This window comes from Podarcis bocagei (genome assembly GCF_964188305.1).
Source record: "Podarcis bocagei genome assembly, chromosome: 7".
Taxonomy (NCBI): Eukaryota; Metazoa; Chordata; class Lepidosauria; order Squamata; family Lacertidae; genus Podarcis; species Podarcis bocagei.
This window is the reverse complement of record NC_138132.1, coordinates 89777695-89921873: the sequence shown is the minus strand read 5'-3', so window position 1 is coordinate 89921873 and position 144179 is coordinate 89777695. Positions and strand designations below refer to the sequence as shown.

Genomic DNA, 144179 nt, shown 5'->3' with positions numbered 1-144179 from the left:
ACATAACCATACAAACAATAACAGAACCATACATGGAACATATTCAGCACAAAAAACAAATTACAGAGATGAAGTTACCTGTAGCAAAATTCTTAAAAGGAGTCTATAGAACCAACCTCTAACAAGAGTCATGGGAGAAGTGCTTATATGCGGCCAGATTTAGGTTTGATGAGGCCCTAAGCTACTGAAGGTAATGAGGCCCTTTATATGTCCAGCTGTCCTTTGTCAAAAACAAATTGCCCCGGTTTTTGTGTTGAATATATGCTATATGGTAATTTATTTACCTAATAGGTATCTAAAGCCATTTGCACATAATAAAATATGTATTTTATCAAAGTAATTATTGAATTGAAGTACAGTTAAGAAGAAGTATATTAATAGTGAAATAAAATTAAGAAGAAGTATATTAATAGTGAAATAATTATTAAGCTCTAACAGTATGTAGGTTTTATTTTATTTATATTTTTCTTATACTTTGGAAATGTATATCCAGGTTTTTTTCCCTTTAATTTTTTTTGGGGGCCCCAAGAGAGTGGGGCCCTAAGCTATAGCTTGTTTGGTTTATACGTAAATCCAGCACTGTTTATATGACTTTCCCTATTTATACAACCACACAATGGGGACCAATTCATTAAAAAGACGCCCATTTCTGATTTTGCAAGTGCTTTTTTTGGCTGTGTTGCTGGGCATTTAGATAATAAAAGCAAGTTTGGCAGCAAAAACTCGTTTCCTTGATTTCCTCCAGCCTTTCTGGGTGTTGTGCAAGTCCTTTTCACCACTTTCCAATCTCCTTCTACATATATATATCTCAAATTGTTATCGCAGGATAAATGATTGTACGAACAGTCACAGAGGCAGACAGAACCTGCTCAACTTTGGGTCAACACTTCAGAGGATTTTGGCCAATTGACCAATCAGTTGTGAGAGAGCAGAACTAGGCTTGAGGATTTGGAGTTTGGCTCTTGGGTCGCTTCCAGAGGGAGGCTTAAGACTGCAAGTGAGTCATTCAGATATCACAAATGAATTGTTGGCAACAGGCTTTGTTTGTATAACTTATCAAATTTTCTGCAGAAAGGATAACTCCAGATTAAAGGGGGGGAGCACAGCCTGGTATTTTGGTGCCAATAAACATTTTGAGAACACAGTGAAAGCCTCTGAATGCTGGAACAAGACCGATCCTATGGCGAAATGGGGCATCTGGAAGGAATTACATTTCTTCTTCCACACTTTTACTGTGGAAACTGCCACCATCTTCTGTGCTACAGGGGTTTGTGTAAGGAGGTGACTCTCTTCCTTTCCACAGTGCAAAAGTTGTAGATAATTCTGCCACAGCAGGAACAATTGCTTCCAAGCTCTGTTCTGTAATTTGCTTACCAACCTGCTTACAGTTCTCATCTATCTTCTGGGCAGAATACAAAATTATCCCCAACTGGGAAAAATAAGTAAATTAGATGTATTATATAACTTAAATCATCCTTCACCAACTTGGTGCTCTCCAGATACGGTATTTTGGGCCAAAGCTTCAATCAGCCCCAGTGAGAACTGATGGAATTTGTAGCCCAAAATATCAGGGTAGCACTGGGTTGGCAGTCAGATTTAAATTATACTCAGCCACTTTGAAGGTGTCCTTCCAGCGCATTTTCAAAGGAGGTTACTGCAACCACCAATCAGCTGACATCATTAAGAACATTAAAACCTACTGGATCAGGCCAAGGGCCCTTACAGTCCAGCACCCGGTTCTCACAGTGGACAACCAGGTACCTATGGGAAGCTTGCAAGCAGAATCTGAGCTCAGGAGCTCTGTTCCCTCCTGTAGTTTCCAGCAACTGGTAATCTGCAAAGTTTTTCTCCCACCCTCATAACACCAGAATATTCAATGAAGCTGAAGGCTGGAAAATTCAGGACCTATAAAAGGAAGTCCTTCTTCATGCAGGGCATAGTTAAATGATGGAACTTTCACTCACAGGAGGCCACCAACTTGGACCAGACAAATTCATTGAGGAGAAGGCTCTCAATGACTACTTGCTGCAACCAGCTCCCCTGCCCACCAGAACCAGGAGCAGCATGAAAAGGGCGGAGGAGAGATTAGTGGCAGGCAGATGCAGCCTCTGATTGCTTGGGGGAAATCCTGGAGAGGAGGGGACTTAAGCAGTTGTGGGGAAGCAGGGACTTCAGTCTCAGCGACTGCTTTATGGAGGCAAGACCTAGCAGAGATGAGCTGCTGTGCTCATCAGGCCTGACACTCCTGCACAGATCATGTTTTTGCTAATAAAAAGTTAACTCCAACTTGCATGGTGTGATTTACTGCTGCCTCGCTCCTGACACTTGCCTTATCCACAGTGAATTATCAGCTGACACAATTGATCAGCTGACATTGTTATGATGTCCATTGATTGGCAGGAGTTAGCCCTATCCTCTGTGGAAATTGGTCCATGGGTTTTTTGGAGGGGGGTTAGAGATCCAGCCTTCCCACTAGATCCTGTTCCCCACCCCTGAGCTATGGAAACAACAGCTGTGTACATATTGCCAACTTAAAACACAGCCTAGTCACTCTTTTCCTCCATTTGGATTGAAACTGCTTTGGGAGGAAATGCATCAAAACACAATATTTCCTAAGAAATATGATAGGTAGATGCAGAATAGATATGGATTGTGACTAACATCTTGTGCTCACTGCTTTCCAAACCAGTGCTTGGAACGCATTGGATGTAAATGGGAATGTGCATGCAGAAAAGTTACCAGAAATTCTAGAAATAGTTTTTACAAACCCAGGAATATGCAACCTCCCTCTCTTGGCTTTACCTGCCCTTTGATTAAAAGTGAAATGAAACATAACATTGTGATAAGTGCACCTGGATGGAGGGGAGGAAGGTCTAATCAAATAACTTGTGCTGCCTACTAGGTGGGAAACCCACCAAACACATTGGTAACAACAACAAATGTATTACCTGAGTGTCAGAGGAAATTATCTTAGCATCACAGATCACTTGATAATTTAGAACATATGGCTCTGAGCCAAGAATGGAACAATGTTTAATATACCAACAGGAAGAAATCAAGCTACAAAATCACACTGCAGTTAAGTATAATGAGACACTTAGTGTGATGCAGCCTATGTGCAATCAAATCTCCTTGACTGGAAAGGAGCCTTGACACTTTGGGTAAAGAGCTGACCTGAGCTATCTCCCAAATAAGCTAATGCGTATGTTGTTAATGCACCCTTTTGGCTCTGCATGCTTTCAACACATTTCTCCGAAGTGACGTTGTTCCTGAGGGGCCTGTTTTAGGCTGAAAAACAGGGCCCAGAAATGATTCTGCCGCACGCTCACTGGCAGGCAGACACAGCCATTCAGAAATCCTCTTCCAAGCAAGGCAAAGTTTGTGGCTCAGTCCCTGGACCCAGAGGCAGAGCAACAGGCCCCCGGAGCGGAGAACAGGCGGGGGCGTGGATGCCACAATGGCACCCTTTCCCCAAATGGTACCTGGTGCGTTGCACTCCCCCCGCCCCCCCTCCGTACGCCAGTGCCTGGATCTCTTTAATAAAGACACTGAGCCAGAGTGGCACATCCTGGGGACCTCGGAGCCCACCTGAAACAGACTCTGAGGATGAATCCCACTGAAGGAGGACGAAGACGACAAGTGGTCCACTGCTATATCTGGGACTGGGGCTTTCAATATCACATTAAAGGAGACTGGAAGCTCTGCTTCATTTCCCCAGAAGCCCACCAATCCTCTGCACCTCTTGAGGGAACAAGGGGCATGCTATGAAATCCTCCCAAAGCAGCACCATGGAGAGCGACACCTCAAAGCCCTTGAAACCCTTTGCTCCGAGGGTGCAATGCCCTTCCAAAAAAGGCTGCCTGGCACCTTCTCTGGTGCCAGCCAAAACCCCTTTTTTATTTGCCCGGTGAATGTCTGAATCCCCTTAATTTTTATTCCTTTGTATGTATACTTTCAAAGATGCTTCCCTTTCCTCTATGATAATTACCCCTTAACTGCTGGATTTTTTGGTGTTGCTGCTGAAATCATAAACTGAAATTAATTTATATTTACTGTATGATGATGATTGTTTTTCATTGCTTCTGTTGTTCCTCAGCAGCCCAGAGGCTTCTTCTGGACTCCTTAATGTGGACGTGGATGCGCTTGCATCCTCAAAGGCTGGGTGTGAGCCACTTGCATGGCACTGTGTGGGTAAAATGGCTTGCATTCATGCTGATTTGGATAGTATAGTTTTGTTAGTTAGAGATGGGTGTAGCTAGGACACTATCTGATCATGTGGTTATGGAGCCCTTCAACTGCAGGTTATCTTGGAGGAAACTGAGTATTTGTATCGTTTCAATCTGGATATGGGACAGAAACAACTTTGGTCATTTGGTGCTATCTGTGGAAGAACAGTTGGCAGTAGTGCTTAGGTGCAGTGCCTTTACCAGCTTAGGCTGGTATGCCGACCGCACCCCTGAGAACATCACCCCACCCCAAGATTCCTCTGTAGACCAACAGTGCCATATAGAGCATCTGGGACTTGGCACCCCATTCCTGAATTGATAAACATCCTGAGTTTTTATTCCCAATCCATTTCCCCAGTTTAATTCTTAATAATAATAAAAAAGAGCTTGGCTGGTCGGAACTGGCTATCCTTCATACTAGAAGTTCAGAAGGTTGAATCAGCCTCCAAAAGTAAATATCTGACTGGCTACTTAGACCAGTGACAGCAGAGATGGAGCTTCTTTCTCCTTTGATTCCATCTAAGAAATGAGGCCAGCTTTTATTGGTTTCAAATTCATCTACATTCCCTTATCTCCTTGGAACCATTCAAATCAGGTGATCAAGGTGCCGTGCGATGCTCTGTTTGAACATCTTTTCTACAAGGAACACTGCACATGCTCTGAAACCCTAGAGTCAACTCAAGTAGGTAAAATATAGCTACCTAAGTTAATTGGCTCTTTATTGTTTATTGGAACGTCTGTATATGATCTGTTGTTCTCCCTTTCCCCTTCTTTTCTCAAATAAACTCATTTATACACTGGTGGTTTAATCAGTTTAAAAATGTTATTTCTCTAGAAATTTTCACTAAAGTGTTTTCCACGTGCTATACTACATGCTTATTAAGCTACCCTTGTGCTCTAGGATATCCCACAAGGTTTTGTTAAACTCTGTCTCCATTGTGCTTTGAGAAAGTAAATCTAAAGCTCCCTTATTTCTATAAAGGATCATGTATAGATCTGAGCTTAAGGGAAGTGGTCCTTAGGGCTTAGAAAACACCATCCTGCCTGATAGGCTTGATAGTTGGGTAAGAGCTGAGCTAAAAGCAGGCTGCAGGTTGAGAAGCTGGAGAGAGAGATCCATGCTTCATTTGTGCAGATCCAAGCTGTGACACATGGAGAAGCAAGATCTCTTGGGGCGTTAACGCTGCGAGCCCCTCCATCTTAGGCTCAGGTTGTATATATTGTGTAAATAAAACCATATATCTTAAAGACACCATAGTCTCTGCTGACCTTCATTCCAAGGAAACTGAACCTTGAGTAAGTTCTTGGAACCCCTGTAATGTCTCACCACCCAGATATCGGAGTGGCATGTAACATTAATTTCTACTCCTAAGCTTTCTATGCCTTCTTGCAGCCATCCTCTTTCTTCATCCCTCTTTCAGCCATATTTTGCTCTGATCTAAGTGAGAAATGAATTGGGGAGAAATCTAAGGAGGAGGAGAACAATAAAGGCTCATTCCACCATTAGTTCAGAAATGAAAAGCCATCCTGATAGCAGCAGCTGGGAGATTGATGCCTCTGATAAAAGACATAATGAAAATTTAATATAGAGAAATGCATGTGGAAAGAGAAACATATACTGTACAAAAAGCACACATGAAAAAAGGAATCCTTCCTTAGCAGCCGAGGAAGAAAACAATCCAAGCTCAAAGGATGTGCTCACCCCAGAGACACGGGTGGAAATGAACTCGCTTCTTGAAGCTTTAATAAAAGCAGCAGAGATAGGGAGAAGAGTCCCGACTTGTTCTGTCTCTGTAACAACCTTGCATAGAAAACATTGATCAAACAAAACAACCTCCATCTTCATGGTACATTAGAGCCCTGGCGAGGTGGTCATTTTATTTGCTGTTTGTTTAACCAGAATGTTAAATAAGACTGCACAACTGAATAGGGGAATATCCACATTTCCCAGCACATTCCATTGTTCCAAATACGGTGCTTCCTTTCATAGATCCATTAATAATGTGGTATGAATTATGCAAACATCTGAAGATGCATGATGTAAAGTCACACCATTGGTCCACCCCACTAAGTTACCAAATCTTCTCTCTTTTTTGGACAGCCCTTCTCTCTCTTTCTCACCCCTCTCCAATAGCAGAGAGCTATTGAAATCAAGCTAAGTGATGCCTGAAATTGGGCTGAAGGCTGTCCATGACCCACAGGTTGCCCACTTCTGGTGTAAGCTATAGTTTGATGAAATAACCCAGAGCCAAACTATAGTTAGTTTCTGATCCTGGCTTCTTTTAACCCTTTAAAACTAACCTGTGTTTCCAGTACAGTACAGTTTCCAGTGTAGATGAAATCACAAGCTCTAGGTTCACTGGAAAACAGAACCTGGCATTTCTGATATTTCCCTTGCAGCTGCTACAGAGGAGAGCAGAACAGGGAGTGCCCAAGTCCAAGGCTTGAGCAGGCTCAGCCAATTAGTGTCAGATAGTGGTTCAGCATTACGCCCAACCTGAGCTTTTGTTATCACCGCACAGGGAGAGCTCTTTGCACTCTTCTGTCTAAGGCATCGTGACGGGCTGATTTTTCCTTGAGTTGTCATATGAGGCTTTTGAAAACTCCTCAGCCTCTTGAGCACTTGATAGTTTAATTATTTAGCAACCTTAAGATATTTTGAAGTCCTAAGTAGCACTCCAGAAAAGAGACTCGCTTTGTCTACTGCATTGATCTGCAGCTGTAGATGTATTTATTTGTAAGAGGATGTTCATGTTTGTTAACTCTTTTCAAAATAACAAACACTTCAGTAAATACCAGTATATTTTCTTCTTTTGTGAAGGAACTAAAAAAGATTATGTTTTGCCTTGACTGAGTAGGTGAACTTCCTATTTGAAATGCTCTACAGAGAGCCCAATTCTCACTTCTTTGGGTTCTCTTGGAAAACAAGTTACGTATACATCCTGTACGTGGTAAGTGGATACAAACTAAATCATGCCTATGGGAGGAGCTGGAACGCTTGCCTAATGATTCTCCTCACCATATTTTCTGCACTTTGGCCAATGTGTCACTGCCTCCCTTCTGAAACCGTCATGCATTCTCTGAAATCTGAAATATTTGAATTTGGAACATTAGAGATACACTTAATTCTCACTTTTGAAAATTGTGAGGGCAAAAAAGAGACTGGGCGAGAGCCTCCTCCTCCGCCATGAATTTGTCCAGTCCTCTTTTAAACCTATCCAGGCTGGTTGCCACCACAGCCTCTGTGAGAAGGAGATCCATAGTTTAACTAGGTTCTGTGTGAAGAAGTCCTTTCCTTTATCTGCTCTGAATCTTACAACATTCAGCTTCCTTGCATGTCCATGACTTCTCAGGTTATGAGAGAGAGAGAGAGAGAGAGAGAGAGAGAGAGAGAGAGAGAGAGAGAGAAACCTTTATCCACTTTATCCATGCCATGCATAATCTTATAAACTTATATCATGTCACCTCTCCCTTTCTCTCCAAACTATAAAGTCTGAGCTCTGCACCCTTACTACACATAATAATAATAATAATAATAATAATAATAATAATAATTTATTTATACCCCACCCATCTGGCGGGGTTTCCCCAGCCACTCTGGGCGGCTTCCAACAGAATATTAAAATACAATAACCTATTAAACATTAAAAGCTTCCCTAAACAGGGCTGCCTTCAGATGTCTTCTAAAAGTCTGGTAGTTGTTTTTCTCTTTGACATCTGGTGGGAGGGCGTTCCACAGGGTGGGCGCCACTACCGAGAAGGCCCTCTGCCTGGTTCCCTGTAACTTGGCTTCTCACAGCGAGGGAACTGCCAGAAGGCCCTCAGCCTTAATCACTTTGGTTGCCCATTTTTGAACTTTTTCCAACTCTACAATATCCTTTTTGAGGTGAGGCAACCAGAACTGTACACATTATTTGGAATGCAGTTATTGTACCATAGATTTGTACAACAGCAATCCCAAACTGGGAAGCTAAGAAGAGCTGTTCTGCAAGAGGCAGGCGGCCTTTTGCTATAACAGTGGCTTGGTAAATGACAGAGGAACAGCAAGACAGATGTACACACAGCTCATTACTCTTCGACAATGAGCAAGATAATTAATCTGAAAATTTATTCTGCTGTATGCAACAATTCCCTGCTACAATTAATGTGTTGAAAGGAAATGGTGGGAGGCCCATATCCCACATATCCGCAGTAATGTTCGTTTGTGTCCCAAGTTACTGCAGTAATGTAATTAACGCATTAGGATGAATAGAAGAGGATTTAATTGAGCTGAGCTGGCTTGGACCCAGAGCAGGAGATTGCAGGTCAATGGCAGATGGAGATGTGAATGAACATGCCAGAAATGTCTTTAGGGCTGAAGGTACAGAGTGGATATTTATCCAGAAGTTAACAACTCATAACTTGGAGGCTGCCCTCAAATTCCCTGTTCTACAGTAGACAATTTCTCAGTCACATCAAAATTTAAAGAACATGGAGAAGCAGGTGGGTCAGTTTTATCACTTGTGTAAACAAAGAACAAACAAAGCCACAATTGCATTCTTAAATGCCAGTCGAGCCTCCTTTTCCATTCCTCCTCTTTGCCTCTGAACATGGAGGTTCTGCATGGGGATCCTTTCCGAAATCCATTGGAGCTTGTTCATAAATGATCAGCACTTGGGGATAAGACACCACATCATTTAAGGGATTGCAAGGTGCTCCAAAGTGATCTCTTCAAACCGGGCAAATGGGCTTTAAAATGGCAAATAAACCACTTAAAAGCATCAACTTCACATATACAAGCATAAAATTGTATAACTGGAAATAGACTTTGGTGGTCTTCTCTGCAGGATGCAACTGCAGCACCTCTGGGGGCTGGTTGGCCAGCCTCTGGCAACAAATGCCATGTCTGTGGAGATGGAAGCAAAGTCAGTGTCATCTTGTCACTGCCCATAGTCAATGAAGCAGAAGTAGATATCTTTCTGGAACTCTTTCTCCATAATCCAGCGCATGTTTGCAATTTGGTCTCTGGTTCCTCTGCCCCTTCAAAATCCAGCTTGCACGTCTGGGAGTTCTCGGTCCACATACTGCTTAAGCCTGCCTTGTAGAATTTTAAGCATAACCTTGCTAGCGTGTGAAATGAGTGTAATTGTGCGGTAGTTGGAGCATTCTTTGGCACTGCCCTTCTTTGGGATTGGGATGTAGACTGATCTTCTCCAATCCTCTGGCCACTGATGAGTTTTCCAAATTTGCTGGCATATTGAGTGTAGCACCTTAACAGCATCATCTTTTAAAATTTTAAATAGTTCAGCTGGAATATCATCACTTCTACTGGCCTTGTTATTAGCAGTGCTTTCTAAGGCCCATTTGACTTCACTCTCCAGGATGTCTGGCTCAAGGTCAGCAACCACACTACCTGGGGTGTACAAAACATCCATATCATTCTGGTATAATTCCTCTGTGTATTCTGGCCACCTCTTCTTGATGTCTTCTACTTCTGTTAAGTCCTTACCACTTTTGTCCTTTATTATGGTTATCTTTATACGAAATGTTCCTTTCATATCTCCAATTTTCTTGAACAGCTCTCTGGTTTTTCCCATTCTGTTGTTTTCCTCTATTTCTTGCATTGCTCATTTAAGAAGGCCTTCTTGTCTCTCCTTGCTATTTTTTGGAAATCATCATTCAATTTCCTGTATCTTTCACTGTCTCCCTCGCACTTTGCTTGCCTTCTCTCCCCCGCTATTTGTAAGGCCTCGTTGGACAGCCACTTTGCTTTCTTGCATTTCCTTTTCATTGGGATGGTTTTCGTTGCTGCCTCCTGTATAATGTTGCAAGCCTCCATCCATAGTTTTTCAGGCACTCTGTCCACCAAATCTAAATCCTTAAATCTGTTCCTCACTTCCACTGTGTATTCATAAGGGATTTGATTTAGATTGTATCTTACCAGCCCAGTGGTTTTTCCTACTTTCTTCAGTTTAAGCTTGATTTTTGCTATAAGAAGCTGATGATCTGAGCCACAGTCAGCTCCAGGTCTTGTTTTTGCTGATTGTATAGAGCTTCTCCATCTTTGGCTGCAGAGAATATACCGTATTTTTTGCACCATAACACTCACTTTTTTCCTTCTAAAAAGTAAGGGGAAATGTCTGTGCGTGTTATGGAGGGAATGCCTACGGGTGGCATGCCTACGGATTTTCCTCCTCTAAAAACTACGTGCGTGTTATGGTCGGGTGCGTGTTATAGAGCGAAAAATACGGTAATCAATCTGACTTTGATGCTGCCCATCTGGTGATGTCCATGTGTCTCTTGTGTTGTTGGAAAAGAGTGTTTGTGATGACCAGCTTGTTCTCTTGGCATAACTCTATTAGCCTTTGCCCTGCTTCGTTTTGAATTCCAGGCCAAACTTGCCAGTTGTTCCTTTTATCTCTTGATTCCCTAGTTTAGCATTCCAATCCCCTATAATGAGAAGAACATCCTTCTTTGGTGCCATTTCTGGAAGGTGTTGTAAGTCTTCATAGAATTGGTCAATTTCAGTTTCTTCAGCACCAGTAGTTGGTGCATAAACTTGGATTACTGTGATGTTAAAAGGTCTGCCTTGGATTCGTATCGAGATCATTCTATCATTTTTGAGATTGCATCCCAGCACAGCTTTCACCACTCTTTTGTTGACTATGAGGGCCACTCCATTTCCTTTACGGGTTTCTTGCCTACAGTAGTAGATATGACGGTCATCCGAACTGAATTCTCCCATTCCCGTCCGTTTTAGTTCACTGATGCCCAGGATGTCAATATTTATTCTTGCCATCTCATTTTTGACCATTTCCAAACTACCCAGGTTCATGGTTCTTACATTCCAGGTTCCTATGCAATCTTTTTCTTTACAGCATTGGACTTTCCTTTCGCTTCCAGGCATATCCGCAACTGCGCGTCCTTTTGGCTTTGGCCCAGCCGCTTCATCAGCTCTGAATCTACTTGTACTTGTCCTCCGCTCTTCCTCAGTAGCATGTTGGACGCCTTCCGACCTGAGAGGTTGGCTCATCTTCCAGCGTCATAACTTTTATATGCCTGTTGTCTTTGTCCATGGAGTTTTCTTGGCAGGGATACTGGAGTGGCTTGCGGGTTCCTGCTCCAGGTGGATCATTGGATCACGTTTGGTCAAAACTCTCCACTATGACCTGTCCATCTTGGGTGGCCCTGCACGGCATAGCTCATAGCTTCTCTGAGTTATTCAATCCCCTTTGCCATGGCAAGGCAGTGATCCCTGAAGGGGAGGGGTCCCTTTACCTTTACCTTATTATTCTATTATATATTCTCTATTAACTATTAGCCTGCGTGTTGTGTTTGTATTGTTGTGATTGGTTCTTATTGCAACACAGGGGTTTGTTTTTGGTTCGTTGTGGTTCAGTCCTAACAGGAGAGCAGATATTGCCTGTACGCTGAGAGAGAGAGAACGAATGAACACAGAGAAAAGTTCAGGAAGGGCTTTGCACACACACTCTTTCTCTTCATCCAGTGCATTCCCACCACAGATTCAGGAAGCAGTGTGCATATGATGTGACACACAATCCATAGCCACCCTGTCATTTCCTATGAAATATTGGGTTTGGGGCGTCCCCCTCCATTAGATTTGAACTGAATTGAGAAAAAGGAATGACCTAGCTGTGTTCTAAGCATGTACCTAATGCATACACTACCGTAGAATCTGCCTTCTGTCACCCACATGTGCATACTGGCTCTTGCTTGGGTTTATTTCCAGTTTTGGAATCAATCTAATCAGTGCTAGATTCCTCTGCACAGGGTGCCGAGCCAAGGAGGCTAATAATAATAATAATAATAATAATAATAATAATAATAATAATATCTGTATTTATATGGGTTCCTCCTGATAAGATCCATAAAAAGCAACTTTACCAAAATGAATTATTGTGAAAATAAGAAATATTTAGGAGAGGGTGCCAAATTTTGTCCTCACTCAGGGCACCATATTATCAAAGTCTGCCCAATCTGCATTTCCCCCTTCATCACTCATGCCTTATCTTGCACAGTTTTGGCAACCCTTTTGTTAATCCACTAGCACTGACAAAATGTTTTTTGCTGGCTATGATAGGGGAAAGATTGTATACAGATAGAGATCAAGCCACTTCCCCCTTGCTTTTGCCCATCCAAAGCTGCATTAAATCTGTCTGTAAACTTCAAACATCAAGGCTGCGTTGGCATCAAATATGTTGGCTTGGCTGGAGGCGATGCCTGTGTGTCTAAGATACAGATTTGAAGCCCTGGCTTATTTCAACACTCCAATAATTCTAATGGCAAAAGAGCAACATCAAGTCCTTCATGTATTTAGCAGTCATTACCTTATTTCTCTAAAGATTTTTTAAATCAGTTACAGCTCCCAACTCTTGACATGCCATCTGAGCAAAACTGATTATCTCTTGCGTTGTAGATTGGCTATGTGTCAAATGTGGTTTAGCTATCAGATCCCTGACTCTGAGATAGTCTCCCTGGCTTATGATTCAATTCAGGCTTAGCTAGTCTGGCAAAGTGAAGGAAGACACACAGAGAAAAGGCTTGCATGTTGTTGTTTGTTAATCTTATCATGTTTAAAATATACATGAATTCATCATGTTTAAAATAAACTACAGCAAGTGGTCTTTTTGTAAAGATGGATCACCGCTTTAGGACAAATAAAAGAAAGTGCTTCTTCACATGGTGCATAGTTAAAATGTGGACTCCCACAGAAGGCATTGGGGTCAGCAGCATGAATTGCTTTAAAAGATGATTAGACGAATTCATAGAGGAGTGAGCTCTTGATGGCTACTAGCTATTTGGTGCCTCTGCAATTGGAGGCAGGAATATTGTTGAATACCAGTTGAACGACAGGAGGTAAGAGTGCTCTTGTGTTCTGGTTCTGCTTGCAGGTTTCCTACATGCATAATAATAATAATAATAATAATAATAATAATAATAATAATAATAAATATTATTTATACCCCGCCCTCCCCGGCCAGAGCTGGGCTCAGGGCAGCTAACACAATAAAATTACAGTAAAAATATAATAGGAAAAAACCCCAATTAAAATACAGGTTAAAATTAATTTTAAAATGCAGCCTCATTTTAAAAGTAGCCGATAAATCAAGACCGTAAGGGGAGGGAAACAAAAGGATCAGACTGAGTCCAAACCAAAAGCCAGGCAGAACAGCTCTGTCTTGCAGGCCCTGCAGAAAGATATCAAGTCCCGCAGGGCCCTGGTTGCTTGGGACAGAGCATTCCACCAAGTTGGGGCCACGGCCGAAAAAGCCCTGGCCCTAGTTGAGACCAATCTAACCATCTTGCAGCTTGGGACCTCCAAAGTGTTGTTATTTGTGGACCTTAAGGTCCTCCGCGGGGCATACCAGGAGAGGCGGTCCTGTAGGTACGTGGGTCCTAGGCCGCATAGGGCTTTAAAGGTCAAAACCAGCACCTTAAACCTGACGCTGTACTCCACCAGGAGCCAGTGTAGCTGGTATAGCACTGGATGAATGTGATCCTGCGACAAGGACCCCGTAAGGAGCCTCGCAGCGGCATTCTGCACCCGTTGGAGTTTCAGGGCCTTCTCGGTAGTGGCGCCCGCCCTGTGGAACGCCCTTCCAGCAGATGTCAAAGCGATAAACAACTACCTGACATTCAGGAGACATCTTAAGGCAGCCCTGTTCAGGGAAGTTTTTAACGTGTGATATTTTATTGTATTTTTGGTTTTTATGGAAGCCGCCCAGGGTGGCTGGGGAGGCCCAGCCAGATGGGCGGGGTATAAATAAATTATTATTATTATTATTATTATTATTATTATTATTATTATTATTATTATTATCTGGGTCATCTTCAAGGGCAGCCCCATGTAGAGCGAGTTACAATAATCAAGCCTGGAGGTGACCGTCGCATGGATCACTGTGGCCTGATCAGGGTGAGAAAGGTAAGGGACCAACTGCTTGATACGGTGGAGATGGAAAAATGCTACCTTTGCTGTGGCTGCAACCTGCGCCTCCATGGAGAGGGAGGCATCAAAGGTTACACCCAAGCTCTTGACAGAAGGCGCTGGCACTAACTGAGCCCCCGCAAGAGATGGTTGTCTGCTGTGAGAATAGGATGCTGGACAAGAGGGGCGATTATCTTGGTCCAGTAGGCTCTTCTTCTGTGTTCTTAGGGATCAGATGCAAATAAGGACTCGCTTCTACCCTGTGCCTGGAATGTTTGTGTACAAAAGGAAACTTTGCCTCTCCTCCATGAATTTGTCTAATCCTCTTTTAAAGCCATCCAAGTTGGTGGCCACCACTGTGTCCTGTAGGAGCAATTTCCACAGTTTTACTATGTATTGTGTGAAGAAGTACCGTATTTTTCCATCTATAAGACGGCTGCATGTATAAGACGCCCCCTGTTTTCGGGGACTCCAATTTAAGAAAATGGGAGGAGATACTATCCGTGTATAAGACGAGCCCAGATTTTGAACATTATTTTAGAGTAAAAAAACATAGTCTTGTGCATGGAAAAGTACGGTACTTTCTCCCTTAAGCCATTCTTCTCATTGGTACCTAACACCCCCTAATCTTCCTTTTGACCAAGCGCCATGTTCTTCCATTTGTTGCCCAAGTCATTCCAAACTGGAATGGAAGCAAATGAATGAACTGGTTCTTATACTGCAAATCATGACTCTGTGTGTTTTAAAGTAGGTCCCCAACACAGACCCTTCCACAATGTTTTCCAAACCTGACATTCTTTGCCATGCAAGTTTAATGAATGAATTAGGGCATTTAGTACACAGCTGAATGAAAGAGACTTTGGAGAGGCAATTATACTGGTGTTCTGAGATGGCTGCCTGGAGCTTTAGAGGCAAGCACTGATTAAAGTTCTGAATGTTTGCCTGCAATAGTGCAAACGATGGAACAGCTGTTACCAACCAGCTTGCAAATGCAGTAGCTGCAAAGGCCACATGAGTATGGATGGGAGAAGACTTTGCAGTAGGAGACCAGCAATTGGTGGAGGGTGGGGTTTGGGAAGCTATGAGCAGGATTAAAAGTGCCAGTGGGTAAGAGAGCAATTTTCAAGTTTGAGGACCACCCAGGTTACACCCATAGGAGATTACATTTTAATAACTGAAGGTAAATGAATCAAAGGCTAGAATGAGTTTTTTCTTTGGTAATGCACTGCATCATGCTATTTTACAGGTTCCGATCTGGCCAGTATAGGAAGCAGGACTGTTCAAATGCTAGGCTGGGCATGGTCTGTGTGGATTCTACAATCCCACGGCAATCCCCCTAAAGAAAAAGCAGGCAAGCACAGAACAGGGGCATGAAATCCAGCTCCCTCAGAACCTTGCCTCTCCAGGCACATGCAGCCTGCTCTGAAGCCACCTTTCGTATTTTGTATCTCAGAAGTTTTCTCAGCTGTATTATATTTGCTGCCTGCATTGAAGTGTAAATAGACCTATATTATTTTTTTAGCTTACTAAAAATTGTGGTTTATTCTCTGCAATGGGTGTGAAGAGGAGAAGTCAGCAGACCACAAATAAAAAGGATAAAAAGGTATAATTGCCATATTCCTAAGCTTTAGTAAGCTGCAAAACATATAAGTGTTTTATTCTTCTAAAAAGGCTTCACGGCCCACTTCCTTTTTGCAGGGGTGAAACTAGGCTTTATTTCACCCGGGTCAAAGTCTCAGTTTGGCACATAAAGACCCCCACACATTTGCACACACACACAGAGAGAGAGAGAGAGAGAGAGAGAGAGAGAGAGAGAGAGAGAGAGAGACTGGGAGCCTCAATGGTGCCCCTCTGTAGGCTTCATCTGGGTCTGGCTAGTCTGTCCTCCCCACCCCACCCACCCCCCACCGCCGTAGCTCCGGCACTACTTTTTGTATTTCTTCCACATACATGGGATAAAGGTAAAGGGACCCCTGACATTTGGTCCAGTCATGACCGACTCTGGGGTTGCAGCGCTCATCTCGTCACGGGGATTCGAACCGCTGACCTTCTGATCGGCAAGTCCTAGGCTCTGTGGTTTAACCCACAGCGCCACCCGTGTCCTGATACATGGGATAGGAGGCTTGAATTTTAATCTACAGATTTAATCCTCAATCCATCTCCTACATAAAGACATGTGCCTGGGTTGATGATGATGATTAAAATTTGTATACCACCCTTCATCCGAAGATCACATGGCAGGTCACAATGTCTAGGATGCTTCCACCTTTCCTGTCCTTTCCTTTGCCTCTGCTCTGCCTTTGCTACACATGCAATGAGACCTGAATGAGCCGCCACCCCCATCTCACAAGCATATGGAGCAGCAATCATCTTTATTCATGCAAAGGTCCACAAAACTACCAGGGCCTCACACAGAGCAGGGCATCTCCCGCAATATATTTTGAACACTTTGCCTCTACCGTTGCTTGGAAGTTTTTGCTCTTGAAAAGCAGTTATATCCCAATCAAGACACTGATTTCTGGCCATTCAGCTGCCATACTTCAATCAAGTGACATTGTAACACACACCTGGGTAGTCACGTCTTCAAAAGGCACAAAACGAGCGCAGCACCTGCAGCTCCTTTTCAGCTTCAGGAAATGGTTCGTCTTGGTGCCTCAGTTCATTAGACTGAATGCAAAGGTAAGATGGGAGCCAGAAATCTTAGAGTCTCTTGTGAATAATCGTCAAAAATGGGATCCGCTTGCCTCCACCTCCAACAGGGAAAGCAAGTGACGCAGGGCCAAACTAAGCACAGGAGAACCACAATCCATCTCCACTGGGGAGTCCCCCCCCCCTTTTAATTGGAGTGAAGACGCAGGAGGGAGAAGATGAAAATTTCATTGGCACAGTAACAGCAGCAGCAGGGAGAGGGTGCTTGACCTTTTCCTGCAGTTTTTCTTGGATCAAAGCCACTTCCCAAGCTTTCACAGAGGTGGAAATAAATGAGATACTCTTGAATTTAAACCCTGCAGGGGGATAAGCGGCCAGAAGATTGATGTGTAAAGCTTGTAAGGGTTAAGCACACACACAGCATTGCCACTTATTCAGTCCTATTCACAGCTCTCTGTGTTCTGTTTTTCAGGGTGGGGGGAAAATAATCAGAAGATTGCTCATACACCTCCCACATTTTATCATCATTTCAACCTCAGTATAGGGGAATAACATGAAAATAAAGAATTACAAGCAGTACCTGGAACATTCTTCCATGTGGCATGCACTGAGCATGCTCAGTCCTCCATTGGCTGTAGTGCTTTCCCTCTCTCATTTTGGGGTTGCTGGGTTTTTTGTGGGGGTGAGGATGGGGTGGATCTACCTGTGCCCATTCCTAGCTAGCTTAAAATTCTTTAATTTGACACATATGTCTACGAACAACACTCTCTTCCATCTGTGGAAACATTAAAAAATAGTGTCTTGATGTGAACCATAAATTGATGTATCCAGACAATCATATGGCTCTTTCTGCTTTTGAAATGTATTCACGTGTCCTCCAGTTCCAACCACTCAATCCTATTCCCCTCCACAACCCAGTTGTCAGGGTCACAAACGCTCCCCATTTTCTCGTTTAACACTCCATGCTATTGAAATATTATGGGGCCATTTTAGAGTTCCACTCCATAGGCTTTTCCTTTGCACATTTCTGCACTTGAGTGTACCCCTCTCTTGTTGGCATAGGTGGTACCATGAGGACTCCAATGCTTCCTCGGGGGTATAACCATTTGTATTTTATTTGAGCTCCTCCCAGCCAGAAGATAAAGCTTTGCCAGCAGAGGATGTGTCCCTGAAATAATGATTTCCCTAGCATTGCAGAACAAAAAGACTAGAAAAGAAGGTGAGGACCTTTAACTAGCCTGTGAGCCAGCCTCCCAGGATGGTGGAGCCTACCCTACTCCAGGTCTTGTCCACCTAACTAAGGCTTCACTTGACTCTGGTTCCCTCCGGAGACAGCATATTCTGCAGCTGCCTTAGGAGAAGGCCTCAGTCCACAGGGCCCTCTTGGAACTGTCCAAGGTCTTAGACTTGCACACAACCCTGTTCCCCTATGAGTTTCAAGTTCCCATGGAACTGGGCAGGTGGTAAGTCTCAAATCAGTATTAGCCTGCTATCTTGTTGCACACAAAGCCCTTCCACACCTCTCCAATCTCCATGAGTGTTGTGAGATTCCAGCAGTTGCCGGCATGCCTTTTGGACATGTGGCAAAGACTGTGGTGTATCTATGATTGTTGTTTAGTCGTTTAGTCGTTTAGTCGTGTCCGACTCTTCATGACCCCATGGACCAGAGCACGCCTGCACTCCTGTCTTCCACTGCCTCCCGCAGTTTGGTCAGACTTATGTTCGTAGCTTCGAGAACACTGTCCCACCATCTCGTCCTCTGTCGTCCCCTTCTCCTTGTGCCCTCCATCTTTCCCAACATCAGGGTCTTTTCCAGGGAGTCTTCTCTTCTCATGAGGTGGCCAAAGTATTGGAGCCTCATCTTCAGGATCTGTCCTTCCAGTGAGCACTCAGGGCTGGTTATCAGTGGCGTAGCGTGGGTTGTCAGCACCCGGGGCAAGGCAAGTAATTTGCGCCCCCTAACCCGTGGATTTTAGCACTCGAGTGCGAGCGCGCCCTCGGATTTTTCCGGTAACACTTGACTTTATAGAATCATAGAATCGTAGAGTCAGAAGGGACCAGATGGTCATCTAGTCCAACCCCCTGTGGTGATGATGATGATGATGATGATACATTTTATTTATACCCCGCCCTCCCCAGCCAGAGCTGGGTCAGGGCGGTTAACACCGGTAAAATTACAATAGAAACATAATGGGGGGAGGGACCAATTTAAAATACAGGTTAAAATGCAATTTGAAAAGCAGCCTCATTTTAAAAGTAGCCCACAAATCAAAACTGTAAGGGGAGGGAAGACATAAGGGTCCCACTGAGTCCAAACCAAAGGCCAGTGGAACAGCTCTGTCTTGCAGGCCCTGAGGAAAGATGCAGGACCACGCAGCTGTCCCGTGCGGGGATCAAACCTGCAACCTTGACATCCCTATTTCCATAGGGTTCGGGTTTCCGAGTGGCTAGGGAAACCAAGCTGGATGGGGAGGGGAAGCCACAAACATGAGTCTGACCAAACTGCGGGGAAGCAGTGGAAGACAGGAGTGCCTCGCGTGCTCTGGTCCAGGGGGTCACGAAGAGTCAGACACGACTAAATGACTAAACAACAACAACAACAACAATAATAATAATGTATGAAGTTACATTGAAAGACCTACATTGGCTCCCTGTACGTTTCTGAGCACAATTCAAAGTGTTGGTGTTGACCTTTAAAGCCCTAAACGGCCTCGGTCCAGTATACCTGAAGGAGCGTCTCTACCCCCATCATTCTGCCCGGACACTGAGGTCCAGCGCCGAGGGCCTTCTGGCGGTTCCCTCCCTGCAAGAAGTGAGGTTACAGGGAACCAGGCAGAGGGCCTTCTCAGTAGTGGCACCTGCCCTGTGGAACGCCCTCCCACCAGATGTCAAAGAGAAGAACAACTACCAGACTTTTAGAAGACATCCGAAGGCAGCCCTGTTTAGGGAAGCTTTTAATGTTTGATGTATTAATATTTTTTTGGAAGACGCCCAGAGTGGCTGGGGAAGCCCAGCCAGATGGGCAGGGTATAAATAATTTATTTTTATTTTTATTAGACACCCCCCAAGCCAAGGAGATAAGTAACTCTACAACTTCAGAAGTCATCTGAAGGGAAGTTTTTTTTAATGTTTCATGTTTTATTATATTTTTATCCAAGGTGACTGGGGCAGCCCAGTCAGATGGGAAGGGTATAAATAATAAAATTATTACTATTATTATTATTATTATGGAATAGGGCGTCTCAATTTTCTTTGATGAAATGTTGCAAGGTATTCCGATTAATGCTTTTTATAGGATATTGGACACGGTGCGAGTTTATGGCTGCCAAGTATTGGCCTGAAAGGAAGCGCAGCCGGCATCAGGGAACTGCTGGAGGATGGAGCTTGCAAGTGTTAGAATGCAAAACGCGGACAGGTTCAGGCACCGAAGAAGGTGGGGGAAAGGGGAGCCCGGATGGCTCAGTTTAAGAGCACGGCGCTGATAAGGCCAAGGTTGCAGGTTCGATCCCTTGTAGGGGGGCAGCGGCGTATTACTGCATTGCAGCGGGTGGGACTAGATGACCCTCGGCTCCCTTTCAGCTCGACAGATTCTATGAAAGCGCATGGAGCGCGGAAGTTGCATTGCAAGTAGTACGCAGGGGGGGCGCAAGGGTTGCAGAGAGAGAGAGAGGGAGGGGGGAACTGGCCCTCCGCTGGACAACTGACCCGGCCGGGCTCTGTTTCCCAGGGAAGCAAGAAGTTGCAATCCAAAGTTGCAGAAGCGCCCTGCTCCTTCTTCCGCGGAGGGAAACGCTCCTGCGGAGGCGAGAGGCAGCGAGGAGGCGACGAGGTGAGGCTTTTGTGAGGTAGGGAGAGGAAAGACGGGGGAGGGAACCCAAGGAGGATTTGCATGAGAGGGAATGAAGGGGAAACGCGCCTCCCACGCGGAGCACTTTTCCCTGGGAAATGCACGGGGTGGGGTCGTGGCTGATCCGTGCTGCGCGCTCGCGTCGTGCGGCCCAAAGTGCTGCAGGATCGCCAATGCAAGACCCCCTTTTAAAACCTCCCCCTCCCCCAGCTCTGGAAAAAAAGGGGGAAGGGGATGGCGTCAGGGTGCGGAGGCTGCCCGTGCCCGGCCAGGCGTCGGTGGCGGCGTCAGCGCTGCTGCAGCGGCTGCTCCTCCTGCGAGCAGTGAGTGGAGCGCAGCCGCAGCGGCAGCGGGGCGCGCGCGCGCGCTAGGGCACAAGGCTGGCGGTGGCGGCGGCGGCGGGGAGCCCGGCCGAGGAAGGAACTTGTCCCTTCCCTCTGGACTCGCGCCCCCCGCAGATGTTGCGCCCGGTGCGGCTGGCACCCCTGGCACCCCCCACGCTACGCCACTGCTGGTTATGATATGTGGTTTATTTCTATGATATATGGTTTATTTACACACATCTACAGCCTGAGCCTGCTGTGGAGGGGCTTCCGAGTATTACATCCAAAGCAATGCCAGCTTCTTTCAAAGGCAGTAGCATCCTTCCCCTGCAGCTTGCCTTTCCCCAAGCACAGTCACATACCACCTGTTCTAGCCTTGCTAACCTAAGCCCTTTTCTAACACAGAGAGAGACCTCATTCAACTGCATCCTCACATCTAGTTCTTTGATGTTTTGTTGTGCTAATGGCTCATTACCCCCAGGCTTTCATCTCAAAGGAAATTAGGCTGACTCCATTACCTTTGAACCCGTGTTGATTTCACAAGATTAAGGACATCTGGCACACAGTCCAGCGCACGGGTCTGACTTAATTAACCTTCACACATGAGAATTATGCTCCAACAACTTAAATACACACCTGGATCTTTCTTAGAACTGGGAAATAACTAGACTCAGGTGTATTTAACGCACAAGCTCCAATTAAATTCTAATGTTTACTGAACCCAGACATTTAAAACCCACATATCTATTACAGTACATTTTGGAAAGTGGTTAGTCTCTCCCTTCGGACTTGAAAAGCTTGACTGCCTTTCAAACTAGGAACACCAAACTTGGCACGAGGGTTCCTGAGCTGGGATTGGCTGTTTTGGTTAATGTTGGGAGGCTGGCTCCCATTTTGAATATGGCAGACCCCAATGTGACTTTGGTATAACGTCACCCGATTTTGGGCATGACAACTCCAAACTGCATCAATTTCAAACTCAGCATGGAGGTTCCCAAGGTGGGGAAAGCAGTCTTTGGCAACAGTGGGATGCAGGGCATCATTCTGAATCAAAATAGCAGGCTGAAACCTGGCTTAGTTTGACTTCACCTGATTTTTAGTGTGACAGGTGCAAACTCACAACATGCATCCATTTAAAAATCGCAATAGTTCTTGGTTTCCACAAAGTCCTGGACAGCCCTAGGCGCTCCTCACTATTATTCAATAACCTAGTTCAAGATAAGAGTTAAGGCTATCTCACATTGACTTGCATTCCACAAATTTGGCAACTGGAGGTTAAGGCTGATTGTAAGCAAAGAACCATTGCTGATTATGCGCAATGTCACTAATTGTACTTGCTTAGGACTTACCCTCTTTGCACCCACGTTTTTCCTTGGCCTCTCAGGCCCAAATCCAGACGGGGAGGGTGTGGTTCATGTCCTAGTCTCATATTGCCTTCTGAAGCATTACCTTACTTTCTCCTAATGCATGCATTTTTGAATGTGTTATTTAGTGGGAGAACTGCACTTCAAAATTTGAACAAATGTGTGTTTTGAAAGACAGCTGCATTTGGGTTCATGTACTGTGTAAGGGAGTTAGAATCACATCTAAATTGAACTGAAGCTAATTTCTCCCCATTCCTAATTTGACCACACTGGACTGTCAATATGACACTGCCTGGTCTTTAAAAGAACAACCATAATAATAAATTCTTCTCTCTGACCTTTGCCATTTCCTCTTCTCATTAATTTGCCCACATTAATTACCGGTAGATCATCAACTTTGTATCCAGTAATGAGATTGTTAACTAACTTTGCTTAATCGTTTTAGCTTGGCAATGGTTAAAGAGGCAAGGTTTAAATGCACCAAATCTATTTAGAAGGAAGCAATCAAGATTATTAAATATCCAGAGCAAGTGGGAAAGCAAGCTGAACAACACAGAGGAGAAGATTGCTTTTTCTGCTAATATTTGCACTGGCTTCAAAAAGCTACAGATCTTAATAGAAGCCAGCCTCAAAGATTTGGGGAGGATGGGTTGTAGTATTGTAATTAGATGAATGTTAGTGGGACTGAGTGGAGAAGACATCAATATTTCATCTTCCTAGTTTCCATTTCATCCTCTAGCCATCTACTCATTGTTTGAAATTCTTTGCTATTCTGTTTTTATTAGAGCTGCTATCACCTTTGACCTTAAATGAAATATTGAGGGAATTTGGAGGTCCATTCCTAGACAGAACACCCAAAGAATTCTTATTCATGGGACTGAAACTGCCTTGGTCGCACTGGTTGATGATCTCCGGCGGGCTAGGGACAAAGGTGAGAGCTGTTTCCTAGTTCTGCTGGATCTCTCAGTGGCGTTCGATACCATCGACCATAGCATCCTTCTGGACCGTCTTGAGGGGCTGGGAGCTGGGGGCACTGTCATACAGTGGTTCCGCTCCTTCCTCCTGGGCCGTGTTCAGAAAGTGGTGGTGGGGGATGAGTGTTCAGACCCCTGGGCTCTCACTTGTGGGGTGCCTCAGGGTTCTGTCCTCTCCCCCATGCTTTTCAACATCTACATGCGGCCGCTGGGAGAGATCATCAGGAGGTTTGGGCTGGGTGTTCATCAGTATGCGGATGATACCCAGCTCTACCTCTCTTTTAAATCAGAACCAGTGAAGGTGGTGAAGGTCCTGTGTGAGTGTCTGGAGGCGGTTGGAGGATGGATGGCGGCTAACAGATTGAGGTTGAATCCTGACAAGACAGAAGTACTGTTTTTGGGGGACAGGAGGCGGGCAGGTGTGGAGGATTCCCTGGTCCTGAATGGGGTAACTGTGCCCCTGAAGGACCAGGTGCGCAGCCTGGGAGTCATTTTGGACTCACAGCTGTCCATGGAGGCACAGGTCAAATCTGTGTCCAGGGCAGCTGTTTACCAGCTCCATCTGGTACGTAGGCTGAGACCCTATCTGCCTGCGGACTGTCTCGCCAGAGTGGTGCATGCTCTGGTTATCTCCCGCTTGGACTACTGCAATGCACTCTACGTGGGGCTACCTTTGAAGGTGACTCGGAAACTACAACTAATCCAGAATGCGGCAGCTAGACTGGTGACTGGGAGCGGCCACCGAGACCATATAACACTGGTCTTGAAAGACCTGCATTGGCTCCCAGTACGTTTCCGAGCACAATTCAAAGTGTTGGTGCTGACTTTTAAAGCCCTAAACGGCCTCGGTCCAGTATACCTGAAGGAGCGTCTCCACCCCCATCATTCTGCCCGGACGCTGAGGTCCAGCGCCGAGGGCCTTCTGGCGGTTCCCTCATTGCGAGAAGCAAAGCTACAGGGAACCAGGCAGAGGGCCTTCTCGGTAGTGGCGCCCGCCCTGTGGAACGCCCTTCCAGCAGATGTCAAAGCGATAAACAACTACCTGACATTCAGGAGACATCTTAAGGCAGCCCTGTTCAGGGAAGTTTTTAACGGGTGATATTTTATTGTATTTTTGGTTTTTATGGAAGCCGCCCAGAGTGGCCGGGGAGGCCCAGCCAGATGGGCGGGGTATAAATAATAAATTATTATTATTATTATTATTATTATTATTATTATTATTATTATTATTATTTCAGATGATTCCAATAATTAAAGGGACAGCAATTTTTAAGGAGTGGCAAAGAACAATTTCAAGATATATATGGCAGGGCAAAAAGCCGAGGATACAATTTAAGTTATTAACAGACTCAAAGGAAAGAGGAGGCTTTGCCCTGCCAGACTTGAAATTATATTACGAGGCTTCGTGTCTCTGTTGGTTAAAAGAATGGATTAAACTAAAAAATACTAAATTGTTGGATTTAGAAGGATTTGATAACAGATTTGGATGGCATGCGTATTTATGGTCAGAAAAGAAGAAAAGTCATAAAGGCTTTGAGAACCATATCTTCAGAAGATCTTTAATAGAAATATGGGATAGGTATAAAAACCTATTAGAACCAAAAGTTCCACATTGGTTGTCTCCACTGGAGGTTATGAGTGTAAAGAAAATCAATATGAGAGGGAGTTGGGTTACATATGGAGAACTTATAATTAATGAAGGAAGAAAATGGAAAATGAAGCCATATGAACAAGTGAAAGAATATGTATTTGATTGGTTGCATTATTTCCAGGTAAATGAAATGTTTAAAAAGGATTTCAAAGAGAGTGGATATGCAGAAAAGGATTCGAAATTTCAAAAGGAGATAATAAATAATGATTACAAGATACTGTCAAAAATGTATAAGATGTTGTTGGAATGGTATACGATGGATGAGGAAGTAAAGTCGGTATTGATACACTGGGCCAGAGATTTTGGATACAATAGGCAACTGGAAAAAGTATGGAATGAAAATATAAAATTTACAGCATGTACTGCGTTAAAGGAAAATATTATGAAAATGGTATATAGATGGTATATAACACCGGTTAAGTTAGCAAAAATGTTTAAAACGTGTAACAAGTGTTGGAAATGTAAAGAAAAAGAAGGATCATTTTATCATATGTGGTGGGAATGTAAAAAGGTGAAGGGTTTCTGGGAGATGATATATAATGACTTGAAAAAGATGTTGAAATATACATTTGTAAAGAAACCAGAAGCCTTTCTGTTAGGAATAACAGGATGTGAGATAAATAGAAGGGACTTTAAACTTTTTCAATACGCAGTTACAGCAGCAAGAATATTAATGGCTCAGAAATGGAAACAGTAGGAACTACCGACCCTTGAAGAGTGGAGAATGAAGCTTATGGACTATGCAGAGCTGGACAAACTAACTGGGAAGATTAGATACCAACAGGATCACAAGTTCATTGAGGACTGGGGAAAATTCACAGAATATCTGAAAAGTATATGTGATGAACAAACAACACTAGTGGGATTTAAAGAAGTTTTGTGAAAGTCAGAGAAATATTGCTAAAAAGAAACAGGATAGTAAGGGTATGCTAAAAGGCAATATTATATACTGGGAATGCGTAAAGTATGTAAAAATATGGATGATTGGCAGAGAAGCTGATGGAAGTCTAAAAAGTTGAAATTTGTGAAAAATTTGTAATATGCTAAATTTGTATAATGGAAATTTGAATAAAAATTATTATAAAAAGAAAGAATTTAATCAAAAACAGTTTCAGTGGGACTGGCAAAAATTTCTCCCCAAGGTTCTTTAGGGTATAAGCAGCTTTGTACACCTCCAGTGAGCAGTCATCAGCGTTGGGACTAAAAGATAGTCAGGGGGGAATAAACTTTGTGGTTTCCCTCCAAAATCCCAACCTCCAGCACTTTATCTTGCCCCCCAATGCCTCTCTTCCTGCATGAAGCAACCATGAAACCAGCTTGTACTATATACTCTTAGAATCTGAAGTCATCCTTAGAAATATGAAGAAACTGTAAGAACAAATGGGACCTCTGTGCATTTTATTTATTCTTTTAAGCAATGCTAGGGAAAGGGAAAGGGACCCCTGACCGTTAGGTCCAGTCATCACCGACTCTGGGGTTGCGGCACTCATCTCACTTTATTGGCCGAGGGAGCCAGCGTACAGTTTCTGGGTCATGTGGCCAGCATGACTAAGCCGCTTCTGGTGAACCAAAGCAGCGCACAGAAACGCCGTTTACCTTCCCACCAGAGCGGTACCTATTTATCTACTTGCACTTTGACGTGCTTTGGAACTGCTAGGTTGGCAGGAGCAGGGACCGAGCAAAGGGAGCTCACCCCGTCACGGGGATTCGAACCACCAGCCTTCTGATCGGCAAGCCCTAGGCTCAGTGGTTTAGACCACAGCGCCACCCGCCACCTGCCCTTAAGCAATGCTAGTGGTGTGCAAATGAGACAGAATGAGTGGTAGTGAGACTGGATAGCTCCAAATTCCAAGCACTTTTAACTCTGCTATAAATCAATTTTTATTTTTAAAACCAAATAGTTCTCACATACATTAATATAGAGCTACTGAGGAAACCGTTCACATCAAGGGGTTAAGAAAATAGGAAGGACCCTGCTGGATCCGACCATCTAGTCCAGCATCCTGTTCTCATAGTGGCCAACCGGATGCAAGCAGGATCTGAGCACAACAACCCTCTCCTCACTTGTGACCCCCAACAATTGGCATTCAGAAGCAGCAGAGCCGACTTGGGCCCCAGATTATGGGTGCCCAGTGGCATGCACGACATAATGTGATGTCATAACGGGACGTTACATCGCACATGCCTCAGCGGCTCCTGGAAGACCCAGAAGTCACATCGGAGGCCCTGTGGTATGGATACTGAGCACCCACAACATTTTTTTGTGGGTGTCCATACCCCCCAGGGCCCCCTGGAGTTGGTGCCCGTGTTCAGAAGGGAGAGGAGGGATGGCCTCAACACGCAGTTGCCATTTTCAGCAGCAATCCCTTGTAGATCACCACATGGTACTCTAGAGATTTTCCAGAGCAGTTTGTGGAGTGGTAGTGGAGGGTCTACTGTTCAAAGGGAAGCAAGTCAAACATCCCACTTGGACAACCTACCCCCCAAAGACCTTTGCCTTGGAAGGCGTGTTAGCTACATGGGCAGAATGCGCCCCTGAGCAGGTTGGGTCTCAGTTTCAGCTCTTTGTCTGAATGTGGGCATAACTTCTCCTTTGCTAAAAATGATAAGGAGAAAATGAATATATACCGGTATGCTGTGTTAACTGCTTAGCTTAATACAATACTCTGACACAGCAGTTAAGTCTTTTCTTTGAAATAAAATTTAGTGCCTTGTGAACATAACAGCAGAAGTCACTTCAATTTTGTTTTTAAACCCTTTTAATAAAATGAAACTTTTAAGTCCATATGCTGACTTCCAAGTCCCAGCGCTGCATTTCAAGCAGGGCTAATGAAATGGTATAATAAATCAGGCAACATTTTATAGTTGGAATGAAGATACACACCCACACATCTATGAATTTTTTTTAGTGTCTTTTTATTGAAGTTTTCAATATTTACAACCAAATAGCCCACCTCCACTACAAAACCCAGGATGCAACAGGGTGCAAACAATAATATATATGTCTTAAATTCCTTTCCAGATTATACAAAAAAAGAAAGAAAAGAAAAAGGAGACATTACAATATACGGTAAAATCTGAACCAACAAAAAAATCCTGCAAGCGATGGGGTTCCCTGCTTCATTTACTGTAGATATCATGTAAGCAATACTGTAAAGCTATTCATGGCAAATGTGTCCTTACATCTCTCTCACACACACCCTTTCACAGTTTTCATTAAGCTTTTAATTTAGGGCAATTAGCCAGATTTTCCAGCCCTACACCATCAATGACAAATCCCCTCCGAAATCTAGCAATTAGCAACCTCACTGGCACCAATAAAAGTCCAGTTAAAGATTTAAAGTATAAGTCTCTTTTCTCTCTCTACAAAATAAATTTAGTAACACCAGTTGCTCTGACTTGGCCAATTTTTGACCCATGATTTTAGCAATCTCTGAAAAAACTGTCCTACAATTGTGTTACCTTGATACAACCCCACCACTAATCATTTTTGTTACACCCCCTGCAGAACCATGGCACACATGCTGCTGTGAATTCTAAATTAATTTTATACAAATGTTCAGTGTGGTTTTGTGAGCAAGAAGTGAGCAAAGTCATTCTTTATCAAAAGGGATCTTTGAATCAGTGGCTAACTAGATACTTATGGGAAGTCCATAAGCAACACAGGAGTGCCACAGCCCTCTTCCTACTTGAGACCTCCAGTGACTGGCATTCAGAGGTCTACTGCCTTTGATGCTGGAGATGGTACACAGCCATTATGACTAGAAGAAGAAGAGTTTGGATTTGATATCCCGCTTTATCACAACCCGAAGGAGTCTCAAAATGGCTAACATTCTCCTTTCCCTTCCTCCCCCACAACAAACACTCTGTGAGGTGAGTGGGGCTGAGAGACTTCAGAGAAGTGTGACTGGCCCAAGGTCACCCAGCAGCTGCAGGTGGAGGAGCAGAGACGCGAACCCGGTTCCCCAGAATACAAGTCCACCGCTCTTAACCACTACACCACACTGGCTCCCCAGTGGCCACTGGATAGCTTTTTCCTCCATGAATTAGTCAAATCCTGCTTCAAAGCCATCTGAGCTGGGGGCCATCACTCCTTTCAGTTCAGACCTCATGAGTGTATATGTGAAATTGGGGTATGTTTTTGCCCCAACAAGCATAACTTGCTTGCATTGATTTCCATTTGCCATTTTATTGCCCCCACACACAGTTGGGAGAGATTCTTTTGGTCACCTTACACTCGCATTTGGCTGACTTCTATTAACTCAGCCTGGTTCTGATGCTTCTAGAAGCCTCTCTTGCCTTCATTCCAGTCCTCCATCTCTTCTTCCCCCCCCCCAATTAATTTGGTGTAAGGGAAGCAGAAGCAGAAACTGGTGGCTTTCTGTGTGCCTACAGAAATTACGAAAATTCCCCGTTTTTGGCAGATGAGTTCAGAAGTATGCATTCCCATGTAGTGCCAGGTGAAACCAACCATCACGGATCATTGTGTTTTTCTGCATTGTTTGGGTCCAGGGCAGCAGTCACCGAGTCAATTTAGATCTGGTTTGCATTCAGGTCCTTGATGTCCAACTTTGATGCCCCTAGAGTAAACCCCCAAAGAGCAAGTTCTCCAGCCGTGAAGCCCACGAGGTGGCCTTGGGCCAGTCCTTGTCTCTCAGCATAACCAACCTCACAAGGTTGTTGTGAGGGCAAACGGGGTAGGGCACTAGCTGGTTCCCTGAGTTCCTTGGAGGGTGGGCTTCATGAAGGGTGGGATAAAGGTATATAAATTTTGTGTATATATGCAAAATAAAGAGAACTGCAGGCCACATCTTTTTCTGCTCCTTTGGTGAGCAGAGGAAATACCTCTCTTGGTAATGAAATGACTATCCTGGTAATTAAGTTCAAGGTATAGGAAAATGATTCACTTGACCTGGATGGTGTGAAAGCCAGTGGAGCCCGTGTCCCTTCTGGTGTAACCATTAAAGAATGGTTTAACAAGCAATCCCTCTTCCCAGGGAATTCTGTGAATTGCAGCTCTGTGAAGGAAACAGGGGTTTCCATATAGCTCTCAGCACCCTAAACAAACTACAGTTCCCAGAATTCACTGGGAAAAGCCATGGCTGTTTAAAGTGGTATGATAGTGCTTTAAATGTATGGTGTGATTGTGGCCTATGAAGTGCTTTCTGCAATGTGTGATCATTGTGGAAGGAGGGGGTGGCCTCCAGCAGGGAGCTTTCCTTGGTGTGCCCCACTCCTAGGGCAGAGGGGTCTCCAGCCCCCCATAAAATATTTGAGGGGGGGCCACCACCCCAAGTTGATGGGTATTGCCATTCAAATATCATGTGTGCATCACATCATGTGATCGATTACACAGGGCGGAGCTTATCTCCCCCCCCCAATTTTATTCATGTTGGCACCCCGTCTCTGATCATTGCACAGTAATGCCACTGTTTTTCCTCTGCAAGATAACAGAGCTTTTTGGCACTGTGGCTTCTCTTCTAAGCATCTGAATGACTGGTATTAATGCTTTCCTGAGCACAGCGAGAGGGGAGCCCTCCTGAAGTGACTCATTCTGCCTGCAAAGCACTCAGAAAATAATCCAAGAGGGAGGTGGAAATCTTTCAAATTCATCCAGGAGAACCGCCTGGCCGATGGGCCTCTTCCTTCTTCCTAATCACTTCATTTAACTCCGCTGTTGTCAGTACACAGGCAGGGCCCCACACTGGGCCAGATTGATTTGTGGATAAGAGAAGCCAGGACCTCCGGCTCTTTGAAAGGATTTATGTCTAGCCTGCCCCATTGTGTATAAAAGCTAAATGATCGAAGGCATTAGGCAGAACATGTTTCTACAGCGGGCTGGGGTTTTCTTCACAGAGGCCTCCTGTCTTGGGGTGGGAGCTGGCCAGCTTCTGCTCAGGCCCTGGACAGGCTCCTTTGATACACAGAAGAACCATTTTCACTGTGCATCTTCAGTTCAGGTCCACCTCATTGTACAGACCTCTAAAAGAATTGTTATTTACATCATGTTTTGGAAAGGAATAATAAAAAAATGTTATTCAGTCTATTTCAATCCAACCTCCAGGCCAGATACTACAGTGGGCTCATAGCACATTTGTTACATTGTGCTATGAGCCCATGATGGACAAGAGGTTATTGCCCTTGCCATCCTAATATTGCCCATCCAGGGTTGAGATTGGCCAAGCAGTAACAAGAATGGGATGGTGGGGGCATCTGCCCAGCAGCTACCTGGGCAGGGGTTAAAAATTAGCATCATATTATGCATTGTTGCAAGTTGGGGGAGATAGTTTTGATGTCATCTGAAGGGTTTGCATTAAAATCCAACCTGAACCAAATTTCTCCACCAGCCATAGATGGGGTTTTTTACTTGGGTTTTTGTTTTTTGCTTTAAATTCCTTTGCTTGTTTCATATTTCAGTGATTTTTGTTTTCCCCTGGGGAGGGAAAGGGAGGAGTAGACTCAGTAGCCTGACCCGGGTGTTGAAATTACTAGCAAATTGTCTGTTGTATTTGCATGTACTACTAACACCCACTGCCTCTTCGAATATAGCAATCAAGTGCCAAAAATGTAATGGAAGGGAAATTAGTTATTTGGAAACAAAATCCATACAAAGAGGTCTGGCAGCAGTATATATATCCCTGAGCTGCTGTCTTAGCTGATGGCTTACCAGTTACATTGTTACTCTTAATTTTAGAAATTAAATTAGAATGTCAGGAAGACTTCGTCAAGGCCTCTTGATAGCACAACCACTCATGTCAAAGCAATATTTGTTATGGAAGAAAATATGCTGCAGGAAAGAGAATGTACTGAGGACATTTGGGCTTCCTGACTGCTCTGTTGTAAGTGGTGTGAGGGGGGAAACCACTTTCAGGTGCTGGTGGCGTGTGCTTGGTTTAGGAGGCAGCCCAGAGGTAAAATGCCACTTTTTGTGATAAAGGGACACAGAAATTATGGGAATGACTGAGAGCTGTTAGATCATGAATTAACAAAGTATGGCCAATAATATATATCCTTAAAGTTGTCCTCTGTGGTTTTACTTTCGATGTATAATATCTTCTAAACATTCCATTCTAGTAGTAGACCATCCATCTTTATGTCCATGTAGCAAGGACCTATGGGATCTTTGCAGGAAGGGGCTGAGCCAATCAGAGACTCATCTTGAGAAATGTTGTGCTAAGTGGATAGGGATTCAGAATGCTGACAGCTGAATCTATGTATTTTAAGTTGTTTTGGGTGCAAACCTCTAATGGAGATATATCAGCTGAGGGGCCTTAGGGTTTGTGCTGCTCTGATCTGCACAGGAATCCACAGAGCAAGGCAGCAAGTTCATGTTGGTCATTGCAGCACCATGGAGAGCACCTAGCAAGCAACTTATTCTGCAAAAGTTAGAAGGCAGTTTTATAATTCCTTTCCTAATGATCTGTGGCATGGAATCTGCCTTTTTCATAGCTGCTACCCAGTAGGTCAGCATCTTCATTGAGCTGTCCTTTACAACCCGAGGGCCTCATCCTAATGCCAAGACAAAGGATTTCGGAGGCCTGATTAAGCTGTGTGCCTCCCATCTGTATATACATTGTTATAAAATGCCACTAAACCTCCAAATACCCCATTCCACAGGAAACCAAAACTGGGTAAGGGTTGTTGGATTGTTTCACCACTCAGAGAATTATGAAAAGCATAACACTATCATATATGCAAGATCTCAGAAAGAGCAACCAAAATGGTCAAGGAAATGGAGTGATTCCCTTGAACCTGTTCTCTGCAGTTGTTCACTCTGTATCAGCAGGAGCCATTAGGTTTTCGTAACTTGCATCTTCTGGAAAAAAGCAACCTCAAATTTCCTACTTATAAATACTTCCTGATGACAGCTAGAAACACTAAATGCTTTTAGCTCAGCACTCTTGTTAATTAGAGTAGCAAACCTGCCTAAATCCAAAATACCCCTTTTTCTCATCTCACTCCCCCCCCCTTCAGGAACCTAGAAGAGCAAATATCTCCTCTCACCCGTAGTAACATCATGTTTCACGTTCTTTTCAGCAATGGTCTAATGCACAGCTACTACAGGGTTTTATTTTTCCTTGTAATGAGAAAGCACTAGGAGCCTTCTGGGGAGCTGGGGTGAGGCTGTAATGGTGGTGGTCCTATTCATCACTGAACATATTAATGTGGGGAAAGCCTTTTGGATCAGACCAGAGGCCCATCTCATCCAGCATGCAATTTTCATAGCAGCCAATCAGATGCCTTTGGGAGACCTGACAGCAGCATGTGACCCATCCCAGACTTGAAAGCCAAGGAGTCAGAAATCAAGATGGAATGCAGTTAGGAAGCTGTGGAGAGAGCGAGCCAGTAGGGGGAAGAGATGGAGAAAAGTCACAGAGTGGATGGGAGAGCGGCTGGAAGACTGTGAGAGATGGTGGGCGGGCACATGCACATAAGAGTGTTAGAGAAGAGAATGGGAAAGGTGCATGCTAGGAATCAGTGGTTCGTAACATAAGAAGAACTATGCTCAGTCAGGCCTGTGCCCCATCTAGTTCAACCAGGGGCCCTGAAAAGACACTTGCAAGCAGGAACTTGGTACAATAGCCCTCCCCCCTCCTGCGGTTTCCAGCAATTGGTATTAGGAAGCATTGCTGCCTCCAACTGTGGAGGCAGAATATCACCATCATGGCTAGTAGCCATCGATAGCCTTCTCCTCCATCAATTAAAATTATATCCATTTTAATCTGGCTCCAGCACCTTAGTCACTCTGGTAGATGATCTAGGCCAGGAACATCTGGATTTCTGAGCAGCTTCAATACATAAATCATGGTGTGCTTTTGAAGCATCTTGTAGGGAAATGGGTCTTGGGGGGCATGGCATGTTGAGTGGCTCCAGTCCTTTCTGGAGGGGCCATTCTCCATGGCCACACTGAGGCTCTGAAACTTTCTCCCCAGGGAAGTCCACCTCATTTCCCTATCAATGACTCATCACCAGGCATCCTTTTTAATAGGTGAAGCACAACCATTGAGCAAGAAGCAAGTCCAAAGAAGATGCTGGGAACACGGCTCACTGCCTGAACACAAGAGGAAACTTGCATAGAATTACACCTTTGAAGCTGTTTTGCGTTTGTATTCCACTAGAGAGCTTACGAAAACTCAATATGCACCATTCAAGTCAGACAACAGTTACTCTGTCTCACAGTTTAATATAATAACTGAGCTTTAATGGATCAGAAGTATTCAGATTTTATCTACCAAAGCTTCATATTACTCTGACCAAAATGTGCAAGCCAATAAAGCTCAGACTCCAACAATATTTTTTTTATAAAAAAAATACCTAGAATGACTAATTTTTTAAGATCATTGGATTGGAAATAACTTTACCAAACTCAGTTAGAACAAAAGTGGTTGTGTTTCTGCCATCTGAGGTTTAAAAGCAATAAAAGTGGAATTAATGGGAAGTCATTTAAAAATAAATTTGAAGTTATGGTTCTTCTCTTTCTGCAATGAAGACTAAGGTAAGGGGAGCACTTTTAATCATTGGAGTGGGCAGGAATCCTCTCATTTTGAATGTTGGCATGGCATTTAACCATTTAGAAATTCAGGGGAGCTGCTTTTTCTAGGGTCACGTTCACACCTTGACTTACACCAAGCTGTTGGGAGGCCCTTAACAAATTATCGCTTTGCTTCCATGATTCTTTGGGGACATGCCCTTGGTGGGACCACCTGCTACTCGGAGTCCAGGCCCACCCACACCTCTCCCATGCCTGCCAAGCTAGCAGGTGAGTGATGGGGCAAGAAGCAAGCTCAAGTCGTTCACCCATCCACCTCATTTATTCATTATTGCATTTATAGCCACTCAAGGTGGTGTACATGGTTTCCCCCCCCCTCATTTAATCCCCACAACAACCCTGTGAGGTAGGGCGAGGCAGTGCCTGGCTCAGTGAGGACTGGAACCCTGATCTCCCAGCTACACTAGCCCAGCACTCAAACCACTACACCCCTCTGGGTGACGTGGCAGAGTGTGGCAGAGGGAATTAATAATAATAATAATAATAATAATAATAATAATAATAATAATAATGATAATAATAATAATAATAATTTATTTATTTATTATTTATACCCCGCCCATCTGGCTGAGTTTCCCCAGCCACTCTGGGCGGCTTGCAAAAGAATATTAAAATACTGTGATACATCAAGCATTAAAAGCTTCCCTAAACAGGGCTGGCTTCAGATGTCTTTTAAAAGTTTGGTAGTTATTTTTCTCTTTGACCTCTGGTGGGAGCACGTTCCACAGGGCGGGCGCCACTACCAAGAAGGCCCTCTGCCTGGTTCCCTGTAACTTGGCTTCTCGCAGTGAGGGAACTGCCAGAAGGCCCTCGGCGCTGGACCTCAGTGTCCGGGCAGAATGATGGGGGTGGAGATGCTCCTTCAGGTCTACTGGACCGAGGCCGAAGGAAAGGGGATGCATCCTCCCCAAGTGTGCCAGGCAGTCTGATTTCCACTGGCAGCCACGGTCACTGTTGGTTCTCAACTCCAGCTAGCCTGGAATTGGTGCTGTTGGTCCCTCCCAAGGCCCTGGGACCTTCCAATCTGGACAGCAAAGAGGGGAAGAGTGAAATCTCAGCAAAACTGTACCGGACATTCCCTCCACGTGCGCTGAGCCAGGAGGGACAAAGGCTGTGTGTTCATTCACGGTTCAGCAGAATTCAGATCTGACAAGGTGCCACCCGCTGCCCATTTCAACCACTGTTTTTTCTGTTAGGAATCACTGTCTCCATCCATATTGAGGTGGCATCACAGATGCAGCATTTCCTTCAAATGCAACACAGTCCCCCATTGTTTCCTCCTTTACACCTGGATGCCAGGTGCAGACCACTTGACAGCTCCTGTTCCATATACTATACCAGGCTTGGTGGCACTTACTGATGAAATGCCTGAGACTCTGCCGGTGAATGCCAGGGACAGTCTTGCGCCTGCTCCAATCATGACCGAAAGCTACAATTACATTTTGATTAAAGGAAATCTAGCTGAGCTTGTTTTTCTCCCTCCTGCCCCCTCCCCAAAGGCAGCATTTAAGCAGAAGAAACTAGCCCTAAATAATCCTTGTGTCATTGCAATGATGCCAGCTTCCTCTTAGACAACAAGGGGGAAAGGCAAACTTGCTATTTCCAGTGAAATCTTCTAGGTGGGTGTTATTCCCTTAATATGCTCATCCAGTCCAAATTCATTTTGATGAAAATTGCCTTTTCCCTCTCAGGTGATGTCCTTAGTTGCCTAAGAGGAGGTAATGTGAGTGAATTTTGTCTCCTGAAAAAGAGAGATGCATAGTCCATACAAATCCATTTGCTCCAGGTGAGAAAGATTGAGGCCATAGGAACCAACTCACAGGGGTCAAGGTCCCTTTGCCTCCCCCCAATAAAATATTTGAGAGGGCTCCCCCTCCCCCAGTTTATGGGCATTGCCATTCAAATAGTGTGCGCACACCACATCTTGTGATCGATTACACAGTGCAGGGATTACCTGCCCACCTCATATTTTATTCAAGTTGGTACCCCTGCTTGAGGCATTTGCTCTTTGCAGATTCCAATACAATAGACCTCATCCACACCTCCTGCAGCAGGAGCAAGCCAGCAGTAATTCACACCACACACTTTGGAGTTAACTCTTTATTAGCAAGAACAAGGTCTGCACAGGCCTAACGAACACAGGAACTCATCCCTGGTAGGTCTTGCCTTATTGATCAGTTGCTAAGCCTAATGTTCCCCTCCTCCCCTATGTCTTCCTATGTCTCCTCCTCCCCAGGGTTTTTCCTGAGCAACTGGAGACTGTGCCTGCTTGTCTGTCTTTGCTCCTCCTGCTTCATGCCTATTCTGGTTCTGAGAGACCACGGAGGAGGGGAGACACCCACACTCTTCCCCAGCCCAATTCACTGCTTTGTTTCTAATCAATGTACATCCTGTAACTTCCTGCTGAAATCCACAAATTTCCAGTTTACTTCTTTTTTGTCCCACATTTGTTGTGCCCCTTCAGAAAGCAGTACAGTGGTACCTCGGGTTACATACACTTCAGGTTACATTAGCTTCAGATTACAGACTCTGCTAACCCAGAAATAGTACCTTGGGTACTATGCTTCAGGATGAGAACAGAAATCGTGCTCCGGCGGTGCAGTAGCAGCAGGAGGCCCCATTAGCTAAAGTGGTGCTTCAGGTTAAGAACAGTTTCAGGTTAAGAATGGACCTCTGGAATGAATTAAGTACTTAACCCGAGGTACCACTGTAATGCAATAACAGTGGGAAAGCATTACAGAACAACTAGGAAAGGGAAATGGTCCAGTATAAACCTAGTGCTAGTGTGTTGTATCAATGCCATGTTGCAGAATACACCTGCCACACACACACACACACCCTATCTGGAGGGGCCCCATGGGATCAACCTTTCTTTTCTGTACACTTATGAACAGATTGGAGAACTGGGTGCAAGCTAACAAAATGAATTTCAACAGGGACAAATGTAAGTTTCTGCACTTAGGCAGGAAGAACCAGATGCACAAATATAGAATGGGGGACACCAGGCTTACATGTGAAAAGGATCTAGAGGTCATGGTGGACCACAAGCTTAACATGAATCAACTGTGTAATTCAACAGCAGGGGAAAAAGTGAATGCTATCCTAGGCTGCATCAACAGAAGTTTAGTGCCCAGATCAAGGGAAGTCATAGTACCACTGTATTCTGCCTTGGTCAGACCACACCTGGAATACTGTGTCCAGTTCTGGACACCACAATTTAAGAAGGATGTTGACAAACAGGAATGTCTGCAGGAGAGGGCAACCAAGATGATCAGGGGTCTGGAAAATAAGCCTTATGAGGAGCCCTTGAAGGAGCTGGGTATGTTTAGCCAAGAAAAGAGGAGACTGAGAGGAGATATGATAGCCATCTTCAAATATCTAAAGCAGGCTTCCTCAAACTCAGCCCTCCAGATGTTTTTGAGACTACAATTCCCATCATCCCTGACCACTGGTCCTGCTAGCTAGGGATCATGGGAGTTGTAGCCCAAAAAACACCTGGAGAGCCGAGTTTGAGGAAGCCTGATCTAAAGGGCTGTCACATGGAAGATGGAGCAAGCTTGTTTTCTCCTGCTCTGGAAGGTAGGACTCGAACCCATGGCTTCAAGCTCCAAGAAAGGAGGTTCTGACTAAACATTTAGAAAAACTTTCTGACAGTAAGAGCTGTTCGACAGTGAAATGGTCTCCCTCGGGAGGTTGTAGACTCTCCTTTCTTGGAGGTTTTTAAACAGAGGTTGGGTGGCTGTCTGCCATGGATCCTTTAGCTGAGTTTCCTGCATTGCAGGAGGTTGGACTAGATGACCCTTGGAGCCCCTTCCAACTCTGTGATTCTATGTTGAAAAGCCCAGGTTGCAATACTGACTGCTGAAGGTACACACCTGCATTATTAGAAATGTTTGTTTATTACTGCTTTCTGCTTCGTGTTCTTTAACCAGTTCTGATTTGTTAGAGAACATGACATACACATAAAAAATGGAATCTGAGTTTCTCATGCCTTTGCAGCATACTCAGTACTTCCAGTGCCTTGTTTCCTGTAGGGGAAAAGTCCAGGGGCAAAGCTTGGTGGAGGGTGCCTTGCTTTGCATGCAGAAGGTGCCAGGTTCAAGCTGTGGAATCTCCAAGTTGGGCTCGGAAGGACCTCTGTCCCAGGACCCTCTGCAGCTACTGCCAGTAGTACTAGATTTATGGGAAAGGGAAATAATCTATTGTTTAGGCCATCAGACTATGAAGGGCATCTAAATACACCTCCTCCCTGAAAGCCTTACCATGATTCATTTAAAAAATAAAAAGTAAAAAAGCAGGGGAAATAGGCTCTAAAACAGACATTATTGCTCTGATAGGAGAAATAAATATCTAATGGCTTCACAATCATTTGTCATATTGCATTTTTAAATCTCTCCCTCCCTCCCTCTATCTTTTTATCTTTCTCCTGCAGCTAGATCATTCTTGCCATTCAGTTGCTATTTTCATTGTCCTTTCTTGCACATTTTAGGGAGGGCAGTGCTATGGGGCCCCTTAAAGCTGACATAGCTTAGGGCTTTAGCATTTTGCTGATTTAGCCACTCGGCAAATGACACTGAGCTTTAAGGATCATGGTCTGACTTGCTGGAAGGCAGCTTCTTATGTAACTATGAACCCAGGAAATATGTGGGAAGATGTGGCTGTTCTAGCACAGACTTTTTGCAACCCTCTTCAACTGATACATTGTATTCACTTGCTGCTTGAAGATAATTCTGTGGCCTTTTAGTGGGAATTTTCCCATCAGGAAGGAACATACCATCCCTGACAGCCTCCAACATAAAGGCCCTTTGCCCTATGGAGCCATTCACATTTAGACATTTTTCTCTGAGCATCTACACGTGAAGCGCAGAGCGGGTCACAAATTTGCGCCTGCCAGCAGGACCTGCATAAAAGTGTAGCTTCAGCTACACTTCAGGTGGTGGGAGCCACACAGAACACGCGCAACGATCCTTGGTATCAAAATTGAAATGCTAAAGGCAGGCAACCCGTGAAAGTTCCAGAGGGCACAAAACACAACTAGATTTGTGTGTGTGCTTCATGGCGAGAGAAGCTTCCGGTCCTTCTCACTCTGCGCCTATTTTGGCAGGTAGCGCCGACACCGCGCCTTGAGGGCCAAGGGCGCAAGGGAGCCCAGGGAGCCGACGCGCCGGGCCCTTTAATTGCTTTCACTTTTGCGGGGCGGAAGTGGGAGGGGCGCGCCGCTGCCGAGGCGAAAGGGAAAGTGGAGCGGCAGCTGCCGGAGGGGGGGGGGCGAGGGGGCGGCGGCGGCGACCCAGGTCCCTTTCCCGGCTGGATGGAGGCGCGCCGCTGGCCGGCCTCCCCAGGAAAGGCGCGCCGGCGGAGCCATGGGCGGCGAGGGCTGGCGAGACTCGCTGGTCTACTACTACTGCCTCAAGTTCGCGCTCTCGGCGTACGCCACCCTCTTCTCGGTAGGTGACTCGGCTCCGGGCGGCTCTCGCCCTCCTCCTCCTCCGCCGCCTCGTGGCTCCCCAGGGCCGCTCAGCGCCGCGCCGGGCGGGGACCAAACCCAGCCCTTTGTCTCGGGCAGGCCGCTCCTCCATTGCAGCCTGCAGCGGGGGGGGGGGAGGGCTGTTGCTGTATATGCGCCCCCCCGCCGCCGCCGCCTCTCAGCCCCCGGGGGTTTGGTTTCTGGACTCTGCATCTTCCAGCATCGTGTCTGCGGGCCTCTGGCGCCGCTGCTCCCCCCTCGGAATAAAAGAAGCGGCCTTAGACCGCCCGCAGCCAGTGCCTTCCCACGGCTGGCTTGGAAGCCGCGTTGATTTTCTCTGTTATTTAGAATTATATACTGTTGGATTGTTTTGCAGACAAGAATAAAACGATAACATTATTGGTAGAAACGGTTAGCAGCCATTTGAAACATTTTTAAAAGATCAAAATCAGCAATAAACTGAAGCAGAAATATGTCCACGTTCTGTGTTATTGGCGAAATCCCCTCCTGCCGTGAAGTTCACTTTGGGCCAGTCACTCCCTGCCCACCTGGCCTACTTCACAGGGTTGTTGTGAGGATAAGATGGGGAGGAGGAGAATTAAGTATCACCAGTTTGAGCTCTTTATGAGAAAGATATAAACAGGAATGTTTTGGGCGGCTGCATTTACACGACATTAGCCACAATCCAGAAGGATCCTGTTGCTTCTTGGAAAATACTGCTGCCTGGTGTGGTTTCTCCTCGACCCCCCCCCCAAAAAAACAACAACCCCAGGTGCAATCTAACTAGAAAACTGTATGTGGAATAAGCTGTACAGTGGTACCTCGGGTTAAGAACTTAATTCATTCCGGAGGTCCGTTCTTAACCTGAAACTGTACTTAACCTGAGGTACCGCTTTAGCTAATGGGGCCTCCTGCTGCCACCGCGCGATTTCTGTTCTCATCCTGAAGCAAAGTTCTTAACCTGAGGTAATATTTCTGGGTTAGCGGAGTCTGTAACCTGAAGTGTATGTAACCTGAGGTACCACTGTAGTCTGAACATACCCTAACAGCTGTCCTGCTTATGCATATGATAGCTTATTGAATAGGATTGGGGGGGGGCGTTGCAAGGGCAGGGGAACCAAAAAGCTCATGTGCATCCAGTGAATACTTGCCCACCCCTTCTCTGATGTGAACAGTGCCATGCAGATGTGGCTTGAAGCACAGCAGGAGGAAATAACCTCACTGCATTTCAAGATGCTGATGTGAACACCCCAAAGTGGACCACTGGGTGTGTTTAGCACAGCACTGTCCACACTCGCTGGAAGTGGCGCTACTTCTATTCCAGCCCTCCCTGTGAAGTGTAGGCACCTTCTGCATGCTCCACCTCTGCATTCTGACCCTCCCTTTATTATACACATATACAGTCATACCTCAGGATGAATACGCTTCAAGTTAAGCATTTTCGGGTTGTGCTCCGCGGTGACCCGGAAGTAACGGAGTGTGTTACTTCCGGGTTTCTCTGCTTGTGCGTGCGCAGACACTCGAAATGATGTCATACGCGGAAGCAGTGAAATGCCGCACATGCAGACGCACAGTCGTGCGTTACGTTCGCTTCAGGGTGCAAACGGGGCTCCGGAATGGATCCCATTCACATCCAGAGGTACCACTGTACTGGTGTGTGCATATATTCCTGCAGCTCAGGATAACCCTGCACGTTCACAAAAAACGTATTTTGTAATAAATGAGTTACTCTTTGATCTGCTGGCCAGTTTCACCCCCTCCACTAACACATTTTCCCAGCTCATTATAAGGAAAGCTGCTCAATTTTATTTTTATTTATTTAATGTATTTTCTAATTCGCCTTTCATCACCATGTGATATCAGAGAGGGTACCATAATAAAATGCACCAATGTAATCTCCAGTAAAAATGCAGTTTGGTCATAACTCAGATCTCCAGGTCCCCACACAGGTAAACAAAAAACCCCAGTCAAGGCTGGCAGGAAAAAGCTTAGACTGATTCTTAGGCAGTTGAGCCTCTGACTTGTGGGAGAACAGCCCCACCTTGCCTAGGGAACTGTAATTAAAACAATGGTGTAACTACCATTCCCTCTTTAGACAATACATAAATAACTTGTGGAATTTGCCGCCTTAAGCTGTGTTGATGGCCACTGGCTTAGAGAGCTTGAAAAAGTTTTAAAATTCATGGGGCTTTTTGCTAAAAGGAACTGTGTACAGGGGCAGTATCCTGAGTGCCAGTTGTTGGGGAAGAACGACAGACTGGCCGAGAAAATCATGCCTAACTTTGTGTATGTTCAGACCATACTGCAACATTTGAGTTTTGCTTCACATAATGCAAATCAGAGTGGAGTCCCTAAGGTGGTTGGGTGGTGTCTTGTACACCTCCTTCTGGCAACTGGAGCTATCAAAGGAAGGGAATTTTCTTTGCCAAAGATTTTGGTAAAGAAAGTCCAGGATCTAATTTGCACTCGAATTTTACCAAGGTTTACCCCCGGTCAGAGGTGGAGCTAGCTGCTCCGGCACCTGGAGTGGCATGCACCCGGGGGCGGGGCTAGCTGCCCGTGGAGGCGGGGCAAGCGTCCCAGGGATGCGGGGGGCGCATCCCGGGGGAATACGCCGACCGCTGTGAGCCTCCTGGGGGTGCGCCAACCACGGCAAGTGTGGGGGGTGGGGCGGCGATGTCACCCCACCTCAGGGATGGCGCCTGGGGCGGACGACACCCACCACACCCGCCTTTCTCTGCCTCTGCCCCCGGTGTCAGTTTCAATGCCAGGCCAAAGGGTAAATGGCCTCTGATCAGGTGTGGAGTGCATTTTCCTCCTCACTGAACATAAGAACGTAATCAAGCCAGGAGCACATTTAGTCCAGCAGCCTGTTATCGTGGTGGCGAACCAGGTACCTGTGGGAAACCCGCAAGCAGGACCCAATCACTGCCCCCTCTTGTGGTTTTCAGCAATTGGTATTTGGAAGTGTTACTTCCTCCATCTGTGGGAACAGGGCATAGTCATCCCAGCTTCAGCCACGGATAGCCCTTAAAGCCATTTACATTGGTGGCCACCCTGAGGGAGTGAGGTCTATAGTTTAACTCTGTGCTGCGTGAAGGAGAACTTGGTTGTATCTGCCCTGAACTTCCCAACGTTCAGCTTCATTAAGTAAAGGTAAAGGTACCCCTGCCCGTCAGGGCCAGTCGTGACCGACTTTAGGGTTGCACGCTCATCTCGCTCAAGAGGCCGGGAGCCGGCGCCGTCCGAAGACACTTCCGGGTCACGTGGCCAGCGTGACGAAGCTGCTCTGGTGAGCCAGCACCAGCGCAGCACACAGAAACGCCATTTACCTTCCCGCTATGAAGCGGTACCTATTTATCTACTTGCACCCAGGGGTGCTTTCGAACTGCTAGGTGGGCAGGAGCTGGGACCGAAAGACGGGAGCTCACCCTGCCGCGGGGATTCGAACCGCCGACCATACGATCGGCAAGTCCTAGGCACTGAGGTTTTACCCACAGCGCCACCCGCGTCCCCTGCGCCACCCGCGTTCAGCTTCATTGGATGTCCCCAATTTCTAGTGTTGCAAGAGTGGGAGCAGAACTTTGCTCTCTCCACTTTCTCCATGACATGCATAATTTTAAAAACTTATTTCATGTCGCCTCTTACTCACCTTTTCTCTAAAATGTCCCAAATGCTTCAACCTTTCATCATAGGGGACTCTTTCCATCCTTTTCCTCCTTTTGGTTGCCTGTTGCTGATGGCCCTACGGATGAGGCCTGCACATCAGGGATTACAGATGGAGAAGGGTCATGGCTCCTCATAGGTTTGAGCCTCTCTCCTCCTCCTCCTTCTTTGGCGATCCCTCGTAGCCGAGTAAGATTGTCTTCCATAAACATGGTTTTAACATCGAGTCTGTAAGTGACTGTGGAAGCCAATTCTGGATCCACACGTCCTTCCACAGTGGGGACATCACCTCTTCCTTTGTCTGATGGGTCTGGTAGGGCTGAAGAGGCAGGGAGGTGACTCTATCAAGAGGTGCTGAGGAAGCTTGTTTCCTTCAGAAGCTGTTGAGGCTCATCACCTCCTTGGCTTCTGGCCTGGAAGGTGGACCTGCCTTCCCTGCTTTTTTCCTGCTAGTTTAACTGCCCCACCTTTGCAAGGTTGGTGTAATTCAGGCAGCCTGGTGCCTCCTAGATGCTTTGGATTATGACTCCCATTACCTCCAGCCACCATGGGTACAAATTGAGGAAGCGAGCATTTTGGAAGACGGATAGGCTAGTCTTTCTCCCTGACCTGCTTGTCTCATGCAGATGAGCATAAGAGCACCAGAAGAGCCCACTCAGGCCAGTGCTCTGTTCCCACAGTCAACCAGATGCCCATGGGATGCCCACAAGCAGAACGTATCCAAACACGCATTTGTTCCCCTGCAAACTGAAGTGGTTCAGTCCAGGCCTGCCGGCTGATCACAAACTTCAGTTATAAATCAGTCCACTGCTGGTTGAGATTGTAAAAACTTTGGAGGTGAGCTGGTAGTGGTATGTAGAGTAACTGGTGTCGTGCCCTCCTTGTCAAGAAGGCTGCCTCTGAACATTTCTCTGTAAATTGCAAGTCTCTTGTTTCTTGCAAGAGTGAGGTATTCTTCGGAAGCTCGCTGTTCAGTAAAAGCAGCTGTATGCCATTATTCATGTCACTGCTTGATATGGATGGGTGACAAAGAAGCTTTTGTTAATAGTACAAAGCTTAATAGTATGACAGGCTTGTCTGCATGAACTTCATGAAAGGATGCGGGTAAGGAGTGGAACAGAAGCCTTTGAGTAAATGCTGTACTTCTTTGTGATCGCTCCAAATAATTCTACTTGTACCTTGAGCTGTAGTTGAATGTTGAAATCTGCTCCATGAGGAATGTATTGCCTCAAGAGAAAATTCTATTCAGGTCCCACTCAATCTTATTGAATCCTTTAGTAGAAGTAAATGAGAATGATGTTGTACCACGGATACATGGGCCTGCTTCACTGCCTGATTGGTTACCTGCAGAAGCTATCTGTACTTCGGAACGTGTCAAGGTGCCTTTTCTCTCTCAGCTGGCTTTGTAACATTCACATTCTGCGACTTTGTGAATAATGGAATGGATCTGCTTTATTGGACAAAGTGATTCTGAGGATTCAGTGTGGTGAGAAACTGCAACAGAGAAGTATTTAGAGCCGAGGTGGCTATCTGCTGCTGCTGCTGCTGCTGCTGCTGCTGTTGCTGTTGTTTAGTCGTGTCCGACTCTTCGTGACCCCCTGGACCAGAGCACGCCAGGCACTCCTGTCTTCCACTGCCTCCCGCAGTTTGGTCAAACTCATCTTAGTAGCTTCAAGAACACTGTCCCACCATCTCTTCCTCTGTCATCCCCTTCTCCTTGCCCCCTCCATCTTTCCCAACATCAGAGTCTTTTCCAGGGAGTCTTCTCTTCTCATGAGGTGGCCAAAGTATTGGAGCCTCAGCTTCAGGATCTGTCCTTCCAGTGAGCACTCAGGGCTGATTTCCCGAAGAATGGACAGGTTTGATCTTCTTGCTGTCCATGGGACTCTCAAGAGTTTCCTCCAGCACCAGAAATCAAAAGCATCAATTCTTCGGCGATCAGCCTTCTTTATGGTCCAGCTCTCACTTCCATACATCACTACTGGGAAAACCATGGCTTTAACTATATGGACTTTTGTTGGCAAGGTGATGTCTCTGCTTTTTAAGATGCTGTCTAGGTTTGTCATTGCTTTTCACCCAAGAAGCAGGCATCTTTTAATTTCGTGGCTGCTGTCACCATCTGCAATGATCATGGAGCCCAAGAAAGTAACATCTCTCACTGCCTCCATTTCTTCCCCTTCTATTTGCCAGGAGGTGATGGGACCAGTGGCCATGATCTTCGTTTTTTTTGATGTTGAGCTTCAGACCATATTTTGCGCTCTCCTCTTTCACCCTCATTAAAAAGGTTCTTTAATTCCTTCTCACTTTCTGCCATCAAGGTTGTGTCATCTGCATATCTGAGGTTGTTGATATTTCTTCTGGCAATCTTCATTCCAGCTTGGGGTTCATCCAGCCCAGCATTTCGCATGATGAATTCTGCATATAAGTTAAATAAACAGGGAGACAATATACAGCCTTCTTGTACTCCTTTACCAATTTTGAACCAATCAGTTGTTCCATACTGCTGCTGGCCGGTGTTCAAAAAGCAACAATCTAAAAGTGGGCATCACCAAACCGTCTTTGTCCACCCTGTGCCCACTGTCTCTTGCATCCACACATGTAGGCACAAACCCCACACATGTGTGCGCACATGCTCACCACATAATGGCAGAATGTTGTATTAGCTCTCACAGAAAACAGATGCCAATTGAACAAACATCTGTTTTACTGCAGATTATCAAACACTGGCATGGAATAGCATTAAGGGAAGTAAGTTCCACATAAGCCTCTGATCATGTAAACACACTCTCTGTTCCGCAGGTGGTTTGCACAGTGGCTTTGAGCAGTTCAGCATGGTCAGAGGGGCACTGTTGCACAGAGAACTTTGTTTGCATTCTGTTACCTTGGAACTTCATTTTCCTGGTGATTGAATGGTGTGTGTGTGTGTGTGTGTGTGTGCGCGCGCGCGCGCAGTTGACAAGACAGTGAAAAGGATCTTTTCGGAGGATGCAGTGGGTTTTCTTGCTTCCCTCTTCTGTTTAAATATAATAAACACAACCAGCAGAAAGTCAAATATCTACACTATATAAATTTAATCAATTAGTAAAGCATCTATAGTCTGAATATTGGGCAAAATCTAATTTAGCATTCTGAAACATTCAGTCCATAATGCCCATAAGTGGACCAGCTATCCCAACGGACATTAGCATTGTTTACATCTCATAGAATCACCCTAATTATCATAGGTACTCTCAGTAATGGCTTTCCCCCCTAAGAGCTCTATGTACTTAAGATGCTTATCCATCCAGCAAACCTGTAGGTCAGCATATCATCACCCTCTGTAGAGTTGAGGCCGAGATGGTTTGCTGTGCTTGAGGCCACCAGTGAATGGACCTGTGTGTGTGTGTGTGTGTGTGTGTGTGTGTGTAGCCATTAGCACATTTTATTTGAAAATGTTTTTAGGTTATAATTAGGTACTAGTTTATTAAGTTTGAACAAGTATTCTTTCAAACCAGGTTTTGTCTTGAAAGCCAAGCAAATCCTCGAAGGTAGGAACTCATTTGAGATGGTGGGATATTTCCAGGATGTCACTACAGTGGTACCTCGGGTTACATACGCTTCAGGTTACAGACTTCGCTAACCCAGAAATATTACCTCTGGTTAAGAACTTTGCTTCAAGATGAGAACAGAAATCATGCAGTGGCGGCAGCAGGAGGCCCCATTAGCTAAAGTGGTTCTTCAGGTTAAGAACAGTTTCAGGTTAAGAACGGACCTCCGGAATGAATTAAGTTCTTAACCCGAGGTACAAAAGTAGTTCCCAGCACTGGCGGAGGAAGAGGAGTCCAGGGGGAGCGCACTGCCCCCAGCAGCGTGATCCTGGTGGGGTGCCATTGCGGCTGCCCCCCTGTCTGCACTGGGCGCCACGCCCCTGCAGGCAGCGTGCCCCACCCCAGGACGCGTGCCAACCCCGCCCCTGCCTGCTCAAGATATGGGACAAACCACTGCTCTACAGCCTTCTGGAACTGGCGCTGCAGGGCCCACAGTGATGCTAGACACGGCCTGTGCTGGTTTTTTCCTGTGTATTTTTGTGGTGAGTAAGCAGGCTGGGGGAGATAGCAAGTGCTCCAGAATCTATTACAGTCTGAGTCCATTTGTTTCATATAACTCACCATTGGAATTTCCCAACAGCTCAGGAGCTTTCCTAGCTGTGGCACCAGCTCTGTTTTTACCTCTGTTTCACTTTCGTCATTCAAACCACCAGCCAAGAAATAGCCAAGTGTATGTTAGCCAAAACTTCACGGCCATGGTTTTCCAATAGGCAAACCAAGGTGGGCAAGATCTGCTCAGCAGCTTCGGTGGATGGTGCAGGATTCTGGTTATAGCAAGTGGTTTGTCAGGGTCCAGGTTACATTGTGGAGGTAACCAGGAGCCACAGATAAGGGATCAGGAACATCAGTCAGAGTCAAAAGTTGGTCAAGTGCACCATATTTAAGAAACAAGTCTCTGTAGCTGCGATATTACCTAAAACCTACACAGCTTGTTCATGGAGGTGCACCTGTGAATCATAGAATCATAGAATCATAGAGTTGGAAGAGACCATAAGGGCCATCGAGTCCAACCCCCTGCCAAGCAGGAAACACCATCAGAGCACTCCTGACATATGGTTGTCAAGCCTCTGCTTAAAGACCTCCAAAGTAGGAGACTCCACCACACTCCTTGGCAGCAAATTCCACTGTCGAACAGCTCTTACTGTCAGGAAGTTCTTCCTAATGTTTAGGTGGAATCTTCTTTCTTGTAGTTTGGATCCATTGCTCCGTGTCCGCTTCTCTGGAGCAGCAGAAAACAACCTTTCTCCCTCCTTACTGGGTGAAGAAGCCAGCAGCCAGTGTTCCGCTATCTACTACAGCTGATGTCTGATCAGATGTGCCAGAGGCAACGCTGGCTACTGCCCAAGCAGATTCATATTGATTCTCTATCCCAGCAAACCCAGCGTGAAAAATGCTTTAAAGCTGTCTGCCTTGCTGGTGTGTGTGTGTGTGTGTGTGTGTGTGTGTGTGTGTGTCCCACTAAGCACGCTGGCCCTGTAAGGTTGGGGATGCTCATGCAGGGGCAGTTCCAAAGGCGCAGTTTGTGTATATGTATATTGGTTTCTGCATATATGGCATATATGGTACTTGGACAGAACCGTTGCCTAAGATGTGACTGTGCTGTACGATTGCTAACTGGTATGGCAATGTGGAAGGCTGAACTTAAGATTGGAAGAATAAGAAATTGAAACTGACATGTTTTCTCATCCCTAGGAAGGGATAAGGTTTTATTCAGGGTGGATAAAAATCAATGATTTTTTTTAAAAAATAAAATAAAATCAGATTTTTGTATTTAAATCAGATTTTTAAAATAAAATGCTTTTGGAGGGAAAATCTTTCTAAGGATAGTTTTCTGTTTAAGTTACATTATACTCCAAAGGCTATTCATCAGGAAATAGGGGTTTATTTTACGTTTTTCATTTGTGCTAAAACTCAGTCTAAGGTTTTTGGTTTTTTTTAAAAAAAAACCGTTTAACCACATCACTTAACAAACATGGATACATATGCTATAATGTTTTTGTTTTCGTTAAATAAATTGTTTATATTGTTATTAAGGAAATGATTATTTTTCTCCTTCCAACAAAGTACAGCAGAAGAGTTGTCCAAATACAAACAGTTAACTTATTAAACCTGACAATAATTTCATAATTATCTGTCTATGTATTTCTAACAGTATAGCCAAATCAGTAATTTTTGATATACCATAACTGTAAAAACTACTCTGAAAATTTATTATTCCAAAATGAAACCTCGATCTGGTTGTAAATATTAAGATTATACCAGCAAGAACGAGTCTTTCTGTAAAAAAATGATTTAAATCAAGTCTTACTGACTAGTGATTTAAATTGTGATTTAAATCAATTTGATTTAAATCAAATCCACCCTGGTTTATTATTATTATTATTATTATTAAGGAGATGAGTGCCCCATGCAGGCGCTGTGGGAAGGAACTTGCTTGCTTTCTCCTCTTCACAGATGACTGCTGCTGATTATAGTACAATGCTGCTTAATTCTTGGGGAAGACGTCCAAGGAAAACTTTGGGCAGGCCTGTAGCATTCAAGAAGAGGACTTTCCTGTGAGGCAGTGGATCCACTTGTGCTTGCTGGCAACTTTAAGCTGCAGCATTTCCAATGAGTGGAGGTACCTGGAGAGCAAACCCTCCTGCCCTGGGTCTTAATTGCTGCTGTTTGAAAGCAAGGAAGGTGGCTAAAGAGCTTGTGAGCGGTTGTCAGGAAAGGCTTTTAAAAACCATTTGAGATTGCCAGAGTTAAATACTGAGGGTGAGAGAGAATGCATGTGTGCACATGTGTATTCAGAAAGAAATATAGGCAATCCATCAAACTGGGAAGCTGAGAACGTGGAAAGTTCACTTCACCACCCCCAACCCCGGTCTCATCTGTACAGAGCTCTGCAAGGTTGGTTTGCATTTCCTTCAGGAATGCAGCAAAGCAGCTGTAGTGGCTGCATATGTGTTGTGTTGTGGCCTAGAGACTGAACTGTGAACCAGGAAGTTGCTTGGAATGGAAGGCAACTCAACAAAAGGCGTTTGAACATAATTCTACTCTTAACAGCTGTATCAGCTACATATGAGCTACCGCATTGTATTAGCTCTGTTGATATTAATGGTCGGAAGCCATCAAGCTGTTGTTTCCCCACTGACCTATGAGGCAGGCTGAAATTCAGCAGATATAGCTCTTTTTTCTCACCTTGAGGCAGAAAAGCTTCACCTGCTGAATCAGCTGCCTGCCATGCAGCTAGCTAAGAACAAGGACCCCTGACAGCAAAAAAATCCATCTTCTCTTCTTTACTCCTCTTCTCCATCCCTGGCACACAATGCTTGGTTATCATGCATTTAAAATTGTATGTACAGTTTAATTTTTCTTGAGTGATTTTCAATAGCAACTGTGAAGTTTGGGTTAGTCAACTTTTTAGTGACTTTAACAGTGTTTTTTTAAAAAAATGTTCATATGATTCTGAATGCTGGGCTTTTGGATAAGCCTTACAGTTGTGTTTTATTTTTATTTATAAAATTATTTATGTGCCACCGTTGAGTGGGCATAGGCCTCCTAAGATGGCTGTCAATATCGTAGAAACACAACAGATAGAATCAAAACTTGAGAACGACGATAGGATTCCAGGTGGAAAAATCGAAATTAGAAACAGAATTGTTAGAACCAAAGACTAAGGTACTTTCAAGAATGTATAATTTGCTGCTTAAATGGAACACTCAGGATGAGACAGTTAAATCAGCCATGATAAAATGGGCTCAGGATATTGGGTACAACATCATGTTTGAGGACTGGGAAAGGTTATGGACCACCGGTATGAAATTCACGGCATGTAATGCCTTGAAGGAAAATATTATGAAAATGATATATAGGTGGTACATGACCCCAGTCAAGCTCGCAAAAATATATCACCTGTCTGATAACAAATGTTGGAAATGTAAGGAGGCTGAAGGGACATTCTTTCACCTCTGGTGGACTTGTCCAAGAGTGAAGGCCTTCTGGGAAATGATCTACAATGAGTTAAAAAAGGTATTTAAATATACCTTTATAAGAAACCAGAGGCCTTCCTCTTGGGCATTGTTGGCCAGAAAGTGTTAAAGAAGGACAGAACTTTTTTTATGTATGCAACTACAGCAGCAAGAATACTCATCGCAAAACATTGGAAGACACAAGATTTGCCCACACTGGAAGAATGGCAGACGCAACTGATGGACTATATGGAACTGGCCGAAATGACTGGCAGAATCCGAGATTTGGGAGAAGAAACAATGGAAGAGGATTGGAAAAAGTTTAAGGACTATCTACAAAAACAGTACAAATTGTATGAATGTTAAGAAATTGCACGATTGGGAAAAATATGGTTCCAGTAACTCGACTGAAAGATATAGAAAATTAAGTGATATGTAAGAAAAGGTCGAAACTTAAAGTAATATTATGCTTAATCTAAGTTACAACTAATTGACAAAAATTACTTGAAGTCTAGAAATATAACATTTGAGAGGTATAAATTAAGAAATGAAACAAGGTAATAAATTGCTGTTATTTTTATCACAGAGAATGCAGGGTAGGGAGATGTGAGGAAGTCCAGTTAGTTACACAAAAAAAGTGTTATAGACAGTTGTGTTTTTTCTTTTCTATATTGTTTGTTGGTGTAATTGTATGTTTTCTTGTTTGTTATTTCTTTGGTGAAGGGATTCTATGTGTTTGGTATGTGACTTTCTATTCTATGTCTGAAAACTGAATAAAATATTTATTAAAAAAACACAAAAACTTGAGAACGACAAGCAGCAACATCAACAGCTCAGGTTGCTAAACAGGATGGCTTTCCAGAACCAGGTAGATGTTGATTGGTTAATTTCATAGACGTTGCCATTTTGCGACAAGGGAAATTGAAACCTGCTGCAGGCCTGCATCTTGTCATGAATGTGATATATCTCCTGCCTTGGAAGGCTGCTGCAACTTCTGTTTGCAATACATAAAAGAAGATCTCTGTGCAACTGCTGTGCAATTATGGAGGGTTTACTGGCAAACTTTTATGAGGAATAGTATAATGGAGTGTGTGCCGGGAGAAGCAGCATCTTCCAAATCGTTCTTCTGACAGCCGAGCACTAATTAAATTCACATCGTAGAAAAGTTCCACTGTAGAAAATCTAAGGCAGGGAGGAGGTTTGTGGGAAACGAAGCAGGCCAGCCCCAGCTATGAGCCTCAGAGTCATTTTCTTCCTCGTTGTGTTTTCATTCGGCCCTCCCTCCAAGGTGCTTCAGAGTGGATGGGTTGGGGCTCCCAGTCAGTCTTGCCTTCACAGTGACCCTGTGCAGGAAACGTGGCTGAGGGGGCCCGTCTGTCCCAAGGCCACATAGTGAGCTTCGTGGCTGAGGTGAGATGTGATCCTTGGACCCCCTGGCCCTCGTTGCATACCCCAGCCTAGACATCCACAATCAGAAGTGGAGGCTGCCATTCCCCATGGTCACCAGAGCCCCATGCTATTTGGTCTGGACTGAGCCATTAAGTTTTTCCATTTGCTTTTCCTCGTCCAACCCAAAGCAGCCACCAGATTGAATGCTTAGTGGAGACGGAAATTGATATTGAAATACTTTATTGTCACTTGTACAACTTGTATACAGTGAGATTACACGGGCTCCCCCAACTCAGCTCTCTTAGTCTTAATTCCCCTCGTTTACTGACGCACACCCACCAAACCCAAAAGTCAGTTGCCCTGTTGTTATCTTTTCATTCAGCAGCCTAACAGCCCACGGATAGAAGCTATTCCTTACCCTGTTGGTGCGACTAATCATTCTTCTGTATCTTCTGCTCAAGGGCAGGAGATCAAAAAAGTGCCGGCCAGGGTGTAAATCATCCCTGAGAATTTTCCTCACTCTCCTGAGGCAACGTTCTTCCGCTATTTCATCCAGCGGATTCATTGGACAGCCCATAATATCCTGTGCAGTATTCACCACACTCTGTAGGCTACTTCCTATCAGTTGATGTCAAACCAGCGTACCACACCGTGATGCAGTATGAAAGGACACTTTCTATTGTGGACCGGTAGAAGGAGATCATCAAGTGTTGATTGACATTGTTCTTCCGCAATACTCTGATGAGATGGAGTCTCTGTTGGGCTTTCTTAACCACCTGGGTTGTATTTATTTTCCAAGTAAGGTCTTCACTGAGATAAACTCCTAGGAATTTCCTCCTCCAACCCAAAGCAGCCACCAGATTGGACACTTAGTGGATATGTGGCAGATAGGTGGCCTCTCCATCTGGCAGCAGCACCCACCCTCAAGCCTAGCATGGGTCCGAGTTACAGCCATTGTGGCCTTGTTCAGGTGTTTGCCTGAACACCCGGCAGTTTAAAGAGGGGTGACGGTTTGGGGCCATGCCTCCCCAACACGTCTGCATGTCAAGAGTCATCTTCAGACCTTTGCATATTTAGCACAGAAGTCTGCAGGGGCTTCTAGGCACATTTGGCATGTAGAAGCTTCCCTGTGGTTCCTGACGTTGAGGAGGCTTCATGGTTCATTTTGTGCTGAACAGGTAAAGAGATATTTCCATGCACAAGGGAATTTGAATCATAGAATTTGTGGAGACCACAAGGGCCATTTAGTCCCACCTCCTGCAGGCAGATGGCTATCCAATTTCTGCTTAAAAACCTCCAATGAAGGAAAATCCCCCACCTTTCAAGGGAGCCTGTTCCACTGTCAAACAGCTTTTATGATCAGAAAGTTCTTCCTAATGTCTGGTAGGAATTTCCTTTCTTGTAATTTGAATCCATTGGTTCAGGTCCTACCATCTGTAGCAGCAGAGAACAAGCTTGCTCCATGTTCCATGGGACAGCCCTTTAGATATTTGAAGAGGGCTATCACACTCCATCTTCTCCAGGCTGAACATCCCTAACTCCCTCACTCGCTCCTCATGAGGCTTGGTTTCCAGACCCTTCATCAACATGGTCACGTTATAGGGCTAGGCGATACCTGGTTTTCAATATCACGATATATCACCAGATAAACGTCACAATATTTCGATATTTCATGATGTTTGAAATAAGGCTGGAACTACCGTATGTGGAGGTGAATGTGGTAGTGCCCTGGCAACTGCTACGGGTCTAACTAAAACCTCTGTAGGAGCTTAGAACTGGTTTACACATGCAGCAGACTAGGGTGCTAGGATGGTCTGTGTCAGGTGAGAAGGGAGAATAAACTTTTGCCATAAATGTTTGGTTTTTTAGAGCCTTGCAGGTAGAAATGTAGTTTTTAACCCAGTCTCTTCCATTCTGTGTTAGATCTCTACTTGCAGGTAGTTCATATCTTGTTCTTCTTAAGGGGAATGTAAAAAAAATGTAACTTTGCCCATCTTCCCCCTTCAGATTTAATTGGTGCAACTTTTTAGAGCATATTGTGCTGCAGTTTATATAGATGAGGGCTCAGAGTTCTGAAGGAGACATTTTTGGGCCTACTTCTTTCAGCAGACCAGGCCGATCCAATGCTTCTGAACTTGCTTGCAGATTAGAATGCAGCTCCCAACCAGATTGTGCACTTACCTGGATTTGCCGTGCACTTTTGGTGTGCAAAAAGGGTGCACACAAATGTATATTTCACATACACTTTTATGTGGAATGTGAAATGGGCTGGGGGTGTGTGTATTCAAAATGCATACAAGTTGATGTGGACTTTCTTTTTTTTCTTGTCCTTTAAAATAAAACTTGCACAGGACAGATGTAAGGCAGAGCACCAGCAAGGCTGAAATGAAATGGAGTTTCTGTGCAGCCACAGTCATTGCAGAGACAAGAGTAACATACCACATCCCAAGGTGTTTTAGTCTAGAGAAAACATTGTGAGAGATGCAGAGCATGGTTTCTGGTAGCCAACATGAGAGAGAGAGAGAGAGAGAGAGAGAGAGCGCTGCCCATTTAATTAGGCATGGCCAGTTAATTGCTGCTGCTTGGTCAAAATAACTGACCTTTTAAAAATGGAATTAATCTGGCATCTGCTGGGCAGAAGACATTTCATCCTTCCCTGTGGTATGTTATGTCGCTAATTGCTAACTATGATTTACTTAGCTGGCTTGTACTTGAATTAAAACACAGCAGACGTGTGCAGTGCAGCAGAGTAAGGCACATCTCTCTTCAGAATGCACCACGCAGGGATGTTCTCGTGCTCCTGTATTAGCCTTGGCAAGGCTGACTTAGAGTACAATCATGGCAGGGAATGCTGTCATTTTCTGGCACCTAATGTCTCTGAAAGATTCTTCTGCAGAATTCCAGCTCGTCTGGTGGTCTGTCTTTCTACACCCCTTGCAAGCCATTTCTAGACAGGCGGGTAAACGTCATGGGTGTAGCCAGGGGGGGGGGGCAGGGAACAGTTACCGCCCTAAATAAATCAAAATATCAACTGAGGTTCTGTGTCCCCCCCCCAACAAAAATCCTGGCTACGCCTGTGGTAAACATCCTGTTTGCATTTATTGCAGTGGTTCTGAAAATGGGCTGTAGCGCCCTCTGGCAGGAGCATTTGGATTGCCTTAGGGGGTGCTAGGAGTAGGCCTGGGTTATGTGCTGGCTGGGCCTGATGGAGTTGTAGTCCAACAATGTCTAGAGGGCACCACATTGGCAAAGGCTGCTCTGCTAGTTCAGTTTCTTGTGAGCAGAGAATACCAGATATTTGTGGTGTTACCCTTTTAATTTAGCAGCAGACGCGTTGAGTAAGCCTGCCGTCAGGAGCCTCCCACCCTTATTCTCAGAAATACAGGAAGCTGCCTTAGCCAATCTCAGTATTGTCTACACAGCGCAAATCTTGCAACATTTCTCCAATGAAAATAGGGACATCCGAAGGAAAAGTGGGACATTCCGGGGTGGCTTCTGTAAATCTGGGACTGTTCCTGGAAGTTAGGGACACCTGGCGGGTCTGTACTGGCTAGCTGGAGTTCTCCTGGTTTCTCCCAGCCCCACCTGAAGATGCTGGGGGTTAAATCTAGGGCCTTTCATAAGCAGAACAGATGCTCTCTCACTGCAGGCACAGCTTGTAAAAAAACACCCTCTTATTTCTTCACTGGCCAGAACTCCATTGTCAAACTGTTTCTTCTTGAGAGGCTGAACTGATAGTGAGGTGGGACTAGTCCTGCTTGGCTACTTGCCTCTGTGGTTGCATCCAGACAACTGATTCATCTACTTTTGTTTGCACAAAATGTCTGAAGAGGTTAAAGGACATCCACTGTTTTATTGAGTATACATCCTGGTTTGTTTTCTGGTGAGCTTCGCGTCCAGCCATTATCACCCCACACTTTCCAGTGCGCTTTTCTGTCACTCTCCTTCCTGCAAAATGTTTTCTTTTGTTTGCTTTTGGAAGCAGGTTGGTTGTGCAAGAAAATCCATTTCAATTCCATTTTGAAAATCCATTTCAAAAAATCCACTTCAATTGCACAATGTGCATTTGTGGGTCCCCTCTGCAAATACTGACAGCCTACAAGTGTCCTGTGAGCCTCTGATAGCTAATCTGGTGGCAGACACATGTTCACAAAGTCTTTATTGGTGTTGACCTTCCTGGAGCAGATGATCTTCCAGGCCTTGTGAAATTGAACAGGTTTGCTAGAAATACTAGCCAAATTGTATACAAGATGCTGAGGGAGTGTTGGAATTTACTTTGAGGTTCTTTCTTGCAGTGCTTGTGGAAGCCTTAGAAAGCTGTTTGTCCAAAGCTCCATTGCTTTGTTTGTTTCTTTGCTGGATTAAGATGGCTGAAAGGCAACCCGTTTGCCCTTCTTCATTACCACAGTTCAGAGATGATAGACATAAAGTACATGGTTTTTTGACAGTGCACGGCACTTCAGAGCAAATTGCCACTTTCAGGCAGATGTATGCAAGTGAAGGAGGCCAATTGTCGTCCATCAACTTAATCGCTATTGGGATGAGAGTCGAGAGCAAATGCTGTAGATGTAGCAAATGGAGAAAAGTCTTCCTCCAACGTTCCTGCCTTGAAAATCTTTTTATCCAAACTTCTCTCTCTCTCTCTCTCTCTCTCTCTCTCTCTCTCTCTCTCTCTCTGTGTGTGTGTGTGTGGATGTGATGAATTAATCAATTTGTACCTAATTGAGCTTCATTTCAACTGAAGATGAGAAGAAAAGTGTAGTTAAGGTTGAGCTAAAGAAAGCAAGGAAGTAGTGACATTTCAGAAGGTACAATGAGGAAGAGAGAGGGGGGGTGCAATCCAGCTGCACTGGGAAGAGAGTTCTAGCTTATCCATGAAGGTCTGGTATTCACCCCAGGCACCCCCAGCCCAGTTGCTCTTCTAGCTTCCTGGCCATCTCAAGAACACCCCACATGTTGCCTTCTGAGAGCCAAAATCAATTGATAGTATCTGCCCACCAGAAGAAAATCCCTTTGCCCTCTTATGGCACCATAGTCTTCTTATATGGGCTTGGTGCTCATGAGTGTACCTACAGAGCTACTCCTCTGTGAGCACTATGAGCCTAGCAGGGCAACAAGAGGGTGGTAGGGGGGTATTGTGCATCCCAGCATTCTTCCCAGGGCTTCAACAGCCAGCCACAAAAAGATCCAAAAGCCAAGTTCTGTAGAGCAGTTACTAGTCCCAGTGCTAAACACTCAAGGAAGAGCTCAGAGGTCACTGAGGTGGAAACTTAGAAATGTGATTGTTAAGGAGGTTTTCATTGTTGCTCAGTTTTCCTATGTGAACTGCTTTGAGAACTAATTCTTGAACAGAAATTTGTGGAACTTGCATTCTTTCCATCTACTATGCCTTTAAGGAAAGTGGACAAATATCTGAAGTTCCTAAACACGTCTCCAATGCTACCATGCGTCTCAAAACTGGATTTGTAAGAATTGAGGCCAGAGTATGGATCACCACACTAAATTACTGGCTAAGACTATGCTTCGTCCCGTGTGGCCTTGCTCCCTTAACTATTAAGGACGGTTTCCAAGTGACATGTAAATGCACAGTGATAAAGATTATGACAACCCTAGGCTTCACCTTGCAGATCCTACTCAACATGGGGTATGATGAAGCCAAAAAAATCATCTTGGCAGCTATGACATGCAACTTCCCTAACACCTGGGAGCCAGGTGATGGGTGCAAACCAGGCAAGCCACCATCTACTTCCTGAGTGTGCATCTGATTCACTGCTGTGGGAAGCAGAGTGTTGGATCAAATGCATCCTTGTGGGTGACTGTGCCAGGCTTTAGAATAGCCTTCCCCAACCTGGTGCCCCCCAGAGGTTTTGGACTCTCTTCCCATCTGCCCCAGCCAGCATCTGGAGGGCTCCAGAGGAGGCTGCTTTAGAGCATCTTCCTGATAATTCAGGCTAGGACAAATGGATAAGGCATGTGAGAGACAATTTTTCCAGCTTCAGTTGGTGCCAACATACAGGGGTAGATTTAAGCAGACTTGACAGATGTGCAGGCAACACATCAGATTGTAACAAATTGCTTCAAAATATGCCTTATTCAAGTCAAGAGAGGCCTGTTATTCCAATAATGGTGGCTATGGCTTATTCTTGTAAATAACATTTTCTCAAAGACCAGCTTGATGTGTATGATCTCAGAGGAGTCAGTTCCATCCATTCCAAGTTTTCAAACAATCTTCCTTTGGTATTCTTGCTAATGAACAATTGTAGTTCCATGCCTTTAATTGAAATGGGATAATGTTGGTGCTCCCAATGCAGAGCTTATCATAGAGCTCTCTCCAAGGTGCCCATCCCCAAGCAGGCTGTGTGAGTGTTTTGCAAGCACCTCACATTGTTTGCACTCCACTTAATATTTCCCAAATTCAAAAAGTTCTCTCATTGCTGTAAGTGACTGAGGGTGTCCCAGCACTGCCTTTGCAACTCTGGCACTCCAGGCTCCAAGCCATTACAAATTTGAGGGTTTCGGCAAGGGAGACAGAGTAAGCCAGAAAAAGGGACGGAATGAAAAATGTGTCACGCGTTGCTGATGAAGCTGATGACTGTCCTGAGTGCCAGTTGCAATATCCAGGAGCTGGGGATGTCCTGCCATCTCTTAAACTGGGCAATAATTTTTGCTTTGCTTTTGAGAACTGGGCAGCAGGCGAGCTGTTAATATGCCATCAATAAGAGTAATGGCTGTAGCCTTTTGGTAGCTAATTAACTGTTCTTTGTTCATCTCATTTTTATTATTAACACAATTGCTTCATTAACCTTCTGGTTCATCCTTTTAAAATATTTTGTTTCCAACCTTGCTGGAACTCTTCCGTGCTCAATGTTGCAGCTCCAATAGGTCATGCAAAGTGTTGAACAAAAAGCTAGTGCAGATGCACCTTACGGCTGCAGGGTTGTTTGGGTGGGTGGGCAGGTTCTTGCTGTGCAGTGTGACTCAGGTTTTACAGGAGAATGTAAACTGTGTTGAATGAGGTCTCTCCCTCTCTGCTGCTTCCTCTACTCCTGCAGCTGCTTGCCTTAAACAGCTGCTTTCTGGAGCCTCCCTTGCAGGGCCGATACCATTGGGAAGGGGGTTTCATCAGTACTGTGGGGAAAAGGAATAACACCCCCTTTCCCATGCATAATGGCATCAGCCCTAATTGGGTATCCCTGTTTAGAAGTGGGGCAGAGCCTAGAGGCATTTAATGGAACTGTGCATCCAGCTTGACCCAAAAGATGCTTTGGTACCTAGAACTTCCCAAGTGAGGCACTTTCCTCCTCCTCTGCCCCTCTATTTTTTTTCAGGTGGCCAAGCTAAAAATGACTTTGATTCCAGATAGTTCCAGATAGCCCATCCCAGCTAAATCTCCACTGCCAGCCCCTGTAGCTTTGAGTTCCAGCCACGCCGTCTCTGGCATTTAAAATATTAATTCATTCAACCTAGCAGGGGAAAAGGCTTGGCAACACCTCCCCGAGATTCCCAAACAGACTGAGAGCGCCGAGGCAACTCAGTGGCACTTCAGGCCCCTTCTGCAACACCAGCTGCTTGTGGTGCTGAGGCAAAAGGCAAAGCAACTGCCATCTTGTACCCCTGTAGCAGCCATCCTGGCAGGGTGGGTGCAAGGGAACCTGCAGCGTCTCCGCAGTGGGACCAGGGTTCAGCATGCCTAGTCGGTCACATGGGCACCTGCTTCCTCCTCCCTTCATGATGTTTCTGAACCAGGGTGGATAAAAATCAATGATTTTAAAAAATCAAAATTAAAAAAATCAGATTTTTAAAATTTAAATCAGAATTTTTTCCCATTTAAATTGGATTTTTAAAATAAGATGCTTTTGGAGGGAAAATCTTCCTAAAGATAGTTTTCTATTTAAGTTACCTTATAGTCCAAAGGCTATTCATCAGGAAATAAGGATTTGTTTTACGTTTTTCATGTGTGCTAAAACTCAAAGTATATTGTTGTTTTTTTAACTGTTTAACCACATCAGTTAACAAACATGGATACATATGCTATAATGTTATTGTTTTAGTTAAATAAATTGTTTAAATTGCTATTAAGGAAATGATTATTTTTCTCCTTCCAATAAAGTACAGTGGTACCTCGGGTTACATACGCTTCAGGTTACAAACGCTTCAGGTTACACACTCCGCTAACCCAGAAATAGTGCTTCAGGTTAAGAAATTTGCTTCAGGATAAGAACAGAAATCGTGCTCCAGCGGCACGGCAGCAGCAGGAGACCCCATTAGCTAAAGTGGTGCTTCAGGTTAAGAACAGTTTCAGGTTAAGAACAGACCTCCAGAACGAATTAAGTACTTAACCCAAGGTTCCACTGTACAGCAGAAAAGTTGTCCAAATACAAACAGTTAACTTATTAAACCTCACAATAATTTCATAATTATCTGTCTATGTATTTCTAATACAGTGGTGCCCCGCAAGACGAATGCCTCGCAAGACGGAAAACCCGCTAGACAAAAGGGTTTTCCATTTTTGAGCTGCTTCGCAAGACGATTTTCCCTATGGGCTTGCTTTGCAATACAAAAACGTCTTGCGAGTGTTCCGATTTTTTCCCGCTTTCCCCCCTTTTTCTAAGCCGCTAATAGCCTTTTAGCCGCTAATCCGCTAAGCCTTTAATAGCCGCTAAAGCGCTAATAGCGCTAATCCGCTAAGCCGCTAATAGGGTTGCTTCGCAAGACGAAAAAACCGCTAGACGAAGAGACTCGCGGAACGGATTAATTTCGTCTTGCGAGGCACCACTGCACTATAACCAAATCAGTATTTTTTGATATAACTGTAAAAACTACTTTGAAAATTTATTATTCCAAAAATGAAACCTTGATCTGGTTGTAAATATTAAGAATATACCAGTAAGAATGAGTCTTTCTGTAAAGAAAGAAAAGAAAAAGATTTAAGTCAAGTCTTACTGACTAGTGATTTAAATCAAATCCACCCTGTTCTGAACCCTTTCTCTGCCTCCCTCTCTTGCTCTGTTATGAGGAAGGGTTGCAGCCTTTTTGGTTTTTAGGTTTAAAGACAAGGTGAATAAGGCAGCATGATAGAAGTTTATAAAATGATGCAGACAGAGCAAAGTTCTTCTTCCTCTCTCATAATGCTAGAACTTGTGGAAACCCAATGAAGGTGAATGTTGGAAGATTTGGGACAGATAAAATAGACCTTGTTGAACTATGGAACTCACTCCCACAGGAGACAGTGATGACCACCAACTTAGATGACTTTAAAAGAGGATTAGACAAACCTATGGAGGGCAAAGCTATCGACGACTACTAGCCACAGTGGCTCTGCTCTGCCTCCACAGTCAGACGCAGCAATGGCCTGATCCTGCAGACTCTTCTGCTGTTCTTAATGGCATCCACTCCCGAAGCCCTGCAACCTTGTGACAGATGTTTCCCCTTCCTTCCTCTTTGCAGATCATTGGCCTCGTGATATTGTGCATTGGCATCTATGCCGAAGTGGAAAGGCAGAAGCACCGGACCCTGGAAGGGATCTTCCTTGCACCAGCACTGATTCTCCTCCTCCTCGGCATAACAATGTTTGCTGTTTCCTTCATTGGAATGGTGGGCTCCCTCCGAGACAACCGGACGCTGCTAAAAACAGTAAGGCTGCTTCCCCCCTTCCTGGAACTCTCCCAGTTCCAAAATTCATAGAATCATAGAATTGCAGAGGTGGAAGGGACCCCAAGGGTCATCCAGTCCAACCCACTGCAGTGTGGGAGTCACAGCTAAATAATTATTGATGGCCACCCAACCTCTGCTTAAAAACCTCCAATGAAGGAGAGTCCACCACTTTCCATGGGATTCTGTTCCACTGCCAAACGGCTCTTGCCATCAGAAACGTCTTCCTAAGATTCAGTCAGAATCTGCCTTCTTGTCATTTGAATCCATTGGTTTGGGTCCTCCCCTCTGGAGCAGCAGAAAACGAGCTGGCGCTCTCTCCCAAGTAACAGCCCTTTAGATATTTCATGGTGGCTGTCATCTCAGTCTGCTCCAGACTAAACATATCCAACTCCCTCAATAGTTAGTAGTTCTCGAAGTGCTGAGAATTTACTACTGCTCCTTCCTTCTGATATATGGCAGTTCTGTGGGCACAGAGAGGGTCTGCATGGCCCAGGTGTCGACAGGCGCCAAATACTCAGACATTATTGCATCAATTCTGTTTGTATAAGAGGCTATCTGTATCCTTCCAGGTCCAATTCATAGTTCTGCTGGTTACATTTATGGCCCCTAACAGTTTGGAGTCAAGTTACTTGAAGGACCACCTTCACCCATGTTAAACCTGCCAAGATGGGTGATGTGGGGAGGGAGGGAGGGAGGGAGAAGTCAGGCTGTTGGGCACGAGAGATTCAGCCTTTTCTGTGGTGGCCCCATGGCTGTGGAGCGCCTTGCCTCCTCCTTGCTGTTGTTTAAAGGTAAAGGTAAAGGGACCCCTGACCATTAGGTCCAGTCGTGGCCGACTCTGGGGTTGCGGTGCTCATCTTGCTTTATTGGCCGAGGGAGCCAGCGTACAGCTTCCGAGTCATGTGGCCAGCAGGACTAAGCCGCTTCTGGCGAACCAGAGCAGCGCACGGAAACACCGTTTACCTTCCCGCCAGAGCGATACCTATCTACTTGCACTTTGACGTGCTTTCGAACTGCTAGGTTGGCAGCAGTGCTGTTGTTTAGGTGAGCTCTAACAATGTTTCTATTCATTACTGCTTTTAGCAAAGGTGTGAGAAAAGACAGAACTGGGTTTTCGAAGTGAAATGTTTTACTGTTGCTGTTTTATTATTATTGTGTTGGTTGCTATTTTATATGGTTTTATACATGGGAAGATTTGGGGTGACATGTCATACTCCAAGTAGATCCACTGTAATGGGTGGATTTAAGTAACTTGTGTGATTGATTCGATATGGTGGGCCTCTAAGCTGCCCCAGTTGCTGTGGAATATGCATGCCACCCTATTCTGTTTGCTTCAGATAGTTATTTTGAGAGCCCCAAATGTGCTGCTAAATTGCCTCACAACAGGAGCACCTCTAAATGATGGGAAGCATCTTCAGGGGTTGCTTCATTGCCCACCTAAACATCATTTGATGTGAATCTTAATTTATTTTCACTCCAAATTGCTTTTTGGGTGCAAGGGATGACTCTTGGATAAACGTCTGTGGGGTTTCTTAAATGATTTTTGCATATGAAGTGCAGAGAAAAATATTTTAATTTTAAAGAAATTTAATTTCAAGAATTGGACAGAATGAGGGCTTCTTTCTCCATCTTCTCCCTTCTCATTCTTCAAAACTTTTTTCTGACTCCTCGGGAAGATAGGGCGGGGTCTGAAGTGGAGAAGAGAGAGAGACTGAAGTTGATAAAACAAGAAACTTAATCTCAGGGTGTGGGTTCGAGCCCCACTTTGGGCAAAAAAAATCCTGCATTGCATGGAGTTAGACTAGATGACCCTCATAGTCCCTTCCAACTGTTCTATTCTTATGATTTTTCAGGAAGAACAAGAAGCCCCTCCAGAGTGTTGGGGTTTTTTTTTGCAGGTATATTCTGCAACTTCTTGTTGATGCAATAATAATGCATTAGGGACAAAACAATTAGTCAGTGGAATAATTTCTGAACTGTTCAGTATACATCCAGCTCTATTGCACTTCAGCAATAACTGCATCAATAAAATTTTGCAGAATACTCCCCCCCCCCCAAAAAAAAACAACAACCCCAGTCTGTAGTGGCTCCATCTTCTCCCTTCTCATCCTACAAACTCTTTTCTGAATCATAGAATCATAGAATCATAGAGTTGGAAGAGACCACAAGGGCCATCGAGTCCAACCCCCTGCCAAGCAGGGGGGCCCTGTTTGCTTTGCAACAAAGTCCCCCCCCCTTCAATGGGCTGGGGGCTGCTGCAACTGGAAACCAGGCAGGCTGCCATATTCCCCCTGCAAAGTCTCAGCTGGCTGTTCCATGTTGAAATGCTGTTCAGGTGAGACATTGTGAGGGAACTTGGTGGCTCCTGCCCACTTGAGCTGGGGGGGGGATTTTGCTTTAAAGTGAGAAGTGGGAGGGTGCCCCCACGTTTACCAGGAAGCACCCAACCCCCAAACGTTGACTTCTTCCTGTCCTCCCACTCCATCACCACCAGTGAAAAAGTTGCCCCCAAATTCCTTCCATTTTGCCACCAGCAGACGAGGTGAGAGGGCCTTGTTTCCTCAGCCCTAGAAGTATAAGCCCAGACAATGGAGTCTTCTTGCTGGCCTTTCTTCAGATTGCAGCTGGAGAAAGATGCTTCCTCCCTCTTCCCATTCTTATGGTGTCTTTGTTCTGTATGCAGGCATTTCAGAACAACTGCCCCCCCCCTTTGGTTTGGCTCCTGTCTTCTCTGGGTAATAGGATGTTGAATGAAACAGCTGGAAGATGCTTCGTAGTTAAACAACAGGGACAAAAGCATTTGTCTGGCTGAGGATGGAAGGGTAGCATTTCTCAGTGGCCTTTGCGGGAGGTCTTCGGTTTAATAAAACTGTTTCATAACCAAGATAGCTCCAGGGCTAAGTGGCAGAATTCAGGGCTGTTTTGACACAGTTTGGGAACTGGTGAGCGAAATCAGACAGATAGATGCAGCCTGATGTTCTTTTGTGGGCAGGTGCAGACCCCCCCCCCACACACACACATGTTACAATAGCTGTGAGAAAAGGAAGTGCTTCCTTTCTGTCATTTCCTATAAGCCTGAATGAAAACTTACATGAAGGGTTTAATAGCTATTCCCCTCCTCTTCCTCCCCCAATCCCTGAAACTGTTACTCTGCAGTTCTGGGAGCTCTCTGGCAAATTATAATTTCAGGATGCTTTGGTTAGGTGCAGGTGGGGAACCAGGGTATTCATAGTTCCAGGTTATGAAATGGATATATTTAGGGAATAGCAAGGCCTTGTATTTTCAAAAAACGAAATCTGATGGAGGCATCAGTGGATGATGCTCAACCCTAGATGTGGTCCTCTCAAATTCCTTCTGTTCTCAATTTATTGTCTTCATTACACAAGTCTGATTGTTCTTCTCCTGAGCAGGATTCTTTTGCCATGTCATGGAGACCTCAGCTCTTGCCCTCCCGTATGTTATGACTGGAAGAAGACAAAGGGCACTCTCCAATGGATATTCAGCACCTCTGTATTTTAGGTTTATTGGGAGGAGGCAAGGTCCAGAACTCATTCAGGAACAGCAAATCCTTCGGGACTTCATAGGTGGCCTTTGTTTTTGCCACACAGGAATTGTGGGGTTAAAGGCTTTCTCAAGTGGGAGGTGGCTTTCCCCAGTTGTTTGCTCTGGCTACTGTGGTCGGTGTGGATTCCACCAGTTAGAACAACTTCCTCTGGACAACAGAGTCCTTCTCTTCCCAGTACAGTGGTACCTTGGGTTACAGACGCTTCAGGTTACATGCGCTTCAGGTTACAGACTCCGCTAACCCAGAAATAGTGCTTCAGGTTAAGAACTTTGCTTCAGGATAAGAACAGAAATCGGGCTCCAGTGGCGCAGCAGCAGCTGGAGGCCCCATTAGCTAAAGTGGTGCTTCAGGTTAAGAATAGTTTCAGGTTAAGACCGGACCTCTGGAATGAATTAAGTACGGTACTTAACCCGAGGTACCACTGTATCTTTCTCATAAGAACAAAAGAAGAGCCTTCTAGATCAGGCCAGTGGTCCATCTAGTCTAGCATCCTTCTCTCACATTGGATGACCAGATGCCTGTGAGAAACCAGCAAGCAGGATTTGAGCCCATGAGCCCTCTTCCCTCTGTGGTTTCCAGCAACTGGGATTCAGAAGCAGTGCTTCCACCAGCCGTGGAGGCAGAGCCATCCTGGCTAATACCCATCAATAGCCCTCTCCTCCTCCATCAATTTGACTAATCCTCTTTTAAAGCCATCTAAGCTAGTGGCCAGGGACGCGGGTGGCGCTGTGGGTAAAACCTCAGTGCCTAGGACTTGCCAATCGTATGGTCGGTGGTTCAAATCCCCGCGGCGGGGTGAGCTCTCGTCGTTTGGTCCCAGCTCCTGCCCACCTAGCAGTTCGAAAGCACCCCTAAGTGCAAGTAGATAAATAGGTACCGCTTTATAGCGGGAAGGTAAACGGCGTTTCCGTGTGCTGCGCTGGTGCTGGCTCGCCAGTGCAGCTTCGTCACGCTGGCCATGTGACCTGGAAGTGTCTTCAGACAGCGCTGGCTCCTGGCCTCTTAAGATGAGCGCGTAACCCCAGAGTTGGTCACGACTGGCCCATACGGGCAGGGGTACCTTTACCTTTAAGCTAGTGGCCATTACTGCCTCCTGTGAGAGTGAGTTCCATAAATTAGCTCTGTCAACTGAATCTTCCAACCTTCAGCTTCATGTTCACGAATTCTAGTGTTACAAGAGAAGGAGAAAAGCTTTTCTGTGTCCACTTTCTCCATGCCATGCATAATTTTATAAACCTCTTCCACGTCCCCTCTTTTGACCATTTGTGCGGAGGAGGAGCAGGCTAGTTCTGAAACCCTGCCCTGATTTCAGCCCCTGGGTCTCATACCTACCACTCCTGGTATAATGTAGAGTTACTCCACAAGTATCTGCTGGGTCAGGTCAGTGGCCCGTCAGGCCCAACCAGATGCCCATGGGAAGCCTGAAAGCAGGACCTGATGGGCCACAGCCCTCTCCTCTTCTGGGGTTTCCAGCATTCGGAGCACTGTCTGGGTGCTACTTAGTAAACAGGGTGCAAGGAAAACGCTGGTGTGGAAAATAGTTGGAAAGCTTTCCTTGTCACTCAGCAGGAAGTTAAAATATGGAACTCACTCCAACAGGAGGCAGTGGTGGCCGCCAACTTGGGTGGCTTAAAAAGGCGATGGGGCAAATTCATGGAGGGATACTAGCCACTGCAGGTGTACTCTGCCACCAGTGTCAGAGGTAGCAGCGCTTCTGGATTCCAGTTGCTGGAAACGACAGGAAGGGAGAGCACTCTTGGGCTTGGCTCCTGGCTGGTTGGCTATTGAGAACAGGATGCTGAAACTAGATGGGTCATTGGCCTCATCCAGATGGCTCACCTTATGTTCTTATGGTGATCTTTCTTGGCTGGTCTGAGTCACATCTTCTAACATGTCAGAAAGACCTGAAAGTTTTTGTCAGTTCAGTGACAAATGTGTGACATCCTCTTGCTCATGTCCACACACACCTCTGGCAGTTTTGAAACTGGTGAGCCATACTGTGGCTGCGTGAGTGATCCATTAGTGGTGAGTGAAGTTGCGCCTGGCATCCCTCACACCACCTAGGTTGTGTTTGATTAAGGCTAGATCCACACCTGCCACATCTCAAACGTGGGCTGTTTTTGGATTAGGCTAAATCCACTCTCAGTTCCAAACCTCGCAAATGAAATGCTGAAATGCAGTCTTCCAGGGGAGGCTTTCCATTTCGTCCAGTGTTTTTACAAGATCTGTTCTGACATTACAAAATAAGATTGAACTTCGAAACTGAATTTTTTTTAGGGTATTGCTGTTTCTCCTTTTGTCAGCGCTGCTGGAACAGCCTGAGCAATTCTATGAATGACACTGGCATTTGTCATGTTCTCTTTAATATTATATTCTGTGCCTATCTGACAAAACTCTTAAGATTGCCGTGTCTGGCATTTCAATTTTTGGACTATTTTGGGGTTTTCTTACAGCAATATTATAGAAAGCAAACATATGCATGTGGTGACAAACGAAATGCCAGTAGCCACATCAGTCCTTGTGACATATTGATGCTGATAGTTTCATAGAATTGTAGACTCAAAGGTCATCTAATCCAACCCCCTGCAATGCAGAAATCACAGCTAAAGAAGCCCTGACACATGACTATCCAGTCTCTCTTTGAAAACCTCCAGTGAAAGAGAGTCCACCACCAGCTGAGGTTGTCCATTGCATTTATTGTTAGAATCCAGAGGACATGGTTGCCTTGTTTAGCCACTCAGTACCCATGGATACCAAATGCGTGAGTGGAGTCTCTGAAAAGCTTCCAGATAGCCCTTCTCCTTAGATCACCACAATCACCTCCACAGCCAGCATATGACTGATGTAGATCTTGTTTGGTACCCACGCTGCTGAGCAGTTGAATATGACTAACACGGCTGAAGAGCAGAACCAGGACCAGCTCCTGGAATTTTTGTCATGTCTAAGACAAACATCATTAACAACCAGCAGTTCCCCTCCCCTGCCAATCCCAGCAGCACCACCTACTCGTAATTAGGTGAAGTATTTTGCATTATTTGGGAAACAGCTGCTATCTGTCTCCACTTGCAACATCCTTGCTCTGCCTTAGGAAGTCCTCCAGACTGCCCAGTCTCTGCAGCAGCAAAAAAAGCCAGTGTGTGAGAGAGTCTGTTTATTTCAGAATGTATGAATCACTTTGCATTTAAAGAATACCTACTGAGTGTACAAAAATTGGATATAAATCATACTACAAATAATAAACAGTGTTAAAAACATGAAGCCAACAATAATTAAAAGCTGCAGCATTGAAATGGACCGATTTGAGAAGGCCTGGGGTGGTGGTGGGGAGAATATTGGAGACATAACACTTTGGGGACTTGCTTCACTTCTAGAAGAACATCTAGCTGTGATTTCTGCATTGCAGGGGGTTGGACTAGATGACCCTTGGGGTCCCTTCTTGGCCACCTCAAAACAAAAACACTGCAACCTACCCAGGAGAACATGAATTAATTATCTCTCTCCCCTTTGATTATTTTTGAATTAAATTTATGTTCTCATTAAATGATGAACAGTGGTCAGGGGTGGGCGGAGGAAGCACAGGAGAAACTTTCAGCAATGCTAGTGAAAAGTGACCAGCGCCAGAACCCAGGTTTAAAAAATGCTGAAAATGTGTTTTGTGCTTTTCAATTTCTGTGCTGTTGCTTTTCCTTTTTTGTAAGCAATACTAACAGGTTGTTTCACCTCCTGTCTCCTAGCATCCCTGCTCCACTGCAAGCTGAGCTGTGTTTGTGTACACTGCAAATCTCTGCTTCCAGTTGTGCTGGGTGGGGGGACTGGGTTCCTTGAGTTGGTTTTGTTGACATGCTGTGGAGATGATGTGACTGCGTCTCCCGGCAGCCGCAGGAGAGCTGTGTGTGACATGTTTTGTCACTGTGTTCTTCTGGAGAACTGATGAGATGGAAGATGCTCTTGCTGTTTAGCAGCTGGCAGGCTTCAGGAGCTGCCTTGTGCTTGCCTTGCTTGCCTCCAGGTGAGCTTTCTCTTGTGCCTCTTGCGGTCCAGTTGGAGTGAACCAGATTTGGGAGGAAGGAGGTGTGTGCCAAGCAGGAGGGGCAGTTTAATGTAACAAAGGATGGCAGTGTGGGGTTGGGTGGAAATTTTGTCAGTGAGAAGAAGTGAGGGGAGCAAATTCTGTGCTAGGGATCATTAGGAAAGGTAGTGCCAGTATCATAATGCCATTATACAAATCCGTGCTGTAGCTGCATTTGGACGACACTTCTGGTCACCTCACTGTTGTAGAGTTGGGGAAGTGTTCAGAAAAGGGCAACCATAATGATAAAGAGGGTGGAGCAACTCCCCTGCAAAGAAAGGGTGCAGCGTTTGAGACTTTTTAGCTTAGAGGAAAGGTGAGTAAGAGGTTACATGATAGAAATTTAGATAATTATCAATGACATGAGAAAAGTGGGTAGTTGTTCTGCCTCTCTCATAATGCTAGAACTCGTGGACATGCAATGAAACTGAATGCTGGAAGATTCTGGACAGATAAAATAAAGTACTTCTTCATGCAGCCAATCAGTTTCAGTGTATCTGAAGAAGTGTGCATGTACACGAAAGCTTATACCAAGAACAAACCTAGTTGGTTTCTAAGGTGCTACTTCCACAGGAGACACTGATGGCCTTCATCTTGGAATTAAAAGAGGATTAGAGTGGTACCTCTGGTTACGTACTTAATTCGTTCCAGAGGTCCATTCTTAACCTGAAACTGTTCTTAACCTGAAGCACCACTTTAGCTAATGGGGCCTCCTGCTGCCGCCGCGCAATTTCTGTTCTCATCCTGAAGCAAAGTTCTTAACCCGAGGTACTATTTCTGGGTTAGCAGAGTATGTAATCTGAAGCGTATGTAACCTGAAGCGTATGTAACCCAAGGTACCACTGTAGACAAATTCACGGAGGAGAGGGCTCTTGGTGGCTGCTAGCCAGGATTATTATTCTCTGCCCCTGCAGTTAGAGGCAGTAATGTGTCTGAATACCACAAGAGGGGAAAGCGCTATTGTTCTCAGCTTCTGCTTGGGAGTTTCCCACAGGCATCTGACTGGCTACTGAGAGAACAGGGTGCTGAACAAGATGGCTGAAACCAACAAGCTCTTCTTATGTTCTTACGTAACTTCCATCTCTCTGGGTACGTGTCAAGGTGGCCTCAGCTTCCTCGGGTCTCTTGATTTATGATGCAGGGCAACAGCCTTCACCAACCAGGTTGGTGCCCTTCAGAAGATTTTTGACTCCAGCTCCCACCAGCCCCAGCCAGCATGGCCTGCGCTCAGAGATGATGGGAATTGTAGTCCAGCGATACCCAGAGGGCCCCTAGTTTTCCCACTCCTTCTTTAGAGTTGGCTCTTACTTTGTGTGAAGGAATCCTTTCCAACACATGGGAGGACAGCGTGAAAAAGCACAAGATGTGTCTCTAGATTTTTAGTTGATCTTGTAGTTAAATCTCAGAGGTGGCTGATCTTTGTAAAGTCATGGGATTGCTCCTTCCTTGTGAGAATCTGGCTTCTGCAAGCAGCACAGTGTCTTGTTCATAAATAATGGATTTTAGAGTTCCATTGCTTGTCCTTGGTGTCAGTCTGGTGTGCCCGCCTCCTTCATTCTAGCTGGCCTCCAGCTGCAAATGTGTAATGAAGGAGAAAAGTGTTCCTCACTCGTTATTTCAATGTGGAGATCTGTGAGATGCAAATGGGCAGCAGCCTGCCTGCCTGCCTGCCTCCCTTCGCTCTCAAATATTCCTTCTAAAGGCTGCAACAGCCAAGTCAAGTGTAGCAACAGACAGAAACGAGCTGGTGATAGGCACCTTTTCAAACCTAAAGCACATCTTGGAGACAGGATTCTGATCCTTCAAGGCAGCTGAAAGTATAAACACCCATCATTCTCTGCTTGGTTGTGGAAAGATCTCACTGCCCTTTTCACATCCACATTTGAATTATACCTTATTGTCATCAGTCTCAGATGATGTCTCTTGGGCTTCTTATATTAGTGTTGTTACACGTCACCCCAACCTCCAAGTGGTGAGAGACTCCAGGGGTTACAGGAATTTACTCAGCTTCAGTTTCCGTGGATTGAAGTTGTTTTTTCATGAAGTGAGTGCTGCCATGTGCTCCTACAGAGGGCATGAAAGGGATGTGTGTTTGAGAGAAGAACCCACCCAAATTGCTACCCAGTTCTTCAGTGGTGAATTGAGAAAGTGTGTGTGCATGTTTCAAGTCAGCCCACTGTTTTGGCCCCAAACTATAAGGATGTGCTTACCAAGTTGCTGGTGGAAATGGCAGGAGTGGCTCATCTGGTGTGATGGAGCCCCATCAATAGTCTCCCCACAAGAAATGCAACTCCTGCTTAAGGCAAGGTGAGGCTGGCTCTGTGCAAACACACCAGCAGAGCCATTCCAGCACTCCTGCTATGATGCCGCTTTAAACAGTCATGGCTTCCCTCAAAGAATTCTGGGAGCTGTAGTTAAGAATGCTGAGAGTTATTAGGAAACTCCTAATTCTGCTCCCCGAGCTACAGTTCCCAGCGTCTGACAACTAACCGTACATCAAAGGAAACTCTGGGAACCATAGCTCTGGGAGGGAAATAGGGGTCTCCTGATGACTCTCAGCACCTTTAAACTACAGCTCTCATAACTCTTTGGGTGAAGCCATGACTATTTAAAGTGGTACCATATATGTATGGTGTGAATGTGGCCTTAATTCAGCTTGAGCCTAATACGTTAAGTCAGTGTAGGTCATGCCAGATAACAGCAGGCACTGGGCACTCCGGCAGATGTTGCTGGTACTCACCCAAGGAGCACCGTGAGGCATTCTGAGGCCTGAAGACTGGCTGGTCTGGACCTGTTGTTACACCTTCCCCTGGGGAGAAGCTGCCTGTTTTTTCAAGGGACACTGCTCAGGTCTGCAGCCGTTCATTCTTGTGGCAGGGGGCAGTGAGGAGTGTATGGGCAGAGGACTTGAGCAAAGCCCCAGCTAGGCCTGTGCAGGCATCATTCAAAACCAGTTTGAAGCCCATGTCATGATAACCGTTTCATTATATTTAACCGGCAGTGAATTGTGAACAGCCTTCAAAACGCCACAGGGTGGTATAATTGCAAGCAATTTGAGAAGTCCTGTCCCTGTGTGTGCTGATTCCTGGCTGCCGCCTTCCAAAAACCATTTTGCCTCCCCCAAAGTGAGACTGGCTGGCTGCTTCCTTCCAAGCGGCAGGAAGGAGAGGAGAGTGGGAAGTGCTGAGCTGGGCCATGCTCTGTCACAGCTGGCTCCCTCTGGCTGGCTGGCTGGCTGCCTTCCCTTTCAGCTGCATTTCCCCTCCCCAATCCCTCCTGTGGCGGAACAGTGCCAGCCTCAGCACCTCCCCTTAACCACAATAAAGGTAAAGGTAAAGGGACCCCTGACCATTAGGTCCAGTCTTGACCGACTCTGGGGTTGCGGTGCTCATCTCGCTTTACTGGCCAAGGGAGCCGGCGTACAGCTTCCGGGTCATGTGGCCAGCATGACTGAACCACTTCTGGAGAACCAGAGCAGTGCACGGAAACGCCATTTACCTTCCCGCCGCAGCGGTACCTGTTTATCTACTTGCACTTTGATGTGCTTTCGAACTGCTAGGTAGGCAGGAGCAGGGACTGAGCAACGGGAGCTCACCCCGTCGCGGGGATTTGAACCGCCAACCTTCTGATCGGCAAGTCCTAGGCTCTGTGGTTTAACCCACAGCGCCACCCGCGTCCCTTAACCACAATATTGGTGCTTTAAGAAAGAGTGCTGCCCCTCTGTCTGTGCCTTCCTTCCTTCCTTCCTTCCTTCCTTCCTTCCTTCCTTCCTTCCTTCTCCTGGTTGCTCCTTCTCTCCCTCCCTCCTCAGCTGAGGCACCGCAATCCTGCACGTTGCTGGGAAGGACAGCCCAGCCACCCCTCCTTATTTCAGACATCAAGATATACTGCTGGTATATCATGATGGTTAGCTGGTGAAAAATCATTATGTTGAAAACCAGGTATCGCCCAGGCCCACCTTCTGACCTGGATGGTCCAGGGATGAGGGATGGTGGCTCACCAGGCAAAACCTCCCCCCCTCCCTTTCTGAGGCCAGAGAACATGCCAGGTGGGGAAAGAGTGGCCCCTGTCACTGCCATAAGCACTTCTTTCCAAGGAGGCATCATGAAATAGTCCATGGAGTCAACCCTCCTGAAATTATGCCTGGGTGAAACAGCCTGCCCTTGAATTTGACCCATCTCTGGAGATTTTGGAGACTGGCACCTTTTTGTACAAAACAAGTACTCCACCATTTTTTGAAAAAAGATAGGATCTGTATCTACTCATCTTTATTTATTGCATTAGCCGTGTGGCCATAGCATAATATACATTGAGATAACAACATAAAATAGGGGTGGGGAGGTAAAGGTAGATATCGTCCTGGGCGATTACTTTAACAAACAAAACAAAACAAAAAAAAACTGTTGAGGCTGGAGGAGGACCGTTAAAGGGTCCTTCAGCTCCTCAGATATGTCCTAGTTTGATTGTCCTTGTACAATAAGACTACTTGGGACTTCGTTCAGTTGTGCGGCGTATCGACTGCAGCTGTGGTGTTAAAGAAGATGTTGGTGCCGCTTTCCTCTTCATCACACTAAGCAGGAAGTTTGCTGTCATCTCGGTAATCCAACAATCAGAATCCTGCAGAAAGAGGGACACTATCCAAGGCTGGATTGGGAGATGAAGCTTATTCACTAGGGGGGTTAAAAACCGAGATCTTTCATCTGTCCAGTTGGGACAGAAGAGCATTACATGGTCCATAGTCTCCAGGGCCGTGTCATTACAAGAGCATGTTCTATTTGCAATGGGAACTCTGGAATAACGACCCGACAGAACTGCTGTAGAAAAACAGTTGAGACGGGCACAGGTAAAGGCCCTACGCTTAGCCTCCGAAGAAATTGTGAAGCAGTATAGAGGGATCCCTTCAGGGGGTGGAATAGCTAGGGCTAGGCCTGAACACGGCCCTCTTGCATAGGAAGCTGTATTAGAGAAGTCAAGTTGCTCTAGTTTCTTTTTAATTGGAGGTAGGGCCGCCGGGCTGATATACTCTGAGTTAAGGACAGTTTTACAGTTCAAATTGAGAAGAGAGCGGAATTTGAGGTTAATTGTAGTTTTCCAAGGAGAATTATGAATATCTCTTAGGATCAGATTGGAAAAACCACCTCTAATTCGAGCATCCGATGTTAGTAGGTGGAAGCTGTAGGAAATGGCTCGGCTCCATGCTCGTTTAACAATTGAGGACTGGGCGAACTCGAGTCGTAGGGCTGCACCTGAGACACATCTCGGGACGCCGGAAAGAGATCTCAGAAACATATGAAGTGGGCGATCCAAGTTACCTGATATTGCTGTAGTCCATACTTCGCATCCATATAATAATTTTGGGACAACTTTGGCATTAAATATTTGAATTGCTGCTGGAAGGTGTTTGCCGCCCTTCTGGTGGTAAAATCGGACAATGGCGTTAGAGGTCGTGGTTGCAGCAAGAAAAGCAGATTGTAGATGGGTGGTCCAGGAGAGATTATAAGTGAATATTACGCCTAGATATTTAAAGGCTTTTACCTTTTCTAAGTAGCCACCTGTGATCTTAAGCGGCTCCAATTTGAGTTTGCGGGAACGAGTGAAGTGGAGGACTTTCGATTTTTTATAATTAATATTAAGAGCTTCCGCCTTACAATAGGCGATAAATGCGTTAACTGCGTTTGCTAGATCCACAGCTGTTCTGGATAAGATGACAGCATCATCAGCATAGAAAAGGGAAACGACGGGGTGGCCTGCTAAGTGAGGAGGGTACTTCGATGCTAGCTTCAAAGTGGAAATTGCATCGTGAAGATAGAGATTAAACAATAAAGGGGCCAAGAGACAACCTTGTCGGACACCCTTGGCCGTTGGAAATGGAGCAGTGAGGGAGCCGTTTGGACCACTTCGGACGCGAGCTGTGGTGTTTGAATAAAGGGAAATAATTAGGGAGAGGAGGTGTGAATCAATTCCCAGATGGGCAAGTTTGGACCATAATCTCTGCCTAGGAATGGAATCAAAGGCGGCCTCCAGGTCCATGAAAGCGGCAAATAGGTGGCCTTGCCTTGGAGCAGTGTATTTACTGGCAAGGTGATAGAGAGTTAGACAGTGGTCCATGGTTGACGCTGACTTTCGGAAACCAATCTGTTCCAGCGGTAAAATGTTCCTCTCCTGGACCCATGAGAGAAGTTCCTCCAATAAAACAGCGGCAAATATTTTCCCCGGGATGGATAATAAACTGATGGGGCGATAGTTCCTAGGGATGTTTGGCTGGCCGCCTTTGAAGATCGGAACTATTATAGCTTCTCTCCAGGAGTCGGGGATGTCTAAGGCGGAGGAGATAGCGGTGAATACAGGAGTCAGGTGTTCGCTCCACCAAAGAGGATCAGTCAGGAAAAGGTCTAACGGGACCATGTCTGGGCCGGGGGCCTTATTCCTTCGCATTGACATTATGATGTTGAAAATGCGAGTTGAGGTAAAGTTTATTGAGGAAGTGGGACTGAGAGAGCAGGAACAGAGGTCCGACGGGGACTGAGGGAGATCTGTAAGAAGATTTGGAGAAGCGAAACTGGTTGAATAATAGGCAATCCATTCATCAGCGGAAATCTGGGTAGCTGGATTGAATGGTGCCGAAGGTCTAACTAAGCGCCAGAAGGAGCGGGAGTCATGCCTCTCTACAGCCGAACGAAGAATGGACCAAGCCTCAAGGATGTGCTGCTGTTTCTTGCGATGAATCATGTTTCTGTATGTTCTTTTGATATCTATGAGCTTTGCGCGGGTTTGGGGATCGTTGGAAAATTTGATGATTCTGACCATTTTCCTAATTCGCCTTCTTAGGGCTTTACATTCCTTGTCAAACCAAGGCGATTCAGAGAAAAGGCGTTGGTGAGTAGGCGAAATGGTGGTTATGTAAATTGTTGAGAAAGCATCAAGTAATGTCCGGTATTGATCAGCGGGCAGGATTGGATCAGAGGGAGCTGCAGGCATATCAAATGATTTTTGTATGTCCAGGGCAAGAGAGGAGCTGAGGCTTGTCCATTTCTTTGTTTTGTATACAGGCAAAACTTCCCTCCCCCTCCCCTTCTGAGGCCAGAGAACATGCCAGGTGGGGAAAGAGTGGCCCCTGTCACTGCCATAAGCACTTCTTTCCAAGGAGGCATCATGAAATAGTCCATGGAGTCAACCCTCCTGAAATTATGCCTGGGTGAAACAGCCTGCCTTTGAATTTGACCCATCTCTGGAGATTTTGGAGACTGGCACCTTTTTGTGCAAAACAAGTACTCCACCACTTTTGAAAAAAGATAGGATCTGTATCTGTTTAGCAAAGAAGCTAGAATAAAGCTTCAAATTCAAATTGAGTACACATATAATCATGTAACATACAAGTGGTTGCAGGGGGCAAATAATAAGTGAGAAGTGCCAAGGTTAAGGGCTTGAAGTCAGTGCAGAGTGAGGTTTGCAATCTGAGAGGTCAACCTTCTGGGGCACATTTGCAAACTGAAGGAGCTGTTGGTGGGTACCATGCATTCAGCTACAACCAACAAGCACAGAGAGTCTCTCTCTCCCACCCCACCCCACCCTCTCTCTCTCTCTCTCTCTCTCTCTCTCTCTCTCTCTCTCACACACACACACACACACACACACACACACACTCAATCTCTCACACACCCGTCCCACCAAATCAGACTTGAAAAAAGCTGTATAGCATTTACACCAGTTCAGGTCTCTGAGGGCGCATTTGTGCTTGCAGGGGCCACACGGGTGACCAATGAGTTAGGCTCCCCTTTGTCGATGTATCTGTGATCCCTTCCTGAGACCCTGGGGAATTTCTTTCCATCAGTGGAGGCTGTGCTCGGAAAGATGGACCAATGGCAGCTTCGTATATGAGTTCCAACAGCCAAAGTGGCAGCAGCATGTCTGATTCCCTCCAGCTGAATGAAGACTGAGCAATCCAGCTCTCCTCTTGAAAGCAGTGGGTGGAACTGAAGAGGGCAGTCCATGGCTGTGAGTCTGCCTTGCTGGCACAGAGCCTTTGTTGCCTGTGACTTGACTAGAAAAGGCATCCCAAAGCATTGCATTGGCTGTCCTCCCCTTATTGCCTTCTGTTTGCTCTGCAGATCTCTAGCTGGCTGGTGCTGATAATGGCAGTCATAGCACAAAACAGCCAAAGGGCTTCAGGTTTGGGGAAGGCTGTGGAATGGGTGCTTTTAATGTTCCCAGATGCACACATTCTGAGTTGAAGACTCTGCAGGGACACTGTAAAAAATTTACAGAATCCATTTAATAAGTTGAAAAGACCACTTTAAATGATTGGATCTTCATGAAGGCTTCTGACACTAACAGAACAAAACAGCACAGCCTGTTTAATGGGACAAACTGAACTAGAAAACTTACAATATTTACTTTAAAAGAACACCAATCTAATCAAGCACCAATAGCTGCAACACAGTGTGACACTGTGTCTGCCGGATGTAGAGCACCTTGTATGCAACACCACTAAAGGCATTGAGTTGCCAACAGCTAAGCCCTCCTCCAGACTCGTATCTATTCCTTGTTTTAATAAAATGTATCTTCAGAAAGACTTTGAAGTCCCCTGTATGTCTCTGTGTCCCCCAACCACCTTTGCTTCCATGGTATCAAACTTCACCCACCAAGGAATGTGCTGTTCTGATTTGGCTTTTGCATGTGCCTACACAGCAAGACAGGCTGGTGCTTGCAGCTCCACAGTGAGCAACTTGCTCCAATGGAGGCTGGAGGTGAACTGGGGACTTCCAAGGCCCTTCATCCAGTTTGCTTCTAGCTGAAGGTTCTGTAAAGGGACCACCCCCTGCTGTTCTTTACACAAATGCTTTTCCAAGGCTAAGCAACAGCTTCTACTCTCATATCAAAATGTTATTTGAGCCATGTTCAGCTGCATCTCTGACTGACAACAAGCTTCTCTCCCTGTTGCTGAATTCTTTTCTCCTGTGGTAAACCCATCCAAGTTAAATGAAATTAAAAGCAAGCAGTTAAATACTCTCTGGGTTATTGTGGAAGCAGGCACCACAAAGTGATTAATTTTGGCCCCGAACTCTGTGCTGGAACAGTAATTTATTGTCGAATCTGGAACTGATGGGCTTCTTAAGGATGGCTGATGGCAGTTTGTGTTTAATGGAACGAGGGATTTGTTCCTGTTCTCCTGTCCCATTGAGAATGTGATAAATTGGTAGCTGAACCCTTTATTAACTATCTCGTCTGTTTTGAACTTGAGCCAAATTTCTTTTCCTTACTTAGCAGGTGACGTTATTGCCAGGTACTTGAGCCAAATTAATCCTCCAAGAAGCTCTGTTGAATTTGGCCCCCTTAGCAAATAGAAGATGATGTCTCTTGTCACAAAAGAATGCAAAGATTAGAGGGTTCCAGCCAAATATGAAGGTCACGCCAGGATCACTGTCAAGTGGGGTTGAAGCAAATAACAATTAAGAATCAGCCTAATGAACATGTACTCTCTTTACCCTCTTTCTTGGTCCAGCGTTAAGTACAGCTTTCCAGTACAGTCGGAAGTTGAATGGAATCCGTTCCGGAAGTCTGTTTGACTTCCAAAACATTTGGAAACCAGAGCACAGCTGCTGATTGGCTGCAAGAAGCTCCTGCAGCCAATTGGAAGCCGCTGAAGCCCTGTTGGACATTCAGCTTCCAAAAATAGTTCGCAAACCAGAACAGTCACTTCTGGGCTTGTGGTGTTAAGGAGTCAAAATGTCCGAGAACTAAGCTGTTCAAAAACCAAGGTATAACTGTACATGTTAACAAGCTATTTTGTTACAGATACCTTGTTTCCTCATAACCATAGTTTGCAAACTCTCTTCAAAACATGGTTCGGATCTGTGGCTTTTAGGGGAGCTGTGATTTGTGATTGGTGCACATCATGCAATGTGACTCAATGCCGGAGGAGGGGAAGGAAAAGGATGAGGGAGTCTGCTTTCAAGACTAGTTCTCAGTTAGTAAACTATGTCAAGTCCAGGAAGAAGCTGGAGCCCAAGTTATAGCTATGGCCTTATGAAGACAAAAATGTTTTCAGCTCTCCCTGTTCCGACCATGATAATGCTAGAATTCAGCTAGTGAAGAGTAAAAGGTTTCCTCAGGCAAAGGCAATGCAGTTTAAAACAACATTTGAACCATAGAATTGTAGAGTTGGAAGGAACCCTGATGATCATCTAGTCCAGGGGTCAGCAAACTTCTTCAGCAGGGGGCCAGTCAACTGTCCCTCAGACCATGTGGGAGCTGGACTATATTTGGGGGGTGGGGTGGAGAATGAATTCCTGTGCCCCGCAAAAAACCCAGAGATGCATTCTAAATAAAAGCACACATTCTACTTATGTAAAAACACCAGGCAGGCCCCACAAATAACCCAGAGATGCATTTAAAATAAAAGGACACATTCTACTCATGTAAAAACATGCTGATTCCCGGACCATCCGTGGGCCGGATTTAGAAGGCCATTGGGCCGGATCTACCCCCCCCCCCGGGCCTTAGTTTGCCTACCCATGATCTAGTCTAACCCCCTGCAAGGGAGGAATCTCAACTAAAGCATCCATGACAGATAGCCATCCAGCCTCTGTTTATAAACCTACAAAGGAGAGTCCACCACCTTCTGCGGGAAATTGTTCCACTGTCGATCAGCTCTCACTATCAGAAAGTGTGATTTTGAATCCTGATTCTGTCTTAAGCAGCATTAGCCGCCCCTCCCAGTTTGGTGTCATCTGGCAATTTGGTGCTTCAACATCTCATTTTGTGGTTTTATGTAGGAGGCTTCTTTTCATTCCGCAGCATGCTGAATTTGCAGTAATGGGAAGGTAACTTGGGAGTGCCCTAATTTATGTGTTTTGGCTTGTGCTAATGTTTGCATTGTCTTAGGAATGTTAGTCTGATGTAAGCAGAAGAAAAATGTGACCAATTTGGTTTGTCTTAATCTGTTTATATCCAGTTTATACCCATCCTGGATCCCTGCTGGATCCTTTGCACTGCAACTCCCAGCAATCCCAACCAGGATGACCATAGAATGCTGGGGCTGATGGCAGGGGCAGACCTTGGGGTCTTAAATTTCAGTGGCACCCTGTGCAGTGCCAAAATTTGCCCCCTCCACCTCTTGCCTTTCAATCTGCGTCATAATTGCAGTGCCCCTGAGGCTCTGTGCCAAGTGGACCAAAATGGTTGTTCTCTCCTAAATCCTCCTCTGCTGGTGGGAGGATAGAAGCCCCAGGCATTGCCCGAGACACAAATAAAATGATGTCCCCGCCTGTGCCCAGGAAGGATTGGGGGGGGCAGGGAAGCAACATGTTTGGGATGGGTTGAAAAGGATGAAATAAGAAGGCGGAACCAGTTCCTTCTTGAGGAGTTTAGGGGTGCTGAACCTCTTTTCCTTGGCCTTTGACTCCCACGATGAGAGTTTTCGCAGCCCATCATATTCCCATGACTGTAATCTGTTTTAACGGTTTTTAATCCTGAATTTTAAATTGCTGTAAGATGCCCTTGTACCTGCTGGTACAGGTTGGGTGGGTGACGATGATGATGCAACCCTGTCCTCCAACATTGCACAGGTGAAAGTGGACCTACCTTCGCCCCAGTTTTCATACCAGGCATCACTGCCTGAGTCCCTCTCTCTCCTATTTCACATTGATGAAGGCTTGACACTGCGTGCTGAATTATCTTATTCTGCTGTCACCTGATTTAAAAGCCAAGGGTGGGCAGGAGGGGAAATGTGTGGAGCTGAACTGCCCAGGGGGGAGGGGGATGGGAAGAATGTTCTGTGTCTAGTTCATATTTCAGCACAGCCACAGGATGCCAGGTGGGAGGGCACAGCCATGCCAGCTAGGACTGATGGACATCCAGTTTGGTGTTGGCCTGACTTATAGAAGCCGGGGGGGGGTAATTATTCATGGTTTTTTGTCACCTCTTAAAGCGTCCGCGACTGGACTAACGGTCAGGGGTACCTTTACCTTTAAAGAAATACAAAATACAAAATCCCCTTCTCTTCCCCACCCTTCTCTCTTTTCTGCCTAGTTCTTCTGGGTCCTGCTGGCCATCTTTATTACTGAGCTGCTGCTGCTGTGTATCGAAATAATCTTTGAAAAGCAGGTGAGCCTCCCACACGAGTAATTACAATGTGTGTTTTGACCCCTTTGGGAGAGACTGGAGATCGTCTTGTTCAGTGGACTGTGAATGTTCAGAAGGACTGGCAGGTTTACTTTTTTTACCCAAGTAATTTTTCTGTGTGTGCATAACTTAACAGCCATGCCAGAGCAATTAGGTGTATGATTGAATGCTGAGCTCTTTTCTCCACACTTTATTCTCCTCTTCTTTCAGACTGAAATTTATCTCTGCCCGATGAAACTGCAGAACTTGGAGAAATCATTTCTGCATTGTTTCAGGCTGGCACCAGGATATAGACAGGAGCAGCAGGTGTTGCACAACCAGGGGTGCACAGATCCTGCTCCATAGCACAGCACCTGCCCTGCCCATGGAAACCCATCTTCCTTCTTAAAAGCATCAAAAAGAACAAGGAGCCCCAAGTCCTCATGGATGCAAAGTGTGTCACAAATGCCGTGACTCCCAAAATCACTCCCAAGCTCAAAATGACTCCATAGGTTGCACTCGTTGTTTTCCATCTTCATGCAATGCAGAGTTAGACCATGGAACTGGCTTCCCCAGGAGACAGTGAGAGCCATCAATCTGAATGACTTCAAAAGACAAATTCACGGAGGAGATGGCTACACTCTGCCCTCCACATTCAGAGGCAGCAGTTCTTCTGAACCCCAGTTGCCGGAAACCCCAGGAGGGGAGAGGGCTCTTTTGCTCAAATCCTTCTTGCTGGTTTCCCCCAGGCATCTGGTCAGCCGCTGTGAGAAGCAGGTTGCTGGTCTAGATGAGTCACTGGCCTGATCCACCAGACTCTGCTTGTGTTCTTCTCCAGGAGCTTCAGCTTCTCATGGATGTGTAACCAATTCTGAGACCGCAACAATCACAGGCTGCTTTTGAGGAGATTTCACCCCTCCCATACCCAAGAATCTCCTGACCATCTCCTGATGGTCTCTGCTGACTCTCCAGAGAAGAGGAGGCGTGTCCTGCCTATCTACTTATTCTGCTCAGCAACATATCTGTGTGTGTGTGTGAGAGAGAGTCAGTCAGTCAGTGTATCGGAGAGAGTGAGAGTGTTGGAGATCCTAGAGATAAGATTGCTGCTAAGAGCAGCTGCAGACTCTCAGTGTAGCATTGATTTATGCTTAGAATATTCAGCTCTGTATATAGTTTTGTATTATAGTTGTAGTTACAGAATAAAAGGAAGATATTCTACAGAGCTGCTCTCCGAGTGGTTTATACTCTGCAAGACTCTGCAAAACTCTGCTGCGCAACGACTGTATTATTGAGACAGTGAATCCGGTGCTCTCAGCTCTAAGCTGTGAGTCCAGGGCCGGGGGGGGGGGGCGCAAGGCAGGTGGAAGGAGGCCTGGCCTGATGGAGTCTCTCCCCTCACAGTTCTTCCTCCAGGCACAGCTTCCTCATGAGGAGACCCAGGGCCGGGGGGGGGGGGCGCAAGGCAGGTGGAAGGAGGCCTGGCCTGATGGAGTCTCTCCCCTCACAGTTCTTCCTCCAGGCACAGCTTCCTCATGAGGAGACCCAGGGCCGGGGGGGGGGGGCGCAAGGCAGGTGGAAGGAGGCCTGGCCTGATGGAGTCTCTCCCCTCACAGTTCTGTAAATTACATGGCTTGTTTTATATCTATTTGCCTAGAGCAGAGGTGAGCACTGTATAGTAGAATCTGCAGGTTAGGGTTGTTAGATTAATTTGGTCAGATTCTGGACATGCTCTCTGGTGCCTGTTTAGGGCGTTAGATGGTTTTCGTTGTTTTTAGAAGCATCTTGCCTTTGTAGAAACAGAGGTGCAAGGCACACACTATTTTGCCAGGTAGACCAGTCTTACTGGTTAGCATCCCATTGACACTTTCTCTCCAATTAATATCATTTATTTAAAGGTGGTACTTCTCCCCCCACCTTTTAATTTGCCTTCCAGACCCTAGCTTTCTAACTGAATTAAATAATGTAAATCTAACCAGCATTTGGGACGCGGGTGGCGCTGTGGGTTAAACCACAGAACCTAGGACTTGCTGATCGGAAGGTCGGTGGTTCAAATCCCTGCGACGGGGTGAGCTCCCATTGCTCGGTCCCTGCTCCTGCCCACCTAGCAGTTTGAAAGCACGTCAAAGTGCAAGTAGATAAATAGGTACCGCTCCGGCGGGAAGATAAATGGTGTTTCCATGCACTGCTCTGGTTCGCAGAAGCGGCTTAGTCATGCTGGCCACATGACCTGGAATCTGTACGCCGGCTCCCTCGGCCAATAAAGCGAGATGAGCGCCGCAACCCCAGAGTCGTTCACGACTGGACTTAATGGTCAGGGGTCCCTTTACCTTTACCTAACCACCATTTATTTATTTTTAATGACAAACATAGTCTCAGAGAGGGGAAGCAGCAGCACTAAGAGCTAGACCCTCATAGCTCTAGGTAGCTGACATATTTTGTAGCAAACAAGTCCAGGAGTCCAGGAGTCCAGCTGCTCTGCTTCAGGTGAGGCAAGCAGTGTGGGAGGGTGCCAGCTCTCTCCTCTGCTCATGTGCATGCGCAGACACCCACCCACCCACCAGCTCCTCTTCCCATGTTCGGAAGCCCCGGCATGTTGGGAATACACATCTAGAAAGGCAGCAAGGAGGGTTTCAGGGTTTTCCCCATGCAGATAGCTACTGGCCACAATGGCTGTGATCTGCCTCTGCGGCTGGAGGCAGCCGTGCTTCTGAATACCAGTTGCTGGAAGCCACAGCAAGTGAGAGGGCTCTTTGTGCTCAGATCTGGTTGGCTGCTGTGAGAAAAGGATGCTGGACTAGACTGGCCACTGTCCTGATTCAGCAGGCTCAACTTAGGTTCTTGTGTTTTTAAATCTCATCCATCCAGATTTCTAACCTGTATTTTCAACTGAGCTTTTGTGCTGCCCACTGTTCGTGCCTGACTAGGAAACAAAATGTGTGATGGCTCTGTTCTCCAGATGAATGTAGGAACTGCCCTGGGGGAGTCAACTGCATGGGCAGGAGATTGACTGTCTTTTTAGAAGGTTGGCAAGGTTGTCAGCTATGAGACAACTGATTTTTTTTGTATGTGGTTTTCCTTTAAGTTAATGTTGGGGATTTAAGGGGGGGGAATACCTGTCAGCCTCATCTTAAGTATGGAAGTGTTGAAACTGACATTTTGTGTTTTGTGTTTGGGATACAGGGTTTTTTTTGGGGGGGGGGGAGGTTCATAAAAAAAATATTCTTTGTGTTTTCCACCTTGACATGCCTTCACTTCTCCCTGGCTCTGCCATCTTTGCTCTGTCAGATTCCTCTTCTTTGTATTCACATTTATTCTCCAGCTCACCCAACCTCTGTAATTTTCATGTCAGAATTAATTAGGCCAAGTAAGTTGGTGAGTTTGTGTGTTTAAGCAAAAAAAAACCCCAAACAGCTTCTTTTCATTAATATTTCTCGGGGTTTGTGTCTGGTGGGGCTTTGTCAGAAGTCAGGTGGCAAATGTTCCTTTAGAAGGTAACTCCTCAGGCATTAGGGGCTCAGCTTTGAGGGATGCAGGAACCTTCTGAAGTATTTGTGAAATGCCTTTTAGATTCAAATACTGCTTAATTTGAAGCATCTGCCGTGTCAAAATAACCCCAAGGGTATGTTCTCTAGGAATATATGGGAAGAATCTTTGATTGCACCCATCTTGGGTTTTTCTCTATATATGTATCTCTATATAGTAAACTTTGCTATGTGCATAATTAAATTTATCAAAAGCAACTGCTTAAAAATTGAAAAGCAATGTCAGTGCCCCATGCAGAGCAGCCTTCCCCCCAACCATCATTTTGCTTATTCATTTGCATATTTTTCTCAATTTTCATGGTTGGATTCAGGACACAAAATGCAGCACAGGATCTACAGTGTGTGGATTTTTACAAATGTGTTCATGGATGTCATGGAAAGAGGGGGCTCTTTTGCAAAATCAAGGCTGTTGAAAGAAAGGGGGTGTCTTTTCCTTCACATGAGAACTTTGAGGGACTGAGTTTTAGTTGCTTAGTTGTGCCCAGTTACAGGAGAGACCCTTTGCTTTCTTCAGAGGCACTGTGTCCTGTGACCCATTGTTCAAACACAAAGGAGACCCCTTCACAAAGGAAAAGCTTTCAGGTGTTTCCGTTTTTGAAGGGAACAGCACCACAAATATATTGCTCCAGGCCAAAGAACTTTCCCTGCTTTAAGTTCTTTGGGTGGGGCTCTGGCATGTTTTGGAATGTAAGAGCTCAGCTGGGCTTTGGGCTTCATGGGAACAAGTCCAGTTCTCTGTACTGAGACCTTTCCCAGGTCCTCTGATGCTGACCCTTGTCAGTGGCAGAATGGCAGCAGGCTACCTGCCTCTAGTTGTCTGTCCTCGGTTCCAGGCTGTGTTCCCCACAAATCTCACTGGGCACATAACAAAGTCTCTGCCTGGTCAGAGGAGGAGCTGTGCTGAGCACTTGCAACTCCAGCACTTGTCCATTGCCAAGAATACATTGTCCAAGAATACACCCTGATGGCTTCGGGGCACCATCTCTGTAAAGGTAAAAGTAAAGGGACCCCTGACCATTAGGTCCAGTCGTGGCCGACTCTGGGGTTGTGGCGCTCATCTCGCTTTATTGGCCGAGGGAGCCGGCGTTCAGCTTCCGGGTCATGTGGCCAGCATGACTAAGCCGCTTTTTGGCGAACCAGAGCAGTGCATGGAAACGCCGTTTACCTTTCTGCCAGAGCGGTACCTATTTATCTACTTGCACTTTGACGTGCTTTCAAACTGCTAGGTTGGCAGGAGCTGGGACCGAGCAACAGGAGCTCACCCCGCCGCGGGGATTCGAACCGCTGACCTTCTGATTGGCAAGCCCTAGGATCGGTGGTTTTACCCACAGCGCCACCCGCGTCCCATCTCTGTAGAAAGTGCCAAATCTCTTCCTGTCGTGTTTATGAAAATGCTTGTTGTCTAAAAAGTCAAAGAGAAATGGACCATGATTATTTCAAAGCACTGCCTTCCTATAGCCAGTACAGTGGTACCATGGTTTACGAACTTAATCCGTTCCAGAAGTCCGCTCTTAAACCAAAGCCATTCTTAAACTAAGGTGCGCTTTCCCTAATGAGGCCTCCCACCGCCAGGGCCCTTCCACCGTTCAGATTCCGTTCATAGACAAGATAGAGTTTGCTAACCGGAACACTACTTCTGGTTTTGCAGAGTTCATATATCGAATAGTTCGTAAACGGGGCTGTTCTTAAACCAAGGTACCACTGCACTACTGCTTTCTGAGGGTGGGAGTTGTTTAGCAACTGATGCTCTGACAGCACATCATTTGTTGTCCCTGCAAGGGAGATTGCACCAAGCCTTGCAATGTTGTGTGAAGGCCTTTCCTTGCTAACCTCCTATCTGTTGTTGGAGAGCATTTCTCTCACATTTGGGACTCTGCTTCTTTCCAGATGAATTCAGTTTTCCATTCCACTGTGCAGGATGGGATAAGACACTACTATGATGATTTGGACTTCAAGAATATTTTGGACTTTGTCCAGCAAAAGGTAAGTTTTTGTTTTTCTCAGTATGAGCATAATAATAATAATAATAATAATAATTTATTATTTATACCCCGCCCATCTGGCTGGGCCTCCCCAGCCACTCTGGGCGGCTTCCATAAAAACCAAAAATACAATAAAATATCTCACGTTAAAAACTTCCCTGAACAGGGCTGCCTTAAGATGTCTCCTGAATGTCAGGTAGTTGTTTATCGCTTTGACATCTGCTGGAAGGGCGTTCCACAGGGCGGGCGCCACTACCGAGAAGGCCCTCTGCCTGGTTCCCTGTAGCTTTGCTTCTCGCAATGAGGGAACCGCCAGAAGGCCCTCGGCGCTGGACCTCAGCGTCCGGGCAGAATGATGGGGGTGGAGACGCTCCTTCAGGTATACTGGACCGAGGCCGTTTAGGGCTTTAAAGGTCAGCACCAACACTTTGAATTGTGCTTGGAAACGTACTGGGAGCCAATGCAGGTCTTTCAAGACCGGTGTTATATGGTCTCGGCGGCCGCTCCCAGTCACCAGTCTAGCTGCCGCATTCTGGATTAGTTGTAGTTTCCGAGTCACCTTCAAAGGTAGCCCCACGTAGAGTGCATTGCAGTAGTCCAAGCGGGAGATAACCAGAGCATGCACCACTCTGGCGAGACAGTCCGCAGGCAGATAGGGTCTCAGCCTACATACCAGATGGAGCTGGTAAACAGCTGCCCTGGACACAGATTTGACCTGTGCCTCCATGGACAGCTGTGAGTCCAAAATGACTCCCAGGCTGCGCACCTGGTCCTTCAGGGGCACAGTTACCCCATTCAGGACCAGGGAATCCTCCACACCTGCCCGCCTCCTGTCCCCCAAAAACAGTACTTCTGTCTTGTCAGGATTCAACCTCAATCTGTTAGCCGCCATCCATCCTCCAACCGCCTCCAGACACTCACATTGGTGGGTCTGGGTAGGGTGGGGTCTGGGAACTAAGGCTGGTGAGGGAGTTGGATATGTTTAGCTGGTAAAGAGGAGACTGGGAGGTGATAGGAGAGCCACCCTCTGATTTCTAAAGGGCTGTCACATTGAAGGAGCAAGCTTGTTTTCTGCTGTTCCCAGAGGGTAGGACCTGAACAACTGGATTTAAGTTGCAAGAAAGGAGATTCCAAATAAACATTAGGAGAAACTTTCTGACGGCAATAACTTCAACAGTGGAACAGATGACCTGGGAAGGTGGTGGACTGTCCTTCATTAGAAGTTTTTAAACAGAGGTTGGAAGGCCATCTACCAACCTTAGCTATGTTTCCAGCATCACAGGAGGTTAGAATAGATAACTAATAACAATTCTGTTGTTAGCAGGCTGTGTACAAGGTTTTTTGACTGACCTCAGAACAAATGGAGATTGACCTGCCAGTTCCTCTAGAGTCCACTGTACAATCTAGGATGGATTCTGAGGTCCATTCTGGGCTCTGCAATGGTTTCTGCACATGTAGAGTATCCAGCACAGGTATAACAGGGGCAGCGTCAAATGTTGTGTGGTGAGGCAGGGATGTGCAGTTTTCCACTCACACTTAGAGGCCTCTAAGCCCAGTGCCAGGTTGTTGTAGTCAACTGTGCATACACCAGGGGTGTATTAGGTGAACTGGGGACTTCTCCGGGCCACACTAAGCCTTGCCTTATACTTCGCATCCAAATAACATACAAAAACATTGTTGGGGGAATTGCTTGCAAGATTGACCACAAAAATGTGTAGAGTAGGAAAGATGCGCACTAGAATGCTGACAGGTATTTCCAAAAGCATAAATTGAAAGCTGACATGGAAATTCAGGGAGCAGACTTAAAAACTGGGGAAAGTAGAAACCAAGAGAAACTGAAATTGACCGATTTCTCCATCCCAACTCCCAGTGACTATTCCTTCACTCTTTTACAAAGAGATAAGCCAATCAAGCATTTTGGGAGGAAATGTTCCAGATTACTCACAACAATGTTTTTTTGCAGCTGCAAATTGATGCTGTGTTCAAAACTGGCCAACAAAACTAAGCAAACATTATGCTTTGTTTTGCTCTTGTATATATCATCAATTACCACTTGAGTACATGATAAAGTTTGACATCTTCATCTTTCATCAGTAGAGCAAATATTGTGGAAAAACAAAGTCCTGTGATTGCCAGTGCAAGTGTGTGTGTGTGTGTGTGTGTGTGTGTGTGTGTGTGTGTGTGTTGTTGTTTAGTCGTTTAGTCGTGTCCGACTCTTCGTGACGCCCTGGCCCAGAGCACACCAGGCACTCCTGTCTTCCACTGCCTCCCGCAGTTGGGTCAAACTCATGCTGGTAGCTTCAAGAACACTATCCAACCATCTCGTCCTCTGTCGTCCCCTTCTCCTTGTGTTCTCCATCTTTCCCAGCATCAGGGTCTTTTCCAGGGAGTCTTCTCTTCTCATGAGGTGGCCAAAGTATTGGAGCCTCAGCTTCAGGATCTGTCCTTCCAGTGAGCACTCAGGGCTGATTTCCCGAAGAATGGACAGGTTTGATCTTCTTGCAGTGTGAGGAGTTTCTGCTTTTCAAATGAGCAGAATTTGAATTCTTCCACCTGCCTTGCCCCACCCTCCAGTCTCTGCTTCTCAATTTGTATTGTATTATTTTATGCACTGTGACTTACCATTGTTTTATTGATTATAGTTTAGAAATTATTTATTATAATTGTTAAGAGTGGGTTTCTGTTTAATTTTTATATGCTGATATTTAATATTATTCTATACTATTCTAATGGATTGTTGAATATTACTTTATTTGATATACCGTAATTTCGTCCCATAGGACGCACCTAGGTTTTTTTGGGGGGGAAATAAAGGGAATTTTTTCCCCTTTATTTCCCCCCAAAAACCAGGTTGGGGAACAGCGGGATGGCGGCGCTGCGCCTCCCCGCTGTCCCCCGAGCTTGTGGGGCTGGCCGATGTCTGCCCAGCGCAAGGGGCGCTCCGCCTCAAGGCGCCCCGCGCGCCGGCGGCAGGCTGCTATCCTCCTTGAATGAATGTATACACCATCTTGAAACTCCCTATCATGCTGTCTCTGTTTTCTTTTCAGACTCTCTTGAAGAGAGTTTTTTTAAGGGGACATTTTATTATTCCTGTTTGTATCTGTATTGGATTTGAAATCGTTTTTGTTTTGATGGTTTTTACTGTTAAATCAGTTCAGGATATTTAATGGGAAGAGATTCATAAATGAAATAAATTTTATTTCACACACACATTTTCCCTTTATGATGCTTATTCATTACTTTACATTCCAAAACTCATTTCTTAACAAATCAAAGGAGTGGGAATGCCTCATTGCAAAAAAATAAATAAAAAATGAGTGGTAGTCAACAAAGATTTACTCAGAGTAGACCCATTGAAATGAATGGACCTAATTTAGTCATATTCATTTCAGTGGGTCTACCTGGAGTAAAACCTATTGAATACCACCCATTATTTTAAAAACTTTGGGTCAGATTCAAGTAAACTGTTGTGCTAGCAGGAACCAGTGCAATGAGATGTTTCAGTCTGGCAAACTGACATTCTATCAGTAATGGAACAATGGTAATAGAACGGCATTCAGTTCTACCCTTTGAATTGAGTAAACTATTTTGCTGTATCTCATAAATATAAACTGCTTTGACAATAGGTTCACCTCTGGAGCTCTGCATTTTACAGGAGAATTTTCCTCGGGAATATAATTGAAATGGCATCCTTAACACACATCCCAGATGATTCTCTTACGGTCCAGCTAGCAGGATGCATGTCTCCTTTTGTGGCTCGTTCTGTTTCATCTCCATCTTCCAAACAGCTGGTCACGGCCATGGCAGCCATTAAAAACTCAATGCAGGAATTTGACAGTGACAACCTATTTATAAAAGCCAACTCCAGCATCCCGTCATACTCTGGCATGTCCAAGGGACAGAATCCAGAAGTGAGCAGAGTTTGATATTTTAACAGGACATGCACATGTAAATGGAGACAGGAGCTGGAGGCAGCCTGGAGTGTGGGATGGGCTGGTGACAGCATCACCATCGGTATTTACCTTGGCAGTCGCGACAGGGGCTAGCCAAGTCAGAATACTGCAGAGGGAAGTTTGGCCAAGAGTAGGGAGGTTTGGCCAAGAGTAGAATCTGCTAAGATTCTGCGGCAGAGAGCAGCCTCCCTCAACTGCTCTCTTGCCTCCAACATCCCCACAATGGGAGCCATGAGTGTCACCTCCCTCTGTGTTCCCGCCACCCTCTCCAACCTTGGCAGAGCCTCTCTCTGGCATGCCCACTCCAGCACCATCCTATCCTGGGAGTAGCTCTGCCTGCCCAGAGGGGGATGTTTCAATGGTCCCAGCCACCTCTTGGGGGGGGGGAGAGACACTTGTCCTGTCACCTAGGTCGAGAAGGAGTCAAAAGAGAAGGGAACACAAATGTAGCAGGAGATTGCAGAAATGCTTACAGCCTTAAGAAAAGTCCTCCTTGTTCCTATCTATAGGAATGCCAAGGATTGTGATAGAGTCATATCAACTTTCAGAGCTTGCCAGCTAGAGAACTTGCCTTTGTTGTAGCTGTATTTAGGATTACCTCTGGAGGGCCTTAAATCAACCGTTTCCATGTACCACAGTAATATAAGCATTTAGGCTTTTGGAAAGAACTTTTTGTCTAATCTTTGTTCTTCGGCAACTGGGAGACAGGACACTGTGTGGGAGCAATGGTGGAGACAATCTGGTGCTCCCACAGAGGCGCCCAACCCCAGCCCTGCCCCATCCAGATAAGAAGCAGCAGCAATGCCACTGCCATGAATCCCGGCTGCTCCTGGCTGGAGAAGACCCCGCTGTTGCCCCAAGACTGCACCAGAAATTGGAATAGCATTGTTCATCATGGGAATCTCCTTGCTGAGAGATGACTTGGAGAACTGGGCTAGAAGTTGCCTCTAGCTGTCTCATTTACTTTGGGCATCTTTCTCCCTTGGTCCCCACAATTCATGGGCTTCATAATATGGACTGATAACTCAAGGCAGCCTTCCACGTTCAGAGGCAGTGAGCATTAGATGCTGTAGAGAACTAACAAGAAGGGTACTTGCCTTTATGTCCATATTATAAGCTCCCTAGAGGAATCTGGCAGGCCCTTGTTGGACATGAAGGATATCCACCCAGTCTTATCCAGCAGGATAGCTCTTGTGTTCTTAGTTTCCCAGCTAGCTGGTTTTTCTGGGATATTGTTCAGACGACTTGTTATCTTTTGGACATTGTGAGAAAGTCCCATAGTGGCAGCTACTTCTCGGAGGTGTGTGAGTTGCTGTTGGCTAGGAAATGCTGCGAGTTGGATCTGGATGATACGCTTTTTAAAAGATGACCTCCTGTTGTTTAGCAGCACTCACTCAGCACATCCGGGAACACTGGGAATTAATCACAGGGCACCAGATTGGTTTTGGTACCAGATATGTGTATCACAGGAGTACTGCAGAAACTCCGGCACAGAGCAGGCTTCCTAATTTAAGCTTAGAAAATGAACATTTGGTAGAACTGGAGATTTGGGAACTTTTTAATTGTGCTTATTGCATATGGAACAGCTTAAGCCTTTGATTAGTTTTCTGTTAAAAGGCTAATACCTTTACAATTGCTATTCATTTCAGCTTACTCTGCTTAAATAGATCCTTTCATCTATGGAAGAGAGATCATTTTACAAGCTTACTTGTAAGATAAATCAAGATTATTCTTCTTCTTATATCAATGGGAAAACATACCCTGATTTGAAACACAAGATGCAGGAGCTAAGTCTCATAGGTATACAATCAATTTTTGCAGGACTTTGTGCAAATAATATACCAAGATGAGAGTTGTAGCTGAAAATATCTGAAAGGCTACAGGTTGGGGTGAGCAGATTTATGTCAACAAAATGATATTTGCTTTCCTGTTGAGACTTAATATTGAGAAAAACTGGTCAGGGATCAAAGTTTATTTGGGTGTTTGAAAAACCAAGAAGATAAAGTGCAGATCTGAAACCAAAATTCTCAGGTTCTTGCAGTTCTTAAGATCATTCTTTTGCAAAGGATCTTGGACAGCTTCAGTTCCTTTGACTGAGGAGCCAAGTATGAAAGGAAAAGACCAATTTCAAAAGCAATAAATACTACAAATTATAGTCCAATGAGAGAGTGGTTGTCTTGAGTCCATAAATCTTCTTGATTTCTGCTTATTTTATCCAGACAGCTTAATGGCTACAATTTTGGGAGATGTCTCCCTTGATGACTGACTTCTTATCTGCATATCAGACAGACTCCACAGTGCATGTCCATAGCAGGCTGAATTTGAAATGTCTTGTCTTATTGAGAGGCAAGGATTGGGGTGTCAAACGCATCCCTCCTCATTCCACCCCCAAATCCATCTTGTGACACTTTTCTGGTTTGTGTTGTATAATTCTCCCTTTCAGAGTGCTGTGGGGATGTCTCCTTGGCAGTGCAGTCTGAGGGAGAGGACAATATAACAGACCCCTGATGACCAGCCTGCAACCATTTTATTTATTTAAAACATTTATCAACCACTTTTTCAGCACTGATGGTGGGGTACCATAATAAATAAATAAAACTTTAAAAATAAATTCAACAGACTAGTGAAAAGGAGCAAAAAAACAGCAGCAGCACTGCCGCCGACAAAAACCTAAGCAAACCATCCTGTCAAACCAAAAACCAAGCAGAAGAGATGTGCTTTGCACACACACACACACCTGTGGAAGCCCAATGAGAAAGAGTAGAATTATGTGCTCCTCCAGGAAGCAGTTCACTGCCTTGGGGCAACTGGCATGAAGGTCCAGCTTCTCTCTGGGACAATTTCCACCTTGCACAAAGTTAGAAGAGCATCAGAGCAAAGGGAAAGGCAGCCTCTAAGTGGGACCCAGGCTGTCAATGGCTTGAAATGGTTAGTACTGGCACCTTGAATTACCTTATTTTTCGCTCTATAAGACACACCAGACCACAAGAAACACCTAGTTTTTGGAGGATGAAAACAAGAAAAAAAATATTCTGAATCTCAGAAGCCAGAACACCAAGAGGGATCGCTGTGCAGTGAAAGCAGCAATCCCTCTTGCTGTTCTGGCTTCTGGGATAGCTGCGCAGTTTGAATTTGCTCCATAAGACGCACACACATTTCCCCTTACTTTTTAGGAGGGAAGAAGGGAGTCTTATAGAGCAAAAATTATGGTAAGCCCAAGGATAGAGTGGACTGAGAAAGCCATTTCCCAATTTGCCACCCTATTTTTTCTATTAGGGGTAGCTGTTTCAGGGGTTGCAATTCCATCCTTGGAACAATGTCAGTGGAGACAGGACAGGGCTTACTGGCCACAGAGATAGGGTGGGGCGGTGGCAGCAAAGCTTTAGCTGCTCAGGAAGGAAGGAAGGCAGGCAGGCAGGCTGTGGCCATAGCACTGTTCATGCTCTTGCACCACTGAAGGTAGCAGCTTTTAAAGAGGATAGAGAAGACCTGCCCACAGCTGCCAGTCCTTTCCCAAGAGCTGTTGAACCTTTCCCCCCCAAATGGAGCTGAAGCAGCTGCCCCAATTCACCACCTGCAAACAGAGTTGTGGGTTGAGGCTGCCAGTTCCTTTTTTAAAAAATATTTTCATATACAGTGGTGCCTCGCAAGACGAAAGAGTTTTCCGTTTTTGAGTCGTTCCACAAGACGAATTTCCCTATGGGCTTGCTTCGCAAGAAGGAAGCCCATAGGGAAATCTCCGGGGACCTCTTTTAAAATGCTGGCGGTCGGGAGCAAAGACTTTCGCCCACCGCCGGCCTTTAGAAGAGGTCCTGGATCTCTTCTGAAGGCCGGCAGGGGGCAAAAGTCTTTGCTCCCCCCCCCGCCTGCCTTCCCGGGACAGCGGAGACTTCTCCGCTGTCCCGGGCGATCTTAAAATGCTAGCGGACGGCAGCGAAGGCTTCGCTGCCGACCCCCAGCATTTTAAAAGCCCCCGGGGCAGCGGAGACTTCTTCGCTGTCCCGGGCAATCTTAAAATGCTGGCGGGCGGCAGCGAAGGCTTCGCTGCCGACCCCCAGCATTTTAAAAAACCCCGGGGCAGCGGAGGCTTCGCTGCCGCCCGCCAGCATTTTAAAATCGCCCCGGAACAGCGGGGGCTTTTAAAATGCTGGCGGTCGGCAGCAAAGCGCTCCTGTCCCCGGAGCTTGCGGGGCGGGAGGTGGGGAGAAGGGCTTTTCTTCCCACCGCCAGCCTTCAGAACAGCCTTCTGAAGGCTGGCGGTGGGAAGAAAAGCCCTTGTCCCCCCCCCCAGCCTTCAGAAGAGGTCAGGGGACAGACTGTCCCCGGACCTGGTCTGAAGGCGGTTTCCATAGGAACGCATTGATTGATTTTCAATGCATTCCTGTCACGGGAAATGGGATTGCTTGTGTGTAAACCTCCAGCTGTTCCAAACTGCTTAGAAATTGGTGGTGTCTTTCCCTGACCGAGCAGCCTAGGTGCTGCTGCTGCTCAGTCGCTGGACGAATCCGTGAGTGGGCGGCTTCTAAATTTCCTCCAGCATAGAAGCTCCTTGACGGATAGTCTCCGCCTCCCCTCTCTGCGCGAAACCCTTCTGCGCAGAGTGGGCGTGCCTAGGGGCGGCCCTCCACTCTCTCCACTGTCTTCAGTGCCAGAGTCTCGGAGCCTCTCCTCCAAGATGCTTTCCCCCTCTTCCTTCTTCCTGGTGTCACCTGGACATTCTTCCCCAGATGACGCTCTCTCTCTACCCTTACTAGTTCCTTCTTCTGCAGAATCGGGAAGTACCGCCTCTCCCCTCTGCTCCGATGTCAGTTCCCTGACAATTCCTATGGGAAACCGTGCTTCGCAAGATGAAAAACTCGCAAGAAGAAAAAACTTGCGGAACGAATTAATTTCGTCTTGCGAGGCACCACTGTATTATATTTCCTTCACTAGTTTCTTGACCTCCTCACACCTCCCTTTTTGTATTCCAGTTCAGATGTTTAGTTCAGCAAATCCTTATCCTTTATCATTTAACCTTACTCAGCATCTTAACCTATAATAAATATATATTTTACACCGTTATCAATATGTATTTACATATTCTTATTAATCTTTTTACCAACACCACTTATTTCCAATCCAACATCCCTTTAACATTCATTAATTTTACAGTATTTCCATAGATAGTCCTTAAATTTTTTCCAATCTTCTTCCACCGACTCTTCTCTCTGGTCTTGGATTCTGCCAGTCATTTCTGCCAATTCCATGTAGTCTATCACCTTCATCTGCCATTCTTCCAAGGTGGGTAGATCTTGTGTCTTCCAATACTTTGCGATGAGTATTCTTGCTGCTGTTGTAGCATACATAAAAAAAGTTCTATCCTTCTTTAACACCAATTGGCCGACCATGCCCAGGAGAAAGGCCTCTGGTTTCTTCAGGAAGGTATATCTAAATACCTTTTTCAATTCATTATAGATCATCTCCCAGAAAGTCTTAATCCTTGGGCACGTCCACCAAAGGTGAAAGAATGTACCTTCAGTTTCTTTACATTTCCAACATTTATTATCGGGCAAATGATAAATTTTTGCCAGCTTGACTGGGGTCATGTACCACCTATAAATCATTTTCATAATATTCTCTCTTAGGGCATTACATGCCGTAAATTTTATGCCAGTGGTCCACAACTGTTCCCAGTCAGCAAACATAATATTATGTCCAACATCTTGTGCCCATTTAATCATAGCAGATTTAACCGTCTCATCCTGAGTATTCCATTTTAACAGCAAGTTATACATTCTTGAAAGTATCTTTGTTTTAGGAACTAGCAGTTCTGTTTCCAACTTTGTCTGAATTAAAGGTCTCTATTATTTGATAATAGTGAAGCCAGTCTCGCACTTTATCTTTTATTTTCTCAAAGCTCTGCAATTTCAATTTGTCCCCTTCCTGCTCCAAAATTTCCCAATATTTCGGCCACTTGGCCTCCATATTGAGCTTTTTCAGAGCCTTCGCCTCCATTGGTGACAACCACCTTGGGGTTTTGTTTTCCAGTAAGTCTTTGTATCTTGTCCAAACATTAAACAATGCTTTCCTGACAATATGATTTTTAAACGCTTTATGGGCTTTAACCTTGCCGTACCACAAGTATGCATGCCACCCAAAGACATTGTTAAATCCTTCTAGATCCAAAATGTCAGTGTTTTCAAGAAGTAGCCAATCTTTCAACCAGCAAAAAGCTGCTGATTCATAGTAAAGTTTAAGGTCTGGCAGGGCGAACCCCCCTCTTTCTTTTGCATCAGTTAATATTTTAAATTTTATTCTGGGCTTCTTGCCCTGGAGGCTGGCAGTTTCAGTCCCATAGGTTCACTTCTTCATACACTCATGGAAACATGCCTTGGAGACTGGCTGGTCTCCACCGATGTCTGCTGCCTGTTGTGAGCTGTTTGTCTTTGAGAATTGAAACAGGTAACTGGATCTGCCTGCCACACAAACCATTCCTGGAGAAAGGGATGCTCATTTTGTTCATTTGCTGTGACCGCTGTGGCTGATCTCCCACATACTCCCTAGAGGCCTCTGGTTCAGTCTAATTTCCCAACTAAATGCTACAGCCAGAACACATGAGCTCCATAAAACTGCTGGTGTTTAAATGCAGCCCAGCAGGTGAGTTACAAGGAGGATGGATGTACCCAAGCGCTGGCCAATGAGAACAGAGACAGGTGGAAGGCGATAAGTCTCTGCATCCAGCATTGAAATTTCTTGATTGCCTGCAGAAATAATGTATTCTCAAAGCAAATGAAGCAGATTGAATTTCAGCCCTGTGAATCGGAGAACCAATATAGTATGAATGATTTTGCATGCTATTAGCTTGTGTGGATTTTCATGGGGTGAGGGGAAAGGAGAGAAGGCAAACATTTCCCTCTTTTTGCAGATGTGAAGACATAATGATGAGAGGCAAGAGGAAATTAGGGCGCAAGGCAAGCTTCCCCAACCTGGTGCCCTCCAGATTACTTTGGACTATGACTCCCATCAGCCCCAAGCAGCACAGCTATATGATCTTGAGACTGAAGGAGGTTGTAGACCAAGCCGTCTGGAGGGGACGAAGTTAGGGTTATTATTCATTATTCATATACCACCATTCTTCCAAAGATCACAAGGCAGTTTACAAAATACAAATACAAAATGAGAACACAAAATACATAGCAAAATACCAAAAACAAACCAATAAGCTCTCTCCCACAAACACATTTAAAAGGCCATAGATTGTTTAATCAGTCTAAAGCACCACAGAAAAGGCCTGTTCCTGTGCTGCCACCCTCTGAACCTCATGTGGAGCAGGAACACGGAGAACGGCCTCAGGTGATGATCGCCCATTTAGGCTTGCCACCTGTCCTGTATAATAGAGGATCAATCGTCCATGTTTCAGTGTAAAACGCTACATCCTGTAGTGATTCAATAAAGGATGCAGTTTGTCCTGTATTTCTTCTCCACACACACACACACACACACACACACACACACACACTTTCTAGGCCGAGTTAGGGATCCTCTCCAAATGTACAGTGGTACCTCTGGTTATGAACTTAATTCGTTCCGGGGGTCTGTTCTTAAGCTGAAACCATTCTTAACTTGAGGCGCGCTTTCGCTAATGGGGCCTCCCGCTGTGTGATTTCCGTTTGCATCCTGGGGCAAAGTTCGCAACCAGGAGCAGCTACTTCTGGGTTAGTGGAGCTCGTAACCTGAAGCGTTCGTAACCAGAGGTACCACTGTATGTGTGTGAAAGATTGTGCATTTAAGCTCTGGGTGGCGAAGCACAAAGAGATGTACAAATTTGTGTGTGCATGTGACAAATTCCAGAGAGGCCATCCTGTTAGGCAGCAATAGGTTGTAATAGATTGCTTTGAAGTAATTTCAGCATCAGATTTTTTTAAAAAATCGCCCCCAACTCCCGTCCTGCCCTGTCCTATATTTTGCCAGAACAAGGGTGGCAACCCTAGTTCTGGGTCCCTTATACCTCATTGCAAATTTTTTGAACATGGCAAGGAGATAATGGCTTTAACTGAGTCCCAGATCAAGGGATAGGCCATATGAAGACTGGAGGGAGGGGGAAACAGTCAGTACAGAATATAATTGATCTAATCTACGCTCATTGATGCGCAGATAAAGTGCCAATTCAAATAAGTGCTGTGGATTTCTTCTTGGGAACACCATTCATGCCCATGGTACTTGAAATATACTGTTATGTGCTCCCCACTTCTTTTGGCAGGTGAGAAGACTTCTTTTGGAGAAGAGCTCACTGGAGACCAAGGATAGAGGGATTTTGTAGTTTTAGTTCTCTCAGTTTCTCATTTCCCCCCATTTTAAATTCAGTTCTACACATTTTTGCAGCTATTTGCTAAAGAGAAAGAAAGCCACCTTCATTCCACTATGGTCTCCAAGATGATAAAATAAGCAGTGGCAAAGGTTAGCTGAGATGGGATGCTTGAGGATGCAAAGGCTTACCTAGTGCAGCATCCTGATTCCCACAGTTGCTCACCAGATGCAGGTGGGAAGCCTCCAAGCAGGGGGTGAGGGCAACAAAGCTCTCCTCATAATCCCCAGCTGCCTCTGAACATGGGTGTAGAATACAAGGGAATAGCACTGGCTCCAAGCTTCTTGTTGGGTCCTCCTGTTCCTGAGATGTAAAAGAAGCATGCAAACAAACCAGGCCTTACAAGGTTGAGGGATTTGAAGATGTTTAGCCTGCAAAAGAGGAGGCTGAGAGGTAATGTGATAGCCTTCTTCAAATATCTAAAGGGCTGTTACTTGGGAGAGAGTGCCAGCTAGTTTTCTGCTGCTCCAGAGGGGAGGACCCAAACCAATGGATTCAAATTGCAAGAAGGAATTAAATATTAGAAATAACTCTCTAACAGCATGAGCTGTTTGACAGTGGAGGTGTTTGCCTCAGGAGGTGGTGGGCTCCCCTTCATTGGAGGTTTATAAACAAAGGTTGGATAGCGACCTGTCAGGGATTCTTTAGCTTTCGTTCCAGCATTGCAGGGGGTTGGACTAGATGACCCTTGGTGACCCTTCCAGCTCCACAGTTCTAAAATTCTGTGAGTCAGGAGAGCGTTGTGTTCATACCCTGCTTGTGGACTTCTGAAGGTGGACACCTGGTTGGCCACTGTCAGGGCAGGGTGGGCTTTTGGTCTGATCCACCCAGACCTCTTCACGTGTTCTTATCAATTATCTCCTTTCTCTCCCCCCCCCCCCAGTTTTCCTGCTGCGGAGGCGATGAGTTCAGAGACTGGCATGTGAATCCATACCATTCCTGCAACAGCAGCGGCCCTCTCTCCTGTGGGGTGCCCTACACATGCTGTATCAAGAAGGTGAGATGAAAGAAGTGCAATCCGTGAGTTTCTAAAAGAAAAAGGAAGTTGTTAGGTGGACCTCTCTCCAACGTCATGGGCTTCCTGCAGTGGTACAGTTTTTTGTGGGTCACTGGCAAGCACCCAACACTCCTGCTGAAGACTCCTGGTGGTGGTGGTGGTGGTGGTGTGGCTCAGTGGCTTTCTTGCATTGCTTCACTTCAGGCAGAAGCCCTAGGTTCTGTTACAGCCCCAGCAATACACATCTAACCGCAGAGCCCCTGAAGCATCGCCAATCTGATAGGGGTGATGAGAGAGGCAGTTGGTTAATAAATACAGGCAACTCCCCATTTGTGCAGAGGTTGCATTCCAAGGCACCATGTGTGCCAGCCTGTTCCGCCCCCTGGCAGTGCCAAAAACGGCACACACATGTTGATCACACACAGATGGGGGAGTTGCCTGCATATTATTGTACTACAGATACACTACAATGTCTTGCTCCACTTTCCAACTCTGCCTACAGCTTTGCCATTTGCCCTTCCCACACAACTGGCCGAACCCTTTTCCCTTTACACCCCAGCCACCTTCTTGCCTATTCCCTGCTCCTGTCCTCACAGCTCACCCCAATTCTTTTAAAGGAGAGAGGAGGCATTTCACATAATTGCTTAGCCCTTATGTGGTGCCTCCACCCTCTTCATTAAACCTTGCTGCACCTGCATTTAATGGAGGGAAGATAGGCTTCACATAGCAGCTTGCTAAACCACTGTGCAAAGGGCACCCCCCCCTCCATTAAACAGCTCGCCTGAGCCTCCTGGGCCCCCCCCCCCATGCTGCTTCCTTGCTTGTCTGCTTGCCATTTGTCATGCTGCAGTTGGTGTGGCCACCTGTTGGCAGCCATGTGAACTGCAGCATGACAATAGCCTTATTTCTATGCATATAGAATGCATATACAGTATATAGAATATATATACATGAGAGAGAGAAGTTAAACAGGCATAGTGACTGTGATTATCACATGCTGCAACTTTGTCAAGTTTTCGCATGTTTGGTGAATGTGAGTTGCCCCCAAAAGACTAGCATCTAGATAGATTTTTGTAGTTCAGGTGCATTTTCTTCCCCCTCTCTTCCCTCTTAACCTGTATTTATAACTTATTTGTCCCCATGAACTGTGACATTGATCTTCCAGAATTAAATAGGTTTTTACAAGGGATGGGTCCTGCTGCTCCTATATTGTCCAGCTCTGGATACTGAAACCAGTAGCTCCAAGATCCCCACATTCTCAGCCTAGCTCACATGGTCTGAGGCATTTTCCTTCCTCTGCAGCCGCCTGATTCCTGCCACTTTGTCCCTTTATATCCAGTATTCAATATTGCTTCCTTCTTCTGTGTCACACCATGCCACCAAACCCTCCTGAAAACAATTCCAAATCCTTCGTCTGATAGCTTTGGGGGACAAAGCACATTAAGCTGATATATATGAACTTGATGCAATCCACATAAGCTTTTAATGACATTTCATTGTTTTAATAGTTTTAGTCTTTCCCCTTGAATGACTATTGATTCTTGGCTGCTTTTATCTGCTGTTTATAAGACTGTGTTTTTAATATAATGACTGATCTTAGGCGCCTGAGGGCAAGGCAAGATATACTTGGATGAGGGAAGGGTTGCTGCAGAGTTTCTACCAAAGGGATTATTGGAGTTCAGACCATCCTGCCAGATATCGGCAGATATCGTTACCTTTCATGAATTGGTTGAGTCTTAAAAAACAAAACAAAACAAAACTTCCAGTCACAGAGAGTTCAGTGGTTTGTTTTTGTTTCAAGAAATGCCTTCAAAATTAACCAGTTAAGATTGCGCCCTCTGGACCATGTGGTACTCATTCCCCACTGACTTTCTGAAATCCACTCAGTATTGTACAGTGGGGGGGGGAGTATTTGATCCCCCGCTAAATTTGCCCGTTTGCCCTCTGACGAAGAAATGACCAGTCCGTAATTTTAATGGTAGGTTTATTGTAGCTGTGAGAGACAGAATAACAACAGGAAAACCCCCAGAAACCCAGAAGACAAAAGTCAGAGATTGATGTGCATTAGAATGAGTGAAATAAGTATTTAATCCCCTATCAACCAGCCAGATGTCAGGCTACCTGGTATCTTCACTGTATGTAAGGAGCTGAGATTAGAAGCACCTGCTGTAAGGGAGAGGTCTTACCTGTAATCTCAGCTCGTTACAGTACCTGTACAAAAGACACCTGTCGACAGAAGCAATCAATCCAGCAGATTCCAAAGTAGCCACCATGACCAAGACCAAAGAGCTGTCCAAGGATGTCAGGGGAAAGACTGTACACCTGCACAAGGCTGGACTGGGCTACAAGACTAGTGCCAAGCAGCTTGGTGAGACGGTGACAACGGCTAGTGCAATAATTTGCAAATGGAAGAAACACAAAATAACTGTCAACCTCCCTTGGTCTGGGGCTCCATGCAAGATCTCATCTCATGGAGTTGCAATGATCAGGAGAATGGTGATGAAGCAGCCCAGAACTACACGGGGGAAACTTGTCAATGACTGTTTATAATCCCATCATAAATAGATTTAAGTTGATTTTCAAAGCACAGGACCATTGCACTTCACTCCTTATAATGTTCTATTGGTGGGTTTTTTCTATTCCTTAATTTTTTGTATGTATTAGGAATCCTGCTTATTTATCTTTGGCACTTCTATGTGGCTGCAGATATTTCCCCCCACCCCACCCCCATGCTCCAAAATACGTAAACTTCATTGCATCCAGTGACGAGCTGGAATGTGTTCAGAGGCGGGCAACCAAGATGAGCCATGTCTTACATGGAGTGCTGGAGAGAGTTGGGTATGTTTAACCCAGAGAAGAGAAGACTGAGAGCCATCTTCAAATACTGGAAGGCTGCCACATGGAAGATGGAGCGAGCTTGAAGTGAACCAATGGATTTAAATGACAAGAAAAGAGATTCCACCTAAGCATTAGGAAGAACTTTTTGAGGGCAAAAGCTGTTAGACAGTGGAATGGATTATCTGGGAAGGTGGTGGACTCCCCTTCATTGGAAGATTTTAACCAGAGGTTGGATGGCCATCTGTCAGGGATTCTTGAGCATTGCAGGGGGTTGGACTAGATGACCCTTAAGGTATCCTCCAAGCCTATGATTCTCTGACCCAGTGCAGCCTAGTTGAAGTGATTGGTAAATCGCTTGGTCACTCTGCCTCCAAGATAAAGTTATTTTTGGTGCAGACTAGAACACCATGGGTTTAATAATAATAATAATTATTATTATTATTATTATTTATTTGTTTGTTTATTTATTTATTTATATCCCGCCCTCCCCAGCCAAAGCCGGTCTCAGAGCGGCTAACAACATTAATGAAGATCAAGTCCCATGGAGGTTAGCAGTAGCAAGAGCTCTGAATATGTGGCTGATTCAGAAAGTGCTGTGTTTGTCACCTCTCTGTGGGAGCTGGCACAGCTCTGCCATTGCTTTTGAGTTTCCTTGGGTTTTAGCCTCTGTGATTCAGAGTGCTGCGGGGTGCCAAGCTAGCGCATGAAAGGCACACGAGGGGAGGTATTCCTGGGGTTTTAAATCCCATTGTCAGTCCCCTCCGTGCGCAGTTCTCTGGGTGCACGTGATCCCTGCTACACAATGGCTGTGTACAGTTCAGTAAGACCTTTTGTCCAAGGATCCACGTGATTTGCAAACATTAGGCAGTCTAGTGGTGGGAGAGGTGTAACAGAGTGGAAGACAGAGGGAGCCTCTTCCTTCTCGGTTTGGGGGTGGGATCCTGCTTCCAAACTGAGCTTCATCACAGTTGCAGGACTGGACCACCCTTGTGGGCTGTGAATGACACTCTTGCAACTGTAGCTCAGTGACAGGCCATCTGCTTTGCATGCAGAAGGCCTCAAGTTCAGTCCCTGGCAGCCTCAGATATGCCTGGAAGAGATTCCCTGCCTGATACCCTGGAGAGCTGCTGCCAGTCAGTGCATGCAATACTAAGGGAGACCACAGGCAGCTTTCTCCATTCACGATGGTGGGGAGTGGATTTTTTTAGATGTGCCTCAGAAGAACTTGGAAGCTCCCTTTCGAGGGCCTGCCTGCTGTGATGGTTAGAGTGTCACACCCAGACCTGGGAGACCAGGGTTCATATCCCCCACTCAGCCATGAAGCTCACTGAGTGACCTTAGGCCTGTTGCTGCCTCTCAGCCTAGCCCCAGTCTACCTCATAGGGTTGTTTGGGGGATTAAAAGAAGAGGGGGCAAACCATGTCTCCAGCCTGAGAACCAGCACTGAAGGCTTTTTGGTGGTTCCCACACGGCGAGATGTGAAGCTACAGGGAACCAGACAGAGGACCTTCTCAGTAGTGGCCCCCACCTTGTGGAATGACGTCCCTTCAAATGTCAAAGAGAAAAGTAATTATATCACTTTTAGGAGGCATCTGAAGGCAGCCCTGTATAGGGAATCTTTTTAAGATTTAATGTTTTACTATGTATTTATATATGCTGAAAGCTGCCCAGAGTGGCTGGGGCAGGCCAATCAGATGGATGGGGTACAGATAATAATAACTGATGATGATGTCACCTTGAGATCCTTGAAGAAAAAGGTGGGGTGTATATGCAATAATAAATATAAAAAATGAATAAAATAGAGCAAGTGCTTTGCATGCAAAAGGTATTGGATTCAATCCCTGGCATCTCAAGGTAGGGCTGGGAAAAGATTTTTGGGTCTGAAATCCTGCGAAGCTATTGCCAGCCAATGTTGACAATACTACAATATTGTGCTAGATGGGAAATTGCAAAAGTGTGGCTCAGCTGCGCCTTCTGGAACACCAAGCGTTCCTATGTTGCATTTTCACTCCACTCTGTGTTTCAGGAAGGAGCAGCTGAGCCAGACTTGCAGTTTTCGTATAGATTTAAGAGCGGCTCCCGATTCAGCTCAGTCCCTGGATGGCCAAGCTCATGGCATCCATAAAAGAAATGGAGCAATCAAAATAACATGCTCCATTGACACTGTGAACTAAATTCTGCATAGGATGCTATCTCCCTTGAAATAGAAGTAATTAATTCACATCCCATAGGATTCTGCATGGGATTAATTTACATCCAAAAGATAATTTGTGTGACCGTTCTCAGAACATGACCAGCTGTTTTTACTGGTGACTTTTCAAAGCCAGTGGCTTGTCAGAGCAGGAGAGGACTTAGCTTTTACACTGCATCCTGCCTTGGCCTTTACTGCAAAGGTGACTGAACTAATTTCCACACTGAGATCCACTAGATGGGCCAGAAAGAATTGAACTAGCTTTTTCATTATGACAAGCATTGCATCCCACCAGGGTCATATTTAACTTGTCATTATCACCAGGGCCAGAGCTTCTGCCTCCTCATTCTTGGAAACTTGCGAGATGGCAAGCGAAATGAGTGCTTATTTTTATTTGATTCAAAAAATAGCACTTAAACTGAATCACATTAGTTTAAATGGCTTGTGAATTGGGCTGGAAATTGATTTCTGAAGCTGCATTCTTCACCTGGCCTGGATGGTTTTCTTCCCAGTGCTTCCAGATAAATATAACCATTTTAAAAAAGAAAAACAGAATCATAGAACTAGAGTTGGGAGGGACGCCGAGAGTTTTAGTCCAAGCCCCTGCAATGCAAGATTCAATACCATCTTTACTAACTGCCTCTGGTGTTCTCTGTTTTGTGCAGTGATTTAGTCTATCCCAATATTGGAAGGGGGCAGAATATGGAGGACAACTCAGCTTCACAGTCTTTGCCCCCCATTCTACTCTAAGCTCCCATCCATCTGGTGTAACAGCACTGGGCTACTTTAGGGAGGCTGGCATTGCCCACACCCTCTCAAATCCAGAGACACAGTGTTGCATAATGGTCAGGGTGTTGGACCATGATCTGAGAGACCAGGGTTTGAATCCCCACTTAGCCATGGCACTCGCTGGGTGACCTTGGGCCAGTCAGTGTGATCTCTTAGCCTAACCTGATTCACAGAACAGTTGTGGGGGTGAAATGGGGAGGAGGAGGACTACATGCTCCACAGTGAGCAACTTGGAAGGTAAAGGTGCTATATAAATCTAATAAAGAAATAAAACAAACACCAGCCCTGTTCCCTGAAATATGGGTATGGCAATTATTACCTATATCCGCAATGGCACAGGCAGAACAAATTTCAGGAAGCTTCCAAACTAAGAAAGGGGAGGTCACATTTTTAGCTGAAACATGACTTCATCTATAGAGTTCATAAATGCCAGTCTTTGCTGCTACTTTTCTTGTTCCTGGGATGTCCCACTAATCCATAGTCACAGTGCACTAAAATCCTGGACACCTGAATTGGATCCCTTCTCCACCAAGGAAGAGCAAAAGGGAAGAGTCTTCTCTGAAGTCTAGAGATGCTGGATATTTCACTCTTCACCATTCCTTTTTCTTATTGACCAGTTGACTGCTTCCGGAAACATCAGTTATTAATGTGACTTTGTTCAGTGGAATGAAACCCTGAAGGACAGCCAACAGGCTAGTTTTTCACAAAACAAGTGAGGAGAATAATGCCAGCATGATTTGCTTCAGTTCTCCAGTTCTAGAAGTGCCTTGCTCCTGCTAGATTGTTTACAGTGGCTGATTCTGACTATGATTCATCGAGAGAGCTCCACAGGGCTGCCCCATTCTATAAGTTGGGGAATTCTCTTTACATGTAACTTCAACTTGGAGAGAAAAATATGGGGCACAGCAAACATGTTAGGAAATGATGTATGTGTGGTTGGAGGCCTACAGCATTTTGGAATGTGTCCACAGAGTCTTTCCAGTGGGGAACTGCCATGACCCTTGTATCCAGCAGAGACCAGGACATGAGAGTCAGAGGCTGCAGGCGCACCAGATGGTGGGAGCAGGGGCTGGGACTCGGAGCTGACTGAGGGAGATGGAGAGGCCATTGCACCTGAGATGGCTGGGCAAGAGCTCCCAGATGACCACAGCCTATAGGGACCCTCACAGACACCTCCTGAGCTGGAAGAACCAAGTGAGTCCTGCTGCCTATTACATCACCAGTCCAGGAGCTCTGGAAGTACCCAGGAAGGAGGCTGTGGAAGGGCCAGAGGGTTGGACCTTAGAGCTATGAAGTTCCCTCAAGGGATTGGAGCCTGGAGGAGGAAGCCTGAGGATAGTGGCATAAGAGGCCTCAGTCTGCTCCTGACCTTCATCAGAGCAAGTGGCTCACCCAGGACTCTCCGTGGACCAGCAGTCTTTGAGCAGCCTCCCCTTGCCTCCAGCCTTGCTGCTTTCTCAGGAGGTTCTGGCAGAGGACCAGAACACAGCAAGTAGACATGTTAGTCTGCTGCAGCAAAAGTAGCAGGTAATCTTGTGGCACATTAATAGCTACCACATTTCTTCTGGCGCAAAATGCCACAGACTTCATCAGGAAAATGGGGAGTTAAGCTGGAAGCCAGTTCCTGGGAGAGCCTACGTGAAAATCCTCCATTCGCAATAAAGCCACACAGGGACACACAGGGCCAGGAAACTTTCTCTGGTGCAGAAATGGCACTTGCCAGCCTTGTCGCAAATCGGTGCTAATGCTAAGTGCATCGTTCTTGAAAACTGAATAGAAAGTCCCACTGGCTTCCTGGAAGAACTGCTTTATTGTTTCCTAAGCAAGAGGTGGTTGCTTTGAATTAGGCTGAGAGCTGGGAAAAGAAATGATGTGGCCTGAAAGATTGTGTGTGTGTGTGTGTGTGTGTGTGTGTGTGTGTGTGTGTGTTAGTTAGCAACTTCTGCTTGATGGTTATCCAGCAGAGAAAGAGAGTCATTTTAGTGGAGTGTTAAAAATGATAAGGTTGGTGCTCTATGAATTATGAAAGTGTACAACCCAGAAACCAAACTGTCAGGAAAAAGCAGCAATGCGAAAGCCAGCTGCAGGTGTCTGGAATGCAAAACAGGATGTTGATGTCTGGGACTGTACTAGTGGAACAAAGGGGCAGTCTATTCATTGTACTGAGCACAGAGTGTCATCTGACCTGTACTGGAAGTACAGGGGTGGAGTTTCTCACACTACTGTTGGAGTCTGGAGAGTGCAGACACGTTTCTCTGTACTGCTGGAATGACAGGAATAAAGACATGTAAATAGATTTCTGTCTGTCTCTTTACCCCTCCCTGAGGGAAGCAGGGAGGGGGGGAGAGGTGTGTCCCTCTCACGCTGAGTGGGATCGCCGATTGGTGACCTTGCCTGTATCCTGCCGGGAGACGCAGACGGGGAGGTCAACTAGGATCTCAAGCCGAATGCCTGAGTGTGGCCAGTTACCTCTGACTGCGGCTGAGAACCTGACACTTGTCCCCTGTTTGGGGTTGCTGCCACACAAAGGGATGTGCTTTAAATGTATGGTGTGGACACACCCTTAGAGTTACAAGTGGGATCGTTTTATTTAAATGTTGAGATGAAAATAAATCCCTCTTTTGATGCTGGAGCTATCGCAGTGGCAGTGCTGTTGCTGTGTGCTGGATTCAAAGTGGGTTCAGGTGAGGTTCCAGAGAGGCATGAGTTTGGCAGAGTTAACAGGAGAGTTGCTGGGCTCACTGATGCAAGGGCGCTGCCTCACCCTGAAAGTCTTGCTGGATCTTTCCTGTGTTGACTAGAGGTGGAACAAACTTGTGTTTCGTCCAGCATTTTTAAGCAAACTGATCTAATTCAGACCTGCCTTATGGACTGGGACATTATTATCATTTGTACTCCATTCTTCTCCGAAATTTACAATACAAGTCCTCAGGTCAAGAAGGTACCAAAATGCATTTAAAATTTATATTTAGGGTAAAATTCATTCAGAAATGCATACATATAAATACAATGCATATTTAAATACATATTTTGTGATAAAATACTTTATTCAGTACTACTTCAATAAATACTGATTAATTTTTGTACATTTTTTTAATTTGCAGATTAATGTGGAAATGGGACAAAATGAGAATAAACACATGATAAATTGAATTGGACCAAAAGAGTGGCCCATCCATCTCCATTACTACCAGCTTTATTTGATGGATTGGTTAATCGAATCCATTTCTATACTGCCCTTCCTCCAATAGGAGCTAAGAGCAGTGAACTGCATAAAGATACAATCTAAAAAATACATATCCAAAACCAAAAATACAAAGCAATACCAGCTTCTGAAATTTCAGCAAACATATATAAACATCTTTAAAATATAATTGATTAATATGCATAAAACATCTTAAAGGGCACCACACTATTCCAAAGTCATTCAAAATGTCTCAGAACGAGAAAAGAACAGTTGTCTCTCCCTGAAATGATGTTCAGCCTGTGTTTGGCATGCAAGTAAATGTTGCTTACATGGTGGAAGGCTCCCCACCCCCTCCGCTCCAAACCATCCTTGAGTATTTCTTAATGGAGGTGCTAGAACTCAAGTCCTTCTAACTCCTTTGCATGCAGATCAATGTGCATACAACATCAGAGGTATGCATGAATAAATAATCACCCAAAAGAATCAGGAGACGATTATGATATCTGGCTTTAGTCAGGTGAGGAAGTATGATATATTTCAAGCACATTCAATAGTCACTTCCTAGGAACAGAAATGTATTCACGAGATCTGGGATGGATTACGTTCAAAGCCATTGGTCACATGGGAAATATATAATCTGGAGAACCTCAACCAATTGGGGTTTTTTAAATGAATAATTTGGCCACAAGTCTTAGGTATCCAATAAAAGCAGTTTGACAGTCCAATATTCTTTCTACCAACCACCAACCCCTGAAATGAAATATGCCTTTCTCCAAGGCTAGCTTTCTGGAATCACACACTTGGAAAATCAGTGAATAAAAATATTCTGCCTGTCACCTTGCTGCTAGCCCTTTAAGAATTTTTTACATTGCACATTATTAGTATTTGTATTCATTAATTAAACACATAGATTAAAACATCTAAAACTCATTGATACATTATATATTTAAAGGCATTGGAACTGTTCATGGAAGGCAAATCTGAGTTTTTCAGCTGTGCCCATTGATGTTCTGAATGGCAGCAGAATACCACTGAGGGAATTTGTAACTGTGTTAGTTCTGCTCAGTCTTATTTTCTGGAGTGTTCTTCTCTAAGCACTTAGGAAGGGAGAATTCTTGGTAAAGGACTTCATTGCTTAATGTGGCTCTCACACCTAAAGGCATCATTCTAACAATGGGGATAAGAGGCAATATCTTTTTGGAGGAAACAGAACACCTGAGACCAGCAGTGCATTCAAACATTTTTGCGTTTGTCTTCTGAGATCTCCAACAAATTGATGGGCTTGCAATAACAGCTGGCTGGGAAGTGTGTTGTCTCTAGATCAGACCCCTACAGCAGAACTATCCCTTAACACAATAGTCCAGGGCAGAAAAGACAAAATGACACTGCAAATGTGTCTTGTACAAAACTGTTCAGAAAAATGAGCTGTTCAACACTGACCTCCTGAACACCATGTTATGGGGTCAAATGAGGCTTTGGGGGTTAATTTGTTATGCCTGCATGTTATGCCTCGTTGTTTTTTAGAAATATAGATACTTGGGTAATATCAAATGAGAAATTCTAACTTCGGTTTATTTATATTTTTAAAATAATATTTTGGTTTTATTTTTTAATACTGATGACTGGTGTTTTAATTTATTTTTAATCTTTTGTTGGAAGCCACCCAGAGTGGCTGGGGAAACCCAGCCAGATGGGCAGGGTATAAATATTTATTTATTGATTTATTATTATTATTATTATTATTATTATTATTATTATTATTATTATTATACCAAGGTGCTAGTTTTGGAATATGACTACAACTATGTTTGGGGGGATGGGGAATTAAATCTAAAAGTACATTTCTGGTTAATTTGCTTTTTGTTGTTCCATTTTAAAATGGGTGTGCAAATAATTCAGTTATTAACTGAAGTGTATCATATACAAGAACAGACCTCCAGAACGAATTAAGTTTGTAACTAGAGGTACCACTGCACCAATTTACTGCTTTGCAAGTGGTACCATTAAGAAGCAGGTATCAGGAATTGCTGACTGTTGCCCCATGTGGTGATATATGCAATTGCAGCTGCTCAGTGAAGAGTCTCCCCAACTTCAGTCTGGCCTCCACCTCCATTGGTGACCAGTGGATCCCTGGATAGGAAAAAGGCTAAGAGAAAGAGAAAGATGTCCTTTACAGTTCTGAATTTTGCAAATTCTGCATTCCAGGGCAGAAAAACACACCTAAATGTTTAACTATATTTACACACAGCCGTAGCAAATGAAACTCTGTTCACCAAAGCAGTTATGTGTTCATCTCCGGAATATGACTGACCTCCAAAAAGGAAACCTGAACTCTACTCAATGTTTCAGGAGGGCCCTTTGTCGACAGAAGAAATTATCACTTTGGGGAGAATCTTGGAAGTCCAGCACAGGCTTTCATGAGGAACATGAGATGAACAGCTGGGCCTTAGCATAAGGATGTGGTATGAAGAAGGTTCTATGGTTGATCTAGTCATTGACAGTGCAAAATCTTAGTGGGTGGCCTCCCCTACTGTCATGACTCAGTCCAGCAGCTCCAGCTTTAAAAAACCCAGTGCTGAGCTTGAAGAACTTATGGAACTTATGAAGAACTCTGCTTCTGCCTGCTTTTGAATCTCTTGCCTGTGTAAAAAATGACCACGGAACTGCCCTGACTTTGCCTCTCACCTGACTCTTTGTTGTGTGCTCCACTTTCTTGGACTCTGATCTTGGGCCAGCCCTGCTTTGGGTGCGGTGTGGCTGCTGGCAAGCCCCCTTGTAGATGAAGGGGACTGCAGGTTGAGACCTCATGTTTGTGCATGGACGAAGATGTATCAGCTACACAGACCATCCTTGCAATGCTAAAACCAGAACAACATTGTAACTTGAGTGAGAGTAAGTACTGGGTGGCATGGGTGTGAATATAGCCAGGATACTGATTCATGAATACTGAGGAACATGACTGGGAAATTAGCCTATATTTGTGTCTTTTTAAAGAAGAATAGAGCTGTGACTCTGGGATCAGAGAAAACAGTGAAAATTGATGGCAAGGAAGTACATGTTGTCCAAGATCTGTTCCAGAACTTCGCAGTGATCACTGGCAATGAATGCCCACACAGAGATCAAATCAATTGTGGCTTGTGAGTTAGTTGCCTAGCTTTGTTCCAGTCCAAGTGTTTCACCAGGTGAGCAAAGCATCATTAGAAGATGCAATTTAGAAGATTACTGATCCAACAACCATTAAGCACAGTCTGCATTTCATGCATATACATGACTGATGGTGGTTGGCTTCTGCAAAAGAAAATATGATATGCAAATTTGGTATACAACTCCTTATGTGATGTTTGCTTTCGTAGATTTTCACGGGTACAGGAATGCAGGTTTTGGTGTCTTCGGGTGTCTTCCCGTGTAAGAGTTGGGGTATCTAGGCGACGTTTCGACGAGGTCTCACTCGTCATCTTCAGGCTGGTGCTTTCGGCTTCTTGTTACTGGAACAGAGCAGGATCTCAGTGTTTGAGTTCCTATAAATACTGTTGAGGGGGTGTGGTGTATAGCCTCCAACGTTCTGGGCAGAGAGGAAGTTCCAGGTTAGTGTGTCTTTTCTTCTTTTGTTCATTAATTACTTGAGGGATATCTTGAGTGATTTCTTGAGTGATATTTTCTCAGAAAAAAACTCTTCACAAGGTCAAGAGGTCAAGACACGAAAGCTTTAGCAACTAATCCACACCTAATGACCCTCCTAAGTGGTACTCAGAATATCACTCAAGAAATCACTCAAGATATCCCTCAAGTAATTAATGAACAAAAGAAGAAAAGACACACTAACCTGGAACTTCCTCTCTGCCCAGAACGTTGGAGGCTATACACCACACCCCCTCAACAGTATTTATAGGAACTCAAACACTGAGATCCTGCTCTGTTCCAGTAACAAGAAGCCGAAAGCACCAGCCTGAAGATGACGAGTGAGACCTCGTCGAAACGTCGCCTAGATACCCCAACTCTTACACGGGAAGACACCCGAAGACACCAAAACCTGCACTCCTTATGTGATGCATATACAAGCAGTTTGATTTGGTTTTTGTTTTCAGAGGCTATAACTCTGGCTCGCCTAAAGGTTTGGAACTATTGAATTTTCTGGAGCAATGAGATTCATTAAGAAAAAGGACATGCTCATTTGGAATCCAAAGAACAAAGAAGCATCATTTCTGCTGTTAGAATGGAACTAATCTTAGTTTCCTATGCATCTGGTGTCCAAGGAAAGATCTCATGATATGCACCATGAGGGAACAGTACAGGCTTGCTGGTCTCCCTATTGCTACCTGGCAGTGCTAAGGCCCAAGGACTCTATTGTTCAAATCAGAGCTTTTTTTAGCTGGAACTCGCCAGAACTCAGTTCTGACACCTTTCAGATGGACACCATTGCCATTCTAAGAGAATGAGGAAGGTGTTCATTATGAGTTCCAGCACTTCTTTTTCTAGAAAAATAGCACTGGTTAAAAGTCTGGCAGAAAAACCATTTGGTCCATTCATGCTATTCTGAGCTGGGTTGAGGTGCGACATCTGGTTTCCATAGAATTGAAAAGCAAGTTTGATTGTCACTCCATCTTGACTATACTTAAAATAATGGAGTTGGAAGGTCTGTCATCTGGCATGAAACCAGAAAAGCCTGGGGCAGGTGTATTGTTGGAGAAGTATATGTGCTGGTCATGTCAGACAAGAAACCAGCTCCTTAGAGCACTTTCTGAGCAATTCATTGCATGCACTGCAAGATATTTGAGAGTGCAGTGTGGAGGCCGAAGGAGACAGCAAGTCACCATGTTGACATATGAGACCTAGGGAGGAGACCACATTAATTATTTTACACAGAGAAAAATATATAACCAAACTGCTTGATTAGTTTTGCACTATGTGCCTGAGATCCTATGTGGAAAATGCAGCAGGGAGCATGGAAGGCCATCCCTATAGTGGCTATAAGCATCTGGATGTGGTGGCCTGTGGCACCTTCCAGTCCCTTGCTCAACCGCAGTGTTCTAAGCAGTCACACCAACCTACCCTCAGGTCTTAAGGGGCTATATTATTATTGTTTGCATTTATATCCCACCTTTCCTCCAAGGAACATACAGTGGAGTGTATGGTTCTCCTCCCCTCCATTTTATCCTCACAACATCCCTGCAAGGTATGTTAGACTGGCCAAGTAGGAATTTGACCCCTGGGCCCCCAGGTCCTGGCATGACACTCTACCCACTACACCACACTTGGCGCTGGTCAGTATATATCAAGGCATCAGCTTTCAGGACCTACCACTAGTCGGGGGGACACCTCAGTTGCCAGATGTTGGCAGGGTGTGTGGAGAACAACAAGATGTTGGAGAAGAGAGCTGCATATGGCCTGTTTTGGAGGCCCTGCCTTGTGCCTGTCACCAAGGTTCAGTTGCCTGTCTGCTCAGCTTTTGTACATTGAATGGGGGTGGAGAATTTTGTCCTTTGCCTCAAAAATCAAGTCATCCACAATTTGATCATGAGTGAGGGGGTCTGAGCTGGTCTGCATTAACTCTGGAGGGTGAAGAACCCAGAGTTGTTTTCTCACAGGGTATCTCATATGGCAATGACGTAGACTCGGGGGTTGCAGAAGAGAAGCCACTGTGGTTTATAGGGTTTCAGTCTCCTTCTCCGAGCTTCTCACCAGACGACTCATTGGTTTTGAGTGCCTCCCTCACCATCTTGCCACAAGGGCAACGTCATGACAGCACAGCCAGCTGTGTGGGACACCATACTCCTTACACAGCTCTTAAACCCAAAATCAGCCTTTCTCAACCTGTGGGGTCCCCAGATGTTCTTGAACTACAACTCCCATCATCCCTAGCTAGCAAGGCCAGAGCTCAGGGATGATGGGAGGTGTAGTCCAACAACATCTGGGGACTCACAGGTTGAGAACTGCTGCCCTAAATGCTTGCTCAGCTCCTCCTTATGCCCCTCTGGCTGCCCCCCATCACTCACTTCTCATCTGTGGCAGATTGTAGCATGAGGAAATAATTTATTTATCTCTCCACACATTTCATAATTTTATAAACCTCTGTTGTGTTGCTGTCTCCCACCTTCTTAGTCAACCAAATGCTACCTTTCATATTTAATATCACCCGTGGCCTGTGGTAAATAAAGCATTTCAGTTACTGGAAGTGCCAGGGTAACAATTACCCTGAACCAATGCCTGAACTTTCCCTTCCTAGGATACAACCTTAATGGAATTGCTTTCATTTTGGCCTTGGGATCCAAACCTCCCTTCTTTGCCTCTAGCTTAAATGCCATTGACAAGGGACAATTGCCTGAAATGTAACCCAGATAGGAATTCGCAGTCACTTCACGTTTATGCATTAGGCCCAAGAGCATTTCAATCATGTTCAATGGTGGTTAGTAAAAAGGAAAAGGGAAAAAAATCACTTCTAGACTTCTTTGTTCTTCAGAACTCCTCAGTTTTACTATGAGGAGGACTGATATTACTGCTCTGTTTGGCTCTACTACAAATGTGTTTGGCTGACAAAGGAAATCAATGGAAAGGGATTCCTTTGCTTTCTGGAGGCCCATGACTTGCGCGTTCAGTTCCTGGGCCCAGTGGCGTAGCGTGGGGGGTGCAGGGGGGGCCGGCCACACCGGGCGCAACATCTGGGGGGGCGTGCTCGCCGCCTCCGGAGTCTCCGAAGAGCCTCAGGCGCAGGCTGTAGCACCAGGGCCAAGAAGCCGAAGCTGATAAGAGATACTGGAGTTGCCTTCCAGAAATTATTATTTTTATTTCTTCTTTTCTCAGCAGTTTCCCCCCACATCTTTTCCCCACAATATTAATCATTTATTAGTCTAAAATAGCAATCCTAAACCAGGGCCAAGAAGCCGAAGCTGAAGAGCCCGCTGAGCGCCGCGCCCAGGCAGAGCGCGCCAGGAGGCACCACCGCCAGGGCCCGGCGGCAGCCGCAGCACCTCGCCATCATTCCGCCGCCAGACTTGCTCGCACAGGCACAGCTGCCCGCCGCCGATGCTGCTGCCTCTGGCGGCGGACACATGGAGAGAAACAGCGGCAGCCGAGCGGGAGACTCTCCCTTTCTCACTGCAACGCTCCGGGGAGGGGGCGAGGGAGAGAGTCAGGTGGAAACGCGCGCGCACCCCCCAAGCTGCATCTTCACGGGGGTTGGGGGGCGAAGCCGCCAGGTATTTGCGCCCCAAACTGGGGCGACCGCAAAAAGCCACCCTGCCAGCAGCAAGCTTCAAGGTCAAAGGCTCCCTTCGAGGAAGCTGCGATCCTCTTTCCAATTAAGTCCCCCCTCACCCCAGCTCAGTTCAGTGGGAGGTGGATTTCCCGGGTCTCTTGTCCCTTAGAGGGCGCCTCTCATCATCCCGCCATTCTGAGAGCAGGGAGGGCGCCTCTCAGGAGACTTTCCCCCGCATTTGCTTTCCCGCTCAGGAAAGCACGCGCGGCCCCGGCTGGATCTGCAACTCTTCTGGTGAGCGAGGTTTAAACCAGAGGCAGGCGCTCCTTCTTGGACGGATGCCTGGAAGAAAAAGACCCCGCAGTCTCTTCCTTTCCTTCCCCTGCAGAGACCAGCCACGTCCCTCAGCCGAGGCCGCCTTGCTTCTCAAAAGAGCCGGTCTACTACAGTTCGTGGCTGCATGGGAGAGCGCTGCTTTCCTTGCAAAAGGCCCCCAGGTTGAGTCGCCGGCACCTCCAGCTATGAGAGGATGGGAGCAGTGGCGTAGCGTGGGGGGTGCAGGGGGGGTCAGCCGCACCTGGCACAACATCTGGGGGTTAGGGTTAGCGGGCGCAAATCCACGGGTTAGGGGGCGCAAATCCATGGGTTAGGGGGCGCAAATTACTTGCCCTGCCCCGGGTGCTGACAACCCACGCTACGCCACTGCCTGGGCCTTGTGTTCCGCAAGAGTCAAAAGGAATACAGGATTATGCAAAGACGTCACACATCATTATTTATGGAAAACCTTTTCTGTCAGAATGACAATGTCTGAAAATGAAAATTAAGTCTGCCTTGAAGGCATGGAGGAGAAAGAAAATGATCAAAAGATGCAATTTGCATTTCTTTGGGCTGGGATATAAGGAATTAGATGATCAGATGTGTGGCTCATATCCGCTAGTAGCTGTGTGTTTAGCACTGTGGGCCCAATTTTATGGCTCTCCTTTCGAGCTGAGGTTCAGCAGAACCCTCCCTACAGAAGTTCTGACACCTACTGAAGACTGTTTTTATTCCAGCAGGCATTTTAATTGAAGTTGGAATTTGTATTTTTAACTGATCTTTATATTTTTGTATAGTATCTTTGTAACCCACTTAGATACTATTGTAGTTAAGTGGTATATAAATTGTTTAAATAAAAAAGAGATAATCACAACTCACCACCTACTCAGCTACTTAGGTCCACACTATACATTTAAAGGGCTCCCCGCAAAGAATCCTGGGAGCTGTTGTTTATCAAGGATGCAAATAGTTGTTAGGAGACCTCTAATAACTGCTCCTAGCACTCTTAACAAACTACAGCTCCCAGGATTCTTTGTTATAATAGTTCAAATTTCTAATGCAGACGGGGCCATAGGACAGCCTTCTCCTTGAATGAATAGGAGAAGTTTGGAGTAGATGGAGTTTGATGATTCTGTGAATGGAGGTGGCATACTGGAAGTGAATAGCAAATGGGGCAAAGGCTGAAAAAAGACACCTTTCCACATGTACTCTTGATGTGCCTTCAGGCTGTCCCCACCCCCCTTGCATCACCCTCATCACTGTTTGGAATTCTGCAAAATGTTTGGCAGTTATACCCAAATATATCTGTAAAGGAGACTTCCAGACATCTTAGAAGCTGCTGCAGAGTCTGAGATGCTTTCAGTGCAAAGTTCTGACTCTCCAAATGCAAGTGTTCAAAAGGTCAGAGAGTGGCCTCTATTAAACTCCTTTGTGGCGTGGTTTGTCAACAGTTTTTGTGGTCTGGTGAAAAGTCTTAAGAGGAAGAGAGAGAATCCTACCCTCTTTTACCTTTCTTGTGACTTTTAAAAACAACGAATTCCCACCATCCACCTGCACTGTTATTGAGCTTGTATCTTCTTCCTCCTCTCTTAATAGGCCCCAGGAGAAGTCATTAACACACTGTGTGGATACAAGACACTAAATAAAGAGGTAACAAACATTTTTAAGGTACCTGAGGGCTGAGCCAGGCATTAGGTAGCAGACATTTGTGGAGGGAGGAGATTGTGCTTTGTGGGGCAGACAAGGGGGGAGTAAGGGATACTTAGTAAGGGAAGAGGACATCATGGAGGCTATAAGCATATGCATGGAGCAAAGCAGATAAAGAGGCATTTTGTTCCTCCCTTGTGTAATGGTAGAACCAACTAAGGTCCTCACCCAATGAAGCCGAATAGTGAGAGCTTAAGGAAAGGTGACAGGCAAGGCTTCCTCACACAGCACATAGTTCAGGTATGGAATTTGGTTCCACAAGACGGGCAGCTATCTTGGTTGGCATTAAATGCAAGCTAGACAAATTCATGGGGAACAAGGCTACCAACACCTGTGGGCTACCTCCAGTGGGAGGTCCTGAGTACCAGGTGCCAGGGATCATAAGCTGGAACTCGTGTCTTGTGAGCTTCCCATTGCGGCATCTGGCTGGCTTTTGGAATAAGAGTGTAAGAAGAGCTGTGGAAAATGCTTGCAGAATACTTAAAAACTCAGCGTAAAAAAGTTAGAACGCAAATAGGATTTGAGTCAGAAGAGCAGTGGGGGCAAACTTTTTGTTTTTATTGTGAGATAAGGTGAAGGTATAGAGTAACTGTAATATGCAACATAAATTGAAATTTTGAGGGAACCATGGAGGAAGGGAGGGGAAGTCGTAGGTAGAATGATTGATTGCTAAATTTGAAATGTTGTTGGATTGTTTAAAAATTATAATAAAATAAAATGCAAGAAGAGCCCTGCTGGATCAGGCCCAAGTCCCTTCTGGTCCAGCCTCCTCTTCTGACCAACCAGGTGCCCCAGGGGAAGCCCACAAACAGGAACAGAGCTCAACCGCAGCTCTCTGACTCAAAATATTGCCTTTAATGTGATTTGTTCTCTTTGTAGCGCCTGGAGCTGGTGGCCACCATCCACGTCCGTGGCTGCATCCATGCGGTCGGCTTGTGGCTTAAAGACAATTTTGAAGCCACTTTTGGAATTGTTTGCTCTCTGCTGTTTCCACAGGTATGTAAAAAATGTGTTGCTCCTGGATGACTATTCATAGGTGTGTGTTTTCCCCCAAAACAGAGGTGAAGACATTACTTCTTTACTATAGATCACCATGAAACTACATTCCAAATACTTTTTTAAGAGACAAAATTCTGCATTAATTAAGCCAGATGGTTGGGGTATTGATAAAATTATTGTCAAAAATTATTCAGTATGGCTATTTCCATTAACTGACAGACCCTCGTTTCTTCCTCTGGAATTCTGATCCTTACCTCGTTTTTTCAGAGACTCCAGATAGCAACATGGAAAAATTGCCAGAGTTTGCTTCTATGTTTTTTCAACTTGATTTGTGGCACTGAAAATGGGTTGCAATAAACCCCAATTACACTCCAATCTATCCAGAGTGGGTAGGCAAAGCACAGCTGAGGTTTTGCAGGTCTCCTGTACCTTTAATCAAAAGCTTCCTGCTGTTGCTTTCTGTTTCATTGCTCATGGACATCAAGTGTCCTAGATTCTAACCTTCATATCTAATAAAACTTCTTTTAAAGGCATAGATACATAGATAATTGATCAGTGCAGATAATTTATCATACTTCTGGTTCATACATCATAAAATTATTCAGTCATGTACCCAAAAATGCTCTTGTTACTGTTTAACAGCCACTTATGATTAATTCTCCATTTGTAATAGCCATGGCATATTTCATTAGCTTTCAGTTGTGGTTCCAATCTGTTACACATATCAGAAAACCGCTCTGTCTCTTCATCTCTAGGAAACTAACATAAGGGAAGTCATAATACTGCTTTATTCTGCCTTGGGAAATCCTGTATGTGGTTGGAGCCCTACAGCGTGTCCACAGACTCCTTCCAGTCAGCTAGTGCCATGACCTTTGTATCCAACAGGGACTGGGACACGAGAGTCAGAGGCTGCAGGCTCTTCACACTGATGAAGAATGATGATCTTGGTGACAAGCAGGCACATCATGTGTGTTGTTAACTATCCTAAAGAGCCAGTTGTGGCATAGTGGTTAGAGTGTCAGACTAGAACCTGGGAGACCAGGGTTCAAATCCCTGCTCAGCCATGAAGCTCACCGGATGACCTTGAGCTAGTCACTGTCTCTCAGCCTGATCTACCTCACAGGGTTGTTATGAGGATAAAATTGAAAGGGGGAAAGTGTGTGCGCCATCTTGAGCTCCTTGAAGGGAAAAGTGGGGTATAAGTGTGCCGAATAAATATTAAGCCAGTTGAGCAGAGGTTTGTATTGTGTTGCAAATACTCTGTGAGTTTGTTGAGCAGCTTTCTCTAACTTCTTCAGTTGTCTTGGATGGGAATTCTCATCAGTCCACACCATGCTGAGTAGATCTGATGGGAGATGCAGCCTAATCTGGAGGGCACCAGCTTGTGGAAGGCTGTTTTTGAGCATCTACAGTTGTGAATTCATTGGATGCCAGCCTTCCAAGGGCTCAGTCTTCAGGTAGTCTGGTTGGAGACTTAGGCTGAATAGCCAGAGTCAACCTCATGCTAACAGAGCCAAAAGCAGGTTCATGTTCTAGCAGGAGAGAAGATTCAGAAGCTCACATTTGGGATGCACAATCCAAGCCAGGCAGCGATCAGGATCCAAGGCAGATCGTTGGATCAGAAGGGAGTGGAAGCCTAGGCTGTTTCCACATGCAAAAGTTGAAGAGCAAGCATGGGGAGTGGTCTCCATTTATACGCCGCTTGATGACTAAAAACAACCACAAGCACAAAGCAGTTTACAAAAAACGATAAAATTATCAATAAGAAAAATTAACAATAATTTATAATTTTCAAAAAGTTAAAATTACTAACTAACACTCGCATGAACTTCCTAAGCTTCTGGGTAGGCTTGTCTAAACAAAAATGTTTTCGGTAGCACAGTGAAACACCTGGCTGATATAAGCAGGAAGGGAGTTCTTACAAATTGACACCAGGAACAGAGCCAGTTCTGCTGATCAAAGCAGTGAATGGGTGCATATGAAGTAAGGTGATCTTGTAGGTAAACTGGTCCCAAGTTGTTAAAGGCTTTATACTAATAGTAACGACCTGAACTTGGCCCGGTAGCAAATCAGAAATCAGCGGAGATTTCTGAGCACAGTTGTTCTATGCTGACAAGTCCTCACGCCTGTAAGTAATAATAATAATAATAATAATAATAATAATAATAATAATAATAATTTATTATTTATACTCCGCCCATCTGGCTGGGTTTCCCCAGCCACTCTGGGCAGCTTCCTATTAAACATTAAACATTAACCTATTAAACATTAAAAGCTTCGCTAAACAGGGCTGCAATCATGCTGCAGCATTTTGCACTAACTGCAACTTCCGAACCAAGTACAAGGGAAGCCCCACATAGAGTGCATTGCAGTAATCCAAGCTTGAAGTAACCAGTGAACTACTGTGGCCAGGCTTTCCAGTCCAGGAATGGCCATAGCTGTCAGACCAGTTGCAGTTGGTAAAAGGCACAGCTGGGTGCACCAGGATTGGTGCTTGCAGGTTGGCTGACTAGAGTGCTGAGGGAAGCCAGGGCTCCAGCCTAGCTGGGGAACTCCAAGCACTGAGCAGTTCGGGAACAGAGCCATGGACTGCACTGGCATTGAGCTCTGGTTTGAAACGGAAGCCATAATGCTAGCTGGCATTTTTCTGGAAGCTAATCAGTGAGGCCACTCCCTGGCCGCATTGCATAGCATAACCTAGTTGGTAGAGTGCATGGCAGTACCACACAAGCCCCTTAATTACTACTTTTTGAATTATTTCTATCCCACTCTTCAGCCAGAAAGAGTCTCCACGACAGGGTACGGATGCCAGTGCTGGACAGTCCCTGCTCGGACTTCCACAAAAGGAAAAGGGACTGCGAGAGCAGAGGGGAAAAGAAAACCCAGGCACTGATTCATAGTAACAGAATTCTTTCAAAGACCAGCTGGAGCAGAACGGTTTCAATGAGAAGAGGAGTTGGGGGTCTTTCGGCCCCTGCGGGGCTGCCCAGGCAGGGGAATGCCATCCTCCTCCCACTCACTGCTTCTGTTCCCTTTAACTTAAGCAGGTGAAATGTCTCTCTTCCTCGAAGCACACAAAGTCCTCTCCAGCCATAGCAACCCCCCAACCCCCCAGCTGATTAACATCCATTTATAATCCTCAAAGAAGACTTTCTGAAAATCAGGGAAGGTTGCTAAGTGACAGGGAGGCACTTAGCATATCATTTACAAAAACAAAGTGTTTTAAAAGAAGGAAATGAATGCTCTTTAGCACCCCATAAAACCGAAAACTGTCCATTGCTTCAATAAACACATTATTCACACTAAGCAAAAAAATTGTTAGTGATGGTTTTGCCAAAGTAAACAAACTTGAGCTCTCCTCCTTCAAATGTCAATATAGTTTTGTTAAGTAGATGATTCAGATGCAGTAATAATAACCTTCACTGCATTAGCCAGAATCTGCATGGCTTTAGAGAAAAGCATATTCTGGATGCTTTATTAATATTATAGGACAGTAAAAACAATTTCTGGCCTTTTGGTCTTCACACATCACATCACTCGGTGCACTTTGACTGTATAAATGTTAACAAAACCAAAAAAAAATGAAGAAAATGTTTTAAAAGCTTTTCTCTGTGTTCTCTCCAAGTCATCAACCATCCCTAAAATTAGAGGAAGTGAAGGAGAGTGTTCATCTTGCTGGGTAACATTCATGCAAACTGGGCAGACTGGGAAGGTGCTTAGGGAGGTGAAAACCAGGGGGACAGTGTCTGTTCCCCACAGCGGTCTGTTGAATTGCAAGTGTTACTCTACTGGTTGCTCTCAAACTGATCCCATCCATTATGCTGGCATCCTTCTTAATTTTTTGCAAGGGAGATGGTTCTCTTTTGGTAAGAATCCACAGCTACAAGCCAGTATTTGAGTCTTATGATGGCCCCTGGAGCTTCCCCATCGTGGGGGACAGTGTAGGAGAGAGAAGAGAAGAGAAACAACTTGCCTACGAGTTTCCCCCTAACCTTCTCCAGTCCCTTGGTGCACTTCCCATGGTGCTACCACCAGTGGGGCAGAGGGATGAAGGGGAGAAGACAGTTATATTAAAAAAAAAACAACCAGCAGCTTGCCTTATTTTCAGTTTTATGTCTTCAGTAATAATAATAATAAAATAATAAAATAAATTTATTATTTATTATTTTATTATTATTAGCTAACAACCAATAATAAAAACAAGCTGATTAAAATACAACTTAAAAAACAAGATTAAAATACAACATTAAAACATTAAAATGCAGCCTCTTCACAGGAGGAGAAAGGAAAAAAGAAAGAGGGGTAGGGAATCAAATTGATTCCAAGCCAAAAGGCCAGGCGGAACAACTCTGTCGTACAGGCCCTGCGGAAAGAAATCAGATCCCGCAGGGCCCTGGTCTCATGAGACAGAGCGTTCCACCAGGCTGGAGCCAGTGTTGAAAAGGCCCTAGCTCTGGTTGAGGCTAATCTGACTTCCTTAGGGCCCGGGACCACTAGGGTGTTGCTGTTTATGGACCTTAAGGTCCTCCATGGGGCATACCAGGAGAGGCGGTCCCGTAGGTACGAGGGTCCTAGGCTGTGATGTGCACAACTGCATACAGCTTAAAATAGCGGTGGTGAACCTACAGCCAATGGGCTGGATTGGGCCTACCAAACCACATTTTTTCTCACCATTGTCACCAGTGTTTGACCTGAGACAGCAGTGTGATGTATTGCACACCACAGGCAATAATGGCTCCCTTGTATCATTTTGATAGAAAGGATACAACAGGATAAAAGTTTATAAAATGGTGTCTGGCATGGAGAAAGTAGACAGAGAGAAGTTATTTCTCCCTCTCATAACACTCAAACTCATGGACATCCAGTTAATTCATAGTTAAGTGGGTATGCCTGTCCGCAGTTAATTGTTCAGCCCATCTCCTGACTTCTATATGTTCCTTTGCAATTAACAGAGACAGTGTTGTCTAATTGATAGAGCACTTCATATAAACTCTTCTCTTCACCCATTTCAGTTTACAAGGCTGTTTACCAGATCGATTAGCACTAAAGAAAGTCATTAGTATTGTTTATACACAACAAAGCCAACACGAAACAGAAATTGTTCAGCTTAACTTAATAAATATTGCTCTTGTCACTTAGTTCTCTTCATATTGACACTAATCGCCATTGGTATAAATCTAATTTTCAAGAAAGTGACAGCTCAGAAGCTCTGAAGAAACATCAGTGAGAGCCCTTTAGAAATCAAATGTAGCTAAACTGAGCCATGAGAGTCAATGGCATTAATCTGTCAACAGGCTGTTGCTTGAAAGTATCCCACCAGCCCAGGGCCAGATTACGATTTAAGAAGAGCCTGAGTAGGGAAGCAGAATTTTCTCGCTGTTCATGGAGAGCACATAACATGCCTCAAGCAGAAACTACAATTTTGCATGCACCTGTTTAGACCACACTGTGGGTGTTTCTCCTCTGCTGTGACATCTCCACATAGATGGGTGGTCACATTATAGACACAGTTGTGTTTTCTAGCCAAATGCTAATTTCTAGCTGTACTTACAGCACCTGGAGCAAATTAGCAGTCGGTGTGTGTCCATCAGTCACAGCTTCATTTGATTTAATTCAAATTATTTTATTCAGTCTAAAGTTAGGCAACTCAAACCCTTGAGAATTGCTATGCTAAAAAAACAAAAAACCCAACACTGTTACACGCAGATACAGTGGTACCTCGGGTTAAGAACTTAATTCGTTCTGGAGGTCCCTTCTTAACCTGAAACTGTTCTTATCCTGAGGTACCACTTTAGCTAATGGGGCCTCCCGCTGCCGCCACGCGATTTCTGTTCTCATCCTGAAGCAAAGTTCTTAACCTGAGGTACTATTTCTGGGTTAGCGGAGTCTGTAACCTGCGGCGTCTGTAACCCGAGGTACCACTGTACTTCTGAGCTAGCAAATTGAGCTTGTATGCATTGCACAAATCTGTCTTCACCAGTGACCATCCTGTCTGGGAGCCATCTATGGTATTCATCTGAAAACTGACTGTTGCGTGAAAGCATCTCGCCAAGCCAGGGCCAAATTGAGAAATAAGAACTTAGCCCAACATCCTGTTCTCAAGAGTAGCCAACCAGATGCCCCAATGAGAAACCTGCAAGCAGGATTGGAAGGCAAGAGCTCTCTCTCTCTCTCCCTGCCTGCCTGCGGTTTCAATCAGCTGGTATTCAGGAACATTGCTGCCTCCAGCTATGAAGGCAGAGCAGAGCCATCATTGCCATTAGCCACCAAAAGCTCTCCTCCTCCATGAATTTGTCTAATCATCTTTTAAAGACATTGAGGTTGGTGGCCATCACGGCTCTCTGTGGAAGCAAGTTCCATCATTTAGCTATGCACTTCATGAGGACTTTGTTTTATCTGCCCTGAATCTCTATAAAGACCTTTAGAGGTCCTAAGCACAGAAAAGATTGTGGTGCCCCACCCCTGTATGTAATTAAAAATAAAACCAATACTAAACAACAACAAAATTATTTTTTGAAATGAAAGGTTTACATGTGTGCTGAAATGTGCATGCATGCATGTCATGTGCAGCACATGATAGGATCCATTTTTCTTGCATTATTTTGTTAATGTCTCCTGGTTTAGGTGGATATTAGTAATAAAAAGAGGACCGAAAATGTGGGAGTGTGGAGTATAAGAAAATCAGATTTTCTTTTTTTTTAAAGATATTTATTACAATTTTTAAATAACAAACAAACCACCAAACATATAAAATCCCATCACCATATAACAAACAAAAAGATCAAAGTAAGATTATAAGATAGAGAAAGAATGAAGAAAATCAGATTTTCCCCATTGTGATTACTTCATACTTAGCTGCTTTATTTGTAATATGTCAAATTATTTCACAATTTTCTCATTTTTTTGCTTTGCTGGATCCCTAAGAATATGTGTGGTCTGCCTGTTGGGTAATTCAGCACAGCACCAAACTTACTGATTCCAAAGACCTACCACACCAGAAATAATTTCTTAGGAGAACAGCAGGTATGCAAATAGATGTGCTAGCAATACAATGTCATCATCCATGACTCCAAAATTATGTTGCAAGTAGAGGTTTTCATGCAGATGCTTGTTTCTTTATATCCCATCTTTCAAAACAAAGATACTGCCAAGGCAACATACACAGAGTACAACCAACAATAATATCCAGATTGCTGGTGCTACCCACGGAGGTTTAGAGTTGGAACGGCTTATAAGTATAGCAGTATTTTATAAGAATGAGAGGCTGCAGGGATTGGTTTTAGTTTGGGGTATGTTTATTATGGCAGCAGTGCAACTTAGGGCAATTTTCAAAGGTTTTTAAGGCAAAAGAAAAGAAAAGAAAACCAGGCAGGGTGATTTTTCCAGGAACAATTACCAGAAAATCCCCAACTACCCTTTGCAAGTAGAAATAGTAGGTGCCTTTTATGTGAACCTCACTGGGTTGAAAAGCTGAATGAAGTTGAGCCAAACACAATTGTCATCGCAGCTGGTCTTCATCACAGCTGGTGGCATCAAAAAACTGTCATTACCTGGAGATACAGGACAACTTTTAAGAGACTTGAGGGCAGTATGATAGACTGATGCGAACACTTACTGATTTTTTCCCTGGCTAAGATTGTCCAATCAAAGGGGCAGTGCAGATTTTTAAAGCACATGCAGACATGCACACAACCTGTCTGATCTCAGAACCATAAAATTATGAGCTAAAATTTTATGGGCTAAAATTATGAGCACACATGTAATGGGTGGCAGTGACTCTTAAACAATATATCTGGGGGAGGGAGAAGAGACGTGTCTGCTGTATGCCATAGTTTCATTGAATTTGGTTCAAGCTGTTTTCCTGCAAATAAGCTGTCACTGGAGTGATCAAGGAGTTAATGCAAATCAAGCAACTTCTCTGATTTTTCCTGAATGCCTGCTGTTCCTAGTGCACACAGGATGGTGCTGATTAATGCTCTTACAATCATTATTTATCATCAGCATCTGTTTCCTAGCTAACAGCTTCTACCTGATTATTTTTTGAAGAACAGAACACATTCTCTGTTATAGTATATTGCTTGCAATTGCTGCATTGGGACTGTTATCAAGGGAGATATCAGGTGGAAAGTTATAAATAAGCCCACTTTGAGAATGAAGAAGTAGCGCTTGTCACTAATGAATACATTTTCCTGCTCACAATATACCATATTGAGCTCTTTCTTGATCTGAAATAACAAAGGCCCAGTTTATAGCTTTTTAGGGTGATCTGGCAGTTGCTGGAATCTCAGGCTCTGTCAGCGCTTCTCCAGACGGTTGTCTACGTTATGAATAGCGGCCCACATAATAGGAACCTACCTGTTTTCAGGAGTCTGCATCCTCCTATTATGCTTGGAACACAGGAACAAGAGACTGGCTGACGGAGCTGGGCTAAGGTCCATTTCACGCAGCATCCTGTGCTCACATGCCCATGGGAAGCCCACCGGCAAGACCTGCCTACAACCGTGCTTTCCCCAATTGTGATCCCTGGAAACAGATACTGTCTTTGAAGATGTAATGCCTCCAGCAGTAGAACTGGAGCATAGCTATCATGGCTAGTAGTTGCTAGCAAGCTTATCCTCCATGATTCAGGTAGTAGCCGTGTTGGTTTGTCATAGTAACAATAAATAACAAGATGAAATATATATATATATATATATATATATATATATATATATATATATGATCCAAAAAGAACTCCCTTAAGAGAATCAAGTCTTTTTGTCTTAAGACAGTCTTTAGAATAATTTTTCCATATCTATACAGTGGTACCTCAGGTTACATACGCTTCAGGTTACAGAATCCGCTAACCCAAAAATATTACCTCGGGTTAAGAACTTTGCTTCAGGATGAGAACAGAAATCGTGCAGTGGTGGCAGCGGGAGGCCCCATTAGCTAAAGTGGTGCTTCATGGAACTAGATGACACTTTAAAATATTCCTTCCTTCAATTTGATCCAGCGCCTCGCCGTGGAGAGCCTCATGTTACTCGGCGTGCCCCAGACTACTTCCTATAAACATCTCTTCCTCAGCCTGACCTTGATCAGTAGTAGTACACCTGGCAATTTTTGAAAAGCAACAATTTGTGATAAGTTGAGGTCTGTCTCAGCGTAAAGCCTCTTCATAGACCAAACTGTGCCATAATGAGGATGACGAGCTTTTGAGCACAACTTCAGATGGACTTCAACGCACTAATCAATCCTTTATCAGCCAGTCCAACAGCCAGTTTGCCTGCTGTAACTATAGTAATTGTTTTCTTCTGGACTATTCAAAGAGGAAAGGTAACTAACAAACTCATCTCCCTGTCATGCTTACTTGTAAATTTTAGTTGTAGTGTTTAACTGGCATGTATTAACATTTTGAAGTTTAAGAAAAATGCACAAACTAACATCCTTCTTACGCCTATCGCCCTCTATTTTATTGACATAAGTAACTTAACTGCAGAAGAAAGTTCCTCTTGGGAGTATGTTGTCATACGCTTTCCCTCCATTTAAGCTAGATTACTGTTCTGTGTTGATCCTGCCTTTTTTCTGTATATTTGTCAAAGTGCTTGCATCTTATTTGATGTATTTGAGCAAATAAACTTGCAGAATTTGTCTAATCCTTCTTTACTGTCATAAGTTAGGTGCTGGTACCCAACGCTGCCTCAGCTCTTTATGTTTGGCATATTACACACTGAAGCAAAGCTTTTGTTAATTTTTAAAAAAATAAATATTACATTTATATACCACCTTTTCCTCAAGGTGGTCACATGGTTCTCCTCCCCATTTTATCCTCACAACAACCCTGTGAAGTGAGCTTCATGGCTGAGCAGGCCATAGTCCAACCCCAAGCATTACACCACAGACTGCAATCCTAAACACACCAGTGAGTAAGCCCTGCTGAACACAAAGAGGTTTACTTCAGAGTATACATGCATAGGGGACGCGGGTGGCGCTGTGGGTTAAACCACAGAACCTAGGACTTGCTGGTCAAAAGGTTGGCGGTTCGAATCCCTGCGGCGGGGTGAGCTCCCGTTGCTCAGTCCCTGCTCCTGCCAAACTAGCAGTTCGAAAGCACATCAAAGTGCAAGTAGATAAACAGGTACTGCTCCGGCAGGAAGGTAAACGGCGTTTCCGTGCACTGTTCTGGTTTCACCAGAAGCGGCTTAGTCATGCTTGCCACATGACCCGGAAGCTGTACGCCGGCTCCCTCGGCCAGTAAAGCGAGATGAGCGCCGCAACCCCAGAGTCGGCCATGACTGGACCTAATGGTCAGGGGTCCCTTTACCTTTTTATACATGCATAGCATGAGGGGTAAGCCCCGCCCTGCGTAATCAGTCACATGACGCAGTGCATGCACACCATTTGAATGGCAATGCTCATCAACTTGGGGGGGAGTGACTCCCTCAAATATTTTATTTGGGGAGAGCAAAAACTCCTCGGCCTCTAGGAGTTGGCTCCTATGAATAGCATTGCACTATTACAGTGGTGCCTCGCAAGACGAAATTAATCCGTTCCGCGAGTGTCTTCGTCTAGCGGTTTTTTCGTCTTGCGAAGCAACCCGCTTAGCGTCTTAGCGCTATTAGCGGTTTAGCGGCTATTAAAGGCTTAGCGGCTTAGCTGCTAAAAGGCTATTAGCGGCTTAGCGGCTTAGAAAAAGGGGGGAGCGGAAAAAAATCTCAAGACTCGCAAGACATTTTCGTCTTGCAAAGCAAGCCCATAGGGAAATTCGTCCTGCCCCCACCGCCAGCCCCACAAGCTCTGGTGAATGTACCTTGTTTTAGAGGGGGAGAACAAGAAAAAAAAAATTTTTTCCCTGTTCTCCCCCTCCTATGGTCCGGTGCGTCCAATGGAGCAAAAAATACGGTACCCTGTCATAATTGCATTTTAAAGCACACATGTTAACAAGTAAGTTTGTCTCCATCTTTTCTTGCAGGCAGTAGGTTTGGTGATGGCCTGGTTATACTGGCAAAAGCTCAACGAGATTCACTACAGGCTGGACACTGTGGATTTCAAGGCACTAGACATGACGGACTTCGACTTTGCCTCTCTGGACCTCACTGGTGCTGGTTGGTGCTGGTGTTTGCCCCGTGAAGGTGGCTACTTACCAGTCCTTGACAAAGAGGATGACACAGTAAATGATGACATCTTCCAGAGTAAAGTTTGATTGTATTTTGGGACTGTCTGCAAGACCAGCCTTCTAAGAGAGTCTGGTCAAGGCTTAGTGCATCTGTAGATGCAGGGTAGCATTGTGATTTGTTTCATTTAGCAAAGCGAGAAGTAGGTATGACAAAGGGTGCTATGCCTTTAAAATCCCACACAGTCTTCAGAAGGGTGTGGTTGGTTGGTGTTAATATGGGTTAAGTTGGGTTTGGTGAGTGTCCTGAGATAGCATTTTTTATTATTTTATGATTCCACACTTTTTTTGTATGTCTTTTTTGGAAATAAAATATGTTCTTGCCTTTATCCAATATCTTCCACTGAAAGCATCCTGGAATGTAGGAGCAGGTACAACATGAAAGTCGCACACATTTGCATCCCGTGTAAAATTCCAAAATGCTCCTCTTTTCTCACCCAGATGCATCTGAAATTCCCTGTATTTATCTGCAGCTCTGACTTCACACCATTTTAAAGGCTACATAAGCCCAGTCAGCCAGGGATAATGATGGTGTCATAGCTGTATAGTCATCAGATCTGCCTTTGTGGGCATCACTGAGGAACAAGCATGTCTTCATGTAAATTGGTGTCACTGTGCTGCCAAAAAACATCAAGGGCATTTCCTCGTGGCACTCTGGCAATTTCACTACAACAAAGTGTTGCAAAAAGTGGGTGTCAGCCTTGGCAACGAAGACCCTGTTTCAGCTCAGCAATAATCACGCTGCACACTCCCAAACCACCAAATGGGTGCAAAGTAGTTATCTATTAAGCACAGATCTGACCTGGTCTTTGTGTGTATCGAATATTATATATATAGGCAGGACCCAAACCAATGGGCTCAAATTACAAGAACTTTCCAAGGGTAGGAGCTGTTTGACGGTGGAATGAGCTACCTCAGAAGGGGTTGGCCATGATGATCCTTGGGGTCTCTTCCAACTCTACCATTTTATGAGAGAGAGATATCCGGATAATAAGGCGAAACCTAACAGAACTATAAACCTCATCCTTACAGGAGATTGTGTCCTCATTCAGAGCAGGAATTTCTCCAGCTTACCGGTGGAGTGGGGAGACTCCTTGCACCAGCAGCTCCATCTCATCTGCACCAAGTTGAAATTTGTTCACCCACAACCAGTCCACCACTGATGTTCACCTGCCAGGGATATCGCCATCCACCAGCAATGTTGTTAGCAAATGTGTATCTGTGTTTAGCATTGATGTGGGCTGCCGTGGAGCTCTAACGGTAACATCTTTGACACATAATATACGCATGGTCTGGGGAAAGTGAGTAGAAATCAGTTTGCTCATTTTCTCATATTACTAGAATTCGGAGCTATCTAATGATGCTGACTATTGGAACATTCACATTGGTTGGCATCCATCTGTCTTGGAAGGCAATGGAAGAGTTTGCCTTCACGGTTGGACCTTCAGAACAGACATAAAAGAGCTACTTCTTCACAAAGCACATAGTTAAATGATGGAGTTTGCTCCTACAAGGTCACAGACTTTGATGGCTTTACAAGAGGATTGGGTCTGCAATGACTACCAGCACACCCTACGATATTTATCTGATAAAATGTTGCCCCAGCCATTCTGGCTTCAAACATATATAAAAACATTAAACATTAAAAAAACCAAAAACCTCCCTTTACAGGACCACCTTCAGTGCTATTTTTCTAGAAAAATTGGTGCCGGAACTCACCATGAACCCTTCCTTCATTCTCTTATAATGACAATGGAGCCCACCTGAGAGATGTCAGAACTGAGTTCCAGTGAGTTCCAGCTGAAAAAAAGCCCTGGTTGTATAGTTATTTATCTCCTTGGTTCGGGGTTCGCATAACTCCACACCCTCCAACATTTCTCTGATGAAAATAGGGATGTCCTAAGGAAAAGTGGGACATTCTGGGATCAAATCAGAAATGGGATGGCTTCTATAAATCTGGGACTAACCCTGGAAAATAGGTCTATGTTCTACAGCCATATTTTGAAACCGTATGCCTCTGAATACCAGTTTCTGGAAATCACAAGAGTTGCACTCACACCCTGCCTGTGGGCTCCCCATTGGGGCGTCTAGTTGGCCATTATCTGCGGAAATGGCTGGAGGATTAGACCTTTGGTCTAATCCAGCAGGGTTCTCCTGACATTCTTAGAAGTCCTCAGCACCACCAGGCTATGGGAGTGGACAGAAAGAAGGAGCTTCACTTGTTGCAGCAGGAGCCCCATGAGTGGCTGGGCAGTGGTGGCTAGTACAACTCTGGGTCTAAATAGACCAGGAATGCTAATTTAAATTGCACTTGGATCCAGATCTTGGATCCCTGCCCAGATCTAAGTGCCTTGCCTTGGGCTTTCCCAGTGAGTTGTAGTAACAAATTATTGTAGTTATGGAAAACATCTGGTACGTTCTAACATACATAGCACTGCTAAACAAACACTCTGGTGTTATTTGATCAGCGCCCAATAAAGCAAATAGGCTCTTTTAAACAGATGCTATATGCTGGTCCAGTGAGTAAGTAGTTCAACACAGACTGGGGAATTCTGGATTCATCCCACCTCTGCAGTGGCACTCCCTGGTCATATTAAATCAGGCCATTGGTCCATTTAGCTCAGTATAGTCTACACATTGAGGTCCAGCTCGGAGGGCCTTCTGGTGGTTCCCTCACTGCGAGAAGTGAGGTTACAGTGAACCAGGCAGAGAGCCTTCTTGGTAGTGGTGCCCTCCCTGTGGAATGCCCTCCCATCAGATGTCAAGGAAATAAACAACTGACTTTTAGACGGCATCTGAAGGCTGTCCCGTTCAGGGAAATTTTTAATGTTTGATGTTTTTTCACATTTTTAATATTCTGTTGGGAGCAGCCCAGAGTGACTGGGGAAACCCAGCCAGATGGGTTGGTTATAAATAATAAATTATTATTATATTAAGACTGGCAACAGCTCTCCTTAGTTTCAGAGGGGTAAGGCCACCCCTTAACCTACAGATGCCAGCAACTAAACATGGGATCCTGTGCATGTACAACAGATGCTCTACAACAGAGGCCCAGTATACCTGAAGGAGTGTTTCCATCCCCATCGTTCAGCCCGGACACTGAGGTCCAGCTCCGAGGGCCTCCTGGTGGTTCCCTCACTGCAAGATGTGAGGTTCCAGGAAACCAGGCAGAGGGCCTTCTCAGTAGTGGCATGCACCCACCTGCCAAGGAGATAAAGAACTACACAACTTTTAGGGGGGTCTTATTGGATTGTTTTTATTTTGATTATATATCTTGTTTTATATTTTGATTTTGTTCTGTGAATCACCCTGAGACCTCTGGGTATAGGGCAGTATATAAATTCAAACAACAACAACAGAAGACACCTGAAGGCAGTCCTGTATCAGGAATTTTTTAATGTTTGTCATTTTACTATGCTTTTATATGTGCTGTAAGCTGCCCAGAGTGGGTGGGGAAACCCAGCCAGATGGGTGGGAAACAAACAAACAAAAACAACAACAACGTATTATTAATAATAATAGTAGTAGTAAAAAAGGTAAAAAGGTAAGGTTGACAGTTAAGTCCAGTCAAAGGTGACTATGGGGTGTGGCGCTCATCTCACTTCAGGCTGAGGGAACTGGCGTTTGTCCACAGACAGCTTTCCAGTTCATGTGACCAGCATGAATAAACCACTTCTGGCGCAACAGAACACCATTACAGAAAACAAGACGGTACAGAAATGCCGTTCACCTCCCTGCCACAGTGGTACCCATTTATCTACTTGTGTTGATATGGATTTGAACTGCTAAGTGGGCAGAAGCTGGGACAGAGCAACGGGAGCTCACCCCATTGCAGCGATTCAAACCACCAACCTTCCAATCAGTGAACCCAAGAGGCTCATTGGTTTAGACCACAGCACCACCCGCATCCCATGTTTTATTATTATTACAACTGAGCTACAGCCCTGGGTCTTGGACCAAGCCACTAAGCTGCATTACAGGTTTTCTGAGATGTAATACACAAGGCTCTAAAACAGACGACATGTTAAAGCAGAGGTGTGTATGGATTTACACATAAATTATTAAGTCCTATCCTCTTCCTTCCACCTTAGTAGACTTTATTAAATAAATAAATAAACAAATGGGGCTCTTAAAATACCCTCATTTTTATTCAGGAGCCTGTCTCCATCTGATATTTCCAGAGGCTGTTTCCCACTGGTCGTTTCCGCCTTGTTTTGCATGAAGGCTCATCGGTGGGTGCTTTGCCTTGTCAGGCTGAAACAGCAGCGTTCATGGAGCTTTGATTTCCTCCATTGCCAGGCCCCTTGATGTATAATGCATGGCTGCAGAGCAGCATAAATCATTTAGTACTTGTTTCATACCTAGCTGGACATGAATCTGCGCCGGAATGAATTCAGCCTGTAGGATCCCAAGGTGAAGCTTTTCAGAGAAAACAAAAGAAAAGTCTTGTGGCACCTTAAATATTTAACAAATTTAGTATGGCATCAGCTTTTGCAGATCATGCCATAATAAATTCACCACTCAATTCAACAAAATTCTTTGGGGTTTTTTCTTCTTCCGCAACATAGCCTAGCACGGCTACTCCTCTGGAATATCTTCAGAGAAAATATTAATCCCCAAATAGCACATTCAACCCAGGTCTGTTCTTAGACCGTGGAATTGAATTCTACTTTTCTTAGCTCCTGTGTGGATTCACCAGTTTGTCCTCAACAAGCCTTGCCTTATCCTTAAAATAATAGCAATGAGCAAAGGTGGACAAACTGCATTTGCAAACAATCTGGGACTAGAAATTCAGATGGCTCTGAAATAAAATCCCTTTTGTCTTCCACAAACCTCTGCATTCCGAACTAGTGGGCTTCTTTTCACAAGGAGAAAACTCTACAGTCTTTGGGGATGGAAACTGTTCCTTCACTGTTAATTTGTGTGTCATGTTTGGCTGAGAAATGGCAGGCATTTGTCATCCCCAGGCAAAAATACCACTCTGTAAATGGCACAGGATAATTATAGTACAGTGTTTTGTATTTTGTCCGCTAAGCTGCCAGGTTTCACTAATGCTAGAGAGACGAAGGCAGATGGCTGAATGAGTATTTCCATTTCTGGGTTAATGCTAAGCATGGTGATGTCTAACCATTAATGCAAAGGGCAGAATTTCAGCAATGATCCAAGGACAAACTGCATAAAGGAACCCTTTTGCTGCAATGCACTGCTGGTAGCTAGTCAGGAGTGATTCTGACACGTGGGGCTGGAGCCATTCATCTAAATGCTGTGCTGAAGCAGTGGGAGGGACAAGGCTAGGGACCAGCTAAGGTGGCCATCACCACAACCAGGCAGAAGAGTAGAATACTAGCAGAAGCAACAGGGCAACAGATGACATGCCCACAGTCTCCCTGGCAACTCTCTCTTGCCAGCCGCCAATCATGACAGCCCTCGTATTGCTGCCATGTTAGCCATACACATGCAACACCAGTCAGTGCACAAGAACACAGTTGCATATTCCCTCTGAGCGTCTTGGCTGGGGTCCATTGGGACTGGAAGGGCAGAAAATCAGGAGGCCAACAGTAGTTCAAATCAGTGCCAATGGCAGATAAGGCAGAATTCTGCAAAGCGTATTATCAGTAAGACCCGTTTCACTTTGCAAGGGTGCAGCCTAACCAAAAACTGGTAAGAAACAGTTTAGGGGGCGCCTAATGCAGACTGTAAGAGTAAAAAAACAACTCCAGATAAGGTGCAAGGGTGGGGGGAAACCTTCAGTTGAGAATCAAATTAGGTTATTAAATTTCTATAATGCCTTTCAAGGATCACCGGGGAGTTTACAATATAAAACCCCCGAAATACATATAATAGTAACCAGTGCTTTTTTCTGGGGTTACTCAAGGGTACGCAGTACTGGCACCTATTTCCAAATGTTAATAGTGTGGCACTTACTGTAACAACTTTATGGTGAGTACCGGCGCCTTTTTTTCTATAAAAAAAGAGAGAAAGCACTGATAGTAACAAACAAAAACAGCAATCCCCCTCAACACACACACAGTTTTGAAGGCCATAGTGTGCTGATCCAATGGCCAGACAGACAGTGGGCCAAGACCATGTCCAAAGGCCGAGACTCAATCGGCATCTGCAAAGTCCACAGTCCAAGATCCAAAGCTGAAGGTCAAGAAATGAGGTTCAGGATCAATCCAAGTCTGAAGTCAGGATGCAGTCCAGCATCAGGCCTGAAGTAGAAACCCGTGGAGGTCCAGGAGGATCCAAGACCAGGTCCCTTGACATGGGCAGTTGAGCAGACACGGCACCTCAGCTCTGCTGCCTTCTGACCCTGTGCCTTCTGATTGCAGCATCTGGGCTTGATGAGGTCTCTGACCCTCACCTGCTCTCAACTTGCCCCAGCTAAGGGAATCACATGCCTTCTTCCCCACCTGGCCAGCTAGTGAACTAGGCTGCAGGCCCTGGCCTGCCTCTGCTTCCCGGAGTGCCCCACCTGCTGTTCCCTACACCTCAGGACCCGCCGTGTTTGTGGGGATGGGGGCCTCTCTGGCTCTGGCAAAGGGTCCCAATGCTCAGCTTCCGGTACGCTGGCCTCTGGCCCCTCATCATCCTCTGTCACCCCGTGAATATTGTCTACCACAACCTCTCCTTCCCCATCCCAGCTTCACCCCTCGCCAGGATCCTCTTCCTCCTCTCCAAAGTCCTGCCAGTTCATAACAGATAGGTTGCTTAATTAGCCAAAGGCCTGGGAGAAGAGAAGTGGTTTTTTTCCCTGGTGCCTAAAGATATGTAATGAAGGAGCCAGGCAGGCCTCCCTGAGGAGAGCATTCCACAAGTGGGGAGGCACCGCAGAAAAGGCCCCTTCTTGTCTTGCCACCCTCTGGGCCTCTGGCAGAGGAAACCCACAAAGAATGGCCTCGGATGCTTGTCACAGGGTCTGGGTCAGTTCATATGGGGAGAGGCAGCCCTTGAGGTATTTTCAAGGACTGGTTGGATGAAGAGATGGTGAGAGGCTTGGGGTGGCAGACGGTGGTTGACTAGAGCCTAAACAGCTCCTGACTCTGGTCCAGTTACATGGAATAAAATACCTTGCATGTCCAAATAATCAGAAGTAAGCCCCAAGGAATTCAGTGGGGCAGACTTTCATGAGTAACTATATAGGACTGCAACCTAAAGTTGTTCTATAATCAGGGTTAATAGATTCTCAGTCTCTAGTGTTTTCTTTCTGTGGCTGATTACCCGATTAGAAGTCAGATCTTTATTTAATTCAGGAGTGGGGAATGTTTTCCCTTAGAAGAGCCATTGCCCCACAATCAAGTGGTGGTAGCATAATAGATGGGGCAGAGCCCAGAGCCGAGGGGCAGTAGAGCCCATGTTGGGTGGACGTCTACAGCATTCCAAGCACTCCACACAGAGGGGCGATGCCCAGAGGAGCAGGAATGGGCCCAGAAAGCTGGATGGTGCTGAGGGCCGCATGAAATGAGGCCAAATGCTGAAACAGCCCCCCCCCCCAACCCAAGTTTAACTGTACAAACGCTGTAGTTTGGAATTTGTGGACATGCATAGCACTATGGTGGTGCATGGAGGGGGCATGCCAGGAGACTAATTTCCACCTGGGGGGCAGACTGAACTTCATTTGCATAACCCATCCTGATGGGAAGTCAAGACTCTGCACACTTGGAAATGCCCCCCAAGTGTGACGGGAAGCATTCCTTGTGCTCAGTTCCTGCCTGCAGGTCTCCCATGGGGGCATCTGACTGGCCACTGTGAGAACAGGATCCTGGACGAGGCAAGTCATGGGCCTGATCCAGCAGGATCTTCTCATGTTCTTGCCTGAATCAGGTCTTTAAGACAGGATTTGGGGTTGGAACCGGGGAAGGAATGGGTATGAGATGCTGAGTTGCCTACAGGATGGTCAAGATGCCCTCACACAATCGCCAGAAGAAGAAATAGCTTCAGAAACAGGGAGAGTGAATGAAGAAGGAAAAACAGTAAACACAAATGCACCCCAGCAAGCATGAAAGAGCCTTGGGGAAATAATAATAGAATTTTGGTTGGAAAAGTTCGTGAAAGGTTAGATTATACATCACTGGGCCTTTCACAAATTAGCCCACTGTGGACTGGGCATGACAGCTGAATGATGACTAATAAAGGCAGTGGATTTCTGGACTTCTAACAGAGAAATAAGTACCCAAAATAACTGTAACTGCAGTCACCAAAATGAAGTGAGCTGGCCAGGAGTGCTGCCTGTGCACAGAGACGGATTTCAGGGAGCCCAACCGGTTCAGTGTCACTGGGCACAGAGCCTTGGGGATGTTGCTGGGAACACCACAACTATGATGTATAGTGGAGCACTAGAGGCAGAGGGGCACTGGATTTTCGTGTTGTGCAGGGCGCCACTGAAATTTGAGACTGCAAGATCCACCACTGCACTCCTCTTGGTGTGGCTTTTTTCTGCTGCATTTAGCCTGGCTGGGGCAGCAAGGAGGTCAAGGAGCAGGTCAAGGGGAAAGCTCTAGCTGCTGCAGAGGGGCTGAACTCCTTAAACAGGAAGAGTTAGATGCAATGCTTTTGAGTAGTGCACAGTTTCTAAGCGGGGGCTGGTTTGGGCTCTTTACTTTTTGTTGGGTATTTGGAACTGCCACAACCAGGTAAATGCACCCTAATGAAAGCTCCTCTTCCCTCTATTTGGTGGATAGTTTTGCTTGTTTGTTATTAATTTTAAAAATCCCTACGCAGCCACAAAGGTTACTGCGTGACTTTGGGCCAGCCACTTGCTCCCTGCCTAACCTACCTCACAGGGCTGCTGTGGGATTACTTTGTATGCCACCTAGAACTCACTGAAGGAAAAGGTGGGATATAACTCCAATAAATGCATAATAAGAGTATTTACCGTATTTTTCGCTCTATAAGACACACACCAAACCATAAGACGCACCTAGTTTTTGGAGGAGGAAAACAAGAAAAAAATATTCTGAATCTCAGAAGCCAGAACAACAAGAGGGATCGCTGCGCAGCGAAAGCAGCGATCCCTCTTGCTGTTCTGGCTTCTGGGATAGCTGCGCAGCCTGCATTCGCTCCATAAGACGCACACACATTTCCCCTTACTTTTTAGGAGGGAAAAAGTGAGTCTTATAGAGCAAAAAATGCGGTATATACCATGAATTCATAAAGAAACCATCCAAAGTGGTTCACAACAACTGTATGCAAAAACCGAACAATGAAAACCATATGAAAAAGTTAAAATTGGAAACTGGAGAACTACTGTGGAATGGTTTCTTGTTAATCGCCAGCATAAGACTGATGGAATAGCATAGTTTTCAGAAGGCACTTAAAAGTTGGCGCAGAAAGTGCCTGCTGAATCTCTAGGGTTGCCCTTGGGACTGTGCCCTTGGAAAAGCTGCTGTTGTGTTTGCAGTGATACAAACCATGTAATAATGCAAAATCTTGGTAAGAACAACAAGTAATAGCAGTGGAGAACGCACAATCTCAATAAACACAATAAACACAAACAACAAATGCTTGTCTGAATAAAAAGTTTTCAGCCACCCATTTGGAATAGGAGATTCAGCTGGTGCCTTCATTTTACACCTTTAGGTGCCAGGCAAAAACGTTCCTCTTTAACCAGGCATTTGGCTCATTCACATCCAATGCCCTTTGCAAATGTGCTGGAGGCGGGTTATTGGGTTGGTTTTGTTTCTATTTTGATTAAGTATTTTGTATTTTTATACTGCGGTTTTATCTTGTGAACTTCCCTGAGACCTGCGAATATCAGGCAGTATGCAAATTTAAATAATAATAATTTATAATATAAATTTATAATTTATAATATGATTATATTATAAATATTATAATAATTATGATGGTGATGTGGTGGTACATCTCTTCACTTTGGCTTTTTGACACTTTTGATGCCTGTGCTTAGAACTTGGCTTCATTTTATGTATGCAAGTTGTTTTAAATTGTTCTTAATCTGTTTTAATGTTACAAGCTGCCCTGGGACCTTAGGGTGAAGGGTGGGAAATGAATGAATGAATGGCATTCCTCTATATTTGTGTCCTGCCAACAATGGAGAACATTCCATTTCATGCAAGCTTTTGTTTTTGTTGCTGCCAGCGCTGCCCCTTCATTCTTCAGCTTTTCTTCCTGCTTTCTTTGGCTTGATAATTTCTGTTTCAATGACGGAATCAAAAGGTGGTGCTGGTCAACTCACGCATGAAGGAACCCTGCTCTGAGAACCATCACGCTCACAAGTGCATTAAACCCAGATAAGAGCTTCCCCAGCCAAATGGGATTCTGGGAGAATGTGAGGCAACCCCAGAGCGGGAGTTCTAGAAACAGATGCCATGGCTCAGTTTTCTCTGGGAAGACCCCCTCTGACCTAGAAACCCTCCCCTCTTATCATTTTTTGTTTTGTTTTTTTAAAGATATTTATTAAGATTTTCAAAATATTAGAAAAAATAAAAAAGAAAAGAAAAATACAAAATAAAAATAGTTAAAAACAATTCAGTCTTTCAATCACTTATCTTTCATTTGCTTATTTCCCGGACCTCCTCACGCCTCCCTTTTCTGTATTGCAATTAGTTAGTTCAGCAAATCCCTCCCCTCTTTGTTTATCCTAGTCTTCAATCTTAAAATATTGTAACATTAGATTTTTACCTATTAATAGTCCATTTTCTCATATTCCCTTATAACATTACCACTAGAAACCACTTAGATTCTATCCAACACCATTTTTTGATGTGATTCAGCAGTGAGGAACATGTCCATCCCACCCCAACCATCAAGCTGAACGTTCCACACCACCATCAAGGACAGATCCATGCAAAGTCCATTACAGTCATTCAGGGTAGAGCTAGACCATAACTGTACGACAATGGGCAACTTCCTGTCACTCAGTGGGTCAGATGGAGCTGGTCTGATTTTGCACTTGCATCCATGGAGGAACACAGGAAGCTGCCTTTTTCTGACTCGGACCACTGGCCTATCTATCTCACTGTTGTCTACACTGACTGGCCGTGGCTCTCTGGGGTTTCAGGCAAGGGTCTCTCCCAGCCCCACCTGGATTGAACCTGGGACCTTCTACATGCAAAGCAGGTGTCCTGCCACTGAGCTATGTCCCTTCCCCAACACAGGGTTCAGGATTAGTCTGGGAAGGGTCTGATCCCATGTAGAAAAACTGATGCTCCTCCCTCCATAACGCATGGACTGCCAACCATCAACACTTCAGCCTTGTTCTGGATTTCACTTTTGTTTTGCTCAGCCCCTTTGGAGCACGCTTGAGGAGGGAGGGAGGCTGCATGGATAGGCCTGCAAAACAACAAAGAAGGTTCTTGGCTTTTCCTCCATATCAGGCATTTCAGGTGCTGACAAATAAAATGCCTAAAAATCCAACAGTAAGAAATGGCTTCACTCTCCCTTTGCCCACTTTCCTCCGGCAGAGTACAGAGTGTGGTTCTGCAGCGCCACCTTGTGGACCAAAAGGCACTGTTATAGGTTTGGGAAAGAGTTGATTGGGCTTCTTTTTTGTTGTTTGGCGTCTCTGTGTGTGTGCTTTCAAATTCACAAGGGAGTTATTTGTTCAGAGGGATGCGGGTGGTGCTGTGGGTTAAACCACATGATCAGAAGGTCGGTAGTTCGAATCCCCATGACAGGGTGAGCTCCCGTCGCTCGGTCACTGCTCCTGCCAACCTAGCAGTTCGAAAGCACGTCAAAGTGCAAGTAGATAAACAGGTAAACAGTGTTTCTGTGCGCTGCTCTGGTTCGCCAGAAGCGGCTTAGTCATGCTGGCCGCATGACCCGGAAGCTCCCTTGGCCAGTAAAGCGAGATGAGCGCCGCAACCCCAGAGTCAGCCACGACTGGACCTAATGGTCGGGGGTCCCTTTACCTTTACCTTAATTTGTTCAGATTCTGCATTTTCTGATTTGTCCTGATGGAGCCAGTACAAAGACTAAGACACAGCTGTCTTTCAAAATTCACACTTCCTCAAACATTGCAGTGTGGTTCCTCGACAAAAAAAATGCATACCAAAAAAGAAAAACCAAAAGGGGAAAGTGTGCACCAAGTTGTATATAGTAAACATACGCAGAAAAATGCATTGTACTGGGGACATCTGCTTGCAAAAAAAAGAGTATATTGGGCCAAGTATCAAAGAAAAATGTGTCTGTTAGAGGAATGTGCAGGAAAATGCATGCAAATGTTCACTCAGGTTTTATTTAATTTTTTAAAAATCCACTCTGAAGCAGAAATATTGAAATAATTGAAATGCTTTATTGTCACTTGTGCAACTTGTATACAGTGAGATTACACGAGCTCCCCCCACTCAGCTCTCTTAGTCTTAATTCCCCTCGTTTACACACCCACCAAACCCAAAAATCAGTTGCCCTGTTGTTCTCTTTTCATTCAGCAGCCTAACAGCCCACGGATAGAAGCTATTCCTTACCCTGTTGGTGCGACTAATCATACTTCTATATCTTCTGCCCAAGGGCAGGAGATCAAGAAAGTGCCAGCCAGGGTGTGAATCATCCCTGAGAATTTTCCTCACTCTCCTCATTCTCTTTTCCGCAATGTCATCCCGTGGATTCACGGGACAGCCCATAATATCTTGTGCTGTATTCACCACCCTCTGTAGGCACTTCCTATCAGTTGATGTCAAACCAGCGTACCACACCGTGATGCAGTAGGAAAGGAGATTATCAAATGTTGATTGACATTGTTCTTTCGCGATACTCTGAGGAAATGGAGTCTCTGTTGGGCTTTCTTAACCACCTGGGTTGTATTGATATTCCAGGTAAGGTCTTCACTGAGATAAACTCCTAGGAATTTAAAGGAAGAGACTCTCTCCACACAGCCCTCCCCGATGTACAGTGGGACTAGTTCTCCTCTCTTCCTCCGAAAGTCCAACACCATCTCCTTTGCCTTGCTGATATTAAGGTGTAAGTTGTTCCCTAGGCACCATGCAGATATTTTTTGGACCTCCCCTCTATACGCTGATTTGTCTCCTGCAAACTTAATAATTGCAGTAGATGGGTCAGATGATACACA

At 45.2% G+C, this 144179-nt stretch overlaps 1 protein-coding gene across 2 annotated transcripts; it reads left to right on the top strand.

Annotated features, from left to right (window-relative positions):
* The first annotated feature begins 39764 nt into the window (after nucleotides 1–39764).
* On the top strand, nucleotides 39765–131481 carry LOC308590778 (tetraspanin-15-like). 2 transcript variants are annotated; one of them, XM_081201015.1, is made up of 8 exons: nucleotides 39766–39956; nucleotides 62022–62207; nucleotides 81893–81967; nucleotides 87394–87489; nucleotides 100669–100782; nucleotides 118891–118944; nucleotides 119881–119997; nucleotides 130952–131481. In XM_081201015.1, the coding sequence occupies exons 1-8, from the start codon at nucleotides 39873–39875 to the stop codon at nucleotides 131180–131182; spliced, it is 957 nt and encodes a 318-aa protein (XP_081057141.1). In that variant the 5' UTR covers nucleotides 39766–39872; the 3' UTR covers nucleotides 131183–131481. The 2 variants fall into 2 exon arrangements, with proteins under 2 accessions (XP_081057142.1, XP_081057141.1); XM_081201016.1 differs by lacking the exon at nucleotides 81893–81967 and having other exon boundaries at nucleotides 39765–39956.
* The last annotated feature ends 12698 nt before the right edge of the window (nucleotides 131482–144179 follow it).

What these genes read in the sequence shown, in the direction of transcription:
- LOC308590778 (XM_081201015.1), top strand. Translation starts at nt 39,873, where the DNA reads ATGGGCGGCGAGGGCTGGCGAGACTCGCTGGTCTACTACTACTGCCTC. An exon ending in CGTACGCCACCCTCTTCTCG is followed by an intron (nt 39,957 to 62,021) that starts GTAGGTGACTCG and finishes TCCTCTTTGCAG; the next exon opens with ATCATTGGCCTCGTGATATT. An exon ending in AAATAATCTTTGAAAAGCAG is followed by an intron (nt 81,968 to 87,393) that starts GTGAGCCTCCCA and finishes GCTTCTTTCCAG; the next exon opens with ATGAATTCAGTTTTCCATTC.